Genomic DNA, 143,716 nt, shown 5'->3' with positions numbered 1-143,716 from the left:
TGGAAAACAAAGGCAGGTTGGACATAGGCAGGGGCTGACATGGCAGTTTGAGCAGCCGAACTACAGGAACCAACCAAGCAGAAATAATAAAGTGTTTTTGGACTCAAAGCGGCAGGCCTAGGAAACCAAGGGAGGGCCTGCAATAAACAGGTTGTATGAACACATAGAAACAGAGAAAGTTCAGCGTAGGAACAGAGAAGAACACACAGAAACAGGGAAAGTTTAGGTCCATCGTTGGGCAAAAACAGTTGAGGGAGTCAATCAGGTGCCGACACAGTAGACATAGAGCAGGCTTGCAGCAAATATATGCCCCTGGACTACAAGGCTTTAACGGGCAGCCCATTACTGGGCTCACCTCCCCTTGTGGGGAGTCTGAATCTGCTTGTAATAAATCTTCCGCACTTTTGCTTAAATCTTCTGGTCCACAGAGCTCATTCTTCGACGCCATGAGACACAACCCCGGGTAAAACACCTCGGCTCACCGATCCAGTTATCATTTCTATCTCTCTCCCCCTCTCCCTTCCTCTCTGCAATCAATAAAAGTATCTATAATAATAAACGCATAATAAGCTAATTAGACTGGATGTCCTTCCGGACGAAGCTGGGGCTGCAAGGGAAGCCCGGGTCCTGGGTGCCAGAGGGAAGCCAGTGCCAGCAGCCGAGGGAAGGAAGGCCTACTCTTTCACGAATTTCATGCATCGGGCCTCTAGTATAAAAGAAAATGAACAAAACCTTCCATCTGGTTGATCCTTTCCAAACAAATAAAAGCCCTGAATAAAAAAGGCTTAGCTTCTTACCAACCTACTATTCTTCCACCTACTAATCTGTCTGCATAAGAGAAGACACAAAGGTATTAACTTAAAAATAATTGCCAAGGCAGAGCCTGCAAACATCATTGATTCTTCCCTCTCTCTTCTTCCATCCCTCCCCATTTCCATCTTTCTTTCCCTGCCTCCCTCGCTTTCTTTATTCTTTCTTTAGATTATGTGCTTTTTGGGTTTAGGGTAAGACTGGGAAAGTGCTGGGAGAACTTCATCTGTTTGACATAAGCCATAGCATGTTACACGATCAGGACAGGCAGACCCTATATGACTCAGAGTTCATTTTGAACAGCCCCGCTCCCCCATTGTTTTATGAGAGGCATAAAAACATATCCACTAACGCTGGAAGTTCATTCTCTCAAGACCTCTCACTGCCAAGAACATTTAGGGCATAATATAAGCAGCAGGACCTGCTGAGGCAAGTTAGGGGAGATTAAACAAGATGCCTGGGCGGGAGGCCTCAAGGTCAGAGAACTTCCATTCTACTTCACGTCCTGCTCCTGTCTGAGTTTATTTTCCTCTCATACTCATTTAACAAAATGAAAATTATGCCTTGAACCCAGTGACCTTCATGTTTCTCTCTCTGAATGTGGCTGTGGGCTTCCATTAGCTATACATTATTCTAAAAGAATTCATGACTTGGAATCCTGGAAGAGAACAGGTATGGCCTAGATCAGGGGTGGGCAAACTTTTTGACTGGAGGGCCACAATGGGTTCTTAAACTGGACCGGAGGGCCAGAACAAAAGCATGGATGCAGTGTTTGTGTGAACTAATATAAATTCAAAGTAAACATCATTACATAAAAGGGTACGGTCTTTTTTTTTTTTAGTTTTATTCATTTCACATACTACACAGCCCAGCACATGGCCTGATATTGCTCAAATCCCCTCTCCCTCTCCATGTTAATGACATTCTGTAATATAGAGGGTGCATCCATAAAGAAGGCTGATGAACACTCCGAGATAGCCCATTTAACTGTCATGCAAGAGACGTTAGATCAGGGGTGGGGAACCTGTTTTTCTGCCAAGGGCCATTTGGATACTTATAACATCATTCGCTTAATATAATTATCTTAATATAAATTTATGTTGCTATGAAAAAAGTTCCTAGATTTATTGAATTTCGAATCCTGCCTGCGGTTGCCTTGGCAGGGCCAGCCCAAATGATTTCCCCGGCCTTATACAGCTCGCAGGTCAGACGTTCCCCACCCCTGCTTTAGAGAGAGAAAATCAGCGTGAAAAACAGCACTTACTCCATGTGCCGGAGAGTTCGTTGCCTTGGAAAGTGACCAATGTGTCACACTGTGAGAACATGGAAGCTTCATGTGCTTTATACTGAGGTTTTTACTCAGTAAGACACCAAATAGTAAAGGATAATTGTGTGAGAGAGAGATGGGTATTCCTTAACATCCTAAGAAAAATGTAAAAGAGCATTAAAAAAGTAGATTATGCAATGAAGATTATGTAATGGTGGAAATATAAAGGAGAAGAAAGCTATATGAAGTTCCTCAAATAAGAATGCTAAAAGATATAATTTAAGATTTTTTTTACCTATATAATCTTATTAACCAATGCCATTCCAATAAATTTCATTTAAAACAATTTTTAAAAAAAGATTTTTCCCTAAATGTATTGACACACTTACCGTAAGAGTTCCTGGGTTATGTGAGGCCCAGTTCATAATTGCAAGTATTAGGACCTAGCAAGTAATCTCAAATGAGCAAATGCATCATGATGCCAAAACCTAGATGTCCTCAAAAAATGGGATGCTGGGGACAATGATGATGATGTTGATGACAATTACTATTATTATCACATCAACAATAAAACTTCGGAGAACTATTCTAAGTACTTTACAAATCTGAGCTTGTTTATTCCTCACAATACCTACTTGAGTTGGATCCTTTTTAGACAGAAAAATGGAAGCACAGGGAGCGTAAACACACTTGAATGGCCCTATGGGAAGCCACCAGCTCTGCAGCAGGTAATGACGAAGAGGAAGCTGTTTGCTCCATGAAGGCTGGTTCTATTGAGGGACTTTGGAGTCACCCCAGGTTTCAGGGTGTAGTCCTCAGCCTTTGAATATCCTTTGTTGAGTTAATCCACAGTAATCAAGACCCAGGATGGATCTGTACCCACCAAAATAATCTCAGATTTAATTATAAACCGAATGCCAATTGATCAAGTTAGAAGTTTCCAACTTCCATTGGCTCATAGCTTAGAAGTTGTTTCACTGTTGTCCCTAAGCCAAAAAAAAAATCTGTCTCTTTTAGTAAGTAGTTAAGCCCAAACAACTTAATAAGCATTTATGTCCCAAAATGTTTAGCTCTTTGAAAAAATATAAGAAAAATTGAAGAAAAATATTGCTTACTTATCACTTATTAATGTGATGTGAGTGCCTGGTAGCTCTGTGCACTTTATCCAGCTGTGACATTTGATAAGGCGCTGCCACTCATTTCCTGCTCCACGTTGACTTTTGAGCTGTACCTGCTTTAATCACAGCAACTGCTAAACCCCATCTCTGGAAAGATATGACACCGTCCAAAGGAATGTAGTGAAGTAAGTGTTGACTGTGAACTCCTCGGAGCTAGAAGCTCCTGTGGTGTTCGATCAATATGCAGTATTGCTACGTTCCCCTTGAAACCTTAGAATATTCTGCTCCCATATACTTCCTGAGGGCACTGAGGCATGTCGGCACACAGTTCAGGAAATACATTAATTTACACTAGGAAATATAACTAACTGCCAAGTGTACTGGATTTGTCACATTTTCTTCCCAGTTGCATTGGGAAACCAAAACAGAATCAGGAAGCCTTTGGGAACTGACAGATCTCCCCTGACTTTGATTTAGTTAGTTAGTCCAGTCCAGTTCAGTTTGCTTTTGTGTGTGTGTGTATCAAACTATGTCATTTGGATAGAACAAAAAGTTGCTTGTTATTCTTTTGTATAACATTTGCTAAAAGACAAAGGATTTAACATTTTACAAACTACAACTTTTTATGAAATATACTAGTGGCCCAGTGCACAGATTCGTGCACATTGAAAGGAAATTAATTAGAATAAATATTTTAATATTGCTATTTGCCCTTTCTCTATAATAAAAGTGTCAGAGATGAAAGAAAATTAGTAAAATGTATATGAAAAGAATATATAAATTAATAAACAATAACATGATATAACAACAAAGAAATGACATAAAAACAAAAACATGATATAAAAACTACATTGATATAAACAATGACTGATAAATTGATTGAACTTATTCTAATATCTCCCTGTATACCACATTAAGAGTAAAAAACACTTTCAGAGTGCTTGACTAGTTTCCCTTGTGATGAAGTACTTACAACTTTAACGTCACACGCTCTTCGAACTCGAGAGAAAGCAACATATAACTGATCATGTCCGAAAACAGGTTCAGATAGGACTATTCCTACTCTGTCTAGAGTTTGTCCTCATGATTTATTAATAGTCATCACAAACGCTGGCATCACTGGAAACTGTCTTTGAATTAATTTAAATGAGAGGCCAGTCTCAGACAGGGACAAATCAATTCTTAGGATCAGAACAACCACTCCTTCCGCAGATCCTGTGAATACTTCAACTTCAATTATGTTAGGTCGCAATCTTTTGATAATAAATCTTTAATTTCTTTTTGGCTCTGCTTTTCCTTTATAGAAACCTTGTTTTTGATGTAAGAGAGAGTTGGATATTTATGCATAGATTATTTGCTTAGCTCTTTTTTTTTTTTACATTAGTATTAAATTTAAGTAAATGTATAATTTAAGTAAATTAAATTCTAGGAAGAAACACACGTGTGCGATTGGCACCAGCGAGAGCTTTATATGTACCATGCATGTGCGAGTCAATGCTTATTTTTAAATTGCCAGTGCATGTCATATGTACCGACCGGACGGTCAGTCGGTTGGACAGTTGGTCATGTAGCCTTTTATATATATAGATATGTATTGTGAAATGTTTTTTAAAACTTTTAATCACCATCTCAGAGAAAGTTACTTACAAAAGAGAAATATTGGTTTCTAAAAAACTGTATTTGCTTTAATAAGTATACAAGGAAAAATAGCAGCATTTTTTCTATTAGCTAGTTGGTATTTTCAATATTTTAAATGTGGATAAGCAGATTCAGTTAATGATTTGCTTTCAAAGTTAAAAGCTAGAATGGTCAAGTTAAAATAACCAATGCACCTTCATCCACTGTGGGATATAACTACCTCATTTCATCAGTTCCAAGTACATTTCCCCTCATTCTTTTGTTGTTGTTGTTAATTCTCGCCCAAGGATATTTTTCCATTAATTTTTAGAGAGAGTGAGAGGGAGGGGGAAGAGTCAGAGAGACAGAGAAACATCGATGTGAGAGAGATGCATTCATTCCAAGGCTGGGGATGGAGCCTGCAACTGAGGTTTGTGCCCTGAGACAAAATCGAACCCAGGACCCTCAGTCCGTGAGCCAGCATTCCATCCACTGAGCCACACTGACTAGGACCTCCCTCATTCTTAACATCTCTGAGGTCAGGGTGCATTTTGCTGTAGTTGCTGTTGTCCAAGCAGCAACTGTGATCAGGTTGTCACGGCCTGCCACATTCTGGTTGGATCAGGGAAGTGCAGCATCAAATCTAGCAGAATATGGAGTCAGAACTGGTCTCTTCCTGGAAGGCCATTTTAGGAATACCTTAACCAATTTATTTTGCTTCTATTTTTCTTTGTATGTATGCACAAGAAATACACATGACAAAAATATATGTTTGAATGTGTCTAAGCAAGCTCTTTAAAATGTATAAATTAGAACTAATTTTCATGCAATTCCAACTCACCTTGCACCACCAGCATCCCACCTAAAAGACACACCATGTCTGACTGTCCAGATCCTTCTCCCAGACACAGATACTTGCTCAGTCTTGGTGCAAACACAGCCCAGAAGTGCAAGGACATGAACCCCGCTGGGAGCAGCCTTCAAGCAGTAGGGGCCAGGATTGGGAGGTAAATAACTCATGTGTAGACTCCCATGTGTAGGTGGACAACTCTGCTTCTTAGAGGGATTGAGTTTTCACTGCCTACAGCACTGACCTCAGGCTCTCACCCTTATGTTTGGCCTTTCCCCTTCCCTGCTGCCCTCCCTCAGCTCCTCATTCTTGCATCCTGGGATTACCTCTCAATTATAACTAATGCCAGAAAGGTGGCACTCTGTTCTTATCATGTGTCTATAGTTTGGGTCTGCCCAAATGCAGAGCCATAGCCAAGGATTTGAATGAAGGAAGGCTCTGGCTGGCAGCCTGATTGGCCCTGATTACTGGCCAGGCCTAGGGACCCTACCTGTGCATGAATTTCATGCACCAGGTCTCTAGTAAAACATAATTAGGTTTCAGAATATAAAGTTGGTAACATTTCTAGTTAAATCTTTCCATTTCTGTAAGTACTTGCGAGTAAAGGCTTCTTATTTATTTTACTAGAGGCCCGATGCATGGATTTGTGCACCAGTGGGGTCCCTCAGCCTGGCCTGCTGGGATCGGGCCGAAACCAGCAGTCTGACATCTCCCGAGAGGTCCCGGAGTGCAAGAGGGCACTCTGCAAAGTTGCTGTCGCTTGGCAGCTCCTGCATTGAGCATCTGCCCCCTGGCGGTCAGTGCACATTATAGCTACCGGTCAGCCAGCCAGTCACTTAGGCTTTTAACTTAAAAGCAGGAGTATTAATGGGGGCTGAGGTCTGGAAGTTCTTGGCCTTGGAGGCATGATTTCTCATATTAATGTTTTATTTTGAAATCTTTGGAGTCTAAACAAATTTCTAGGGATACTGTGTAGAAATGAAATCATTATCTTCATCTGGTTAAGAGGCAGCTTATGGGTTGAGCTCCAGGGGGCTGTCACCTCCCGAGTCTCATTCAACCCTCTTACATTTCTTGGTTTCTTTCCCTGACAGTTTAATACAGCTATGAGGGCTCAAGTGCTAGGTAACCAACCAATATGTGCATGGCCCCAGAAGAGTTACGTATTTAATTACAGTTGGTTGGAATTTCCTATGTGGCTCCTGCACATAGTGAGGGATATTCTCAGACAGCTCCACAAAGCTTGTTAGTCACCTAGGAATACCTGAGATTTGGGCTGGAGGAAGTGCCCTTCATCTTCAGAGTTGAATGAGTTCAGCCTCTCATTTATAAGGTAAAATGTTTTGCCTTTCAGAAATTAATTCCAAATGAAAAGCCAAACTAATTTTTTTCCCCTCCTGTTCTTAGTTATCTCCACTCTTATCTTTGGCCTGGGTTTTCTCAGCCATTTATATTTAGCTCCACCTCAAGGATTAAAAAAAAAAAGAAGAAGAAAAAAAGAGCTGAAATAAAATCATCCTCTTACTTTAAAACAGGGAGGTCTGAAATTCCAAGGGAGACTCACCCAAGTTCACCTGATACAAAATGAGGAGTCCTTGGGCCCCTGCTGGTACCTAGAATGGGTCCGGGTCTGCAAGATGGTCCTGGGAGGGCTTCTTTGGAATCCTGCCAACTACACCAACTAAATGTCAACATAAGAAAAGTCCAAACCTGTAAGATTTTTAAGAGTTTATTTGAGTCAAACTGATGACAATTGCCAGGAAGCAAAATCTCAACAGACTGAGAAAATGCTCCAGAGACTGGCAGTTTTGCACTTCATTTTACACATTACAATCAAAGGATGAGGCCTAAGGAGGGTTACATGAAACCCACTGGTGACAGATTAGGGAGGTGGGAGAAAGCAAAGTGGGGAAATCTCTGGGATTGCACAAAACAAATAGACACATGCTTCTTTTACATTGGTGGGTATAGGATAGTTAACAATTAACACAACGAGTGGTTTTGTGGTCCCTGCGCTAATGTAGTAAGGGGTCCTGAAAAAAGGAAGCTACACTGACATTCCCAAGGTATGTTATCGTAGATACAAAAAGATTAGACGGGCTCAGTTAAGGTAAAGACTCATCTTCGTAAAGGAAGATACAAGCTTAGGGCATGACTACTCGCCATGACTTGTTTAGTTAGGAAGTTTTCATTTCAGACCCTCTTTTGTGGTTACTTTCAGCCTCTGAGTTTGTAAGAACAGCCATGCAGGCCTCCTCTGTGCTTGTCAGGCCCCCTTTTCACCCATACCCACTCCGAGTATCTAGTTCTTCACACACTGGAAATGGAAGTCCTAAATTCTGACTCATGAAGTTACTGGAAGGCAATGACGAAGTGGAGGCAGGAATACAGATGCTCTTCTGTTGGTCAAGCAATTTGAAAAGTGGGGAGTAGAAAGCTAGGATGACTGTTTTGTTGTTATTTTTTTGGCAATGGCCTGGTGGCTTTATGAGGAAATGCTGCAGCTGCTACTAAGAGAAACCAGGATGAAAGTTACTTCTTTTGCAATAACAGAAGTCTAGCGAGGGCAGTCAGGAGCTGGGTTATAGTGGCCCCACAATGTGATCAGGAATGTTATGCTAAGTAGGCTGCAATCACATGGATGCTTTAGTCAGAAAGTAGAAGGGGATTATGCCCCAAAGGGGCCCATGCCAGTGTGTCTCCTATGGAGCTTGCCCGGAACTCCCAGCCGACTTGTGCCCACCTCCCTCTGGCAATCTGTAGCTCCAAGGGAGGCTGGGAGTTTGATCCTTTAGTTGGTCCCGTTGCTGCTTGAATGGAACTAGAGAATCCTGGATACAGTACTTGGTAGGCAAGTAGCAATCTCTGCCACAGGACCCAAACACTCCTACTGCCTAACGCTGTGCATCTAGGGAGAGACTGAAATCAAGATGATTCATTGGAACAAAGTCCTAAAGAATATGGGAGAGAAGAAGGTCAAACAGAAAGAGAAGACAAGGATGGGCATGGGGTGGTGAGACCGAAAGCCAAGGGGAGTCCTCGTAGCACACAAGTGACAAGGTCTCCAGTGGAGTTGCTGAGTTGGGGGTGGTGCGCAGAGGGTAGAGGGTCTGCACCACCTGTTGTGTAAATGTGAACAGTATCAAGATTATGTGTTGAAAGCCACTTGTCAAAAGGCTGTATTTATGAGTAACAACTGGTTTCCATAGCAGGACAAAATCACTTTCATCAGGACATGTTTCTAAAGTAGGAAACACAATCACAACATATTTAGCCTGACACATTTGAAAAGCACTTTGTCCAAATTTTGTGCTTAGTATTTAAGAGAACTGAATTAAAAGCTGAAGGTAACAGATGACAACAAATTTAGGCATTGGTGACAGGGGACACCCTTCTAAACCAGCGGTTGCCAACCGGTGGTCCGTGGATCACTGGTGGTCCGTGAGGTCCGAAAGGTTGGTGACCACTGCCTTTCACATTGCTCAGAAAGTGCCTTTCATCCGGTACGACTTTTCTGACGTGCTCCTGATGCCCCAGAAACCACCGTGTGAGGGGCCTCTGCCAAAACAGTTGTCTGTACCCTCGACGAGTGAGAATGAAAACTTAGGTTTGCAATGGAGAAAGTGTACTCCATCTACTGACATTCTTTTTTTCCTCCACAAATAAGGAAAATAAGAAAAAATCCGCTGTGTTTGACCATAGCCTTAGTGTGTTTCACTTTCCTCCGAAGACAGGCTCTGGATCCCTGGTCACTCTTCTGCTGTGGAATTAGATGAACTCAATGCTCAAGAGCCAAGTTGTATCATTTCTGTCACATCACAAATGCTCCAGATGAAATAGAAGGAAGTTAATGGTGAATATTATAGGAAAGTCTCCCAGAATTATTAACCTGTAGAAATCTGCAGGTCAGGTTCTAACTCCCAATACTAATTTTAGGATAGAGATGCTTCTCGCTCTCTTTTTGGATGAGGTTGGGCACATTCGGTGATGTGGCCATAGACGGTCTCTCTATCTTTTTGTATCAAGTTTGGTCAGCAGGACCAAACAGCAGCCTGAGGCCTAGGGCCCTGTTGCCAGATGGGGCTCATGAGCCAAATCCACAGGCAACTGAGCTTTAATTGACCACAAACTAAGTGTCTTGGTCTGGCCTGGAGGCAAGATTATGAGGCAGTTTACACACTCACATAGCTCCAAGTGGTACAGCAAACATTAGAATTCCATCTGGCATAGGCGCCATCACTGTGGACACTGCTCACCTGCCCGCCAACATTCAAGCACAGTTCTCTTCTCCTGGGAGCTGCAGCCCTTAGGACAGTGGTTCTCAACCTGTGGGTCGCGACCCCTTTGGCAGTTGAACGACCCTTTCAGAGGGGTCGCCTAAGACCATCCTGCATATCAGATATTTACATTAGGATTCATAACAGTAGCAACATTACAGTTATGAAGTAGCAACGAAAATAATTTTATGGTTGGGTCACAACATGAGGAACTGTACTTAAAGGGCCAGAAGGTTGAGAACCACTGCCTTAGGAGAAGCAGTGTTCGAGCCTTCACCTGTGTTCCTCCCACCGCACTTCATTTCACTGTCAGCTAACAACAGAAAACCTAAGAAAGCAGCTCTCCTTCAAGTGACAGACCTGCCCAAGCTTGTCTCAACCCTGCAATGAAAATTTCAGAAAAGATCCTTCAAGGTAAACCGTGACAGAGTAGCTTTTATCAGCAGTGCTGGCTCTCATGTGTGTAGAAAAACCAATATTCATTAACACAGACAGTTCTGACAGATGAATCAAAGCTACTTGTCATTGGTGGAATTACAGCAAAAATAAATTTTACAGTATAATTGGAAGGAACTCTCTTCCTTCTCTATTCATATTTTTAAGATTCAAACCAGCAATTAAATGCTACATCATTCAACACAAATTATTAGGAAATAACATTTCTCCTAATTATTCTGTTAATGTTGATTTGTTAAGAAGTGATAAATGCTAAGAGGCTTCTAGGCAGAAAAATATCTTGATGTGTTTTTATTAATTGATTGAGATTCTGTTTATCTACGTGCATGCTTATATGTTTATTTAAAAAATTAAGGTAGCCTTTTGCAGTAATTGAGATTAGCTGACATCTCAACAGTTTGAGACAAAAAATTATTTTAACTGGAAAAAATATTTAACCCAAGTGGCAGTAAATTGAGATCTTTCAGTTACTGCTTTAAGAAGACAGTGTTTGTTTTTATAAAAATCATTGCAATTCTTCTAAATAGGATAAATACTAAGATTTTTTCCTATCAATCATCCCTTTGAGCTATTAATCCTGTTGCTACCTTTATAAAAGATAAATATAAACAATAATGTAACTGTAAAGCTTAGTTTGCAGTTTTTCCACTGTATATATTATTCACATTAAAAAAACCCCTCCATATCCCTTTTTATGTAATGATATGTGAATAAATAGTGAATAGTTTTTCAGCTTTCTTAAACCACAAGTGAGGAAAACAAAGACATTTGCCATACCAACAGCTGGTCTTTATTTTTTTAAGAAAATGTTATTAATTTAAAAAGAGTTCTAAGAAATCCAATAAGATTCCCAGCAATGATTATTCCTGAGAACTAAGAAATTTGAAACATAATTATCAAAGGCTAAAAAACAAAGGATTCATTCCGACTTTTTCTTTTTTAAAAAAAATCCAGATCATCTGTCACATCAAGAAAGCTCAGGCCCAGCCAGGGTGGCTCAGTGGTTGAGCATCAACCCAGGAACCAAGAGGGCACCGGGCAGGGCAGGACAGTACCGCGGCACAGCTCAGTCATCCTCGGAATCGCTGCCCCTGCTCATGGGGATGGAGCTGCGCACTGAGGACAGCAAGGCGTCTTCAATTGGCTTTTTAGGGTTTTCCTCCAGGTCTGTCTTGATTGCTCCAGACTCAGACAATTTCCACTCCAACTCTAAGCAATAAAGAAAAAGCAAATCACCTAAGTCAGACTGCACAGGGCTCTACCGAGTCAGTTGTTTTCTATGCAGAAACTATAATCAACAACATTTGATGACAATTTAATTTTAGTGCCATAATTATAAGGTACCTTGAAGAAAGGAAAAAATCGGACCTTGAAGAAGGAAAACAAAAATACTTTCACACACTTTTCCAGACAATAAGATCAGATGAGATATCACATATATTGGGACCTATTTGGTAATTAAAAGAAGAGACTAAACCCGTCTCCTAATGACTTCAGTTTCTCAGACTCCACAATTTCCCAGGAAGGAAATCACCATGAAGCATTTAAAGGAAATTCTTTTCACAGTCCTGCTGTCTATCTGATCATTAAGTCCTCTTTTAGTTAACAAAAGGAACTTCTTCAGCCTCATGTCCAACATCTCCCATCTATTAGAGTCAAAGACTAAATGGGTGATGACATCTTTGAACTGATCATTTGTTCCGACTAATTAAAAAAATATATCACAAAATGAGTGACTAATGCCTCAGTTACTGTATTTCACTCTCTGATAATCAGTGAGACCTTGTGAAGCAAAATCAGTAGAGGGTCCAGGCAGAATTAAGGGACTGGAGGAGAAGGTCCACAACAGCCTGCTTTAAAGCAATGCTCTGTTAATTAGGTCCTGCCATTAAAGTCTGACAATCAATTTTACTGAAGTCATAGTACTTTAAAGTGCTCACGGAGATGAATAACACCAGTATTTTCCGTTTTCTCAGTTAAATGGTACAAAAAGTCAACCAATTTCTTAAAAACACACACACACCACAAAACCCAAGTTTAAGATTTCTGATTCTTGACTCAAAAATACATTAAATCCACACATACATTCATACATATAAGTATATGTATGCTATATGCCTTTATACACTGGAATAACTGATGTAACATACTGATGTGCATGTTTATACTTTTCCCAGTTGGATATCATATAGAGTTATATAAAGTAGTATGTAATCATATTTTAACATGTTTTTAAAGACTACTAAAGCATAGTTAGACAGGTTATTTCAATAAAGAGGTTTTGACCTAGCAGGAAGCCCTCAGGCCTCAGTCTCTCTCTCTCACATTATATGTGTATATATATATGTATATACACACACACACACACACACACACACACACACACACACACTAGAGGCCCAGTGCACGACATTTGTGCACTGGGGGAGGGGGTGTCCCTCAGCCCGGCCTGGGCCCTTTCGCAGTCCGGGAGCCCTCAGAGGATGTCTGACTGACGACTTAGACCCACTCCTCGTGGGCACCCTTAGCGCTGCTGTGGAGGCGGGAGAGGCTCCTGCCACCACCTCTGCGCTCGCCAGCTGTCAGCCTGGCTTCTGGCTGAGTGGCAATCCCCCTGTGGGAATGCACTGACCACCAGGGGCCAGCTCCTGCGTTAAGCGTCTGCCCCCTGGTGGTCAGTGCATGTCATAGTGACCAGTCCTTCAGCAGTTCGGTTGATTTGCACATTACCCTTTTATTATATAAGATTTGACACCTCCATGTTTAACAGGTAGAAAGGAATAAAAAGGCATCAGTTACAAGTTAAGAGGGAGAATTAAATAAACTTTTAATTTAATTTAAAAGTTACTAAGACATTCAACTGAGATGATTTACATATATATGTATGTGTATATATATACATATGTATATGTGTGTTTGTGTGTGTGTGTGTATATAATATACACACTAGTGACCTGGTGCACGGATCTGTGCACATTGAAAGGAAATTAATTAGAAGGTGACCGGTGGGGCGGGACTGGGCGAGATGGTCCAGACGCACCCTGGAGCCAACCTCCCATGGTCTCTCCCCCTGTCGGTCCCTCCCGCTACCGGTCGCACCTGGGGTGGCATCGTGGCTCAAAGGGCATCTGTGGAATGAGTGGGGTTCCTCCAGCAGGTGGGGCCTCTCAGCCTGGCCTCCGGGGATCAGGCTGAAACTGGCTCTCCCACATCCCCAGAGGGGTCCCTAAGTGCGAGAGGACACTCTGCAAAGTTGCTGTAGTACAGAGTGTGCAACGCAAACCAAGCATGCAGTAAACCAGATTCAGGGCCAATAATGGCCCAGCAACAACATAACCCATGGCTCAAGGTGGAATCCATGGCCCCACGAGGAATCGGGGTCCCTGCTCTCTGGTTTCAAGGTGTGTCACCCGAGAACCGCTACTGCCAAACTGCAGTTCAGCAGCTCCTGCTTTGAGCATCTGCCCCCTGGTGGTCAGTGTGCACCATAGCGACTGGTTGGACACTCAGCATACTATCCTTTTATATATATACTAGAGGCCTGGTGCATGAAATTCATGCACTCAGGGTGGGTCCCTCAGTCCAGACTGCACCCTTTAGCAGTCTGGGAGCCCTCGGGGGATGTCCAACTGATGGCTTAGGCCTGCTTCCCCTGGGGAATGGGCCTAAGACGTAGGTCAGACATCCTTAACATTGCCGCAGAGGCAGGAGAGGCTCCCACCACTGCCACTGAGCTCACCAGTTGTGAACCCAGCTTCTGGTTGAGTGGCATTCCCTCTGTGGGAGCATACTGACCACCAGGGGTCAGGTCTTGCATTGAGCATCTGCTCCCTGGTGGTCAGTGTGCATCATAGCGACCAGTTGTTCCTCAGTTCAGTCAATTTGCATATTAGCCTTTTATTATATACTAGAGGCCCGGTACACAAAAATTTGTCCACTCGGCGGGGAGGGCGGGGTCCCTCAGCCCAGCCTGTGCCCTCTCGCAGTCTGGGACCCCTCAGGGGATGACCACCTGCTGGCTTAGGCCCACTCCCCGGGGGATTGGGCCTAAGATGGCAATCAGACATCCTCTGGCAGCCCGGCAGCCCTCGGGGGATGTCCACTTGCCAGCGGGGAGCAGGCCTAAACTGTAGTCGGACATCCTTAGCACTGCTGAGGAGGCAGGAGAGGCTCCCACCACCACCGCTGTACTGGCAGCCATCAGCCTGGCTTGTGGCTGAGTAGAGCTCCTCCATGTGGGAGCTCACTGACCACCAGAGGGCAGTTCCTGCATTGAGCGTCTGCACCCTGGTGGTCAGTGTGTGTCATAGTGACCAGTCATTCCCAGTCCTTCTGCTGTTAGGGTCAGTTTGCATATTACCCTTTTACTATATAGGATAGAGGCCTGGTGCACGGGTGGGGGCCAGCTGGTTTGCCCTGAAGGGTGTCCCGGATCAGGGTGGGTCCCGCTTGGGTGCCTGGCCAGCCTGGATGAGGGGATGATGGCTGTTTGCAGCTGGTCACACCCCCTTCAGGGTGGGGGTCCCCACTGGGGTGCCTGGCCAGCCTGGGTGACGGGCTGAGGGCCGTTTTCAGGCTGGTGGGCGACTGAAGCTCCCAACCTCTCCTTTTTTTATTTTTTTTTATTTTTTATTCTGGGATTTATTTACCTTCTATGGCTGTCACTGGACCTGAGAGCTGGCTTTAGCTCTGAGGCTCGGTTCCAGCTCTGAGACCTTGGCTGCTGAAAGAAGGTATCTGGGCTTTGTTTAGCTTCTATAATTGAAACACTGTTTCAGCTCCAGCTCTGAGGCCTGGCTGGCTGAAAGCAGGTTTCTGGAGCTTGTTTAGCTTCTACAATTGCAACACAGTTGCTTAGAATGCAGCTCAGAGGCCGGCAGCGGCAGGTGGGGAACCTTGGCTTCCTCCATCACTGGAGCAAGCAAGCCTCCTGTTCACTTCAGCTGCCTGGCTGCCGACCGCCATCTTGGTTGGCAGTTAATTTGCATATCACCCTGATTAGTCAATGGGAAGCGTGTCAGAGGTATGGTTAATTACCATGTTTGTCTATTATTAGATAGGAGAATATATATATATATATATATATATACACACATACATACACACACACACACACATACATACACACACACACACATATATATATATATATATATATACCTGTCCTAATATGTTCATGTGAATTAAACAAAATGAATGATATGATCTCGAGCTATAATTTAAAACATTCAAATATAGGGACAAATAAAACATTAATTAAAAATGTATATTTTAAATTAGTAAGTATATTTCAAAAGTTTACCATGTCCTCTTTTCACTGAGAATCATTAGAGCCGTTATTCTGCCCCACTGACTGGTCTAAGATGAGAGATTAAATATGCTTCTCCCTATTTCTACCATGCACTAGCCACCTCTCATATGCCCTCGACCATCTCAAAGAGGCCCTTACCATCTATTGTCAGGTTCATGCCACCAAACACTAGAGGTCCAATAAATTGAGCCTTGATATCACCTTCAAGGTAAACAAATATTGTGGGCAGGTTCCTGTCAGGATAATTGGGTATGCAGGTTGTTGAAATGGCTTTGATAAATTTGACGTCAGGAAACTTCCTGGCTAGTCTACTGAAGTGCTGGTTTATCAGGGAACAGAGGGGAATCCTATAAAACAGAAATAGGAAACAATAGTGAGAGAAAAATCCTACAAAGTAAAAATAGAAGCAGTTATGATTCTGCATTTATACAGTACAAAGCTCAACTAGCCTTCTGCCCTAAGTGAAAACTCACAAGAGGATCTGCTACTCCAGTCAAGATGAATTAACATTTTTTAAAAAACTTTCTGTGGCTTAGTGGTTGAGTGTCGACCTATGAACCAGGAGGTCACCTTCAATTCCCGGTCAGGGCACATGCCCAGTTGTGGGTTCAATCCCCAGTGGGAGGCGTGCAGGAGGCAGCCAATCAATGATTCTCTCTCATCACTGATGTTTCTATCTCTCTCTCCTTCTCCCTTCCTCCCTGAAATCAATAAAAAAAATATATTTAAAAGAGCCACAAACCTTCTAATATGTTCAGGAAAAGTGAAGAACTCAAAATCCAAAGTCCAAATTAATATTCCAAATGTAAGTAGGAAAAACAGCGTCAATGTAACAGATAATTGTTATGCCCTCTCCATGACAGAATATTCAAGATTCAGAATGTGTAAAACAGGTCAGAAAGCATTTCCTGCTCTAAAGAAACTCCTACACAAGCTCAACTCTGAGGACAGGACTGGAGGTGAGAAACATGGAGGACCACTGCACCACTCAGTGTGGACAATCATTACAAAGGCCACCCTCGCCACCTACGAGAGTGACTCACACGTGGGATTATGAAAAGCCAGAGTTTCTCGAGAGCAGCGGTTCTCAACCTGTGGGTCAAGACCCCTTTGGTGGTCGAACGACCCTTTCACAGGGGTTGCCTAAGACCATCCTGCATATCAGATATTTACATTATGATTCATAACAGTAGCAACATTACAGTTATGAAGTAGCAATGGAAATAATTTTATGGTTGGGACTGTATTTAAAAGGCCAGAAGGTTGAGAACCACTGCTCTAGAGGAATAAATAACTTAGGAATTTATTTTCAATAAAAGTAAAGTCTCTATTGTTACACCATTACAAAGGCATTTGTGTTAGTCACAAATATTAATTTGAAAGTCTTAAGACAAAAATTAGGCATTAAGGTTTGGGCAAATCAGCCACAAAAACACATAAGATAAAACAACCTCCAATGTGGAATAAACCCAAGATGTTCATGATATAAACTCAAATGAGCACTGAGAGACAAAGCATAAGATCACTCACCCCTGTTTGTAAAGGTGCAGGATCACCCACAAGCCCTCTCCGGCTTTGGTAACTTCCTGAACATAATCCTTTCCTGAGATCTCCAAAACTTCTCCAAATTTATTCCTCAGTTGAGCTGCTTTCAATTCAGCCAGTCTCTGCTGCCTGCACAACAGGAGGAGTGAGTTATCTCACACACACGCATGTGCACACACACACATACACGCATGTGCACACACGTATATCTTTCAGACAGCAACCTTCGTAAAGGTCCAGGTTTATTTATTTGCCACATGGCAAAAGTCTAAGACCTGTTTGCTGAAATCTGAAATATTATTATTTAATTATGGCCTTTTCCATACGTGATCTCAAGTCAAAAAATTCATTTTCCAAATGACACACATTGTAGTGCCACACAAAAAAACAGTCCCTCTGAGTGGCACTAACCTGTACATTTCAATAGCTCGTTCATCTTCCTCATTAAATTCATCTTCATTATCCTCCAATTCTTCCAGAGTCATATCTTCATATGTTTTCACTGAATGTAATTAAGTTAGCAAGACCAAAAAATTTAAAGGAAGAACAAACATGCATTTTTTTTTTCCCTTCACTTTTCTCCTAAAGATGTGCATGCAACACCCAAGACTCCCAGCCCACCAAAACCAGTGCGCAAAGTACTTCAGGCATTACACTAGTAAAAATAAGTTGGGGTGTTTTAAAAAGACAGAACTAGTGTGTTGGTATTTACAAGCTTGACTTTCCTACTCGCCACAGTAAGGACATGACTGAGAAGTTTCCCAAGTTTATAACTCACCTGGCAGAGCAAGCCCATACACTATTGGGTGGTGTATCACAGTTCTCCTGTTTCCCAGGAGATGGAAGGAGACCAGCAGGTATCTTCCCACTGTGAGCACACCCTTCCTAGAGTTACAGGGATTATCACAGGCTCTTGGTATTTCCAGGCCGCTCTATCTTTTCTTTTAGGAAAATGCTGTAACATTTGTATTTTGTTTTTATTGCCATAAATGCTCTTGCTTTTGGCCATCAAAGCAGGTTTTTGTCCCTGACACCCACCCCATCCCAACAAAGAACTGCTTTTATCAAGGTCAACAACGACCATTTCTTGACTGAGCAGCATGTGATCCCACCCACTGCCTCCTCTGTGAAAGACTGCCCTCCGATGGCTTCCTGGACCCCTATGCTCTCCCCTCCTCCCACCCCTAAGGCTACTCGCCTTTGGACCCTTTGCTGGTTTGATCCCTTTTCTTCTTTATCTACAGCCACTCCCTTGTTGATGGTATCTCATGGCTTGTAGTATGCTGACAACTCCCAAATTTATGTCTCCAGCCCATATTTTCTGATTTGGAGAAAAACATACCCAACAGCCCACTTACCATCTCTAATTTGTCTAATAAAAATCTCAAAGTTACTATGTCCCAAACAGACTTCCTGATCTCACCAAGCTTTCCTCATCTCAGTTGGGGTCCCTCCATCCTTCTGGTGGCTCAAGCCCAAAGCCTTGTAGTCATCCTAGATGTATTTCTCTCACACCCCTCAGAGGAACCACCCATCAGCAAATCCTGTTAGCCCGACCTTCAAGATATATCCACTTCTCACCATTTCCACCACCACCACCACGCTGGTCCAAGCCAATGGTACCTCTTGCCTGAATTACTGCAGTAGGTTACAGACTAGTCTCATACTTCCTGCCTTGCCCCCCACTGTCCATGCTCAGGAAGGCGGCCACAGGATGGTGCTGCCAACATGGAGGACACATGTCACTCCTTTGTTGAAACATGAAACTCCAATGACTTCCAACTCACTACATAAAATCAAAATCCTCACTAGAAGCTACAAGGTTCCAAGTGGTCTGACCCCTAGTTACCTCTCTGAACTTACTGCTTCTCTCTCTGAATCATACTGGCTTCCTTGCAGAACCTCCAACACACTTTTCACTAAACTAGCTCAGTTTACCTCCCTCAGGTCTACCCAATGTCATTCCTAGTGAGGTCCTCTCTAACCCTATCCAGAATTATACTCAACTCTCCTCCAACCCTTTCAAGGCCCTTTCACTGCCTTATTTTCCTGTATTTCATTATGTATTGTCTATTGTCTGTCTCTCACTGCAGTGTAAGTCCCACAAGGACAGGGGTTTTTGTCTGGCCTGTGCACAGTTAAAGCCCCCCTGTCCAGAAAAACACATGGCACACGGTAACCGTTCAATAACCACTCGCTGGATACATGCTTTGTAGTAAGACCTTCTCTAAATTAGCTCTAATATATAAATGAGATTCTGTGTCAGTAGTTCTCAGACTCTAGTGGGAGTCAGAAATCCTTTGAGGCACTTGCTTAAAATGCAGATTCTTGGGCCTCACCTCCCCCGTCCCGAGACTCTGATTCAGTAGGAACTGAGTTTTTACAAGCACCCCAAGGATTCCAGTTCAAGTAGTACAGCTACCTTTGAGAAAACCCCTCTCTCAGATCCCATACATTGTTAGCATCTTATGCTTCCCCAAATTAAGGTATTTAAATATTTTCAATCAAGGCACAAAGAGAATAAAGTATAAGCTCAGAATTATACAAACACTATAAACTTTGAGCAGATTTCCATGACATTATCCCAAGTGAATCGCAGACTAGAAAGTCAAGTTCAGGACTGTCATGTGCTCATCTGATACACACAAGGAACTGTGGAAAGGAAGGGGAGTCCCCTAATTCTATGGCCCAGGAAGACAAAGGTAGAGACATGCTATGACTCGCTTGCGGTCCCACAGCATTAATTCTGGCACCTCAATCCCTGGCTCCCAACTCTTGCTCAGAGGATCCTTCCACCAAAGCAGTTAGAGGCTCAGAAAGTTGTTTCCTACCCAGATAGAAACAGAACAGAGTAATAAAAGCAAGCTCACCAACTGACTGCTGAAGGACTCGCTGCTCTTCCTCTTCTGCCTCCTTTTCCAGTTCCTTCAAACTTTCCTTTGCGGGCAAGATGCCCTTTTTGCGTAAGATGTCATTCCACTCAGTGTCTGCATTGGGGTCCTAGAGCAGGGGGACCAAGGAAACATACCATGAGTGCAAAGTCCACTAAGGAGGGTGCCATGTCTGGTAAGGGGTCAAATGGGAAAGGTGGTGGGAAGAAAAATTCAAATTATGTTTCTGAGGACGTGTCAAAAGACTCAGAGGCCCCGTTCCATTCTTCCTGTCCTCCACTCCACCCCCACCCTCATCACTGAGAGGTATAAAACAGGATTCGATGTGCAGATCAACATCAAAGCTGAAACCAAGGCTCTGACCTGACTTTTATCCAATATTCTTGTTAATGAGCAGCGGTTCTCAACCTGTGGGTCGCAACACCTTTGGGGGTCGAACGACCCTTTCACAGGGGTCGCCTAAGACCATCGGAAAACAGATATAATTACGTATTGTTTTTGTGATTAATCACTATGCTTTAATTATGTTCAATTTGTAACAATGAAATTGGGGGTCACCACAACATGAGGAACTGTATTAAAGGGTCACGGCATTAGGAAGGTTGAGAACCACTGACTTGGAGTGATTCATTCAACAGATATGTATCGAGTACGTACTATATGTAAATTATTGCAATAGTAGGGAAGAGTGGTGAATACCAGAGCCACCGATTTTACAGTCGAGAGGAAGAGACAGACATGAAACAACTAAATACACAATCACAGACTTATTACAAACTATAGCAAGTGCAATGGCCAACAGGCTGCTGACCTAGAATTACGAGGGCCTGCATTCCACAGGATGGGGAAAGACGGTCCCTCAGAAGAGGTGACATTTTCTCTGGAGGGTGAGAAGGAATCAGACATGAGTGAGGACTTAGGATATTACTTTCTAGGCAGAGGAACCAGCATGTTCAAAGGGCCCAAGAGCAGCGACACTGAGCATCTCAAAATCCTGTGGTTGCGGGAGAAGCACGAGGAGAGCCTGATGCTAGGCTGACAAATTCTCTAAAAGCCAAACCTGAGAGGAAGAGCTGGAACCCACAGACTAGCTCATGATGGCTAACACCTGAGTGTTGGGCGCTGGATACTTTTCCAAGCCCTTTAGTTGTATCGACTTACAGTGGGGCCTCGACTTACGAGTTTAATTCGTTCAGTGACGGAGCTCGTAACTCAAATTACTAGTGTGTCAAATCAATTTTCACCATTACAATGAATTGAATGCTGGGCTGATGTTGTGGCGTCACTGTGACGTTCGCTGCGCCAACCAGCGGTGGGGTATCTGAAGCTGGCTCGTAACCCGAATTTTAGCTCGCTACTCAAAGCAAAAAATTGGCCGAGAGATGGCTTGTATCTCGAAAAACTCGTTAGTTGGGACACTCGTAAGTCAAGGCTCCACTGTAATTCATCTTAACAAGCACAGGAGACACTGCATTTAGGAAGCCATTGCCATGCTGGGACAAGTCAAAGTTACCCGGCAAATGTGAGAAGGATAAATGTCAAAGTGGGCTCTTAGCTCCAGAAGCCAACTGTTCAAACGCTGGCCTTGCACAGCTCGGCAGGAACACTGCTAATGGATCTGGGTTGAAATGTGTAATCAAGGAGCGCTGTGGAAAGGGCACTGGATAACCCGGCCCCAGCCCACTCCACGTCGCGGTTTAGCTGAGATAGAGCAAAAGAAAGATGAACAGAATCCTTTCAACCGGGTGGTCAGGGAAGGCCTCGGAAGAGGTGACATTTTTAAGGAGGGGCCTGAAGGATAAAGAATGCAGAGCCATGGTAGCCCCGGAGCTTCCTCACCAACATTTGAGAGTGTCTGGTTTGTGGCAGACACGCTGTATTTGCAGGGGATCATCCTCTCCAGCCTCAATGCCTCTGGCCCCAACCAAACCCACACGAACTTCATCCCCATTTCCCACTGAGCCAGAATCCATTCAGAGTTCCTGCCCACAGCGAGGTCTGGAGGGCAGCAGGATGACCTGTGGGGGAGCGTCCTTGACGACTTAGTTATCACAGGTTTTTGTTCATAAAAGCATCCATTTTCATTGTGTTTTCATTCATTTTCTTTCACTTTCTTTTGGGTTTTAGTCAAGTTCCAGAGACAATAAAAGGACAATACAAGAGGATCTTGTTTTAAGACGTAAAGTAACTGAGCATCGGGGCTCTTCGGGCTGAGTTCTGAAAGCCAGGAGAGCCCCCTCCACCTGAACTCCAACGTGAGGGGAAAGAGTGGAACTAACCCCTCCCCAGGCTCTAAGTGGAGTAGGAACAGGGGTGCCACCTCTGCTTTATATTATGGGACCCCCAGGAGGGACCCTTCACTTCTCCAAGCCTCAGTTTCCCGATCCGTGCAAAGGGTCCATAACACACCTGCTCAGCTGCTCAGTGAGGGAGTTACTAGGAAAGAAGTAACTGCCAGGTGGGATACGACCTCAAAGAGAAGTAGCCCCAAAGAACAGAGATTTAGGGGTGGGATACACGGAGGTGGAGACGCCCCGGCGGCAGGAACGCGCCCGCCCTCCCGCACTGCGCCTGCGCCGGGCTGGGCTCGCGAGCGTCCCCCGTGCCAGTGGCCTTTGGCGCTTCCCGCTGGCCCGGACGGGACTGTCCGCCGTCGGCGCGGACCTAGCGGGGTACACGAACAACCGCAGCCCCCAGGCCTCGCGCCCCTAGGTTTGCTCACCTGCATCTTGTCTCAAATATCTTAAGCCAGGCCGACCACAGCGCCCGATCCCGCAGGTCTCTTCTGCGCATGCGCGCGGCTGCCACCCGGCCTCTTCTCCCAGCTCAGCTGTCGCCCCGCCCACCGGGAGCGAGCTGGGCGGAGCCCGGGAGGAAGCGAGCCTCTGAGGCTGCGCGCGCTCCTCAAGAAACCGGCGCAGAAGCTGTGCGCACTCGCGAGCCGCGAGATGTCTACCTTCTGGCTGTGCTGCAAGTCATGTGACCCGGGGCCAGCCTGAGCGCTACCTTATTAGGGCTGGTCTTAGGCCTTGGAGCGGTGGGCTGGGTGGAGCCGACTCCAGCTCTAGGCCTAAATGTGCAAAAGAAGTCTAATCTAAGCCTAGAAGTCAGAAATAAGAAATGTTTCAGTGACGCAGTGTTACAATAAAACATGATACAGGGTCACCTGGAGTTAAAACTATCATTTCAGGGTCGGATAAGGCAATTCATTTATAAGACATTTGAGAGCCTGCTTGGTACCAGGTACTATTTTAGGCTCTACTCATTCAGCAGTGATCACGACAGACAAAACCAGAAAGGCGATCCATATTTGCACAAACGTGTAGCCTTTTATGGCACCCTGGAGGCACTGAGTAAAGATCAGCAGAGTCTGATTGTGAAGTGCAGGTGCTAGGCTCCAGGCTTCTGCCTATGAAAGTCCTACGAATTTGAGTTAAAGAATCAGTTTCCCTCCTTGGACACTTGGGCTGGTCTTTGAGATTTTCTCTGCTCTCCTCGCCCTGGGCAGAACCTAAGCCATGGAGGCTCTGATGCCAGAGCTGGAGGGAGAGGTGAGGAACTCACTCTTGACTGACTACCCCACCTGGATTCTCCTTATTGACCAGGAGCTGTGTGTGTGTTGGCGGTGAGGCAAGGTAGGGATGGGAGTGGTGCCGAAAGTGGTCCCATACCAGGGTGCGACCACTCCTAAGTAGAAGCTGGGGAAGATGGGAGCTGTCATTCATCTGTTGGGCCCATGAGGGCATCTCTACAGAACTATGGTGGAAAGGGAGGTTTTACTCTTCAATGGTTGCTGAGCTCACTGGGACACTTAGTTCTTCAACAAGGCAGAGCCACGGGGAGATGGATGCAGTCCCTAGCTTCAATACCATGGATTTCCAATGTTCCAACTAAGTTTCCATAGATTTTGTTGAATTGATGTTTCTCAAGCTGTTGTAAACCTTTTGATCAATCTCTAAAGATTTTGCGTGGTAGTCTTTATTAATCTCCACCAGTTTAATGTTTTCCCGGAACACCTCATGCTACCATTCTGGAGGTCCTACCTGGGGTAATTTGTTACATAGCAATAGATAAACTAATACAATACCCAAGCAAGGTTGTATAACTTAAGACAAACAGCCAGTTACATGGAGAGCAGGGAAGGCATTTCAAGCAGGAGAAACAGAAAGTGTATAAGTATGGAAGGTGGAGGCAATGAGGAAGAGCTGAGTTAGAGAAGTGGGTCTCAAAATATGGTCCTTGCATCAGCATCATCAGTATCACCTGAGAACTTGCTGACACTGTGAATTCTTGGGCGCCTACTCCAGACCTATTGAATCAGAATCTCTAGCGATCGAGAACTGCAACCTGGGTTTCAGCAAGCCCTACAGGTGTTTCTGGAGCACATTAAAGTTTGAGAACCACTGGTATATGAGTTGTTTCTCATCAGCTATAACAGCTGGGCTCTTAATGTGTCCAAACTCTCAATGGTCCCCCCCCCCTTTTTTTTTTTTAAGAAATGAGAGAAGAGGAGCTAGTAAGCGCTTCCTCTTAGTGAATGCTTTAGGGCCTTAGTAGAGAAAACAATTCCTCAATACCAGTCACATGAAGCTGATCATGCCACAGCAAGCAGATGCTCACCCCACTTCTGCTGGGAATAAGTCACCTCTGACTTTAGTTTGTATTTTATTTGGTTCTAATTGTTTAATGAACCACCCTACAGTTGTCCTGTACATGCCACCTTAGTCTTTGCAGGATTTTGCTTCTGCGTGTGGTTGATGGTCACTTCAGGAGAGGGAAATGTGGACATTAGATTTAGTATGATTTAAGAGGGAATATTTAAACTTGGCTAAATCCAGTTAACAGAAAGAGCTAAAACTTGTTTGGGACTGAAAGAGTGAAAATAAGCTTGGATTGGAAAAGAACAAAAGCAGCCCTGCTGTTACCCAGGCTGGGAGGACAGATTCAGATAAAGCCAAATGTGAAATTCACAGAGAACAGCCTTTCTCCCAAGGTCTGGCTGCAGCTGTGAAATGCCATAACAATGCCCACTTTGAATGACCACTGCTTTCTTACCAGTCATGCCCCCAGACCTGCTTTATCTCACCCATCTTTTACTAGGGATTCCCAAATGCTGAGCCACCCTTGCTCATTATGCCACCCAAACCCTAGTTAGTCCCCACTTTTCATAATTCTGCCTTTGGACTTTCTTGGATCCTTCAGCAGGAGCTTGATCTTACAAGTCTCCCCTTTTACTGAGAAGCACTTCATGGCTCTTCTGGAGTGCCTCCCTCATGGCATCAGGTCAATAAGTCTGATTCTGTCAGATTTCAGGCTTGTCCATAGTGGTTTTTGTCTGATTAAGCTTAAATAGAAAGAAAATGGTCCTTGATCTGTATTTGGGGGAGGAGGATGGTAGTGTTTGTTTGCTTATATTTGACTTAATTACCAATTTTAGATACCAGGTCACAGAAAAGAACCCAGAGGACTGACCACCATGAAATTGTCAGTGATTACTTATTATCACATTTCAAATCAGTCCCTTCTTCTGCCTCTCCGTGATCATTAGATGTTTTCTTGTAAAAGACCCACACAGAGATCTAACATTCTCAGTCATGATCAAGCATGACAACCTTTTATTTAATATAATTACAATCTCTAAAGTTATTAATGATACCAGCATCCTCCACCTAAGGAACTTGCAGTGAGGTTGGGGAGAGAACCAGTGGGCAGCCAGAGTGAAGAGATGAAAAGCTCTGTCAACGAGGAGGTCAAGAACTCCAAGCCCAGAGTGTCAAACAGATGTCCACAGGGGCTTTGATGCCAACCTGAATGACACAGGACATGAGGTGGAAAAGAGGGCCATGAACAAATTATGAAATCCCTTGAGGGAAGAGGAAGTGCAGCCAGGATGTCTGTAGATGAGAGCACTGAGGAAGGGTAGGATGACTTAGCCAGAAGATAGGAGCCATCAAGAAGTGTGGAGTTTTAGGGGAGGATGGAGGACAGTTGGCCTGGAATATTTAAGGCAGTGAGGAGACTCTCTCTTCAAGGTGTCCTGGAATACCTGGTCTGCTAGACACTGAGCAGCCTCTCCCAACTCCACCCCCTAGCATATCACAGCATTAGCTCTTTGCTGAAGGATCCCTTCCTGTTCCTCAACGTTGAATTCTGTTAGTCATGGTTGCCCTCCAAGAACTCTTCTCCTCTTCTTCTAAATCTAAGGCAGCAGACTGTGGTGAGACAGGGCCACCCAGGTATGAACTACATCCCAATTGTTGTCCTGTTGTTGATTTCTCCCCAAGGGAGGGAAGCAATGTTTGCTATTTCCAGGCCCAGGACTTAAAACATTGTGCTGGAGCACAGATTGGGGGCAACCCAGATTTAATAATGTGGGATATAGTGAAGCAACGATTTTCAAGGTCCTTTCCTTCTGCACAGCTCAAAGAAAAGAGGTGCTCTACTGGCCTGGGTCATTCACATCGGGACTCCAAGTAATACAAGTCCCATTACCAAATATCTGTTTTCTTGCTGAGTGGCAAGGGACCTTATCCCCTGATAAAAAGATACATTTTGCAATGCTATCCATTGCTTAAGTGACAATCAAGGATAAAATTACTCCCCTGTGGCTTTTCTTCCCACAAATGCTCCTCGCTCTTCTTTACCTACCTGAGGTCATGGTGACTTTTCCCCAGGGAATAGTTATAAATGGTAACTCTTCCCTTGGCTACATTTTCTTCTGAATCTGTGCCACAACCTTCACAGCTAGGTCCAGGATCTGAAGAAGGGACCAAAGCACAAATGAAGATACTATACAAGAAATATGAATTTAGAAGGCACTGGGGGCTGGGTGGAGCCTCTTTCTTGAAGAGACACACCCACCTTTGGCCTGGTCCGATTTTTATTTACTTGAATACACATTTGCCCTTTAGCAATGCATACAGGCAGATCAAAGGTAAAATTTGGTAAACAATGTAAGGATTATCAGGTTAGGAAATTGCCTTGAGCCACTGAGCCCACCACAGGGCAATTTTATGCTGATTTTCAGCCCTGCTGAATTTCAAAGTCCATTGGCCTTCCAACGTTTCTTTTTGCATTTCTATGCTAACTGCTGTTTGCTTTAGCCTCCCGGTCTACTGCCCAGCTGCCCAGTGCCCAGCAACCTTGCAGCTGCCATGCAGTGAATGTCTCTTCTCCTGGGCTCTGCTTTATTACAGAGCAATTCCCTACGTCCATTTCACCAAGTTCTGGAAGACTAAGTGTTTAAATAAAGTAAGTCCTACTGCCTGTTCCTTCAGGGTTTCTATTGATTGTGACTTAATCTCTTGAAGCAAATTGATGGTTTAATATTAAGCTGAAATACCAGGAGTCAGCAAAAAGATCAGAGAATTGAGCAAAAAATAAAATTGTCCAAAGTGGAAATTTTCCAGCTCTTCAAGGTGGTTTGTTTGGTACAGGCATATTTGTTCTTTCAGGTAGTGAGACATACAAGATACTAGTAAATAGCTTCATAAAGACTAAGAAAACCAGAGTGTCTAAACATATTGAATTGGAAAAGAACCTGAACCCAAGCAGAGGTGGGGGAGGGTCCCTGCTTTAACTTCCCCCAATTCATCCAGATGCCTCTTTAGCTCCCGATCAGGTGCTGCCCTGCATTGCTTGGTTGGGGTGAACTCTTGCTTCCCTCTGACCTGGCACTGGGTACGTCATCTCTACCTCAGGCGGCAGGGCTTGTAGCTTTGTGACTTCATGTACAGTTCAACAGTGTACCCTTATCCCATTTCACTGCTGCCCCCAGCCACAGCCTAACTGCCCCTGGGAGACAGCTGGTGCTGGTGAAGAGCCACAGATATTGGGGTCAGTTGCCCCAGGGGTTTGAATTGTGACCCTGACATTTAGTGAAAGACCTTGGGCAAGTATTTGATTTCTTTGAGTGTCAGTTTTCTTGCTCCCTAAGGATAATACTTACACTACAGTAGATAGTGACTAGCTATTCACCAAATCTGCCTCTCTTCCTCCAGGCCACACAGCAAGGTGACATTTCCAGCCTCCTTTCCAGTCAGACATGGTCATGAGACTGAGTTCTACTAAAAGGAAAGGCCTGGCCCATAAAAGCCTCGCTCCTGACGCATCTTCTCTTTCCCAGTCCAATCAGTGTCTAGAGATGGTGGGGAGGCTCACTGAGCCCATCCTGGGCAGAGCCTACAATGTAGAAAGGAACTTGGACTCTGAACTAAACAACTAGGAGCACGTGCAGTGACCATGTGAGAGCTGAATGGATTGACCTGTGGCAAGTGTGTCACTCTTTGGAAATGTGGCCCCTAGGAGCTCCTGCAGCAACCTCCATGGAGCCTCCCCTGGTGGTTCCGGAGCCCATCCTCGCGCTGCTACTCTACATGCCCATCGGGTTCAGCCTTCTTGTCCTGCACCTGTGCCTTCCAATTCAGCGGTGCACTGCTGGGCAGCGTCGTTCGCAGGTTGGTGGTGCCGAACGAACGTGCGGTGCTGGGGCTGGCCAGCAGGACTGCAGACTCAGGGATCACCGTCTCAGGGTCCTCATTCCCAACTACCTGACACCTTTCAACCACAACATAGTCAACCTGCTCCCCAGCTATAGCACCTTCCTGGCCATTTTCTATCCAGGATGTTGCATAGCCTCTTACCCTTGGAGTCCAAAGACTCTAGTCCAGCTGTGGGCAAACTATGGCCGGTGGGCTGGATCCGGCCCATTTGAAATGAATAAAACTAAAAAAAAAAAAAAAAAAAAAGACCGTACCCCTTTATGTAATGATGTTTACTTTGAATTTATATTAGTTCACACAAACACTCCATCCATGCTTTTGTTCCGGCCCTCCAGTCCAGTTTAAGAACCCATTGTGGCCCTCAAGTCAAAAAGTTTCCTCACCCCTGCTCTAGTCTCTGTGAAGGTGTCACATGCCTACTGGGTCTCAGAACTGCTGTGGTCACTATTCATGCCTTTCATGGTGTATCAAGTGGCTGTGTCCTGCTCATCACCAGCTGGGGGAGGAGAATGAGGAGTTCCTTCCATGTACAACAGCTAGTGGCCAAAGAATTGGGCCAGATGGGGACACGACTCACTCTAGCATTCAGAACAGAGTACCTGAAGCGACAAAGACACCCTAGACTGCGGCCCCAGTCAGCCAGCACTGCTTGTGTAGACTTGACCTTCACCAATATACTTGAGGGAGTCGTAGCTTTCATACCTGAAGACATCCTTGAGGGGACCCAGTCCCTTCCCTGGCCTCTGCCCCCAAGGCCCTACCACAGTGCCTCACTTGCAAAGTAGGCATTTGGTGGGCGTTTATGATGATTGCACAAGCCCTCTGACATGCATCACCTCAGTTCCCCATCCCTGGCCTGGGGAGCCCTCAGCCTATAGTCATAACATTTGCCAGGTCCTCCTGGGCCCAGCAGGAAAACCTACAGGAGTGCAAGCAGGCACTCTACGAATAGGAGAAAAGGAGATTCAGAAACAAACCCAGGAAACTGACTGGGGGCAGCCTTCACCCAACTCACAACAGGTCCGAAGAGTGAGTGGTAGAAAGTGAGAGATGGGACTCCCTAATATCACATTAAATTCAGGGTTTTCACTCAAAAAAAAAAAAAAAAAAGAAAGAAAAAGAAAAAAGAAAGAAAGGGAGAAAAGAAATGTGGCTTCTATGCTATGCACGGAACTTAGGGCTTTTGTAGTGGCATTAATCACCCCCATTAATATAATCATCATAAAAATGAAATTCCATAAATATAAGCATTCACATTTATATAGCATAGTAATGTAACTTTTAAACATTTAATCAAGCATGTTTTGTTTTGATTTCTAAGAGTTTAAAATTTATAGATATTATCAACTGGGTCACTAAAATTAAGTTTGAATACTCTAAACATAATGTCTAAAATTTAAATTACATTTTAAGAGCCTCTACATAACATTTGTGACAGGTTATGAAGCTTTCAGTCATTAAAACTTTTGAGATGTATGTAATGAAGAGTTACGGTAAAACATTATCCAATCCCTATGAAAATAAATGTATTTCATGAACAGAATTACTTTAATTAAATCAACATTGTAGGGTAGTTTATAATGCTATAGATAAAGTTTAAAGCATGGGTTAAAGTAACTCTAAAACTTAAGCCCAAACTACTTGTTATTGCATACTGATCTATAAAATTAATCTATAAAATGAATCTTTCAAACTTGTAGCAATCTTCTTTTCCTAGAAAGACAACTATTTGGCCTTTATGTAGGCTGAGATTCAGGATTAACATTATTTTAATAATACACCTCAGAAAAAGTATTTTCTTTGTAGAATTGAAAGAAAGGGGAGGCATGATATTCCATTTATCATATCAGAGAGTTATAAGTGGTTGGTTCATAGAAATGTCATTTCTTTATAAGTACTTAGCAAAATATGATAGCATGTACTTTAATCTGATGTGAAAGTTGATGAAATCAACATCATCTCCCGCCTCAGGTTTCTGCTTGCCTCCTACTGATTCAGTGGCATGTGTTATAATTTGTCTTCTATAAAGCTTTTGTTTCTTAGTCAATATGAAAATACATAATTTTCCATGCCTGTTCTCTCCTTAAGGAGCTTATCCTATATAATAAAAAGCTAATATGCAAGTCAACGGAATGGCGGAACGACTGGTTGCTATGATGTGCACTGACCACCAGGGGGCAGACGCTCAATGCAGGAGCTGCCCCCTGGTGGTCAGTGCGCTCCCACAGAGGGAGCACAGGTCAGTCAGGAACCCTGAGCCAGGCTCACAGCTGGCAGCCTCTCCCGCCTCCACAGCAGCACTAAGGATGTCCAACTGCCAGACATCCCCCGAGGACTTCCTGACTGTGAGAGGGTGCAGGTTGGGCTGAGGGAACCCCCTGAGTGCATGAATTTTGTGCACTGGGCTGCTAGTATTTTAGATAAATGGTGAAAATCTAACCCAAAAAGTATTACCAATTTGTAGGTGCCTTAATAAAAAATAATGAGGCAAAAAGGAATGGTGAAGTGTTCACAAGTGGGCATCAAACTTCTTTATACATGAGGAAGTATTGGGGCCAAGTCTTAGAATATAACTATTAAATGTGTAAAAAGCAGTTTTCCTATAAATATTTCATTGCTGAACAGTATAAAGCATTAGCTATTTTAAGACCCAACTGAATAAATATTTGTAGAGTTATGTAAAATTCAATAAAGCTTTTAAACAAGATGTATTATTATATTTCCATCTATTCATCAGGGAAAAGATTAGAAAAATGTTTATTTTACTATTGTATTAGGCAAATATATTTTCTATAATACAAGTAAAATTAGTTACCTGAATGATATAATCATGAAACATATATCCAGAACATTTATTCAATTTTTCACTCCATTTTGGGGGGAAAAATTATAGTAGGCCAAGCCACCAAGATTCTGAGGTTTATCTGTTGTAGCAACTAGCATTACTCTAATATACTACTTTGCAGGACTGTGAAGATTAATAAAAGCACCCACTTTAGTACCTTAAAAGACTGTTACATGCATGTATCATTAGGGGCCCTCATTGCATTGTGTGCCTGTCTTCTGCATCACTGTCTATTCCTTCAGAGGATCTTGAGGAGTCTGGAAGTCAAATACTATTTATAGAGGAGGAGCGTGAGAAGGTAACGGCCTGGGCCTTCTGATTCCTTAAGGAGTTTGGAGTTGTTATGCATTAACTTAATGCTGTTACCTTTGGCCCCTGGTCAGCAATTAGAAGTAGATCTCATTAGGGCAAGTCCCTTTGATACCATTTGTGTGATGAAAATCATCTTTGAAGTATAATTAGAGTCAACACAATTGAATGCTCATTATGTACCTCCATGCTAAGCCCTCTACATGGACCAGCTCTTCAATCATCACACAAACTATGTGTAGGTGCTATTATTACCAACCCCATTTTACCGGAGCCTGAGGCACAGGGGTAGGAAGTGACCTGCCCAAGGTACCCCAGCTACAAAGTGGAGTAAGGATTTGAAAGCAGCTCTTCTCTCTCAAGCTTGTGTGCCCAGTTCTCAATAATAACAAGATAGTTGGGCCATGCTAAAATGATACCCCAAAAAGTACTTTAAAAAAAGAAAAATCCCATTATTTTAAATATACACTGATGCTTCCCCCAAGATTTTCCAATAAGAAATGGAAATGTGTCAATACTACTTTATTCTTTATACAAATGAATATTTCAGTGAATATAGAGCAAGAGAATTATCTTTACATATTGTTCATAGGAAGAAATTTGACATTTGCTCCAAATAATTGCTGGGTTGTCTTATCTGATCCAGCTTCCCTTTGCCACTGAACTCTGGAAAAAAAAAAGAAAGAAAGAAAACATACAACTCAGATGAAATCATTCTCAGAATTGAGATGAGACCATGGGCATGTTATTATATAACATATTTTAAAATTATATCTCAATTTGACGTCATAAATGCCCATAGTCGATACTTATAAGGTCTGTGTTTGCTGTATCTAATTAGACCATTAGGCCTGTGTGAGTGCTGTGGCCGTAGGGGACACCTTCCCCTTTTCACCTGGGCAGCTGTTACCCAGCATCTGGGCAGCTTTCTCAGGCCCCTGGGCCTACTGGGGCCCTGACCACGGCCAGCAGGTCAGGATCAGGTTCCAGGTGGGAAGATGCACAGCCTCCGCAGGACAGTGGCCTCATGGCCCTGGGGCCACATCACCACGCGAGGCAGAGGAGACCTAGAGCTGCCCTTGTACAGGGATGTCTGCTTCCACAGGCCGAAGACCAGGAATCTCCCCAGATTGAAACTCCGGTCTCAGAGCATCATTGAATGGAAGGAATGGCCTTGTCTGGCTGTACTCTCAAATGTTCCCACTACAGGGAGCTTATGCCCTGCCTCAAGCATCCCAGGGTAGTTTTTTTCCTCATTAGAAGAGCCAGGTGAGAATTCAGAGAGAATCAGATGGGCCAAGTGGAGCTTCCAGCCCCTCATAGGCACAGCTGAAGACAGCTCCCTTGCAAAGAGCCAGCATGAAGTGAAGGCTGCAATGTTTGCCCAGGGCCAGCTGGAATGGGACTCTGTGGGGCTGAGAGCAGGAAAGGGGGATGGGGCAGAAGGTCCTCAAGAGTTCCACGTGGCTCTCCTTTCTTTGAACTATCACCCCTCTGGCTGCCTCTCCCTACCCCCTGTCAGACTCATAACATTTCCTTGGAGGTAAAAAGCTGTAATGGGCTGACCTTGGTCTATCCTACTGGGCGTTCAGTGTTTCTTCCATTCCTTGGCTGAAAAAAAAAAAAAAAAAAAAGGAGCAACTTAGAAACATTGGAACAAAACTGCCTGGAACCTGTTTCTTGATTTCAGATTCTTTCTTCATGAGCCCTAAGGCCTTGTTCTCCTAACTTAAGGTGTCAGCAGCCTCCTGGGGGGCTCACTAGGTGAGCCTTAGCCCCGTCTCAGTCTGTAGGTCCTCTATGGCAGGGCTTCAAGACCCTAGCTGCTTAGACACTATCTGCACTCCACTACTCTAGCCCAGACACTGTCCCCCGCCCCCGCCCCCTGCACTCTACCCCTTAGCCTCTGTTTCTATGGCAGGACAGTCCTGAAGCTATTTGTCACAGGACTTCTCACCCTAAAGACATCATGGAGACCCACTGTTTCATAAAGTCCTTTCCAGAGAACAACTACTAATAGGTCATGCAGATTAAAAGGGTGTATGTGGGGTGGCATGGGGTTGAGCAGCATTTCCATAGACAAAGCAGTTTGGGAAACAACATATGATAAAGTCAAGTTAAACAGGTTGTTTTCTGCCAGTCACATTAGTGTGCATTGTAAACCTTCAGGAATGTTGGGTGCAGTGTTTTCTAATCTGATTTGATCTTCGCATAGTCTTAGCACCAATGGCCCACAGAATGCAGTTTGAGGGGTACAAGTCTGGCCGATTTGCACATTTTTCTGATGCAAACATTGAGTATTTAGGGGTTGAAACAAAGTGAGTGATTGGCAGATCAAATACTGAGAGATAACTCTCTGGCTCCATGATCTTTGCAAAATGCTCAAGTCCCCTGGGAAGGAGGAGAGGATGGCACTAGACTCCTCTTGCCAGTGTGTTTTGGAGCTGGGTATCCAGACCTTCATAGTCAGAAACACAGACTCAAACTCTGGTTGGTCCTTGTGTCTGTCCATCACTAGAACTCCCACTTCCCACCCCTGTGTTCCCTGGTGCTCTCAGCCTGTGTCCTGGTGGACCCTTTCCTTTACAAGCATTGACTTTGTAGGGGAAAACTTTGAGAGTCACCCCCTAACTAAAGAGTTAGAGAGTCCACACAATTGTTCACCAGTTCATCGTGGGGCCCGCTCTGCTTATTCAGCAGGAGGGAATCAGGGTTAAAAACAGAGAAAACATGTTATACCCTGAATAGAAAAAATGGTCGTCTCCAGGTAGCAGCGTGATCCTGCAACATAAAAACACAAACCATTATGTAACCATGTTGTGCCAAAGGCCTCTCAAAGATGTCTATGACAGAAGTTTTCAAAGCATGGTCCCCAGTCCCAAAGCATCAATAACACTTGAGAACTTGTCAGAAATGCACATTCACAGGCCCCGACTGAATCTCCAGACTTTAACAAGGTCCCCAGATATCTTTAATGCACTGTCAATGTGGAGAAGTACAGGTATATAGGGTCTGTGCCACTTGCAGTACCTCTCCAAGTTGGTACAACTGGCATGTGGGCCCTGAGCCAGAGAAAGCCAATTCCAGGACAGATGGCCCCAGGTGACTCAGCCACAAGCCTGGAGATGAGATATTCACAGCCAGAGGATTGTCAAGGTGGCCCAACTCCAAGTGCTTCCCTGTCCTCTCCCAGATCTTTCTTGGGAGGTTGTGTTCTCCACAAGGCTTACATACCTTCTTGGTAAAGTCAAGTGCCACAGCCCCCGGATCCTGTGAAGGAAAAGACACAGGTTAACTTCACAGGAACCACATCCGTGAGGCCAGCTGTTATTCTGCTGGGATTCTGCACCTTCCTGTTCAAGGGCATAGCTGTGTGGCCAATTTCAATTTCTTGTTCCGGAAAGCAAGCATGCTTTCTTGATTGAGTTACCATTTGTGTCCTCGACAATGTTATATTTGCTTGCTCTTCTCCACAGCCTCAACTTGAAACTGACCCCTGGTTTAGACACATGTCCCAGATAAGGCATTTCAGCTTCTTCAGCTTGTCTTTGCCCGTGAATCTGGCATACCATTGGAGGCAAGACCCAGCCTGGAGAGCTGCGTGCGATCAGATCAGAAAAACTGCTCCCTGTGCTTGGGGTGATCAACAGATTTCTCAGGAACTGAGCAGTTTCCTGGGGGTCTTGGGATTTTCAGAGCTAAAACCAGGAAAGTCCCGGGCATACTGGATGCATTGGTCACCTGACTTGGGCTCACAGTGTTCAAAAGAAGTTTTCTTTTTGCTACCATGCAACAAACCTTGATGAAGATTTTGAGGTTCAGCTATTACTGAAACTGGCAATTTCTAAGCTTAATTTTTTAAAATATATTTTAGTGATTTTAGAGAGGAAGGGAGAGGGAGCGAGAGATAGAAACATCAATGATGAGTGAGAATCATTGATTGGCTGACTCCTGCACACCCCCTACTAGGGATCGAGCCTGCAACCCAAGCATGTGCCCTTGGCCGGAATCGAACCCGGGACCCTTCAGTCCGCAGGCTGAGGCTCTATCCATTGAGCCAAATCAGCTAGGGCCTTAATTTTTTTTCTTAAGAAAACAAAAACAAAGCTCTGAGGTATGGACAAAAGGACAGGTGGGGCAATGGGAAGCAGAGGGCCACCAAGGCAAATGTTCATGTCAAGAGAAAGAAGGGTTAGGAAAAGAGGCCGACAAGTCAAAAGCTAAAACAAATGGGAAAAAAATGTGGATGAAGCCCTGGCCAGTATGGCTCAGTGGATAGAGTGCAGGCTGGCCGACTGAAGGGCCCGTTCGGTTCCAATCAAGGGCACATACCTCGGTTGCAGGCTCAATCTCTGGCCCTGATGAGGGGCTCATGGGGGAGACAACCAATCAATGTGTCTCTCTTGCATGAATGTTTCTCTCTGTCTCTCCCCCTCCCTTCCACTCTCTAAAAATCAATGGAAAAAATAGCCTCCGGTGAGGATTAACAACAACAACAACAACAAAAATGATGAAGAGTTCAGCAGGAGAGGATGGAGCCATGAGGGGCCAGTGGACGGGGCCAGTGGAGGAGACTGTGGCTGGGGGAGGTTAAGTAACTTGAGTGAGGTCAATGGGCCAGGGCTCCCTGCCACAGGGAGACACAGATTTAAGGAGAGAATGCAAGTGAGTTCCAAGGCGAAGACACGCATATACCCTCATTAATGTACCTTTACCGGCATGAAATATGGCGGAAGAAAAAAAAGCACATACGCGCTGTAGAAATCTCTTCATCTTCCCATTGGCGAGCTTGGTGGCCAGCCGTGTGACAGGGCGCGCCGGAGGAAACTGCAACAGATGGGTGCTGTGAGGCTGCAGGCAGCGGAGCCAGAGCCCAGCGTTCTTCGCATCCTTTCCACTCACTCCCTTACAAATGGGTTTAATTTTCAGAGTAATATCATTTCCGAGCCCGAGCTTGAAATTTTATGTTTTCAATAAAGACTCGCCTGCTTGGAGAGCAGGTTTCAATTCCAACACATCACTTCAAAATATTCCCTTAGGATAAACCAGACTTTTATCTGCATTGACCCCAAGTTTTCCGAGCTTCTGGGGTGGAGTGCATTGTTCCGAAGAGGCATCTCCACGCAGATCCTTCTGCCCTCCAGGTGCGCTCTCCTAATCTAAGGGACCAACTGGGAGGGCAGCTCCCTGACCCTCTCTCCCCGATGCAGTTATTTTCCCAGACTTCTTGTCTGTGACTGCCCTCGGGCACTCAGACACACACCTGTGTCTTATCTAGTCTTTCTGAGTCCTCCTGAGAAGTCTGACTCAGAGTAAAGGTTAATTTGTGTCACGGGCCATGTTTATCTTTCCCCTTCCATTGCCCCCTGCAGTGCCCATGGCCTTTCTTGAGAAAATCCCCATCATATCTTGATTCCCATTCCCAAACCTGTACTAGGCATGACTCTTTGCCTCTTAGGGGGAAAAGTACTTTGCTGGGTTTTTTAAGGGTCTTCTTGAAGACTTGGAAAGCCTTGCTTACATAAATAAGTGACTTTCTAATGGTCAAATTTCAGTTGTTGTGTCAGGGCACCTGAATTAATTTTATTCTATGATTCTAATAATTCTCAAATCATACCCTGCAGAAATTCACTTACACAACCTGGACCTGAGGATAACTCAAGTTTATGCTAATAAAGTTAGAGGGGATGTTTATTATTGGAATAGCACCCACACATTGTGACGGTTACAAAAAAAGAACAGCCATGGACCACTATTGGGGGGTATGGTGCTTTACACTTCACAAAACACTTTTCATAATTTAAGAACAGAGGGTAATATGGAACAATATAATAGAGTTCCGTTTGTCAGGTTCTTGTACATCTGTTTAAGTGCATAATGAAAAGTTATTCCTTACTTATTTTTCCTTTTCTATAAGTTATTCTCTGTCTTTTTAGATCTGTCAGCCTCCTCCCACTCCAACCTAGGGAGGGAGACAGGTAGTCCCTACCGGCCTGGGGAAAGGCATCTGGGAAGCTGTTACACCGAGAGAGTCTAAGACCTTCGGCTGATCTGCACGTATTAATTAGGAAGGAATAAAGGCATGCAGAGGCGAGGGACTTTTACAAAGATGATTACGATACAATACTGACCCCAGTTTTAACTGGCTGTGTTGGCTCCCGAGTTCTGGAGTAGTCAAATAAAAACTGAATAAGAAAAAAAATGGTTCATTTTAGTATTGTGTCACTTGCTACAAAGTAGAAGTTGCATGCCCTTGCTACTGGGCTGGGCAGTACTCACCCTTTTGTATATGTCCTGATTATCCTGGAAAGAGAATTGTGAGGGCAAGTTACATGGAATTTTACTGCGGCAGGTAACCAACAAAGTTTTCAGTATCTAAGTTACACCATGAAATCTATATAGGATGTACCTTAATATTATGAAATAAATTGCCAAGCTAAAAAGAAATTCATTACATAAACTAAGATTATAGTGATGCAGGATCTTATGAAAAACAAAGTTGACAGCAATACACCATCATTTTAAAACTTAATCTCATTTTACCTTTTCAAGCTTCAGGGGAAAACATACTCTATGATGTATAGAAGAGATACCATAATCTATTCCCAGATAACCATCTGATATAGAATTGGAACAAAATAATGATTGTAATTTTTAATTTGCTGCTGGGTATATCCTAGAATTCAGCTTTTTTAATGGTTGGCTCCAATTGACCAAACTTTTTTTCCTAAAACATTCAACACGAATCTTCACTGTTCTTGCACAAAGCATAGTTTTTCATTTCTAAGTCCTTGTTAGAGCACCACCTGCCCTTGTTTGCATAGATGACAACCTGGAAAAAGGTGTGTGGGCAGCATATTCCACTCAAGGATGCTGTGATGAAGGGTCTCACAAAATGATAGCACAGGATTCCATGTCTGTATCTTATAAAATTGCTAGAGATGATTACTGTGAAAGCACTTTTAAATTTGTTGATCTGGCTGCTATTGATCATTCACATCTCATTCACATTAAAACATAATGGAATCAGCTTAAACTCCATTAACACAGAAATAAGAACTTTTTAACAACACCTCTAATTTTGTTGCTCTGACTATGATTACCTCTCCCTGTAAACTTTGTGGAGAGTTTCTGCAGCAGCCAATATCTATGCAGTCTCTCTGTCTCTCTCTCATGTACATACATGCACATACATACATATGGGCACAGACACACACTACAGGGGGTGGGCAAAGTAGGATTGCAGTTGTTCATATGGAAAATAATACACTTAATAAAAATATAAGAATAGACTCTGTGTTTCATGTACTTCCAACTGTAAACCTACTTTGCCCACCCCATAGAATTCCAACATCATTAATAGCAGAGGTTCTGTAGTGAATTCCTCTATTTCCTTACAATTATAAATTCTAAAATTTACCATTTTTATAGCTTTTGGTCTCCTTGTCAGCATCTGTTTGCTGTGTGTGTGTGTGTGTGTGTGTGTGTGTGTGTGTTCTGAAAAAGTACTGGGTGAACAATTGTGTGATTTTTTTGTACCATGTTTATCAACTTTTTACCATTACCTTTCAGACCAAAAAACAAAAAGAAATACAAAGATGTTTTTTCAGTTGCTAAACACCACTCTCAACATTTTATATGAACCTTCCTTTCTTTTTTTTTTTACTCTAAGAAGAAAAATGTTTAAATGTACTTATCTAAATTATCTGTTTCCCTAACTACAATGCAAGTTCCATGAGAACAGGTAGTTTTGTCTGTTTTGATCACCACTGTATATCCTTAGCACCTGGCCCATGGCATGCTTTCAATAAGTATCTTTTCAAAGGGGTGAATAGTAGGGCTGTGTTCATAAGAATCTGTTGCCCCCTTTCCCATCTAAATTCTGATCCCACATAGTGACCAGAAGCACAAAACACACAGAGTGTTACAGTTTGCAGATTGTGATGCTTTCTGAGTGGCCTTGTTATGAAAGTTCCCTAGAGACACAGACCTGGACTCTCCCGGAGACCAGCACTGAAGGGGACTTAGAGCGCGCAAGTCATGCGGACACTGGGTAGGAGAGGAGACCAAAGCCCAGGAGAGGAAGTGACATGTTGAAAGTTACACTTCAAGACAGAAGAGCCGCAGTCTCTCTATTAATAGATTTAAAATATGGGTAGTTGTATTCACTGAGCAATGCCTTGCTCTTTTGCGATTGGAAACAAGGAACAGGATCAGCTATGGGAAAATGCAGACAATGAAGAAAATACATCCAAGTGCACCTTTGCACCTGGGGAATCACACAACCCAATTTAATACGGAAGGTAGCACGTGTGGCAGCCACACTTCTACTTCCTGTGCTTGTGAAGGGGCACCCCCACAGCCTTGGTGTGAGTGAGGGGTAAGGAGCCCTTTCGGAGTGAGTAAGAGGCAGTGGCAAGGAGATGGAGAACTCTGTCACCCTGGATTTTTGCTCTGGGTATCAAGGTTGTAATGATTAATTCTAAAAGGTGACAATTGGCTTCAAACATACGCATAATGGTAAACTGAAAATGAGAAGAGATGGGCACGATATACTTACGAAGTTTAAGAGAGAAACTGATGTTTAAGTCTTGAAGAATGGAAATTCGTTTCATTAAGAATCAATGGGGGGGGGGGGGAATAAGAATCAATATGGGGAAAAGGGGACATCTGTAATACTTTCAACAATAAAGATAAATGAAAAAAAGAAACAATGATAACAGCTAGCACTTAAGTGCTGTCACTTTCTATCTTGTAGACACTGTTGAAAATACTTCACAAATATTAAAACAATTTAAGTGAACATTACTTACATAATATTGTGAGGCTATTACAGCTATTATTCCCATATTACAGATGGTGAAACTGAGACACACAGCAATTAAGACACCTACTAAGGTTAAATAGATGTGGGTTTTGAGCCCAGTTACTTTGGCTTTAGAGTCTGGGATATTAACCACAGCCAGCAAATGAGGCAAAGGCATTTTTGGCTAAGGGAAAGTCTGTGCAAAGACATAAGGGCCTGGTGCCTGTGGGACATAGTAAGAAGTTCATTGTGGCTGGAGCACGGGATACTGTGAGTTAGGAGAGGTAGAGGAGGAAGAGATGTAGCTCAAAGTAAAAACATGTAGTCTATGCTAAGAATCATGGACTCTTCCTTGATACTACCCTCTTGTACTTTAGAATAAATCTACATTCACTTTGTACCCACTGAAATATTTCTGTTGTGGCTACTATAGTTATTCCTAGGTCCTTTACATGAAATCTATTGTTTTGGAGAACTGTCAAACACAGTGTATCAATTTGTAATTCATGTTATGCTATAACACAACATATTCAATTAACGTAATTAGATATGCATATGTGATTATGGTCATTGTAAGAATGCAGGTGAACTACAAATATCTTACAGTAAATTATTTAAGAGATTCAGTTGTTATTTCCTAAGACTATATTCTTACACAAACACACATAAAATTTTCCTGTAGAGCCGAACCGGTTTGGCTCAGTGGATAGAGCGTCCGCCTGCAGACTCAGGGGTCCCAGGTTTGATTCCGGTCAAGGGCATGTACCTTGGTTGCGGGCACATCCCCACTGGGGAGCATGCAGGAGGCAGCTGATCGATCTCTCTCATCGATGTTTCTGGCTCTCTATCCCTCTCCCTTCTTCTCTGTAAAAAATCAATAAAATATATTTTAAAAAAATTCTCCTGTAGATAGCAAAATAGTGCAGTTATTACAGATATCAATTATGGCATAAACATGTTATAACTAAAATTTATCATATGTATATTAGGGTGGATTTTTTTACCTTAGGTGGCCTAGAAAGAGTTGCCCAATATGCCAGCCGCTAAAAAATGAGGAAAATAAATCAAAGTTAAGTATACATTCATTAATCCATAGCATTCTATTACAACACATATAATTCTAAAATTGTCCCAATTAATGAGCCTTGTATTATCTTCTCACACAGTGGCAATAAAGTTCAACACAATTCTCAGGATGCCTTAAATGAGGCCATGAAAATGACAATAGTGAGTCCTGCTGCGGCCAAGAATCTGTTCTTAAAATAGTTTTAAGTGAACATTACCCACATGATATTTTCAAGGCCAAGACTAAATAAAAACCTCACATTACTGAACAACAGTGTACCTCCAGTTGCACAATATCCAAGCCATCTGGAGAATCATCTAAAGGTTGAATATATCCTATTGTGAGAAATCATAAAAATATCAATTAGGAGAAAAGAAGTCATAGCATGAACTTTTAAATCTTTACCATGAAAAACATACAGAGATTCTATAAATGCAATTCCGTTAAAAAGGACTGACAAAGAAAACACACTCTACCACTAGATTTGCACCAAAATTAATTGAAATAGCTCAATTTTCTATTTATCAGGAGTTAACAGTACAAGAATTATCAAGTCAGGAAAAAGGGCAAAATGCCTAGGCAACAACTTAATTTATATTTTGATGGAATTTATGAAGATGAAATACCAGGAAACGGTGTCAAGTATGTGCACCAAAATCACTCTTGGAACATTTAAGAAATATGGATGCCTGGCTCTGTGCTTCATTAGACTCTTCAGGGGTAGGGTTGTGGGAAAGGTTGCTACCAACATGCAGATGGATCCTGTGCCAGTCAACCTGTATCTGACCTAAATGAAGTTTTCGTCCCATTTTCACGTGATACAACACTTGGAGGAATAGCTAATACTGCAATGGGAAGAATCAACTAAATAGGTCAAAACTAACCAGCTGAAATTAAGTGGGATAAATACAAAACTCCGAACTTAGATTTTTAAATGTGAGAAAAGAAATATCTGGCCCAAGAGTACAAAATATATTTTTAAATGAAAATTGATATTTTGCTCCCTGAAATCTCCTATGAGTCAAGAAAAGGCTAAAAACTAAGGCAATCTTGTGCTATATTCAAATAATAGTGTCCAAACCTTGAAAGATAATAGTTCTAGTTGAAATAGTAAGATGTGTGGTAGCCAAACATAGTTTTCTTTGACAAAGAGAAAAATTAGGAAGCATATGTTAACTACCTCCAAATATATTGAGAACTGTCCTAAGAGTTAGTAGACTTATTCTGTACATCCCCAAAGGAAAGAGCTAGGGTTAGTGGTTAGAAGTTACATGTGATCAGATTTCAGTTTAGTGTAAAGAAGTTCTTGATGGTTGGTGCCATTCAAAAATGCAAATTAATGCAAACCAGTCCTATAAAGAGTTATTAATCAGTTTTGTGTTAACAATACAACCACAAAGACCATAGGGACCATATCCTCAGGAAACATGAAGTCAAATAGAAAAATGAAGGAAGTGAATATAAATATAAATAGATATATAAAAGACAACAAATTTACAAAAGTGTAATAGAAACAATATTCTATTGGAGCCCAAAGGAGGCAGCTACTGGCTATCTCAGGCTGGTTGTGCATTGGGTTTTACTGAAAGTAATCACATAGGAAAATCATAGAGGAAATCCCTGTTCTCCATGAGAGGCTAATCAAATGACTTTCACAGTTCCTTGAAATACTTAGGTTTTGTGATTATACGACATGATTAAAAACACACACATACTGTTTGAAATATATTTTCTGTTTACATATATTTTCAAAGATTTCTACTCCCCTAAATCAAAACTCTAAACAGTTGTTTACAACCCAGCTGTTCTGCCACCATATCCTTCCCTGCGCCTACGGAGGGTTACCTGAGATGGGTAATGGATTCAGACTACTGACCCCATACAAACGCACTGGTTCCCTACAAACCACTGGTTCTAGGAAGTTAATGAAGCGACTCCAGTCAGCACCTCGGACAACGCCTCAACCTGGAAGCTGTGGGACCTCCGCTGGGAGCCCACAAGGCTATGAAAAGATTCCCTTTTCCTGTGCGCACTCCTACCCCACCCCTCTCCAACTGCCCCAGTCTCCGGTCTGTAATCTCAATTCTACAGTCTCTAGTTCTGTTCAGAATTCTGGGAGCACAAATGGCTAAGAAGTTGGGATTTCCCCAAGTCGTATGCCTCACAGGCTCAGCGGGCACATCCTCAGGACAGCGGCAGGAGCTGTGTGAGACCGTTCAACGGGGGAAAGTTGCATGCTTTAGTAAAAGGCTGTGATATCTAGCTCTGTCCACCCTCTCTTAGAGGTTAGAGACAAACGAGAAGCCAGAAATTGAGAGGGTGGAAATAGGGGCAGGTGGGGGAATAAAGTTTGCCTCCCTCCAGAAGGATCAAGGAGCATCTCAGTCTTTCTTAGAGCTCAGGCCAGCCAGGGTCTGATGAAGGGGTCCCCTTACCTGAGGAGGGATGCTGTAGCAGGCAGAAGCAAAAGATGGCCAAGATGGAAGGGAATTGGGGAAGATACTTCATCTTTAAAATCTGGTTGCTCTTTGATGGCCACAGATGTGTCCTGCTCGGACAAGACGTGAGCGTTTTCTGAAGTTCAGCAGGTACAGGCAACCCTCTGCTCTGTGTCTGATAAGCCCAGTAATGCCCAGAGCCCATTGGCTAAGCACCAATCAGCTCTGCACAGGAGGACCCCGGCTTTCTCATAAATGTCATGCTGGGCTCTTATTTGGGAAATAATATCCTCCTGGTGTTGGCATTGTAGAGAGGCTTCCTTTTAAATCCAGCAATAAAAACAAAAAGTGGGGAATCATAATTGTTATTCTATACTGGTTTGAGAAACATTACTGACTCTCAAGGAAGGCTTTTTCTCTTTTTTAAATCAAAGATCTGGACATAAATCTATAAACTCTTGCATGATCAAGTCTTGTTCCTGAGGAAGCTGTTTCTTTTCCATCACTAACAAAGGATGTTTTGTAGTCTTTGGTGCATCTGAGAACAAAATTTGGAGTCCAGCATATAACAAGAAACTAAAAAGCTCAATTATGTAAGGTTCTTTTAAAGAAAACATGGTTGAAAATCAGACTCTTTAAGGTTTCTCCAGATTCATTTATATAAGCAAGTTAAATATGACCTGTTAAGGTCAGTATTCAAGAAAACATGACAATGTTTAATCATCATAATAATACTCCACCTACTAAGATTTTGTCTGTTTTAGACACTTCACATAGGTTATTTCATGTAATTCTCATAGAAAATCCATAAGGACTATAGTATTAGGCTAATTTTATTAATGGGAAAACTGAGCCTTGGAAAGATGAAGGAACTTGCCAAGGTCACCAACCCATCACGAATGCAGATGAGGAATTTGGACCCAAGGATGCAGCCATGTCTTTAAGAGTGTGGGATAATAGGCAGGTGCTGTTGTTGTTGTTGTTGTTTTCTAAAAAGAGTCCCCTTAAGAATAGATATGGGAGATTAAAAATGGCAGCAGGGTAGTGTTATGGGTTGGCTCAACGAGATAGACCACCGACTCAGAATTTAAATTTGAAAGCCGTTTATTAAGCTGGCCAGCTGACCACAGCCCGTACCTTCCCCCTCTGGGAAGCCTCGCGGCATGTGGCAAAGAGCAAGTGTGCATTATGATTTTTATAACAAAACAGTGTTACCTTAGAAGCTCACAGAAAGTTCATAAGCACAAAGGGGGGGGTAAACAGAGTCACACCTGGCTGGTCTAAGACAATCTAGCAATTTTTCTTCCATGGTTCCTAACCCTGCAACTCCCCTCCATTCATCAGTCCCTCCTCCCAGCACATACACAATCCTCATATCCTGGCAACACAATCCTTCTCCATACGTCAGTCCCCCCTCCCAGCACATTCTGTAACATTCTGTAACCCTTCCATGGCGCAGTCCCTCACCCTAGCACATTCCCTACTGGTCTTATGCCCGAATCAAATCTTTGATTCAGCGCCCTCCTCTACGTTATGAAATTGAGGAGGCATTTGGCAATGTAGGGGTCAAGCCGCCGGGGAAGAGTCTGGCATTTGATGGTGAAGAATTGGCCAGGGTCTCGGCCACTGACATAGAGTCTTAGTTCCCATGTCTTTCTCCTTCCCATTGGTCAGTTCACCAGGCGAGAGGCATGAGGAGGACGGGGTTACAATTTCTAGTGCCTCTTTCCTGCGACTTTGATGGTGGTTGGAGTGCTCAGCACCACCTGGTAGGGTCCATCGCATCTAGGTTCCAGGCTGCCAGGGTCGTGACGTTTCACCTAGACGAGATCACCCTGAGAGAAAGCAGGCTGTGTTGGACTGGATCTTAGCACGTCCTCCTCCTGTACAGCTCTCACCACCCGTCGTGCTGACGTGGCACTGCTCTGCAAAGCCTGTAAGGACTTAAGCAAATTTCGGGTAGACAGCCGGGCAATTTCTTCCTCCCTTAGGCGGGGAAGAAGAAGTGGCGGCCTACTAAACATAATTTCAAAAGGGGTGAGTCCTTTTATATACGGGGTGCACCTAGATCTGAGGAGGGCAAAAGGAAGGAGACTTACCCAGTTTTCGCCAGTCTCTAATTTTAACTTAGTTAATGTTTCCTTTAAGATCCAATTTATCCTCTCTACCTGTCCAGAACTCTGTGGTCTATAAACACAATGCAATTTTCAAGTAACTCTTAGGGGCTTAACTATGGATTGTAACATTGGCGATAAACGCCAGGCCATCGTCGGACCCCATGCATAGTGGCAGGCTAAACCGGGGGACAATTTCAGTGAGGAGTTTTCTAACTACTACCTGTGCTGTCTCTGCCTTGGTTGGGTATGCCTCAGGCCACCCAGAGAAGGTATCAATGAAAACCAGCAAGTATTTACACCCTCCTTGTCCTCCTGGTATCTCGGTGAAGTCCACTTCCCAGTGTTCTCCGGGGTTCTGACCTCAGAATCGCTGTCCCTGCGCGGCCACAACAGGGGGCCCTTGATTCATTCGGGCACACACTTGGCACCTTCTAGCCAACTCTTGAGATATTTTCTGGAGCCCTGGGATGTAAAATTCTCTTCCCAGTAGTTCTGATAGCTTCATTCCCCTGAGGTGGGTGCTCTGGTGGGTCTGGGAAGTGATGGTCTGCCCCAGGGCTTCTGGCATTATAGGCCTCCCATCTGGCAGAATTAGCCATTCAGCCTCTCCTTCCCGGGCCCTTAGTTTCTCAGCTAGCCTCTGCTCCTCTGGCAGATGAGTAGGCTTCTCTGGGAGCCTTCGTGCTGGCAGGGCTACGAGAACTTCTAGGGGCCCTACTGGTCTTTTAGTCACTTCCTTGGCCCCTATATGGCTGCCAGGTGGTTAAGTATCTCAGGAGCTTTTTCCTTTCCTCCTGAGGTCAGGAGACTTTTTTAAGGTAGCTCCCGTGTCCTCCTGTAAAGGCAGTGTGAGGAGATATATCCCTGTAGTCCCTGGGTAGGTCTGGCAGGGCCAGTGCCAGGGTGATTACCAGGGCTTCTTAGATCTCCCCTGGATCCTCCTCATGTGCCCCCCGCTACCGGGTACCTTCCTCTACGAAGCTGCTCCCGTCGTCCGTGTAGAGGGTCTCATCCGGATTCTGCAGGGCTGGTCCACAAGGTCCTCACAGAGGGAAGTGAGGGTAGTCAGTGTCTCCTTGCAGTCAGGCAAAGGGGCCTCTGCCTTCTCGTCAGGGAGGAGTGTGGCAGGGCTCAAGGCAGCTGTTTTCAGGAAGCTGGAATGTTTACTCTTTTTCCCTTTCCCTACCAGAGGGCCTGAGTGAGTGCTATGAGTTCCACAAGGAAGTCCACCTTTTGGCCCCCCACTGTCAGGGTCATTCTGGGCTCCTGGGGGCCAGCCAAGCCCCCCGACAACCCCAATCCACCTCCTCCACCAGCATGGGAGGGAGTCGGTTCCCCCGCACGTTCAGGGCACTCCCTTTTCCAATGTCCTTCCTTTCTGCAAAATGCACATTGATTTTTCCCAAGCCTAGGTTGGACTCCTTTTCTTCCGCGAGGCTTTTCTTTGCCCTTGTTGTCTCTCCGGCCCCTTGGGCCTTCCTCCTCGCTCAGGGACAGGAGGACCTTGGCCATCCGGGTGTTTAAACCTGCTGTCGGGTCCTCCTGATTATTGAAAACCTTCTGGGCCACCTCAACCAACTCAGAGATTGATTTCCCCTCAAAGCCTTCTAACTTTTGTCATTTTTTCCTAATATTTGGGGCCGACTTGGAAACAAATGCAACATTGACAGCCCTCCGACTTTCCAGGGCATCAGGGTTAGGCCCTTGGACTGTCTCTGTCACCTTAGAGAGGTTTGTGGGTCTCCAAGCAGCAGCTCGGTTGCCCCCTAATAGAGTCTGGCAATACCGATCGAGAGCCTCCTTTCCCCTGTCACTATAGGGGTTCCAGTTGGGTTGCCTGGAGGGAAACACAGCCTTTAATCTGTTTTTTATTTGTTCTTTCAGAATGGACTAAAGGAGCTTTATTTCCCTACAGGGTCTTATATGTCATAGGACCTCACAGGGTCTGTAATTCCTGTAACAGAGGGCTAGTATTCACCACTTTATTAACCCCTCTGTTCTAGACAGGCCTTCCCCAGTTTCCTACAGTTGAGGTTTTGTGCCACCCCTGACATGGGCATGGTCACACAGGCCTGTAAGACAGTATACAGGTTGCTAACTGTCAACTGTCTCTCAATAGAGACCAAAATTTAATGGGTATTCTTCTTTGCCCACCTGGGCAACTGCCCTCTCGGCAGCTAGACACCTTTTACTTTTTGGGTTCATTCCACATAGCCTTTTTCCAGGACAGTTTACACATAGGCCAGTTCTTTCTAGCCACAAATACAGCTTGTCCAATTTCCTTAAAATGTATTCTGGCACAGGAGAAAGTTGTTTTGCTGTACATAGGTAGCTTAATCCCTATACAACTGGGCTTGGACCTCTGCCTAGCAAATTGCAGTCTATAAGTTCAATATGCAGCCTCCGGTCCTCCTAACCCAACGAGGTTTTGGCTAGTCTCTGGGTCAGACTCCTCCTCTCTTGGAGAATTTCAAAGTCCTGATGGCTCCCAGGTCCAGGGAGAGTGCCCTTTTCTTAACTCTGTTTATTAGTTACAGGGCCCTGCTTTCCCGGTCTTCCCACCAGTACCCTTTACGGCAGAACAGCGACCAGGCCTCTTTGAAGGGAGTGTACTGGAAGGGGATCTCAGCCCCTCCTCTTCCAGCAGCAACAGGTACTAAACTCTTTCAGCACATTTGCAAGCAGGGAGCTTTTACTAACTCTATCTGCAGGGTCATAGATCTCAGGCTTGCTGCTCTATTCCTGGGGCTGTAGGAAGGCTAGTACCAGTCACTGGCTTACGGCTTAACTGCTGTAGCCTGCAAGCCAAAGGCCCAAGTACTTTCTCGCTGCTACTGCTGCTGCTGCTTCTTTTTTTTCTTTTTTTAGGGCCACTGCAGGCAGCTTAGGCATCCAGCCTCCCTTCTTTGTTCATTCACTCCCCAATCTGGTCTGGAGCTGGGAATAGCGCCTTGGTCTGCCTTGCTTCCCCAGAGGGCTGCCTGTCTAGCCCCAGATCTAGAGGGCCGGCCTACCGTAGGAACTGCAGGACTGGCAGATGTCGCAAGGTCCTGGAGGTTCTCTCCCTCTCTCCCTGAAGGACCGGGGGAGCTTTTCCCTTCTGGGGCCCGGCCAAAAGAATTGTCTGTCTCTGTCCCAATTTTTCCTCGGGAGGCAAGCCCTCATTTACCGGGGTTTCTTGGACAATATGTCAACCTAAACTTGAATATAAGGAATTTGATTAGGATGCCCCGGGCGGCCGTTATGACGTAATGGACCCGGTAGGCAGTGGTCAGATCAAAAGACCCTGCATCCGGCCACCCCTCCTGGAAAGTGGGCCACTCCCATTCACAGAATCGCTGTAAATCAAAAGCATTAACATTATAACCTTTAAATCTACCCTAGAACTTCAGTTTAATACAGTAAATTACAACCTAGGTAAGAGCAGCTGATAGACAGAAATCTTTATTAACTAAGTGGGCTGATTCTCCTTAACAGTGAGCAAAACACTTTGAGAAAAATAATTCTCGCAGCTGCCACGAGACTTTGCAGACTGCTAAGGGGCCAGCCCAAACGTTCAGCCAAGCGTATCAACAGAAAGCAGAATAAATCAAAGTAGCTCTTACTTTACACAGACCAGTAATGATTTACACTTTCTTAATAGACCAGCCCAGGCTGGAGCTGTATCCAGTCTCTCTTCTCTGTAGTAATTTGGCCAGTCCCACACAAACAAACTTTGCCCCGACCCCATGATGACCGGTGGCGAGAGACAGACAAGGGAAGGGGTGACCTGTTTTCACAGATCCTCACGCAGGTGCCCGCCTGGCCGCGTCCCTTGGGAGCTTAGATTCGTCGTAGCTAAGGTGCACCCGTATAAACCCCGGGCCTGGTCACCTCCATGTGGGGGTGAGTCACCGTTATGCCATATGACGAATCGCGGAACCGCAGGTTGGGGCCCACTCGGACTCCGTAACCGAAGTCGTGGAGCCACATAAAGGAGAGGAGAGGGCAGGCCCCCTCCCTCCACACTCACACACTTTCACCAGACATTCACTCAGAGTTTAAACAATCCACCCAATTCCTAACCATTTCCTGATTCCTGAGGGAGCTCTATAGCTTCCCGGGAGGTGATCAAGCTCCCTTCCACTCACGTGGAGTGGGCCTGACTGATAGGGGGTCGACAAAGATGACTGACCCTATCCCATTTGACAAAGACAAAGACAACAAAGAACAAAGACAACATAAGTCAGCCAAATGCAACCTAAGGTTGCCCGGAACCTGCAGCTTGCTCCTTGAAGTCCTGAAAATTTTCAAAAAACATTGCAGCAGGGTATACACAGAAGCAGACAACTTTTTGACAACAAATACCAAGACAAACAAATACCAGACAGACAAACCCAGTGCAGCCTACAGCCGCACGAACCAGGGACCCCGGCCACCGTCGTGGCCGCGGGTCAGGACCAGGAGTACCGCTGCGTCCAGCCCTCCGTATAGGTCCTTCCGTGGGACGTCCCAATTCCTGTTTAACGACCGGTCCTTACCTCTCTCGAGAGTCCAGGTGGCTTGGTTTCCGAATTGAAAGTTTTGGGTGGACTGGAGGCCTCCTTGGTAGTCATTCTCCACAGGTGTGGGGTATCTCGCTGAGTGCCCGGCGACCAGTGGGGGAGAGCCTCCTGCCTTGAATAGGGGGTCCCTCTCCTCCCTTCCGGGGGAGAGCCTCCTGCCCTAAACAAGGGGTCCCTCTCACCCCTGCCGGGGGAGAGCCTCCTGCCTTAAATAGGGGGTCCCTCTCCTCCCTACCGGGGGAGAGCCTCCAGCCCTAAATAAGGGGTCCCTCTCCTCCCTACCGGGTTTCTCGCTGCGGGCCTCCAAATGTTATGGGTTGGCTCAACGAGATAGACCACCGACTCAGAATTTAAATTTGAAAGCCGTTTATTAAGCTGGCCAGCTGACCACAGCCCGTACCTTCCCCCTCTGGGAAGCCTCGCGGCATGTGGCAAAGAGCAAGTGTGCATTATGATTTTTATAACAAAACAGTGTTACCTTAGAAGCTCACAGAAAGTTCATAAGCACAAAGGGGGGGGTAAACAGAGTCACACCTGGCTGGTCTAAGACAATCTAGCAATTTTTCTTCCATGGTTCCTAACCCTGCAACTCCCCTCCATTCATCAGTCCCTCCTCCCAGCACATACACAATCCTCATATCCTGGCAACACAATCCTTCTCCATACGTCAGTCCCCCCTCCCAGCACATTCTGTAACATTCTGTAACCCTTCCATGGCGCAGTCCCTCACCCTAGCACAGGTAGGAGGATGCTGCATGGACATGCTCCCAGGAACAAGCTGAAATTACAACCGAAATACAGAAAGGCTTCCTGAATAATCAAGGGAAAACTCACAGGAGAGAACCCTGATACCCAAGGACTGAAGGTGGAGCTGGCATAGAGACTGGTAAGAGGGGTGGAGGCATGAAAGGGCTGGCCGGGCACCCACAGACAGCAACTGAAGTCCCAAAGAGATATCTTAGCTGTTGGGGGGGGGGTGCCACTGAGAACTCTGGGATCTAATCCCCAAGCAGGGCTCCCCAACAGAGAGCACCAAACTGAGGAGGGTACCCACATAACATCTAGCTGTGAAAAGCAGTGGGGTGCTGTCTGCCAGGGAGTGGCAGCTGAAAGTACGGGCACCCTCTTAAAGGGCCAATGCACAAACATTCCCTGTGGAGCCACCCACCTTGTGCTCTGGCAGAGGGAGGGTGAAGTGGATTAGAGCTGTGAGAGCGGAACCCAGGTCTGGGGACTTGGGGGATAGAGCTCAGAAGGCAGACATTCCAAGTGTCCTAGGCTAATTCATTCCCTCACACAGCAGAGGACATCTTTCCCACATAGACATCTGCCTTGCCTGGGGGGGAAAACAGTCAACACAACCTATTGAAAATACATTGCCCTGAGGCCACTTAAGAGATTAAAAGTAACAATTAGCAGAAGCAAATGCCCCACCCTGTTGAAAAAACTCTCACCACACTTAAGAACAATTGCCTGGAGGCAATTCAAGTCAGAATCCTATTAGTCTGACTCTGGAGGCAGTCTCTGGAGACTTTGAGTCTTTGCCTGATCCAATTAGTCAGAAACAGCCTCTAACACTGTCATGCACTAGAGACTGAGAGATGTAGAGGATTTACCTAAAACATAGTCACAAACCCAAATAGACAACCAAAATGAGGAAACAACTCCCAAATGAAAGAACTAGAGAATTCTCCAGAAGAAGAGATAAATGAAGCAGAGATAAGAAAGCTATCTGAAACAGAGTTCAGAGTAATGATGGTAAAAATGCTCAACAGTTTGAAAAAAGATATAGTAACTATGAAAAAAAGAACAGTCTGAGATAAAGAATGACATAACACAAATAAAGAACACATTGGAAGGAATACACAGCAGATTAGGGGAAGCTGAGGATCAAATCAGTGAATTAGAAGACAGTTGAAAATATCACACAATCAGAGAACCAAAAAGAAAAAACAATTAAAAAACAGGACAGCTTAAGGGAGCTGTGGGACAACGTGAAACATAACAATATTAGAATAGTAGGTGTGCCAGAAGAGGCAGAAAGGGAGAAAGGAATAGAGAAGGTGTTTGAAAAAATAATGGTAGAAAATTTCCCTAACCTGGTAAAGGAAAAAGTTACACAAGTTCAGGAGGCACAGAGAATCCCAAACAAGAAGAGCCCAAACAGACCTATGCCCAGACACATCATAGTTAAAATGCCAAAAATTAAAGACAAAGAGAGAATCTTAAAGGCAGCAAGAGAAAAGAAGACTGTTATCTACAAAGGAGTTCCCATAAGGCTGACACTTGATTTCTCATCAGAAACTCTATAAGCCAGAAGGGAATGACATGAAGTACTCAAGGTAATGGAAAGCAAGAATCTGAGAACAAGATTACTATATCCAGCAAGGCTATCATTCAAAATAGATGGTCAAATAAAGAGCTTCCCAGACAAAAAAAAACAAAAAACAAAAAAAACAACTAAAGTTCATCACCACCAAGCCAGCATTATAAGAAATGTTAAAGGGATTGCTGTAAGGGATTGATGAGAAGAAGAAACACAGAGAGAAACCTCGCCAAAAGAATTAAAATGGCTACAAATAAGTACCTCTCGATAATAACCCTAAATGTAAATGGATTAAATGCTCCAATCAAAAGGTGTAGAGTAGCTGAATGGATAAAAAAAACATGACCCAACTATATGCTGTCTAATAGAAACCCACCTCAAAACAAAAGACACACACAGGATGAAAGTGAAAAGATGGAAAAAACTTTTCCATGCAAATGGAAAAGAAAAAAAAAAGCTGGAGTAGCAATACTCATATCCAACAAAATAGACTTTAAAAGCATCATGCTAAGCGAAATAACCCAGTCAGAGAAAGATAAATATCATATGATCTCACTCATTTGTAGAATATAATGAACAACATAAACTGATGAACAAAAATAGAGACAGAGGGGGAAAAATATACTAGAATATAACAGTAATCCCATTATTTGCAGATTTTTAATATTTCCTACAACTTTGTGGTATCATACTATGTTAGTACAGTTTTGGTAATATTATTATAATTACAACCCCTTTATTCTTGAAATATTAATGTTTATTGCATGTAATATTAGTATATGTAAGATCATTTTTTTGAATAATTGGTGTTTATTGCATGTAACATTATCATATTTAAAATTGTTTTTCTTGAGATATTAATGTTTATTGCATATACCATTATGATATTTAAGATCATTTTTCTCGAAATATTAAGGTTTATTGCATGTAACATTGTTATATTTAAAATTGTTTTTCTTGAAATAAAAAAACTGAAAAAAAATAAAAATAAAAAATATCTTTAAAATATGTTTTCATTTGAGAAGCTATGCAATACACAGTGGGGCAAAAGTAGTTTTACAGTTGTTTGTATGGAAAATAATACAATAATTAATAAATAACCTATAGCAATAAAAGCATAATATGCTAATTAGACTGAATGACCTTCTGGATGAAGCCAGAGCTGTGAGGGAAGCCCGGGTCCCGGGTGCCAGAGGGAAGCCAGAGCCAGCAGCCGGGGGAAGGAAGGCATACTCTTGCATGAATTTTGTGCATCGGGCCTCTAGCAATATAATAATAAATTCTGTGTTTTGTGTACTCACAACTGTAAGCCAGCTTTTGTCCCACCCTATATTTCTAGAGGCCTGATAAAGTACTTACTTGTAAAATGTTATTCTTCTATAGTGAATTAGATTTAAAAAACTTTCAAAGACTATTTAACACAGGGGTGGGAATCTATTTTATGACAGGGGCCATTTGGATTTTTATAACATCATTTGTGGGCCATACAAAATTATCAACTTAAAAATTAGCCTGCTATATTTGGTCAAACATTTAGTTAACTCACCCCTAATGCTTGGCAGGGCAAGACCAAATGATTTTGTGGGCCATATCCAGATGTTCCCCACCCCTAATTTAAACAAATGTTGTTTCTAAAACTTGAATACAAAATTTATCATCATTATAGAAAAATTAAGGCTCTGGTTGGGTAGCTCAGTTGGTCAGAGCATTGTCCTGATACACCAAGGTTGAGGGTTCAATCCCTGGCCAGGGCACAAATAAGAATCAACCAGTGAATGCATAAATAAGTGTAACAACAAATTGATGTTTCTCTGACTTTCTCTGTTTGTCTCTCTCTAAAAATCAATCAATAAAAAATTTTAAAAAATTTTAAAAAAAGTTTAGATATGGGACAGAAAGAAGACAACCGGGCTGGTGTGGCTCAGTGGTTGAGCATCAACCCATGAACCAGGAGATCATGGTTCCATTCCCAGTCAAACAACATGCCTGGGTTGTGGGGGTGTGCAGGAAGCAGCCAATCAATGATTCTCTCTCATCATTGATGTTTCTATCTTTCTGCCCCTCTCTTTTCCTCTCTTTGAAATCAATAAAAACATATTTTTTAAAAAGAAAGAAAATAAAAAAATGAAGTCTGGTATTGTTTACAAAAGAGAAAACGGACATGGCCTATATTAAATAAATGTTTGGATTTTTTCATCATGCATATCTTTAAGTTTTTCTCTTTTATGGACTAACTAACAATTGTTGAATACTTACAATATGCCTAAAACATGCTAATAATTTACCTGTCATATTATGTAATTTTTAAATGAATGAAGATTTAAAAAATAATTTTGATTAGGAGTTGCTCAACACAGAATGTTTATGACTTAAACTATGAATTTTGCCCCCAAATTTCTAATTCATAAGAGTGGGAATTACTGGTATGAACTACTTTATAGCATAATATTTTGCCTACTTCTTTGAACCAGTGAGAAATAGAGATTTCTATTTATTATAGGATTTCTCGCTTTTGTTCAAGGAGAATAACCCAAAGTCTTTAAAATATGCCCACTGCCTAGGAACAAGTCTTTACTGAATGAATGAAGGAATACATGCTTTTTGAACATAAACCACTTTTCAATATGGTATTAAACACAACTACTTCTGGACATTTTAGACACAGAACACACACATAATAACAAAGGTTGTGGCAGTTCTACTAAATGTCAATCACCAAGCACTTCTTGGACATTGGTCTGTGTATACCAGTGAACTAGGTGATCTATACCCAAACATACCTTTCTCAAATAAACCTCTGTGATAACTCTGATTTATATCAAATTTATTTTGTTGTCTTTGCATATTTTGCTCACATTATTTCTCATATATTCAGGATTTTAAAAAATCAAAATGTTATTTTTAATGCTATTTCAGAAATAGGAAAAAGGAAACAAGCAATAAAAAATTTTAATTCAACATTACTATAGATGGGATTGTGTCTCCCACCCCAAATTCATATGCTGGAGCCCTGACCCCCATGTATTTAGAGATGGGGCCTTCAAAGAGGTAATTAAGGTTAAATCAGACACAAGGATGAGGCCCTGATCTGTTATGACTGATTTCTAAGAAAAGGAAGAAATAGCAGAGTTCTCTTTCTCTCTCCACGCACAAAGAGAAAAGGCTCAGAGAGGACACGGCGAGAAGGCACTGTCTGAAGGCTAAGGAGAGAAGTCTCACCAGAAACAATCTTGCTGGCACCTTGATCTTGTGCTTCCAGACTCCAAACTATTATAGACAATAAAAGGATAATATGCTAATCAGACTAGACATCTTCTGGATGTCCTTCCTGACAAAGCTGGGGCCAGAGAGAAGCCAGCCCAGGTCCTGAGTGCCTGTGGGTGGCCAGAGGAGGGAAGCCTGGGTCCAGGTGCCGGAGGGAAGCCAGTGCCAGCAGCTGGGGAAAGGAAGGTCTACTCTTGCACAAATTTTCATGCATTGGGCCTCTAGTGAGAAAATAAATTTCTGTTGGTTAAGCCACCCAGCCTGTGCTCTTTTGTCATGGCAGCTTGGGCAGACTAATGCAAATACAGGGGATTTTAGCGGATTAAATAAATAAAATAAAATAATGAAATAAAAAGTAAACATTAGAAATTCTCATTCCAAAGATATGATTATCTACCCCCCAAAAGTCAAAGGAATCAACTGGTAAATTATTAGAATACAAAAGAATTTACTGTGGCCAGATTTAGAGAAAACTATTTTCAGGAATAATTTTCTTAGACATGAACAGAAATGAATTATAAAATGTATTAGAAAATGTAACTAGCTTTAAAAACTATAAAATACTGCCCAGATGGTGTGGCTTGGTGGTTGAGCATTGACTCAGGAACAAAGAGCTTGCCGGTACAATTCCTGGTCAGGGCACGTGCCAGGTTTGTGGGCTCCATCCCCAGAATGGGGCGTGCAGGAGGCAGCCAATTGATGATATTCCTCTCTCATCAATGTTTCTCTCTCTCTCTCTCTCTCTCTCTCTCTCCTTCCCCCTTTTCCTCTCTCTAAAATGAATAAGCATGTCCTCGGGTGAGGATTTTTAAAAAAGAAGAAGATCTATTGAAAAGTTAAACTCTTCCTAACATAATGAGTACAGAAAAGAAGTTATAAAACTCCACACCATATTGGTCTAGCATCAGTTTGCTTCTGTTCATAACAAAAGCCTTTAAAGCTTAGTTCTTTAAATCAATAATTTATTTAGCTAAAATTTTTGCAGGTCAGTAATTTGGGCTGGGCTCGATTTGTCAGTATTTTTGGTTTGGGCTGGGCTCAACTAATTAGCTGCACCCATTTAGCCGCTTGTATTCATCTGGTAAATACAATGGGTGTCTGGGGCCTTTTCCCATTTAGTCTCTCATTCTTTAGGTGACTCGTCCACGCTTGTTCTCCTGCTGGTTTCAAGGTTCTAAGACAGTGAGAGTAGAAGCTACGAGGCCTCTGAGTGCTAAGTTTGGAACTGGTACAAGATCACTTCTGCATTCTATTGGTCAAAGCAAGTCACATGGCTAACCAGATTCAAGGGGTGGGGTAAATAACTCCATCTGTCAATGAGAGGAGCTGAAAAGTGGTAAGGCCAACCTTGCAATCTACCAACCTCCATTTACACACAAGTTTATTCAAAATAGCACATGTAATTCCATAAGTACCTATGGAGGTAAATGCAAAGAAAAAGGGTGGGACGCTACACACCACACACAAATAGCACTGATTCTAGAGTAATGGATTATGAGGGGCTCATAAAAACCTTTTGCATTACCTGTACTTCTGAATTTTTGCATTGACTAATTGTGAATTAATTGTATAACCAAAATTAAATTCAAAAATATAATAAACTCCAAACAATATTATCAGTAAATAGATTAACATATGTAAAGACCTGAACTTACATATGTGAAAGGTCAATTCTTCTCTTTTAAAATTAGATTTATTTCTCCGAAGTGCTTTATTTGTTAGGGATTATTGAAAAGCTTGGGACCAGTGGGCTTGTCAGTGCCAAGCCAATTTAATGAGGTACAATTAAAAAAAAAATAAATGAACTCACTATGTGAACTTTCCACACCATTTGAAACAGAAGCAAACGCCAGAGAATTACACTAAAATTCCTTCTGCCTCCCTCATTAAATTAGCTTCCGCTTTACAAGTTATTACTATGATAAAACTCAGCAGGCTTTCAAGGAACTGAACTTTAGTCTGTAGGATACACAAAATGAAATTTCAAAATCAATGATAAGTTTCAGTGTTCAAAGTATAATTCCCTGAGTTCTTGTGGTACCCAATGTTCTTCAAGAACCTTCTGAGTCTAAAGTAAATTATGATTTACTTTACAGGTACAAGAATTAATGTTTGAGGGCATCCATCTATGTAGCCGGATTTCATAGAAAGTAGTAATAGCTTTATTTCTGAGGCTGGCTGTCAAATCCCCTAAAAAACTGTTCGGTGGCAGAAAAGGCCAACCTCACCCATCTGCTAACACTGTCCCCACCCACTTGAATACACCCCTTTTTGCTATTTAGTAGTTTCAGGGGGCGGGAGAGCCTTGTAACTCAGGAGAACCAGGATGTGATAACAGACAAGATCCATGAGATGGCAGAACCATGTCTCTGCGTATTTTATACTTTCCTTTGTCAAGAGTTGTGCTCGTTACCTGTCCACTAGTCTTCAGCTTCATAAATACCTTTCCTAATTCCCCTCCAATCACAGAGAACTGGAAACCTAAAAAATAAACTTTCTTCCCAGTTGCCTTCTGTCAATGGAAGAGGAGTCTGAAAGATAGAAGGGAGAGCCATTTATTTTTTTCTGCATTGGGTCCAGTGGAAGCAACACTTAGGGGTTCTAGCTCTAGCAGCATCATCTATACACACCTTCTCATTCCCCAGGCTCTAGAGGATAGAGAGAGTGCATGCTCCCAGCCTCCTGAACAGAAGCAGAGATTGTAACTGAAACAGCAGGGACCCCACTAGTTTTAGTGGCCAAGGAACATGGGCTCCGTGAACACGTGTTCCTTATGCTCCTCCGACATCATGGGTAGATGGGACTTTCTGCAGTTGCTAACCTCTGGATAATGTCACCTTTTACCATTTTGCACTTCTAGCCTCCTTCCAGGACAATTTATTTACGGTTTTGTTGTGGTTACCTGTAAATATTTGAATTGTGTAATTTGAATAATTTTAACAAAAGTATACATGGTGATACAATACAAACATATCCACCCCCTCCCCCAAAGTTTCTCTTGCTCCTTTGTAATCTCTCCCTCCCCTTCACCTGCCACTGATCTGTGGTCTGTCGTTATTGCTGCATTTTCTAGAATTTTATATAAATGGAAACTTAAAGTATTTACTCCTTTTTTAAATTTGAATTCTTTATTAAGCATAATCAAACAGATCTAAGTTGTTGGCGTTTTTAATCATTCATTCATTTTTATTGCTGAAGAGTACTGCATTGCATGTATGGACCACAGTTTGTTTTCTCAGTCACTTCTTGGTGCAACATTTGGGTTGCTCCCAGTTTGAGCTATTACAAATAAAAGTGCTGTGTCCATGATTAAATGAAAATATAAAGATCCTATTTGAAGCACAGACATAGAGAAGTCAGAAAAGAATCTGTGGCAAACACAGGGAAAGATTCGGAGGTATTGAAAGGGCAACACTTAAGAGTAAGAGAGAAGGCAATGGACACAGACATTGGGGCAGTGGGGGCTTGACCAGGGTGGGAACGGCTGGGGGGGAGGGGTCAATCGGAGAAAAAGGAGACATATGTAAAAATTTAGACAATAAAAAAAAGAGCCCTGGCTGGTTTGGCTCACTGGATAGAGCGTCGGCCTGGGGACTGAGGGGTCCCAGGTTCGATTCTGGTCAAGGGCATGTGCCTTGGTTGTGGGCACATCCCCAGTGGGGGGATGTGCGGGAGGCAGCTGATCGGTGCTTCTCTCTCATCGATGTTTCTGACTCTCTGTCCCTCTCCCTTCCTCTCTGTGGAAAATCAATAGAATATATTTGAAAAAAAAAAAGAGTCTTAAAAAAAAAAGAGAGAAGAGTTATCACTAGTGTTTGGAAAGAGAGACTAAGTAGTGTAAGAGTACAGGTGAAGGTTAGTAATTTAGCAAGCAAAAAAGAGTAAGTAGGGATGGCAATCAACAGAAAAGAAAATTGCTTATATCAAATGGAGTTGTATGTGAGAACACACGTGGATGAGAAAAAGAAGTTTCATAGGGACCAATTAAAATGAGTTTACGGATTAAAAATGGCAGTGTGTATGCTGCACATACACACTCCCAAGACCACACTAGAATTACAACTAAAATACAGAAAAACTTCCTGAATAATCAACAGAAGACTCACTAGAGAGAACCCTGATAACCAAGGATGGAAAGTAGAGGCTGCATAGAGACTGGGGCGGAGGTACGAAAAGGCTGGCTGGGCTCCCACAGGCAGCAACTGAAATTCCAGAGAGATATCTCAGCGGTGGGGGTTGCCACTGAGAACTCTAGGGTCTAATCCCCAAGCTGATCCCTCCAGTAGAGAGCACCAGAACTGAGACGGGTACCCACATAACATCTGGCTGTGAAAAGCAGTGAAGTTGCTGTTGGCCAGGGAGAGATGGTTGAAAATTCAGGCACCCTCTTAAAGGGTGAATGCACAAAATTCCCTGTGGAGCCACTCACCATGTGCTCCGGCAAAGGGAGGGAAGAGTGGACTGAAGCTGTGTGAGCAGAAGCCAGGATTGGGGGCTCTGGGGTTAAAGCTCAGAAAGCAGAGACCCCGGTTTCCTGTGCAGAGTCATTCCCTCACACTGCAGAGGTCATCTTTCTCATGCAGACAACTGCTTTACAGGTGGCTTTGCCTGGGAGGGAGGGGGAAAGACAGCTGACCCACCCTATTGAAAAACACTTTGCCCCATGGTATGGAGTTTCTGAGACCCATTAAGAGACTGAGAATAACAATTAGCCTTCAGGCAGAGGCAATTGCCACACCCTGTTGAAAAAACTCTTGCCACACCCATGGATGATTGCCTGAGGACAATTCAAGATAGAATCTTATCAGTCTGTAGGCAAAGGTGGCCTCTGGAGGATTTGAGTCTCTGCCTGATCTAATTAGTCAGAAACAGCATTTGACACTGTCCTGCACCAGAGATTGAGAGATGTAGCAGATCTATCTAATCCAGAGTCACAAACCCAAACAGGCAGTCAAAATGAGGAGACAAAGAAATAACAGACATAAGAAAGAACAAGAGAATTCTCCAGAAGAAGAGATAAATGAATTGGAGATAAGAAATTTATCTGATATAGAGTTCAGAATAATGATGGTAAAGATGCTCAACAGCATGAGAAAAGGTATCCTATATAATAGAGAGCTAATATGCTAATTAGACAAGATGGCGAAGGAACAATCTTCTGGAATGACTTTCCAGAATGACCAGTGGGTGGGGCCATGGGGCCACAAGGCTGCGAGGCAGCCAGAGCCATGAGGCAACTCGGCTGCGAGGGCTGAGGCAACCATGGCTGTGAGAGCTGAGCCCCTTACACAAATTTTGTGCATTGGGCCTCTAGTAGTAACTATAAAAACAGAAATAAAGAATAGCACTGGCTCCAGTGGCTTCCCCTGCTGAAGCCTCTGGCCAGGTGACTGGAGTGGGGAAGTGGAATGAGTCAGTTTGCTGTGAGCAGGTACAGGAAGTCCTTCTAGCCTGATGAATCAAGAACTGAAGGAGAAGGGGGGCTACCAGATTGGGAAAGAAAGGATGACTCTTGCTTGTATGTGGAATAGCTTGAAACAGTGCCTCCTCCTCTCAGCCTCACCATTTATTTGTCAATTCCACTACCTTGTCATCTTAAGGAGTTTCCTAAGTATTCACTTTGCATCAGATAGTAGTGCCTTTAACCCTCAGGAGGACAGGAGATGTGTTTCTAGTCCTACTGCTCTTCCATAGCACTCAGAAAAATGATAGTCATTCATTCATTCAGTCATGCATTCAATTCTTTAAACAACATTTATTGAACTGATATTATATGTCAGGCACCAGGGGTAGGAAGATTGATTAGACACAATCCCTGAGCTCAAGGAGTATAGCAGGAAAGACAGACACATTAATAAATCCCTATGACAGCATGTGAGGAGTGCTATAAAAGAGGCACCCACTGCAGGGGAGGGAACAGGGAAGGCTCTATGCTGAAACTGGCTTAATCTTTTGGTTTCAAGAATACATGGGAGTTTGCCAAGCAGAGCAGGCAGAGGAGGGAGAATAGTAATATGAGAGGCACAAAGGTGCAAAAGCAGCAGAGAAAAGTGAAGTTTGGTGTTTCCCGGTTGGGGACAGGCTAGTAGCTGGAGTGGGAAGAGAGAGAGTTGTGGCATCTTTTGGAAGGTTGTTTGGACTAAGACAAAGATGTTAGAGAATCAGAATGAAGCACTTCATGAAAACAGGTTGACAGTTCAAAGCCCTGTAGAGAGTAGCAAATGAGTGGTGTCCTTTTATAAGCTTACTCTTTCCATTTGCAAACTCAACTGCCTGCCACTCTTGGTTATCCTCTGATGTAGAACTGGGCCTCATTCTAAGGGGAAGGGAAGTGAAAACTGAGAGGAGCACACTGTTTAGAGTCACACTAGCATTTAAAGAGCCTGATAGCCATTCAGGAGTGGGGGAGCGGGGTACTGTGCAAATATCAGGAAGTCATTGAGGTTTGAAGCAGGAGGTGTTGGGATCTGACCCAGCTATGGCTCCTGAGAGAAGCTTACGTGAGAAGTGAGACCTGAAATGGGAAATCTTCTAGAAGGCATCTGCAGGTGTAAAACAGGAAGGGCCAGACCCAAAGTAGTGGCACCAGGAATGGAAAGGAGGGGGTGGACTCAGACATTTTAACTGGAGAACTGGCAGGAGTCAGGATGATTGTCTGGAGGCTGAAGGAAAGGAAGGAGCTGGAGAGGCCTCCAAGGGGTCAGACCTGCAGCGTAGAGTGTAGAGTGGCTGACTGGACTGAGATGGTGCAGGTGTGCAGGGAAGCGAGTGGGTTGGACTGTTGGATTCATTCCTGCAGAGGCTACATATGGCGGTATTCAGGCTGCAGCTGGAAGAGACTCAGGTCACGTGTGTAGATTTAATCATTAGGACCATATGTACGGTGGCTGAAATCACTAGAGAAGATGAGGTCACTCACTTTGTGAGAATGAATGGAGTGAAGGAACGTGAAACCAGTGACCAGACCTTGGGGAATAGCAATGCTTAGGGCAGGGAAGGAACAGAGGGGGAAAAGGGATTGGAGAAGGAATTGTGGGGAGAGGTCTGCGTAGTGGAGTGGAGTTAGCAGCCAGCATGTCTTCAGGGAGCAGTATCAGCAGGCTCTGGGGTGAGAGTGACAGACAGGGAGACTCCAGGGGGGGCAAATACAGACCATCCTTTCAAGGACAGAAAGTGGAGGGGCTTGAGACAATGACACTTTATCATAAATTAAGAGTGAGGGAGACTTGAGCACATAGGTAGGTAGAGGAGAGGAACTGGTGGGAATAGGGAGATAGGAAAATGAGGAGCCAAAGTGATAGAGTAATAGAAGGGAAATAATCACAAGCCAAGAGGAGGGATGGGTCTTCTTCCTCTGAAACAAGGGAGAGGGAGGTGAAGGCACACCCAGGCCAGGAGGCAGTGGGAAGGAATCAGAGCCAGATCACATGACCTGTGTAAAGAAGAGGCTAAATTGCCTGGCCCGAGGCTAGGAGAAGCAGGGAGTTCATGCATAACTTCTCACACCATATTTAATTTGGTCAATTCTCTTTCACTTTTTCCTGCTCTATTTTAAGTTTTAAAATATTTTACCAAAGCATTCCTGCTTTATTCCTCGCAGTGCTTAGTAACAGAATCTAGGCCTTGAAACAATGGATTCCTGTAATTGCTGGTAAGAGATATATCAGTTAGTTAACACCTTTCGTACCGCCCTCGAGTTTTCTCGTGTTTCGCGTGCCATCTGTTAAGGACCACTCACAAGTTTTCTCGTTTTTCACGCCCATGGAAAAAGGAGCGAATCTAGATACTTATGTAAATTTTGTTTGGTCCCTCTTCATAGAGGAAAATGTTTTACACAGTACCATACGTTAAAAAAGTACTAGGAACTTTAATTGTTTAATTGTTTTTGTAAATAAAAATGTTATAATTTTTGAAAAACGACACCTAAAGTGCATTATGATGATTTAAATAACGTGCAGTTTGCCCGAAAACGTGCGGTCCCTGGCATATGTCTTACAGATTTCTATGCGGTACGAAAGGTGTTAAGAAGAAACTATATCCCCCCTTCTCTAACTGAAACAAAACAAAAAACACGAAGAAATGTTTACATCATCCTATATAGTAAAAGGGTAATATGCAAATCAACCAAACGCTGGAAGGACTGGTTGCTATGACACACACTGACCACCAGGGGGCAGATGCTCAATGCAGGAGATGCCTCCTGGTGATCAGTGCGCTCCCACAGGGGAAGCACCGCTCAGCCAGAAGCTGGGCTCATGGCTGGCCAGCGCAGTGGCAGTGGTGAGAGCCTCTCCTGCCTCCGCAGCAGCGCTAGGGCTGTCTGACAGCTGGCTTAGGCTTGCTCCCAACTCCCCACTCCCTGCTCCCCACAGGGAGCAGGCCTAAGCCATCAGTCAGACATCCCCCAAGGGCTCCCAGACTGTGAGAGGGTGCAGGCCGGGCTGAGAGACCCCCCGAGTGCACAAATTTGGTGCACTGGGCCTCTAGTTTAACTATGCTTGTCAGTGCTGGTTCTAACACAAGATTCACGAAACACCTGAACTTCAGAGATTGCTGCCAAGGTTTGTGGGAATAGCCTGCAGTGCACAGGAAGGCACAATCCTAATTGGTCTTATTTAAAAATGTGCTGCTCTGGTGACCTTCTGTTTGGGATGTTTTCTAAAAGGCACTTGCATTGTGAGTCTGCTTTCTAAGTCAGAAGAGGGTTATCTCTCATTGTGCAAAGGTAAAATAATGATAATAAATTAAGACCTATGGTTCTTTTCTTTAAGCAAAGAGTTTGAAGAATAAATTATGTAAATTAATGGTAATAAATGCTTGAGAAGCTATGTGGGAAATGAAAAAAACTGGCTAAGCTCAGAGTTAAGGTGAGCATGGTCATTGGGGACACTCTTTGCAACTGTCGGCTATTCTTCACAGTTTTGCACAGCCCAAGAGACAGGAGAAAAATATTCTAGAAGCTCAAGAAGTTCTGGAGGGGGCACTGGAACTGAAGAACCTCCTCTTTCTAGTTAGACCTTTGACAGAGACTTGGCCCACCTCTGAGAGTCATTTCCTGAGCACTGACTGAGGAGGACCAGCTCCCAGGGGAGCTTCATGCTCCTTGGGGTGTCTTTGGGAACCATTGGCAACTGCACTGCTATCTTTGCAGAAATGAGCTGCCTGTCCACCTGATGTATCTTTTGTGTAACTTTCCCAACATAATGATGATAAAGTCAGAAACCCAAGCCATTCTTTCCAACCAGAACTTTCTCAGTGCCAAATGTGTTCATACTTCTGTGAGATGCTGGATGGGTTCTGGGGAGCCATCTGAGGCTGGAGGTGGAAATAGAGGTATTAGCTTTGTGGGGACCACGTGTTATCATGGTTTGTAAGTTCTGAGGGGACATGGGTCCTTCTGAGTATGTGAGGAAAGCTATGGATTCTCATCTCTGAAAAATTCACAGACATATCTGACTGCCTGATTTTCACACCTTTTCAGAGGTTCTGGCACATAGCTCTTTCCACAATCCCTTTTCATGAACCTCCATCACAGACAGCCACCCACTCTCAGGAGAGGGTTCCTCTGAATGTAGTCACCAGACCACACTTCAGAAATACCTGGAGTGGCCCTGGCTGGTGTGGCTCAGGTGGTTGGAGTGTATTCCACCGAAAGGTCGTGGGTTCAGTTCCTGGTCAGGGCATATACCTAGGTTGTGGGTTTGGTCCCTAACTGGGATGAGTATGAAAGGCAACCAATCAATCTTTCTCTCTCACATCGATGTTTCTCTCTCTCTCTCTCGTTCTCTCTCCCGTCCTCTGTCTAAAATCAATAAACATAACAAAAAACTTTTTAAAAAGAGAAACACCTGGGGTGCACATGAAAATGCAGGCTGTGGGTCCCATTCCAAACTCTCTGAATCAGGATTGCTGAGTGTGATGCACAAAAAATCTGCATTGTAAACAAGCTCCCCAGGGGTTCTGCTGTAATCTGAGTTTAAGAAGCCCTACCATGGGTTCAAGACCACCAGGTTAAGAATCTCAGTTCAAGCAGAACTAAGCAATTTCTCTTCACTCAAGAGTGCATTCTCAGTTCATTAGGCTCTTCCTGCCTCTGCCTCTAGCCAGCCTGGTCCTGGACTTTCCTTTTCCATCACCTTAGGGATGCTCAGGACACTCAAAGTTATTTTTATACTAGAGGCTCAGTGCATGTATTCGTGCACCTTGAAAGGTATTGTGGGCCGCTACGCTGAGGTGGACACAGGGGCGGGTCTCAGCCCATCCTCCGTGCCCTCACCCAGCCCCTCCCACCGTGTCCCCCAGTCCTCTGTCTGCCAGCAGCCCCGCTCCCTCCATCCCTCCCACGCGTTGATGCGTTGACAGTGCCGGCCTCACTTGCCTGCACCAGTAGTGAGTGCGAGTGACGGCTGCTGCCCCAATTGCTCCTCAGGGCTAGGGGGAGGTGGAGAAGCCCCCAGGAGCGATATGGGTCGGCAGCTGCCACTCGCACCTGCTAACAGCGCCGAGAGATCAGGACGGGTGCCGGGTGCCAGCAGTGGGTGTGAGCGGTGGCTCCAGTGCCAGCTGCAGGTGCAAGTAGGGCTGGCCGCAGGTGCAAGTGCTGGGCAGGACCGCAGCATGCGGGAGCAAAGAATTTTCACTAACCACCAGAGGCTCGTCCCCATGACAGTGACCAGCACCCTGCCTTGTTCTGGTGCCCCTGCTCACCTGCTCACCATCCTGCCGTGGCCAACGCCTGCCATATCCCGTGCGCACCCCCTGGTGGTCAGCACATGTCATAGCAACCAGTTGTTTGGTTTTTGGTTGTTCTGCCATTTGGTCTATTTGCATATTAGGGTTTTATATATATATACTAGAGGCCTGGGTGCACAAAAATTTGTGCACTCAGAGGGGAGGGGGGTCCCTCAGGCCGGCCAGTGCCCTTTCACAGTCTGGGACCCCTCAGGGGATGACCACCTGCTGGCTTAGGCCTGCTCCCAGGGGGATTGGGCCTAAGATAGCAATCAGACATCCTCTGGCAGGGGGATGTCCACTTGCCAGCAGGGAGCAGGCCTAAACTGCAGTCGGACATCCTTAGCACTGCTGAGGAGGCAGGAGAGACTCCCACCACCACTGCTGTACTGGCAGCCATCAGCCTGGCTTGTGGTTGAGCAGAGTTCCTCCCATGTGAGAGAACCCTGACCACCAGAGGGCAGCTCCTGCATTGAGCATCTGCCCCCTGGTGGTCAGTGTGTGTCATAGTGACCAGTCATTCCCAGTCCTTCTGCTGTTAGGGTCAGTTTGCATATTACCCCTTTACTATATAGGATAGAGGCCTGGTGCATGGGCGGGGGCTGGCTGGTTTGCCCTGAATGGTGTCCCAGATCAGGGTGGGGGTCCCGCTTGGGTGCCTGGCCAGCCTGGATGAGGGGATGATGGCTGTTTGCAGCTGGTCACACCCCCTTCAGGGTGGGGGTCCCCACTGGGGTGCCTGGCCAGCCTGGGTGATGGGCTGAGGGCCGTTTTCAGGGTGGTGGGCAACTGAAGCGCCCAGCCTCTCCTTTTTTCTGTTTTTGTTTTTTGTTTGTTTGTTTGTTTGTTTGTTTTTATTCTGGGATTTATTTACCTTCTATAGCTGTCACTGGAGCTGAGAGCTGGCTCCAGCTCTGAGGCCCGGCTCCAGCTCTGAGGCTGCAGCTGGCTGAAAGCAGGTATCTGGGGTGGTTTAGCTTCTATAATTGAAACATTGTTGCCATCACTGCCGCTCTAAGCTCTGAGGCCGAAACTGGCTGAAAGCAGGTATCTGGAGCTTGTTTAGCTTCTATAATTGCAACTTTGTTGCTTAGAGTGTAGCTTGGAGCAGGGCAAGGCAGGCGGGGAACGTTGGCTTCCTCTGTCACTGGAGCAAACAAGCCTCCTGTTCACTTCAGCTGCCTGGCTGCCGGCCGCCATCTTGGTTGGCAGTTAATTTGCATATCTCGCTGATTAGCCAATGGGAAGCGTGTCGGAGGTATGATTAATTACCATGTTTCTCTATTATTAGATAGGATAGATTAGTTCTGGAAAAATACTGACTGAAAAGTGTTCCTGGACCCAGTTCCAGTGTGTGTGTGTGTGTGTGTGTGTGTGTAGGCTTCCCCACATCAACAAGCAATTCTCAGATCACAGCAGGATGATTGAGATTTCAACTCAATTCTGACACTATCTACCCGGAAATAGAAACAGATTCCACAAGTAAACGACTCAGTCCCACAAGACCACCCTCCACTTCAGAGGCTAGTCACAAACCCAGTTTGTTACTTGGGCTTCTGACTGACTGGCTATAAACTGGAGGTGCCAACAACCCTCTCCAACTCAGAATGCAAATCACAAGTCCAGGTTATTTTCTGTACTTCTGACCTAGTGGTTGTAAATCACAGGTTCACACAATCAGCTCCTTGGGTTTGATTAATTTGTTAGAATAGCTCACAGAACTCAGAACTTTCTATCTCACTGGTTTATTATAAAAAGGATATATCTCAGGAACAGCCAGATGGAGGAGATGCATAGGGCAGGTAAGGGGAATGGACTCAGAGCTCCCATGCCCTCTCCAGGTGCACCACTCTCCCCACATCTCCACGTGTTCACCAGTCTGGAAGTTCTCCAAACCCTGTCCTCTTGGGTTTTTATGGAGGCTTCATTATATAGCCAAGGTTGATTAAATCAGTGGCATTTTCCACTGATTCAACCTCCAGCCCCTCTACCCTCCATGGAGGTGGGGGCGGGGGAGGCTGGTGGGACTAAAAGTTCTAACCCTCCCCTGACAACCCGCCCCCAACCTTAGATACTTTCCAAAAGTCACCTTATTAACACAACCAAAGACACCTCATCATTATGCTCTCATCACTTAGAAAATTCCAAGGATTTTAGAGCTGTGAGCCAGAAACTGTGGAAAAAGACCAAATGTATATTTCTTATAAATCACAGTACCACACTGACAAAGATAAATCTCCTGCCAAAAATGATAGAGGATTTCCCAGAAGCCGTATAGGATGTCCTGGGCGATCTGTGCCACAGCCCGGCTCTGTCACAGCTGCTAATGTTTCTGTGATGTGCACACAGCCATCTCTGTGTGTAAAAATACCATTTGTGCACTCGCCCTACAGCCCTGGTGGCTGAGAAGTTTTGAGAAGGCTTTGATGACTAGAATATGTCATTTAGAGAAGCCGTGTGCAAACAACCCCCCAGCATTGCTGGCTGCCCCTTCTGTTGACCTCTTGGCATTCTCATTTTATGATGCACTGTGAATAATTCTCACAACCCTCCATTTCTCTATTAGTCAGATGGCACAAGCTCATTTCACTTTTTATTCTGGGGCCATCCTTAAACTCTTCCTCAGGACTCTGTGTTTTTATTACCCATCATGACCCTATGGGGGCGTGAGCTTCCCCAGGCACTGAGAACACATTGCCCACTACTAAGGAAGCAATCCGTTCACAGGAAATAAAACTGGACTGTAACTGCACATTTACTCCTCCACTTCCCATGTTAGTAATTTTCTTTTTGGAGAGTGTGCCGATCAATTTATGGACTGACTCAGCTTCCGACTGTGAACAGGCTACAGATTTCCTACCATTATAAATTACCCAGCTGTTCCATCTGACCCCACCGTATTTACCAGAAGGCACACTTCCAATGCGGGGTCCATGGCATACCATTAGGCATCTGGAGAGAAAGGCTCCGCGTTGTGTTATGAATCTTTAAAAACTGGAATGTGTCATTGCAAGCAAGTGTGTCATTTGCTTTAACGTCAGCTCTGAAGCATTCGGACTTTACAAAGCAAAAGCAAAATGGCCAACATTTGCAGATGTCTGTTTCACGTGGGTGATGTTAGCTACTGTATTCAGGGAGATCTTGGCCTTTAGGAGGTCTTTTGTGTGGAGGATGTTACCAGTCTCAGGGAAAGACTAGTCAATTCATGGAGCTGGGAGAATTGTGTCATCTCCTGGCACCAAAATCACAAGAAGGCCTAATTAGAAATGGAAAGGAAGGCAGAATTGTACCAATATCTTTATGAGATCACAGTGCTATCTTACGTTTTGATGTGACTCTCCTGGGCCCTCTCAACCTCCAAGATAATGTAAAAGGCAGGCTGTCTTAATTCTGCAGCCTCTGGCACTTTCCTCTCCTGGGCCTGCTGAGACCCCAAATATCAGATGCACTTCCATGACCACAAAGGAAATTTGGGAGCGCTGTCTTATTGTATGAATGCCCTTAACTTCCTGTGATCCTTTATCCTGGTCATTGACTGGCTCCCAAGTAAATGACAGAGAATGAAACGGAGCTGAGTGCAGGTCATCGGCCTCACCAGTCCTCGGCCTCACCAGTCCTCATGCCCTTATCCAGCACCTGCCGTCTTGGCCTAACTCAGCTTTCTATCTCCTCACACCAGATACAAATACATGCCAGGGAGATTAAATATCTAGAAGTGGAAGTCAACATTTTAAAACAATTGGAAGAAAGTATACAGAACTACTTCACTATTTGGGGGAAAGATGATTTCTTTAAAAAGATAGCAGAAATTATTGGGGAAGATATTGATATATACTGTTATAAAAATTTGAAACTTCTGTCTGATCAAATATGTTATAAACTAAGTTTACGGACAAGTCACAGTCAGAGAGAACATATTTATAAGAGAACAAGTGAGGAATTTACATCCATATAAAAATTAATACATGTTCTATGAATGAATAATAATTAGTTACACAGTGCTTACTATACATGAAGCACAGTTATCAACATACATGAAGGCACTGTATCCTAACAATCGCCCTGCAGTTATAAAGTAATCCTATTATACACTTTTCATCCCACGGATGAGGAAACAGACACAGAGAATTTAGGTAACTTACTCCATATCACATAGCTGATGACAGCCTGAGCCAGGACTCAGCAAAGAATTTGAACAAGCAATTCAGAGAAGAAATCTAAAGACCAGTCGACTAGGATTAGAGACATACAAAGTAAAACAATTAAATACCACTTCACACACATCAGACTGATGGAAATAAAATGGTCTAACAATACTAAGTGTGGCAAAGAAGTGGTGGGAGAGTAAACATTTGGAAATACCTGGTAAAGCTGAAAATGTGCCCACTCTATGCTCACCTGGGCTGCATGTAGGTGTGTAAAGAAACTCATGTGCACACAGGAGACAGGTGCAAGGAAGGATATTCAATGAAGCTCTGTTACAACAAAGATGTTTGAAATAACATACATGTCCGTCATTGGGGGAATAGGTAAGTAAATTTAGGTTTAGTCATACAATGGAATACTATACAGGAGTTAATTAGATAAATAAATCATTCTAAATGTGCCATTATAAGTACAGTTTAAAAGCACAATGTTGAGTGAAAAGCAAGTCAAGCCCTGTTCCAGAGCAATTCTTCCCACTACGTACAACTAGAAGCACTGGCCATGACATACAAAATATAAGAGGCTCTTAAAGGTATAGAGAAGAAGGCAGACTGACACAGGACCTCAGGGCCCCAGGAACAACATGGCGGTGTGTTCTCTGGGTTTTCTTTCTGCCTCAGATACCCCAGACTCGGTGCTGGAAAAGCCACCAACCCTGAAATGTGCCGATGAGCACAGACCAAAAAAGCCCCAACAGAAGCTTGCTTTCTATATCCAAAGGTCTCAGAAAGGGTCAGCCTAGCAAGACAGAAAACTTTTAGAAAATAACTACTCTACTGCAGCAAGACAGCACAGCAAGTTGTCCTGCCCCAGCCCCTGCAAGCGCTGGGGGGGCTCGACTTTCACCTTTGCCAGGCCCAACCCTATGACCAAGGTGATGTCAGAGGAAGCTGAGCAGAGACCCACCACCCTGGGCAGAGCAGGTGTCTCCTCCAGCCCACCCAGTGCGTCCTCACCCCGGGGGCCATGCTGCCAGGGCCCGGGGATGAGCTGCAGTGCGGCCAGGAGGAGCTGGATGCTGCGGTGCAGGCAACACAGGAGAAGCTGGTGCTGAAAACCAGGTGTGAGGTGCCCACCTGGAGCAGCTGAGGAGACAGGCCCATGGCCAGGAGGGACTGCCAGGCCAGAGTCCAGAAGGAGCAACCAAGAACATTACAGCAATTAAGAAACAGCGTCCTACAAAGGGATAAAGCTGCAATAATTTTTCTCAAACTTGAATCACCTCGGGTCTTGTTAAAAAAGAGGATTCTGATGCAGCGAGCCTGGGGAGGGGCCAGAGATTCCAGGTGGTGCTGATGTTGCAAGGTGCTGAAGAATTCTCTCTCCACACCAAGCAATGCAACTCAAGGTGGGATAAATTGCCAATTCCTCCAAATAAATGGAAAAATTTTCAAAGCAATAAGAGACTAGTGCAATCAATGCATGTGTTGCTTTCTGCTGACTTCAAAGAGAAGCCATTACCTTCCAGCTACCTGTGATTCAATGGAGGAGACAGCATAACTATGAGCAGTCAAATAGGAAAGGACCAGCATCAATCAAACTTATAATGTGGCTGTCAGTAGAGCACTTAACACACACACACACACACACACACACACACACACACACACACTGCATCCATCATCAATGTTTTTGGTGGCACTGATGGTGCTATTGTATTGAAATCACTTCTGTCAGTGGCTCTAAGTTGAAAAGTAATCAGAAGAATAGGATTCAATATGTGATGTTTAATATTTTTTTAATCAATTAGATTTCTTCGTATTTTCTTTTTAACTATGGACATAAATAATATATGATGTATAAACTTTATGTTAAACTTTATGTTTACATTATCTTTCTATAATGTAAAATTAAGAGTCTAAATGCTAAAACAAACAATCAAAAAGACTGAGTAGGGAGTCAGGACGGTTATCTCCACTGGGTAGTAACAACCCCCTTCCCATGGTGTCAGTGAGGACCATGTGAAGAGCCTGGACTTTCACCCCACCAGGCAGAATTGAGACACATCTTCCATTCCTAGGAACAAACTTGGATGGTAAGGAAAACAGAGCGCACGCATGATGAATTCCTACCTTTCCATTGAGTGTTTGTTCTATGCTTTGTGAATGCAATATTAGAAGAGAGTTAGAACCTATTTTTCAAAGTGCCAACCTAGCACTACATTACTATAAGAGATGGCCCCACTGCTCTGTTCCGAGCAGCATGTCCTGAATGAGAAATGTAATAACTTTATTTTAATCAGAAATCTCATCATAAGTAAGAGACATAAACATAGGTCCCATCCTTCTATGATTGAAGAGAAAATAGTATATCTGTATTTTCTTAGCTAACATTAACTTATAACATTGTATGTTTCAGATGTGCAACATTATAATTGAACATCTGTATATACTGCATCATGTGTACCACCAAAAATCTAGTTTCCATGTTACCATACAACTGACACCCTTTACCCTTTTAATCCTCTGTCACCCCTTTTTCCCTCTAATAACCACAAACCCGTTGTTTGCCTCTATGAATTTGTTTTTGTTTTCTTGTTTGTTTTGTTTTTATATTCCACACTAGAGGCCTGGTGCACGAAATCCATGCACGGGGGTGGGTGGGGTGGGGGGAGGTTCCCTCAGCCCAGCCTGCAACATCTTGCAGTCTGGCACCCCTCGGGGGATGTAGCAGTGTGTGAAGTGGCAGGCGGCCAGGGAGGAACCCGATTCAGGGCTGGGTGCCACTCACGTTCATCCTGGCCCACTGTGCCTGCTGCCACGGAGTTGGGAGAGGCTCCTGCCTTGGCAGCTGCACTCGCCAGCCATGAGCCCAGCTTCTGGCTGAGCAGCGCTCCCCCATGGGAGTGCACTGACCACCAGGGGGCAGCTCCTGCATTGAGCATCTGCCCCCTGGTGGTCAGTGTACATCATAGCGACCGGTCATTCTGGTCGTTCGCCATAACAGTTGTTTAGGCTTTTATTATATAGGCTAGAAGCGCGGTGCACAAATTCATGCACCAGTGGGGTACTTTGGCCTGGCCTGTGGGATCGGGCCGAAACCGCCTCTCTAACATCCCCTGAGGGGTACCGGATTGTGAGAGGGTGCAAGCCAGCCCGAGGGAACCCACCGGTGCACAATCGGGGCCCGGGAGGGATGCGGGAGGTTGGCCAGCAAGGGAGGGTTGCGGGAGGGCTCCAGGGTGTGTCCGGCCATCTTGCTCAGTCTCAATCGGCTGGACCCCAGCAGCAAGCTAACCTACTGGTTGGAGCATCTGCCCCGATGGTCAGTGCTGTCATAGTGAGCGGTTGTAGCGGCCTTAGCTTATCATTAGCATATTATACTTTGATTGGTTGAATGGTCGACCAGTCGACCAGACACTTAGCATATTAGACTTTTATTATATAGGATGAGTGAAATCACATAGTATCTGTCTTTTTCCATCTGACTTATTTCACTTAGCATAATACCCTGAAGGTCCATACTGTAACAAACAGCAGGACTTCACCTTTTTTATAACTGAATAATATTCAATTGTATATAAATACAACATCTTCTTTATCCATTTATCCATCAACGGACACTTAGGTTGTTTCCATATCTTGGCTATTGTAAATAATGCAATGAACATCGATATGCAATATATTTTCAAATTAATGTTTGCATATTCCTCCCATAAATACCCAGAAGAGAAATTGTTGGATCATATTATAATCCTATTCTTAATTTTTTAGGAACCTCCATACTCATTTTCATACTGACTATATTAATATACAACAACAATGTGCGAGGGTTCCCTTTTTTCCACATACTCTCCAACATTGTTTTTTACCTTTTTGATCATAGCCATTCTAACAGGTGTGAGATGATATCTTATTGTGGTTTTGATTTGCATTTCCCTAATAATTAGTGATATTGACTATCTTTTCATGCAATCCATATGTATGTCTTTTCAGATTCTCTGCCATTTATTAATTAGGTTGTATATTTGTTGTTGAGTTGTTTGAGTTTTTTATATATTTTGGATATTAATTCCTTATCAAATGCATCATTTGCAAATATCTTTTCCCATTCTGTAGGCTGCCTTTTGGTTTTGTTGATTGTTTCCTGTGCTGTGCAAAAGCTTTTTTTGTTTGATGTAGTCCCACATGTTTATTTTTGCTTTCGTGTCCCTTGCCTTTGGAATCAAATCCACAAAAATATTGTTAAGACTGATGTCAAGGAGCTTACGGCCTATGTCTTCTTCTATGTACAGGGTGTGGCAAAAGTAGATTTACAATTGTGACTATGTAAAACATAGAGTTTATTCTTGAATTACTACTTATTATTATATGATTTTCCATATGAACAACTGCAAACCTACTTTTGCCTCACCCTGTATTTTTATAATTTCAGGTCTTATGTTCAAGTCTTTAATCCATTTTGAGTTAATTTTTAGTTCAACCAACTAGATGGATACTTAATTATCTAACTATGAGCCACATATACAAAAAAATCTACTTACTCATTTCTTATTTTTTTCTCCTTATTTCTCCTATTTTTTTCTTAGATGAATGTTTCTGACATTTTTTTCTTATTCTACACTTTGCTACTTTGTTATAGGACTTAAACTCAGACATAAATATATATTCCCTACAGCTCTATACAGATTCACGTCTAGCTTCCACAGAATGACAGGCTATTGGTGCAGGAAAGGAACACAGAAGTCATTTAAAACAGGCTGTTTTCATATTAGAAAACTGGAGCCCAGAATTTAAGTGATTTCCCAGAGTCTACCTCAAAGCCAGAATGGAAATCACATCTCCTGTTAGCTGAGCATTCTTCCCAGCTACCATTTTGTTCACTAGATACACACAATGAAGTGAATTGCAATATATGCAATATATTTTTTAAAAACCACTGCACATCACCTTTTTTAAAAAATACATTTTATTGATTTTTTACAGAGAGGAAGAGAGAGGGATAGAGAGTTAGAAACATCAATGAGAGAGAAACATCGACCAGCTGCCTCCTGCACATCTCCCACTGGGGGTGTGCCCACAACCAACGCACATGCCCTTGACCGGAATCGAACCCGGGACCTTTCAGCCCGCAGGCCGACGCTCTATCCACTGAGCCAAACCACATCACCTTTTAATAACATTTTTATTGAGACATATTTCACATACTCTACAGCTCACTCATTGAAAGTGTACAGTTAAACAGCTAAAAGTAATCACCACAGTCCAATTTTGGAATATTTTCATCACCCCAAAAAGAAACCCTATATCTATTAGTCATTCCCAATTCCTGACCCCCACTCCAGCCCCAGGCAACCACTAATTTAATTTCTTACTTTATAGATATGCCTATTTTTGACATTTCATATAAATGGAAGCATACAATAAAGGGTCCTTTGTGTCTGGCTTCTTTCAATTAGCAAAATGTTTTCAAGGTGCATCCATGTTGTATCAGTACTCTGTTCCTTTTTTCTTCTTTTCAGCCAAGTCATATTCTACTGTATGGATATACCACTTTTTGTTTATTCATTCATCATCTGATGAACATTTGTGTTGTTTACTCTTTGGCTATTATAAATAGTGACATTGTGAATATTCACATTCATGTACAAGTTTTTGTATAGACATATGTTTTCATTTATCTTGGGTATATATCTAGGAGTTAAATTTCTGGGTTATATGGTAAATCTATGTTTAACATTTTGAGGAACCAAGAAGTTTTCCAAAGCAACTGCACCATTTTATAGTCTCAACAGCAATGTATGAGTGTTGCATTTCTCCACAACTCATCAACACTTGCTATTGTCTTTTTTTATTCTAGCCTGGGACTCTGGCAGCCTCTGTGTCACTCAGCCGCAATCCCCACTGATTTTTACAGCTCTAAGTTATGGGGGACTTCTCTTCCCAGCTCTGGAACTCTGGGCTGGGGCTCTGGTGTGTGGCTGGGATCCCTTGCTTCTCATGGGAGGCCTCCACAGCAGAGACATCTCTCTTGACTAAAAAAATGCTACACATGCGTGTTGGACCAGCTTGCTCATCACCTCTGCCCCTCCCACCATCTCAATGTACTTTCTTCTTTACTTCTATAATTGTAGCACCTCCATTCAGCCAGATTTCAGGTGGTTCTGAATGATGGTTGTTCTGTATTTTAGTTGTAATTTTGATGTGATTGTGCGAGGCATTTTCCTACACCAACATCTTGGTTCTCCTCTAGAATTGTTCTCTTAATTTCATTTTTGGGTTGTTCATTGCTAGTCTATAAAAATACAATTGATTTTTTATAATGGGTGTACATCCTATAATTTTGTTCAACTCATTTTTAGTTCTAGCAGTTTTTTTTTTAGTGAAGTCCTTAGGAATTTCTATATTAAAGATCATGTCATCTGAAAATAGAGTTTTACTTCTTCCTTTCCAATATAAATATTGTCAACTATAAACAAAGGTCAAATAAGTATTCCCTCACCAAAACAATTTATTTGGGAAAAAGAAAGGATTGCAACCTAGTACATGCAGCCATGGGGAGCCATGTACTAAAAGAGAGCAAGAGGAAGCTGGAAGACCCTTTTTACAGAGGGGAGAGGATGTTAAGGGGTGGGGCTGTTATAACCATAGAGCTTTGTTGTAAACCTAGAGATCTTCTTGTAGGAATTTTGTGATTGACACAGGGTGTGAGAGCTCCTTCCACTGGCCCTCCAGAGTCCTGTCTAGGTTAAGGTCTCCGACATAAATTTTGACAATACTTCTATTTTGTTTTCTTGTCTAAGTGTCCTACCTAGAACCTATAGTAAAATATTAAATAGAAGTGATGAAAGCAAAAACCCTTGTTTTGTTCCTGATTGGGGGTGGGAAGGAGTTTCAGTCTTTCATCATTAAGTATGATACTTCAGTGAGGTTTTATAGATGCAATTTATCAGGATGAGAAAGTTCATGTTTTTGTTGTATGTGCTTATTATAAAGGAGAATTGAAATTTGTCAAATGCTTTTCCTGCTCCTATTTATTCTATGATTTGTCTTTTATTCTATTGATATGATGTATTACATTATTCTTCAGATGTTAAAACGACCTTGCATTCTTGGGATACATCCCACTTAGTCATGGTATATAATTCTTTATATATATTGCTGGATTCAGTTTGCTTGAATTTTTTGAGGGTTTTTTTTTTGGTGTGTGTGTGTGTGTGTGTGTGTGTGTGTGTGTGTGTGTGTGTGTGTTTATAGTCATAAGAGATATTGATCTATATTTTCCTTATGATGTCTATGTCTAGTTTTGGGATCAGGGTAATATTGGCCTCATAGAATGCACTGAGATATATCCCACCATCCTCTTCTGGTTTTTAAAAAAGTTTGTTAAGGATTGGTATGGATTCTTATTTAAATGTAGAATTCAACTGTGAAGTCACCTCGGCTTGATCTTTTCTTTGTAGAAAATTTTAAAATTACTAATTCAATCTCTCACTTGTTATATATCTATTCATATTTTCTGTTACTTAGTGAGTCAATTTTAGGTAGTCTATGTCTCTCTAGAAATTTGTCTATTCCATTAGGTTATCTAATTTGTTCGCATACAATTAATTGTTCATAGTATTTGCTTATAATCCCTTTTGTTTCTATAGGTTTGATAGTAATATTCCCCCTTTGATTCCTGATTTTAGTAATTTGATTCCTTTCTCTTTTTTTCTTGGTCAGTCTAGAAAAAGGTGCATCAACTTTGCTGATCATTTCAAAGAATCAATTTTTTTGGTTATTTTCTCTATTGTTTTTCTAGTTTCTCTTATTTTCACTCTAATATTTATTATTTCTTTGTTTTTTCTTGTTTTGGGTTTAGTTTGCTGATCTTTTTTTGTTTGTTTTTTAAGATGATAGGTTAGCCCTGGCCGGTTAGCCCTAGCCAGTTTTCTCAGTGGTTAGGGCACTGGCCCATGGACTGAAGGGTCCTGGGTTGTACCTGCGGTGCAGGTTCAATCCCCAGTTGGAGCACGTGCAGGAGGCCACCAATCCATGTGTCTCTCTCACATCGATGTTTCTCTCTCTGTGTCTCTTCCTCTCCCTTTCATTCTCTAAAAATCAAGGGGAAAAAAAATCCTTAGGTGAGATTAACAACAACAAAAAAAGATGAAAGGTTAGGTTGAATTTGAGATCGTTTTCTTTTATAATGTTCCCATCTGTGGCTATAAAGTTCTGAGCATGCTTACAGTGCATTCCATATGTTTGGGTATTTGTGCTTTCCTTTTTTATTCATTTGAAAGTATTTTCTAATTTCTTGTGGTTTCTTCTTATTATTGAAGAGTATATTTAATTTAATTTTGTGTATTTTCCAAATCTCCTGCTGTTATTGATTTCTATTTTGATCCCATTGTAGTTAGAGACCATACTTTGTATAATATCAATTCTTTAACATTTATTGAGGTTTGTTTTACAGCTTAGCATATAGCATATATGTCTTAAAGAATGTTCTATGTACCCTTGAGAAGAATGTGTATTCTGCTGTTATTGTGTGGGGTGTTTTAAGAGGTCTATTAGGTCTGATTTTAATACATGAGGAAAATGAGATCAAAATGGGATTTGTGGATTATTCAATGTTACATATCTAGCTGGTCACAGAGGAGGAACCGTTAGTATGAATTATATGAAATTGCCATTCTTGACTATTAAATACTACTAATTATCAGCAATTTCTTGTAGTTCAACCTCACTGAACCTAAGTCTCCTGACTCTGAAACCAGTGTTCTTATCACTAAACTAGGATATTATATTAGGATAGCCTGTGCTATTTAAGGCATGTACCCTGAACTGTCTTTGGCTTAGCACAGTGAATACTGATTTCTTGCTCATCTTATTCTGTGCAGGTACTGCAACTTTCCTCCAAATGGTGACTCAGGGATCACAGCTGCTTCCATTCTGGAACATATGGCATGTTCTTAAGGGTGAGTCCTATAGATGGCTTAGATCAGTGGTCGCCAACCTTTCGGACCTCATGGACCACCAGTGGTCTGTAGACCATCGGTTGGCAACCACTGCTCTGAAGGTTTCCTTAAACCAGCAGTCACCAACTTTTCAGACCTCATGGACCACCAGTGGTCCACAGACCATCGGTTGGTGTCCACTGGCTTAGATCATTTCTGTATACATCTCATTGGCCCAATCACATAGGCCAAACATACTCTGTGTGGTCATTTTACTTCCAAATGTAATTTTTCATCCTTAGCGAAGTATATTTGAAATGTAGTCTAACCTGGGGCATGTCTGTGGTCTCTTTCCATCTCAAGAATTCACACCTTTTTGGATTCCTTCATTTTAGGAATATTTAAAATATATTTTCAACAATTCAAAATATACATCTTAAAAATGCCTCTGACTTAAATTCTTTTGGTGAATTTTCACAAATGTGAAGCTCTATCATATTTTAGCAAATTTAGGACACATTATTAATATATTAGAGAAAATACCTGTCCATAATTAATATCCAAAATTTATAAAGAACTTAACTTAACACCAAAAAACCAAAATATCCAATTAAAAAAAGAACAGAGGACCTAATAGACACTTCTCCAAAGAGGACATACAGATGGCCAAGAAACATATGAAAAGATGTTCAATGTCACTAATTATCAGAGAAATGCATATTAAAACCACGATGAGACATCACCTCAGACCTGTCAGAATGGCTATCTATATATATAAAAGCCTAATATGCAAATTGTCCCTTGGGAGTTTGACCAGGAGACCAGGAGTTCAATCGATTGCTATGATGTGTGCTGACCACCAGGGGGCGACACGGAACGAAGGAAGGCCACAGCTGGCAGCCTGAAGGCCCAATTGGTCCTGATCATTGGCCAGGGCTAGGGACCCTACCTGTGCACTAATTTCATGCACCAGGCCTCTAGTTATCAATAAATCAATAAACAAGTGTTGGCAACAATGTAGAGAAAGGAAACCCTGATGCACTGCTGATGGGAATGCAGATTGGTGCAACCATTATGGAAAACAGTACGGAGACTACTCAACAAATTAAAAGTGGCCCTGTTTTATGACCTACTGATTCCACTTCTGGATATATATCCAAAGAAACCCAAAACACTAATTCCAAAAAATATATGCACCCCTATGTTCTCTACAGCATTACTTATAATAGCCAAGCTAAGGAAGCAAACCAAGTGCCCATCAAAAGTGGTGATACACATATACAATGGAATATTACTTGGCCATAAAAAAGAATGCAGTATTACCATGTGTGACAGCATGAATGGACCTAGAGGGTATTATGCCAAGTGAAATAAGTCAGTCAAAGAAAGATAAATACCATATGATTTCACTTACTAGTATATGTGATTCTAAAGAACAAAATAAATGAACAAAATTGAAACAGACTCATAGAAACAGAGAACAGACTGATAATTGCCAGAGGGGAGGTGAGTGGGAGGCTGGTTGAAAATGATAAAGGGATTAAGAAGTACAAATTGGTAGTTATAAAATAGTTACAGGGATGTAAAGTACAGCTTAGAGAATATCCTATCTAATAATAGACAAACATGGTAATTGACCATACCTTCGATACGCCTCCCACTGGCTAATCAGCACGATATGCAAATTAACCACCAACAAAGATGGCAGCTAATTTGCATACTGCAGGCAGGGCAGGACAGCGCCATCCTGCTTGCCCCGCCACCATCTGGGCCTGCTATTTGCGACCCGGGGCAGTGGGGCGGGACAACGCCATCCCACCTGCCCTGCCGCCATCTGGGCCTGTTATCTGTGACCCGGGGTGGCAGGCGTCCATGTGCGACCTGACCTGGGGCGGCCGGGCAGGGCAACAGCGATCCGCTGGCCCGCCCGGGCTTCCCGTGTGCGACCCGACCCGGGCAGTGCCCCAACTCCCGAATCGGCCCTGCCATATGCAAGACCCGGGGAGGCGGGGCAGGCACTGAGGGATTGGGCCTGCCATCTGCCACCTGGGAAGCAGGCCTAAGCCAGCAGGTGGTTGTCTCCTGAGGGGTCCCAGACAGTGAGAGGGCACAAGTGGGGGTAGGGGGTATCCCTCCCCCACCAGTGCACAAATTTTTGTGCACTGGGCCTCTAGTAGTCAATAATATTGTAATAACTGTGTATGGTGCCAGTGGGTACTGAAAATATCAGGGGAAACACTTTGTAAAGTATATGATTCTCTAACCACTATGGTGTACACCTGAAACTAATACAAAGTAATATTTAAAAAAAATATATAGTGGAAAAAAAACCCATAAAGGCCATAATAAACTCACTAGAGATTTTCTGAGGACCAGAGCATGGGCTCCATCCTGTTTCTGTCAGCCATTTACTGGTAAAATAACAAAAACAAAAAACAAATTGCAAAGGGAAATCAACTTGTGTGGGTTTGTATAACCCCTGCTCTAACAACATGTCTGCTGAGAAGAGCCCTCTAATTAAGTAAACATTTCATAGATCTAGAACTACATACAGATGCCTGGTTATGGCCACCACAGCTTTCCTAAAGCCTTACCCTGGACAAAATCTCATTTCAACTCTGGTAAGCATCTCCTCATACGCCCATCAAGGGAGCCAAGTGCAATTTTTCAGTGGGCTCAGAAAAAGGAAATGGGATATACTCTCTTGGTGAGTAACTTACCATTAGCTTTAAAAACCAGGGTGGCTGAGAAATAATTTCCGCCCACTTCTTTCAAAGAAACCCCAAGGAAGCCTATGAGGGGCTGGTGTCCACTGAGATGGAATCAGAAACAAGGGTATTGTGGGAACTGTCTCCTGCCCCAGCTGACATGCAGAATGCAGGAGCCTTTCTATGGCATAGCAAGGGGTTAGGGAGCAGGCAAGAAGAAAAAGAATGTCCACTTATAGCACCAACACCAAAGGACTCCAAATCCATACATGCTTGACTTAAAATAAAGAACTGGAGAGAAACTTATAAAATCTTTTTTCCCAGAGTTTATGGTGTTTGTGTGTGTGTTTTAATCTGGTATAGAGGGCACAAAAATACTTACCAATATAAAATATTTTTACAGCTCCAAAATAGATTTACAAATATTTGTAAAGTTCATTCTTATGAGATTCATGTAGTTTTTCCTTGATATGGCAGTTTACAGAGATTGAAAACTAAAAGAGTTTTTTTATTAGAAAGACAATGTTACATATTAGCCCTTGCTAAAAGTATTTGATACGAAAGAAGAGATATTTTTATTCCCAGCTAATTGTCACATGCAGGCTCTATTCTCTCTACTGCTTCATTCTCTCTGTGTCACTCTAGTATGCTTATCTCCCGAGTTTTCTCTGTCCATTTTTCCTCCTCTGTATATATCTGTGCCGTGGCTTCTGGCATCATTTCTTGTATTCCACTCTTCACTGGGACTCTGCTAAGGCCATTTTCTTCCTTTCCTTTCCTTGTAACTACTATGACTTCTGCTTCGGCTTCTCCTGCTCCTCTCATTTCTTTAAGATCTTCTGTTCTCTGGGCTGTGGTTATGGCTCCTGGACTTTTTGTCGAAATCAGAATAATTCCATTTGCTAGTCTCCCTAGAACTCTCTTGTTTTAAAAATCTAGGCTCTTCCTTGACTTTTTCCTTATTATAGTGATTGCTAGAAAGTTCTTCATAAAGTTTTCTCTTCATAGACTTGTTCTTTTCTCCTATATCACTGTTTTTCTTTCTTGAACGTTTGTTTTTCTTTCTTTTCTTCTTTTGTATTTTTATTCTTTGTTGTCACTCTCACTGCTGCTTTCTGAAGTCTCACTGAAGGAGGAGAAGGAAGAGGAGAAGGAAGAGGGGGAGGGAGAGTAGGAGAAGGAGAGGGGGAGGAAGATTTGTGTTTATGTTTTTTTTTGTTTATTTCTACTCTTCTGAAGCTTTTTCTACCTTTTTTCTTTTTCTTGTTTTTCTTCTCAAGTTGATCCTATTTCCTGGGAAGTTTCTGGTTTTGTTTGGTTATTAGTAACTTTAAAAATTCGACTTCTGGATGTTCTTCACCCTCACTTGCAACATATTCCTATGATGAATCATTTGCGGTCAAGTTTCTCCAGAGTACATTTCATTTCAGTGCAAACCCACTGTTTCTCACCTCCACTATTAGCTCCGAGGGGTGCATTGATGGTCCTGAGCCATGGGTGGGAACTGAACTTGCATTGATTCCAGAAAGACCAAACAAAGGACATTCCCGATCTGTGTTGACATGACCCCATTTGTGACATTTAATGGACCTCACATGTCAAATCTGAAGACCAAAGGGCTGATCTCGGATGTTCATGTCATCTTTGGCATATTTTTCTCATGGCGCTCCTTTCTGCCATTCAAATTTGTATTCAGTCTCTCCTTGTTTCTTATTTCTCTTCGTTTTCTTTTTTGGCTCCTGGTAGGGCCTCATACATGAAATTAAGGCCATTCTTTATATGCTCATCTCTCATAAGCAATCTATTATCATATGATTCTTGTTCTTTAAGATATTTTTGCATTAATTCTTGTTTCTTCTTATCATATGACTAGGGGCCTGGTGCACGAAGATTCATGCATGGGGTGAGGGGGGGGGTCCTCAGGGAATCAACAGGGCGGAGCAAGCAGCTATGGCTGATCCTCAGCCCTGCCCTAAGGGGCCCCACGTCTTAGTGTCCCGGTAATTGCTGCAAGCACCTCTGAGGGAAAGCCACCCTCAAGTTCTGAGTTCTGCCTGCTGCCAGACAGTCCAGTTTCTCCCTGAATGAGTCCTGGGTCCCGAGAGACTTCCCGGAACTGGAGTTCAGAGCAGTCGGGAGCTTGTGACTCCCTCCCAATTCAAAAAGACAGCCGCGTCCTCAGGTGCCAGCCCCTTTCTGCGCGCGCTCGAGCCTCTGTACCTCTGCACTTTACTTCTGCAGCTCCTCCGAGTCTCAGTGTGCTTTTCTCTTTCCTTCTAGTTGTAGAATTTCCACTTGGCCAGCCTTCCTGTAGTTCTGGATGATGTCCGTTTTGTTTTTTCGTTGTATTTTGGAAGTGGTTATGGGAGGCAGCACTTTCCGGTGTTTACCTATGCCGCCATCTTGGTTTCTCCCTGAACTATTATCTTTTAATATTTGAACAGCATCCCGGGAATGCAATAAATAATAATAACGAAAGTAGCTTATGTTTGTTGTAAGGTGCACTACTGGGGAAGAACTGTGCTATGTACTTCAAATGCAGTATCTCCATTACTCTTTTGCAAACTCTGAGGTAAATACCATATAATCCCATTTTCTAGATGAGGAAACTGGGGCAGAGAAAGGTAAAAGAAGACAGGATCACAAGACAGATGTGGGTTTGAACTCAAGAGGTCTACTTCCCAGAGACTGGGCCCTTAAGTCCTGCACAATATTTCATGTCACATCTAAGCTCCAATTTTACTTACTGTGCTTCTCCCATATATGTGGGCCCATTCAAATCCTCAAGAAGAAAGGAAATGTCTCAGGTTGACCATAGTGCTCAAAGGGCTGAATGTCTTGATATTTAGGCCAAGTAGGACGTCTTGCCTTTTTAAGCTATGCTGGCTTAACTTTCACATTAAAAGTGAAATCTTGAAAGACCGTGCCCCGTTGATATATTTAACTAATTGAGGAGGGAACCAACAGGGTAGACAAAAACAAAACAAAAACGCTGTTTTCTTGAATGCTTGACAAAAATGTGTGTGTTTGTGTGCACATATCTGTATCACCCTGTTTGCTAAATAGATATAGAATAGTGAGGCAGTTAACAAACATGTAGGTTAGATCAAAACAAAACTACTTAACCTTTTCCAGGACAATAAAACCTCTAACACTTTGGGGAGTGACTTCCATACCAGGTTCTAAAATCCTGCTGTCACATCCACTTCTGCAGGTTAAGTTACAACTAGCAACTTGGACTTTGTAATCCCTTCACCTTGTACACCTGAAACGAATAGATTATTGCATATCAACTGTAAATGAAAAAAAAAATTTAGAGTTTGTAAAGTTACAACTCCACAGGACTGTGCACTGTTCTGGCCTTTCTCAGTTGTTTGTTAATCAACTCTACCTTGACAACAAAGGTACACCCCCCACCGGCTGCCGCGGAGGCTGGGCAAAGAACAGAGGCCCCGCTTTTCCTAGCGAGGCTGATTGGGAAATGTTGGCAGGCACCTATTGTTCCAACTTTGGGGGTGGGAGTGGGGTGGTGTGTGTGTGTGTGTGTGCGTGTGTGTGTGTATGTGCGCGCGTGTGCGCGCTTTTCCGTTCTTAAACACCAAACCTGTGTTCTGGCTGGAGACCTGGTGGGACGCGATGCGGCCGCCCGTGTCCCGGTAATTTCCTGGGGTGTAATTTGTTTTCATGGGGAGGAAGATACCGGCTGACAAGGTCGCTGGGGTCCCCCTGCGGCGCCACCTCCGGTCACTGTGCGCTCGCGCCGGCCCAGCCCCGAGGCGCGCGCCCGGTGGGACGGCGGCGGGTTCGCGCACGGAGGAGCCGGCGGCGCGCGCACGTCGGGTTGGCGGTGTGGACGCGCCCAGCCCGCGGGTGGCACGTACCGACGCGTACAGGCGCGCGGGGGCCGCGGGGGGCGGTGGTGGCCTTGCCCCCCGAGAGGGCCCGGCGCGTGGGGCTTCCTCTTTCCGGCGCCGCGGCCGGCTCTTCCCCGGCCGGGCGGCGGCGCGGGACCTGCGGGCGGGCGGGCTGCCCGCTCCGGACGCTGGGACCCGCGCCCTTGGCCCCCAGCCCTGGAGGCCGCGCTGAGCTTCGCGGAAGGGTCGGGGAAACGCTCCGGCTCAACGGAGGGTGAGCTCGGGGCCCGGCCGGGGGCTGGTTCCACGGACGTCCACACCCGCCCCCCACAACACCCGGGTGGACTGATCGGGGCGAGCCGCCTTCTCTCTGCGAGCAGCATCCCAGTGTTTGGCGACGTGCGGACCTTCCTAGTTGGCGGGTTTCCTGGGGAGAACCTTCCTCGCGTTCATTGTAGCGATGAGGCGCATCCTCCCCGCGGGATGCTGGGCTCGCTGGGGTTATGGACACTCGGTGATCTGTCAGTTACTTCTTTCATCCTGGGCTGAGATTTTGCATTAGTAATTGCGAGGGGAAAGAGGAAGAAAAGGTTCCTCTTGGGTGCAGGGATGAGGGGCCATGTGCGCCCTTAGTGCACAGTTTTGGTGGGTGAGCTGAAAGGGAAGGTTGCAAATGCGGTCTCCCTCCAGCCAGGCCCCACAGTGCGCTCAGCTGCACTTTTGACAACCCAGAGGCCTGTCAGAAGCTGAGGTTGAGGCATGAATTCTGCACTTGTGGCTGGGAAGATGAACCGGGCTTTCCAAAGCTGTCGTTTTTGTTTCCAAGGCTGAAGGGGCCCGCCGTGAATAGAAAACAGCGCGGCCAGGTTCTGGGTAGCTAAGCGGGAGCGCTGTCATAAAGGAGTTTTTGTCTGAAAAATCCAAAGTCTGGGGCTTTGAGCCACGGAGGGTTGGGTACTGGTCAGTTTTAACTGCCAGGGTGAGAAATGTCCCAGACATTTTTTAAATTAGGCAGCTGAGTCTAGTCTAGCTCCTGCTTGCAGGTCTCCAGCACCTAAATTTACCCTTTCCAGTGGCTGGGTGAAAGAGGAAAGACGCACAGAGAGAAGTGGTCTTCTCCCTTTTCCCCTTAAAATGAGGACATAGTCCATCTTGGGTTAAGACGAAAAGAAAAATCATTCCATCTTTGCTCTTGACCCTGAAGAAAAGAATCTCAAAGAAATACCGGACAGAAAAATTCTCTCCTTACCTGGAGTGCTTACAGAACTGACCAAAGATAGGAAAGAATTAGTGCGTATCGCAGGCCATCTGCATTTACAGGCGGGTCATTTTTCAGATGCTTGATGTTATACAATAAAAAGGTGGGAGGGAGCCAGGCATGGAAAGGAGGGAGAGAGGTGAATGCAGGGCCTTAGAGATTGCAGCAGCCAAGAGAGTCTGTTTTCTCCTGATACCGGTCTGGAAGAATCTGGATGTGAGTACATAAAGCTTAATCTTTTTATCTACGTAACATGAAACTGCTTTTAATTTTCACATTGAGTTCGTAAGAGTTGAGGGAAGCACAGCTGGACTGTGCCACATGCATCCCAGGCAGCTTGGGCTGTATTGTGTGTCAAATGAGTTGTTTATTTTGCCATATAATTCTGTCAAATGTTGTCAAATCTGTAACCTCTCTAATTCCATGAGTGTTACTTATTTCTAGTTATTCATTCATGATATGACATTTGACTAGAATTTGCTAGGGTGTTGAAGCTCGGAGGAATGCAAAACCCAGGGAACACCTTGCGTTGGAAGTTTTGATCATCTTGCACAGGAATTCTTTATCCAATATCAAATATATAAAACAGGTATAACAGGATTTGATTATTTTTGCTACAAAACATATTTCTCTTTTCATACTACATTAGGTCAGCCTTTTAAATAGTTGGCATGGTTGGTACATTCAGAATGCTTTTCACTTACCAAGAAATCCAAGTATTACCCACCTCTATAAGAAACCTGTTGTGGAAAATGGACTTGAATAATCAAAGTGGTTAACCACTTTGTATAAACCAAGTTGTGTTAAGTAGGTTGATCTTGTCGCTTTTAATGATGCTAATTGGTTTTAAAATTTATCCTATACAGTGACAGGAGGAAGCCAGAACCTCGGGCAAAGTAAATACCGCTGGGAAATGTGGACCCCAGGCCGCAGAAGGTATGTGAAGGAGGACATGGGCTCACTAGTTAGCTGAGATTTGTGTCATTTTGGACCATTACTGCTTCCTTTCTTGCTCATGTGGAGATTTTAGGAACATTAAAACTCCTCAATATGAGTATGTACACATATATTTTGAAGAAATGTTTTCTTAAATATAGTAGGAGCAAGCCTGGCCTGGAGATTAGTGGAGCTTAGTGCCTGACATGTAGTGAGCCCTACACTGGTATTTGCTAATGATTTGTTCTTTATTATTATTCATGGGAATCTGGCTTAACCTCACATCCATCCTGAGTTAGGACAGATGTGACTAGATGAGCAGTCATTCTAAGATGGTAAATTGTAATGATGGCCAAGTAGACACAGGAAATTTCTGAACGTAGACTGAGAGAAACCCTAACTATGAATCTAAAAATCACAGTTACCATAATAGCATTTTATATGTGTTATGATCATATGCAGTGTTTTATTTTATTAAGTTGTGATTTAATGATTTTATTGATTAGGTAATACATTTTAGTTCAAACTCAAAGGCCTGAAAAGGTTGACTTGTTTGTAGACTGTCCCCCGTTGCTCTAGCCCTCAGCTGTCTAGTTTCCCTTCTTCCTGCGAGTCCTCCCGGGGTTATCAGTTTCTTGTGCACTACTGGATTATTTTTGTACAGTTAACTTTAGCGTCTAGATATGTTTAGGGAGAATGTTTTAGAAACTGAACGCTAGACACATGGTCCTTCCCCTGGGGTTCGTGTGTGATGGGGATGGGGACCAGGAGCTTCCATCTTAGTAAAGGGCCATTGACAGGATTCTTGGTGTTCAGTCCACGAGGGACATGGGTCTCCTTGCTGCTCTTGGGATTCTGGGATCCAGCCAAGTTCTTCATCCAGGTGGCTTATTATTTGTTTCCTCACTCTGCTTTGCCTTTTCTCAGCATCACACCGTACTAGAGGCCTTCCCTTTGTCCCTTACTCTTCTTTGTTACCATCAGTGGCATCGCGTGCCCTATCCATAGGTGTGATCCTATACATTAATGGCTCTGTTTGTTTATGTCTTGTCTTCCTCTGTTAGCACCAAGCACCGTGAGAGCAGGGAGTATGTGTTACCTTACATATCCCCACGACCTAGAAGAGCTCCTGGCCTAGAGTAGGCACTTTGTAAATATTGCTGAATGAATGACATTTGGGAAAAAGCTGTTTTAAACAGTTAGATGGGCTTATACCACAGGACTTTTCAGAACCGTTAATAAGCAGATGTGCATGGCAGAAGTGGAGCATGGCAGGTGGGAGTCAAGCTCTTCAGCACAAATTCAGAAAGGCTTTTGCTTTTGGGTGACAACTCAAACACCGGCGGGGTGGGGGGTGGGGGGTGGGGGGCGGGGAAAGCCATTGGCAGGAATGTGGCAGCTGAGCAAAATGGGTTTACAAGCATCATTTTGAAAATGTAGGGAAGGGAGAATTTGCACCCAAAGATGGTAATATAAGCATACCTCATTTTATTGTGCTTTGCTTTTTGTACTTAATAGATGTTGTGTTTTTTATAATTTGAAGGCAAGACCCTCCACCAACAAAGAGATTATGACTTGCTTTATTGCAGTACCCACTTTATTGAGGTGGTCTGGAACTGGACCCACAATATCTCTAAGGTGTGCCTGTAGTACCAAACCCATTGTTAGTAATTACCAACATGTAAAATGTGGGCTTTCTTTTAGTTTAGACACATACACACACACACTAGGATTCCTTGTATGTTCAGTTATGTTCTTGGTTTCCTGCCCCTGCTTTCCCAGTAAGATCTTAGGTCCCGCCTTATGGGTTTTAAAGAGCCCAATCCTGTGACTTGGTTTTAGACCCTGCCACCTTGTCACGTGAAAATCTCCTTAATAACTGGAAATAGGAAAGCTCTGAAGTCCTCGGGATCTGGAGGGCTCTGTTCAGAGCAGCCCACCATGACCCAAGGGGATCTGGGGCACACTCAGGGTTGCCACTATTAGCTGCAAGAGCCACTCTCAGAGTTGTCTCCTTGAACAAAGGAGAGTTAATTACAGAAAATGTCAGGAAATTTAAAGGCCATTTGTCACCAGGCTGCAAGGACTGCCGTGGCCCTTGGCAGAGCCATGAGAAGGACTACTGATGTCAGGCCCAGTCTCTGCAGACAGCAATAGTGAGCCTGTGGGTGCCCTCCTGGACAGGAGGTAAATTCCATGGAGAGCATGTGTATTCAAGGAAACAGTGCGGACTCTGGCACGGGCTCAGAGTTGCTGGTGAAGGGAATTTGGAATGCCTTTCTTTCTGTCTAAAGAGTTGGGTCAAATTATCCTGATTGTTTCAAGGTCAGACCAAACCCTAATTCTACACAGTCCGTTACCTACAGATGGGAGGGCTGAAAAACAGTGGTGGAGGTCTTTGATTCTAATTAATTTTGAGCTGTTTTTACAGAGCTCTGACATAATTCAGATCATCAGAAGACTCTAGTTGGCAGATACTCTTTTGCTACCAATTTTCCTTATACTGGAAAGAGGTGTTAGGAAAATATCTATTATGTTAGAATGCCTAGAATCTGCAGGTTAACGAGATTCCCCAGCGGATTCCTTTGGTCGTCTAAAGTTGAGAGGAGCTGAGGGCCTGGACCAGCATGTCTCAGTCCTGGCTGCTCACTGGAATCCTGGGCAGAGCTTTTAAAACCTGCCCAGGATCCATCTCCAGAGATTTGTCTTGTCTTGGCTCAGGTGATCTTGGGGCCCAGGGCATTGCTGTATGTTTTTAAAGCCCAGGTGATTCTAATGTACAGCCAGGGCTGGGAACCACTGCCCTAAACCTGTGGTCGGCAAACCTCGGCTCTCGAGCCACATGCGGCTCTTTGGCCCCTTGAGTGTGGCTCTTCCACAAAACACTATGTGCGGGCGCTCACGCACAATGCGATTGAAACTTCGTGGCCCATGTGCAGAAGTCGGTATTTTGTGGAAGAGCCACACTCAAGGGGCCAAAGAGCTGCATGTGGCTCATGAGCCATGGTTTGCCGAGCCGCAGTTTGTCGACCACTGCCCTAAACATAAAGTCAGACACTATTAGGTAGCTATCTAGATTCAGAATGCACGCAATCACAATGCAAAAACATGCCATGGCTAACTGGACGTGCCATTCTTTAGAATTTATAAAGACATAACCTGTTGTATATTGTGGATCTTACTGGTTCATTCTCTGGTTTGAGGCATCTAGAGGATGATGTGTGATGTGGAACACTTAGCTGGGCTTGCTTGTGCCTGGTAGCATATTCCTGCTCCATTGTTGGAAATGCCTTGAGACTGGAGGGAGGCCAAGTGGACAGTTGCACTTTACATCTTTGTGCTGCCAGAGAAATGGTTTCAAAATTTAAGGTGTATCACAACACCACCCCCCTTCTTCTCATGTATTACTCCTTCCAGTGGCTTTCTATTGCTCACAAGGTAGAAACTGAATTCTGTAACAGCTCTCTAAGGCCCAGCATTATCTGACCATATCTTCCTAGGCTCATTGATAACCAAGTTCTGGAAACTCCAGCCACATAGCCTTCCTTCAGTTACCCAGGGGCCCCCAGCTCGCGTCCTTCTACTTCTGGACCTAGTTTCATGCTGTTCCCCTGTTCTGGAACCTACCCCTTCACCTCCTTAGGTAATTGTGCTGTCCCCATCTCTCTATCCAGGTCATGTCCCCTTGTATTGTCCTTTCACAGCACCACGTCCCTCTGCCTCATGCCTCTCCTTGGATAGATTCTTTTTTGCATGTGGGTTTTTCCAGTAGACTGCAGGCTCCATAAGACATGAACCGTGTGTGTGTCTTGGTTTGAGACTCAGTGTAGTATCCCTGCTGTTCTGTTGGATGGGTGGGTATACCTTATATCAGTGATGGCGAACCTTTTGAGCTCGGTGTGTCAGCATTTTGAAAAACCCTAACTTAACTCTGGTGCCGTGTCACATATAAAAATTTTTTGATATTTGTAACCATAGTAAAACAAAGATTTATATTTTTGATATTTATTTTATATATTTAAATGCCATTTAACAAAGAAAAATCAACCAAAAAAATGTGTTCACGTGTCACCTCTGACACGCGTGTCATAGGTTCGCCATTACTGCTTTATATGATGATGTTGGTAAATATAATTATTTTTAGGTTGTGTCCTTTAAAATTTTATGCAGCCCAGCCAGTGTTGCTCAGTGCTTATGAACCAGGAGGTAACGGTTCGATATCTAGTCAGGGCACATGCCTGGGTTGCAGGCTTGATCCCTAGTAGGGGGTGTGCAGGAGGTAGCCAATCAATGATTCTTTTTCATCACTGTTATTTCTATCCTACTCTCTCTCTCCCTTCCTCTGTCTGAAATCAATAAAAACATACTTTTCGAAAAGTCACATAGACTAATGTAATTTTTTAAAAAAGTGTATGCAGTTGTCCGTTCGGAGTGGCTCAGCTGTTTGAGCATTGTCCTGTGTACTGAAAGGTTGTTGGTTCAATTCCCAGTCTGGGCACATGCCTGGGTTTCAGGTTTGATCTCCAGTCAGAGCACTTATGGAAGGCAAGCGAGGACCACGTGGCCTAACGGATAAGGCATCTGACTTTGGAAGGCAAGCAACCGATGTTTCTCACATCAATGTTTTCTCACATCGATGTATCTCTCTCTCTCTAACAAATATCAGTTTATCTAAATTTTTAACCATTTTACCTCGACAGCTTTTTCACTTGAGTCTGTGTACAATTTATGAATTTTCTTGCAATACCATGAGAAAGATAAAGAAGTGCTTAATAATTGTGCATCTCCCCATGCCAGGCTTTTCCTCTGGCTTGTGTCTTCATACACAATGAAAGCAGCCTTATGTAGAGCAGTATCTCCCTGCAGGTCTCAAGTAAACCCACCTTCCCACCTTCCCCAGTCTGCCTTCCTTTATCTGGGCAGGGAAGACCACCTTCCTAAGCCCCTGCTGCTGTGTCAATCAAAGGAGCAGTTTCTGATGTAAAAGTATAATCACCCAGGTTGAGGGGTGGCTCTGGAGAGGGAAGGAATTAGGACCAGGCAGGACCATGGAGAGGTGCCAACCTTATTTGTATACTTGATTTCCTTTTAAAAAACTCAAATAAGTACAACAAAACTATTAGAGCTGAGTGTCCATAAACAGGTATTTGTTATGTTATCCTCTGTACTTTATGTTTTAAATATTACATATTTTAAAAACTAAAAAACAATGATGATAGAGATGTATTTACTAACTATTCAGATACATACTGACTTTGCCACTTCATATGAGTTTTTCCCAGAAAGGAAAGTATTTATCATACCTTACAAAGTGGTAGGTAAACTGAATTTGTTAGAAATGAGACAGAAAAAAATTAAACCACAGAAATAAAGACAATAGGGTAGATGTATGTATATAGTTGGCATTTTCTATATTTTATTGGTTTTTATTATAAAACTAAAGACCCAAAAGTTTGTGCACTTGGGGGTGTTCCTCAACCCGGCCTGTGCCCTCTCGAAGTCTGGGACCCCTTAGGGGATGTCCATCTGCTGGCTTAGGCCCACTTCCGGGGGATTGGGCCTAAGCTGGCAGTCAGACATCCCTCTGGCAGCCCAGGAGCCCTCGGGGGATGTCCACTTGCCAGCGGGGAGCAGGCCTAAGCTGCAGTTGCACATCCTTAGCGCTGCTGAGGAGGCGGGAGAGCCTCCTGCCACCACACTGCTGTGCTGGCAGCCATCATCCTTGCTTGTGGCTGAGCAGAGCTCCCCCCTGTGGGAGCACACTGACCACCAGGGGGCAGCTCCTGCATTGAGTGTCTGCCCCCTGGTAGTCAGTGTGTGTCATAGTGACCAGTCATTCCCAGTTGTTCTGCTGGTAGGGTCAATTTGCATATTACCCTTTTATTATATGGGATAGAGGTCTGGTGCACGGGAGGGCCGGCTGGTTTGCCCTGAGGGTGTCCCGGATCAGGGTGGGGATCCTGCTGGGGTGCCTTACCAGCCTGGGTGAGGGGCTGAGGGCTGTTTTCAGGCTGGCCAAGCCCCCCAGCAGGGACCCTCACCCCATGGGAGTGTGGCCAGCCTGGGTGAGAGGCTGATAGCCATTTTCAGGCTGGTCACACCCCCTTCAGGGTGGAGGTCCCCGCTGGGGTGCCTGGCCAGCCTGGGTGAGGGGTTGATAGCCATTTTCAGGCTGGCCACGCCCCCCGGCGACTCAAGCTCCCAGCCTCTTCTTTTTCTCTTTTCTTTCTTTTTCTTTTTTTTCAGTGTCTCCTTGAGCAGAGGCCAGGGCGGGCTGGAAGCAGGTATCTGGGATTTATTTATCTTCTATAATTGAAACTTTGTAGCCTTGAGCGGAGCCCAGGGCCAGCCAGGGCAGGTGGGAAGCTTGATTTCCTCCATCGCCGGGGGCAACCCAACCCTCCTGCTGCTCCAGCTCCGTGGCTGCCGCCATCTTAGTTGGGTTAATTTGCATACTCACTCCTGATTGTCTTGTGGGCGTGGCTTGATCATAGCGGAGGGATGGTTAATTTGCATGTTTCTCTATTATATAGGATGGATATGTACTTATTGCAAAAATGTTTTTAAAATACAAAATCGTACAAAGCAAAAAATGACTCCACTCACCCTCAATAATTTATTCTGTGCATATATATATATGTGTGTGTGTTTGCATGTGTATATAATCACATTCACACATATACAGTTTTTTAGCAAATAGGATTATACACTCAGTTCTGCAACTTTTTCTTTTTACTGATATATCTTGACACTTTGGGCCTGTCATTGGCGCACCTTTTGGCATAGAGTTTTATTTATAGTTCAAAAATATTTTTTGGACTTCTGCAGGATTTATTAATCTTTCATTCTGTATGTTCTAAGTTCCATATCTATTAAAGTGCATGTGAGTTCCATGACTTACAAAATATAATTTTATTTTCAAGTAATACTGAAACCCTAGTAGCTTGTTTTCTAGTCTCGGTTAATGGATATAAGATATATAACTGTTCTCATGTGGAGACTGAAGAAATAATTTTGAAGTTGAAAGGGAGCCTCATATTAAAATACTTAGTTTGGAAAGTCTTAGGTAGAAAGTTGGGCAGGTGTCTGCTAAAGTGTCTTTCAACTCTCCTAAGTTTTCCTAACGGCTCTCATTTTTTTCAAAAAATGTTTTACTGTTTTTTTAAAATTGAATTTATTGAGGTGACATTGGTTAATAAAATTATATAGGTTTCAAGTATACGATTCTACATTACATCATCTGTATGTTGTATTCTGTGTTGGCCACTCCAGGTCAAATCTCCTTCCAGCACCATTTATTCCAAGTTTTCCCTCTTGGACTCTCCCTCATCCTTCTTTCATTCTGAGGCTATGAGGTTTTTTGTTTGTTTGTTTTGCTTAATTCCTTCACTTTTTTTTTTTTTGCTTAATCCCAGGCCACCCCCGCCCCAGCCCCAAATTCCCTTCCCTCTCACAGCTATCAATCTATTCTCTATATCTACGAGTCTGTCTCCACTTTGCTTGTTAGTTTATTTTGTTCATTAGATTTCACATAGAAATAAAATCATATGATACTTGTCTTTCTCTGACTGGCTTATTTCACTTAGCATAATAATCTCCAGGTCCATCCATGCTGTTGCAAGAGATAAGATTTTATTTATTTTTTTTGACTTTTTAAAAAAATTTTTAAATTCTTTATTAGTTAAGGAATTACAAATGTGTCCTCATTCCCCCCCATTAACCCCCATCCTCCCCCCCGACAAGAGATAAGATTTTAATGGCTGAATAATAAATATTCAGTTGTGTAAATGTACTTCAGTTTTTTAATCTACTCATCTGATGGGTACTTGGACTGCTTCCAAATCTTAGATTTTCCATATATACATATATAAAAGGCTAATATGCAAATTGTCCCCATGGGAGTTTGACTGGGAGACTGGGAGTTTGATCACTTGCTATGACATGCGCTGACCACCAGGGGGTGGTGCGGAATGAAGGAAGGCCCCAGCCGGCAGCCGGAAGGCCCTGATCGGCCCTGATCGCTGGCCAGGCCTAGGGACCCTACCTGTGCATGAATTTCGTGCACTGGGCCTCTAGTTGTAAATAACACTGCAAAAAACATATCGGTGCATCTGTTCTTTCAAAGTAGTGTTTTGGGTTTCTTTGGATATATTCCCAGTAGAGGAATTGCTGGATCATAAGACAGTTCTATTTTTAATTTTTTGAGATAACTCCATACTGCTTTCGACAGTGGTTGCACCAATCTGCATTCCCACCAACAGTGCATTAGGGTTCCCTTTTTCCCACATCCTCACCAACACTTGTTTGTTGGTTCATTGATGATAGCCATTCTGACAGGTGTGAGGTGATATCTCGTGCTTTTAATTTGCATTTCTCTAAAGATTAGTGACTTCAAGTATCCTTTCATGTGCATTGGCCATTTGTATGTCCTCTTTGGAGAAATGTCTATTCAGATCCTTTACTCATTTCTTAATTGGATTATTTGTTATTTTGATGTTTAATTTTATAACTTCCTTATAAATTTTAGATATTAAGCCAAATTATTAATATGTAACTGTGTCTGTGAATATGTTCTCCCATTCAGTGGGTTGTCTTTTCATTTTGTTGATGGTTTCCTTTGCTGTGCAAAAACTTTTTAGTTTGATGTAGTCCCATTTGTTTATTTTTTCTTTTGTTTCCCTTGCCTAAGGCAATATATCAGAAAAATATTGCTATGAGAAATGTCCAAGATTTTACTGCCTATGTTTTCTTCTAGGATTATTATGTTTTTGGGTCCAACATTTAAATCTCTAATCCATTTTGAGTTTATTCTTGTGTATGGTATAAGAAGGTGTTCTAGTTGTTGTTTTTTTCTTTTGCAAATATCTGTCCAATTTTTCCAACACCATTTATTGAATAGTCCATCTTTACCCCATTGTATGTTTTTGCCTCTTTTGTAAATATTGACTATAAAGATGTTAGTTTATTTCTGGACTCTCTATTCTGTTCAATAGGTTTATATGTCTGTTTTATGCCAGTACTATTCTGTTTTGATTACTATGGCCTTATACTATAGTTTAACATCAGATAGCATGATTCCTCCAACTTTGTTCTTTCTCAAGATTGCTGTGGCTATTCAGGGTCATTTGTGATTCATATAAAATTTTGGAGTATTTGTTCTAGTTCTGTGAAATACGCTATTGGTATCTTGATTATAATTGCATTGAATTTTGGGTAGTGTGGACATTTTAATGGCATTAATTCTTCCTGTCCATGAACATGGTATATGCTTCTACTTATTTGTATCTTCTTCAGTTTCTTTCTTCAGTGTCTTAAAATTTTCTGAGAACAGGTCTTTTAAATTGGTTAAATGTATTCCTAGGTATTTTATTTTTTTTGAGGCAAGTGCAAATGGGTTTGTTTTCTTAGTTTCCATTTCTGATAGTTCATTATTGGTGTATACAAATGTAACTGATTTCTGGGTATTTATTTTGTATCCTGTTACTTTACTGAATTCATATGTCAATTCTAGTAGATTTTTGGTTGAATCTTTAGGGTTCTCTACATACAGTATCATGTTATTAGCAAATAATAACAGTTTTACTTTTTCCTTTCCAGTTTGAATACCTTTTATTTATTCTTGTCTGATTGCTGTTGCTGGGACTTCCAGTACTATGTTAAATAAGAGTGATGGAAGCCAACATCCCTGTCTTGTTCCAGATCCTAAGGAAAACACTTAGTTTTTGCCCATTGGGAATGATGTTGCTGTGGGTTTGTCATATATGGTCTTTATTACATTGAGGTATGTTTCCTCTATTCCCACTCTCCTGAGAGTTTTGATCATAAGTGGATGATGGATTCTATCCAGCGCTTTCCTGCATCTGTTGATATAATCATGTGATTTTTATTTTTCTTTTGTTTATATGATGTATGTATATAAATTTGTACTTATAAATTTGTAGATATTGTACCAACCTTTCATCCCCAGAATAAATCCCACTTGGTCATGGTGTATGACCTTCTTAATATATTTCTGGATCTGGTTTGCTAATATTTTGTTGAGGATTTTAGCATCTATGTTTATTAGGGATATTGGCCTAAAATTTTCTTTCTTTATAGTGTCTTTATCTGGTTTTGGAATTAGGATAAACTGGCTTATAAAATGAGCTTGGGAGTCTTTCTGCTTCTTGACTTTTTTAGAATAGCTTGAGAAAGATAGGTATTAGTTCTTTTTTGAATGTTTGATAAAATTTATCTGTAAAGCCATCCAACCCAGGATTTTTATTTGTTGGTGTTTTGTTTTGTTTTAATCTATTTATTTTTATTACTGCTTCAGTTTCACTAGTTGTGATTTATCTATTCAGATTTTCTGATTCTTCCTGATTCAGTTTTGGAAGATTGTATGTTTCTAGGAATTTATCCATTTCTTCCAGATTGTCCAATTTATTGACATATAGATGTTTGTAATGTTTTCTTACAATCCTTTGTATTTCTTTGGAGTCAGTAGTTAATTCTCCTCTTTCATTTCTGATTTTATTTATTTGGGTCCTCTCTTTTTTTCTTGGTGAGTCTGGTTAAAGGTTTGTCAGTCTTGTTTATCTTTTCAGAGAACTGGCTCTTGGTTTTATTGATCTTTTGTATTATTTTTTAAGACTATTTTGTTTATTTTTGCTCTGATCTTTATTATTTCCTTCCTTCTACTCATTTTGGGTTTTGCTTGTTGTTTTTTCCCAGTTCTTTTAAGTATGAAGTTAGATTGTTTATTAGAGATTTTTCTTGTTTCTTGAAGTAGGCCTAAAATGTTATGGAGTTCCTTCTTAGAATTGCTATTGATGTGTCTCAGATTTGGGGTTGTTGTGTCCTCATTTTCATTTGTTTCAAGGTATCTTTTTTGTTGTAATTTGCTAATCTTCACCTGAGGATATTTTTTTCTATTGATTTTTAAAAATATATATTTTATTGATTTTTTTACAGAGAGGAAGGGAGAGGGATAGAGAGCTAGAAACATTGATGAGAGAGAAACATCGTTCAGCTGCCTCCCGAACAACCCCTACTGGGGAAGTGCCCTCAACCAAGGTATATGCCCTTGACCGGAATCGAACCCGGGACCCTTCAGTCCGCAGGTCGACGCTCTATCCACTGAGCCAAACCGGTCAGGGCTCCATTGATTTTTGTTGTTTGTTAATCCTCACCCAAGGCTATTTTTTTCATTGATTTTTTAGAGTAGAAGGGAGAGAAGAAAAAAGAACGGGAAGGGGAGAGAGAGACAGAGAGAGAAAGTGAGTAAGACTCATCAATTGGTTGCCTCCTGCACATGCCTTGACTAGGGCCAGGGATCAAACCTACAACCCAGGGAATCAAACCTGTGACCTTTGGTCTGCAGGCTGATGCTTTAACCACTGAGCTATGCCGGCCAGGGCCCAAGATACCTTTTGATTTCTTCTTTGATCTCATTGTTAACCCATTCATTGTTTAGTTCTATGTTATTTAGCCTCCATGTCTTTTTCAGTTTTTCAGTTTTTTTCCTGTGGTTGATTTCTAGTTTCAAACTATTATGGTCAGAAAATATACATGATATAATTTCAGAATATTTAAATTTATTGATACTCATTTTGTCTCATAACATGTGGTCTATCCTAGCAAATATTCTGTGTGCACTTGGAAAGAATGTATATTCTCCTGCTTGGAGATGAAATGCTCTAAAGATGTCAGTTAAATCCATCTGGTCTAGTGTGCTATTTAAGGCCACACTTTCCTTGTTGACTTCCTAGGAAGTCTGGAAGATCTATCCATTGATGTCAATAGGGTATAAAAGTCCCCTAACTATGATTATGTTACTGTCAGCCTGTCCCTTTACATCCATCAAAATTTGCTTTTAAAATTTAGGTGCTCCTATTTTGGGAGCATACATGATTACAAGGATTATATCCTCTTGTTGGATTGCGCCCTTTATCATTATGTAGTGTTTTTCTTTGTCTCTTACTATATAGCCTTTGTTTTAAATATGTTTTTCTTTAAATTGATTTCTGAGAGAGGAAGAGAGAGAGAAACATCAATGATGAGAGAGAATCATTGATTGGCTGCCTCCTGCATGCTCCCTACTATGGATCGAGCCCACAACCTGGCATGTGCCCGGACCAGGATTTGAACCATGACCTCCTAGTTCATGGGTCAATGCTCAACCACTGAGCCATGCTGGCTGGGCGGGTGATACAAGTTTAGAGGAGGCAGATTCTGTCTCAGAGCACACTGGAAAGCACGCAGGTGGCTGTTTTATCCTTATAGATGGGAAATGGGGCCCAGAGAGCTAATCGTTGACTAACCCCCCAGCCACCCAGCTCAGGGAAGAAGAGAGTAGACCAAATCCTGCCCCCGCCCCAGGCCTGGGTGGAAGAAGCAAGGTGCTCCTGACTTTAAATGAAAACCCAAGACTTGGGAAGGCGAGCATGGCTTCAGGATTGTGCAAGTCTCACATCACAACTTGCCAGATGGAGAATGCTACCCCTAAGCCACTGGGCTTCCCGGAAAGCAGGTGTGTTCTTCATTTTCATGATCTCCCTGCTTTGATTTAGAGGTGAGCTTGTTGGGTGGACTCAAATTAGACCCCTTCAAAAACCTAGTTTCCATTGGAAAATTAAACCGTGAAACCCTCCTGGGGGTGGGCCTGATGCTGGGTTGGTGTGAGGGCCTGAGACCCAGGAGGTACACAGGGTCTCAGAGCAAGAAGCTGAGAGTGGGCAGTGAAGAGGTCTTTGTGATCCCTGCTGTGCATGGAAGTGTGTGTGCATATGTGAAGGGTTCCCTCCTCTGTGTTCACTGGCCACAGCACTTAACAAAGCATGGACTGCAAGCTCCAGGCCATTCAGCATCGGCCCTCTTCCTCCGCCTCTAACTCGTCCTGAGAACCAGTGCACAGGAGCAGATGCCTCTCTGCTTAGGTTGCGTGCCACCTGCTGAATTCCTATCTCCTTTCTCTGTACTCACTCCCCAGTCCACACTATCCTCATTGCCTCTGTTAGAAGAGGCTATAGCTGGGGTTTCTCGCTGGGGCATCCGCCGATGGGGATGGACTTTACTGAGTGTCACTGTCTTGGAAGGACAAGCTTAGTGGACTCAGGAGTGCGGTACCCTGCGCCTCTGGGCAAGTCGATGCCTCACTTGTCTTTAGAAGGAAGGGCTAGTAGCTTGAGTCGCCTGGGTTGAGTCTGGCCTTCCCTTTCCCTTCATCTTGGGGCAGAGCAGCCTGTCACAACAGTTTCCCACCACCACCCTTAGAAGAGTATATTGATTAAATCAGAAAGTCACAGGGTGCTGAGGTGTTGGCCAGTTGCCGTTTGTAGGGGGTCTGCTCCAAACCAGGTGGGTACACTTAATCCCATGACCACCCTGGAAAGAAGGCCTGGTCTCAGAGATGGGAGGCCAAGCTCAGAGAGGCTAAGTCACTTGCTAAGTCTCAGAGCCAGTGAGTGGTGGGCCCAGCCAGGTCTCTCTGGCTTGTGCAGTGCTGTCTCAAAAGATGATGACAGAGGAGAAAGGGGACTCAGCTTGGAAAGGCCAGCTGGCTTCAAGCAGGTGGAGAGGGAGTGGCATTCCCTTTGTTGGGTAGTGCTGCCCAATAAAATACAGGACACCCGGTTAAATTTGAAATTCAGAGAGATAGCAAATAGCTTCTTTTAGTGTAAGTATATCCCATGCACTATTTGAGACATATTGATACTAAAAAGTTCATTTGTTGTTCCTCTGAAATTCAGACCTAACTGAGTGTCTTGTGTTTTTGCTTAATCTGTTTCATTTGGTCCCCTGCTTGGGGGCCTCAGGAAGCACACTGGGCCTAATGTATGGGCAGCTGAGGATGACAGAAGGTGATGCACAAGCCACCGGCGAAAGGCTGCACATTAGGTGGTGAATTCCCCGCTGCAGGGAGTGAGGTGTAGCCTGGGTAACCACATGGTGGGGGACTTTTGGGTTTCAGATGCCTGGTCCCAGTGAGAGTCTAGGACAGCTGTGGGCAAACTACGGCCCGCGGGCCGGATCCGGCCTGTTTGAAATGAATAAAACTAAAAAAAAAAAAAGGACCGTACCCTTTTATGTAATGATGTTTACTTTGAATTTATATTAGTTCACACAAACACTCCATCCATGCTTTTGTTCCGGCCCTCCGGTCCAGTTTAAGAACCCATTGTGGCCCTCGAGTCAAAAAGTTTGCCCCCCCCTGGTCTAGGACGTAAACATTTTTGAGACAAGGAGAAGAGTTGATCCCCTGGATCCACCCCGAGCTCCGTCCCATCTCGTGTTGAGAAGTTCTCTGAAGCTGTTTGCCATCAACACATGCTGAGAGGACCAATTCTCACCACTGGCCAGTGATGGATGACCTCAGCCATCTGGCAGACACCAGCCCAGCCAGCATGGCCCCTTTAAAGGGTTTGGTTTGGCTTGAAGAAGCGCTGTGTTAAAGGTGAAATGAAACATGCATGTTTGTCTCTTGCTGAGAACTGACTAGACTTCCTGGTTCTTTATCTGTCTCCTGCAGCAGAGTGGGACTTGTGTGACCTGCATTCCTCCTGGGAAACGAAAGCATGAAAAACACCCATCCCTCAGTTTCTGCGCTGGCCCTTGCAGGCAAGTGAATGGGGACAGAGAAGTTTTGATGTTCATTTCTCCTGTGTGCAGAGTCTGTGTACAGATTCTCTAGGTGTGGCTACATCTCGTCAGGAAATCAGGGTTCTTAGCAGCCTGCTTGTGATTGCCCAGTATGGCCTCTGCCCTCTTCGAAGGTCTAGCCCTGGGCAGGACTCCTCTTGCCCACCTGCTTCCAGGCCCTGGTGGGTGCTGGGTAAGAGAAACATTTTGATGTATGAAGTGCTAGGTACCTGCAATGAGGTGCAGTGGTGGTCATCTTGAACCCCAAATCGACTCTTCAGAGTGAGGCAAGGCACAGGGGAGATGTTGGGGGTGTGGGAGCAGCGTTAGGTTGGCCTGAGGAGGGCGGCCTCGCAGAAGATGATTGTGGCCGTGGGTGTGCTCAGCTTCCTTATTCTGCACGACACTACGCACAGCCTCCTGCAGATGGCGATCCTCAGCACAGGAGACTGGAAACATTTAGATGTTAGTCCGGTCCAGAAAGCAGACAAGAGGCAAACCTGTGAAAGTAACATTTTATCACAAGTTCCAAAGCAGAGAGAAATGGCTCCTTTCCATCCAGGTGTTTTACCTTTGACTTAATTACCAAATCGAGAAGTTATTATTAATTAAAAATAAAATATTAAGTTAAAGACTGAGTCAAAATACCCATGGTATCAATAAAAGGATTTTTAAAAATATTTGCACTGATGCTATGAACTGGAATCCCCTATTGTTTTTCTGATCATTTGTTTAATTGGTGTATTTGTAAGCAGCAGGAGCACTCCGCTTGTTTTCCAGGAAGAATCACTGAATGGCTGACGTTTGACAACATGCACCACCAGTGGCTTCTGTTGGCTGCATGCTTTTGGGTGATTTTCATGTTCATGGTGGCCAGCAAATTCATCACCTTGACCTTTAAAGACCCAGATGGTAGGTATGCTGCCTTGTGGAATGAATTTTGGCTAATCCAGACATTGCTGTGATATTGTTTCTGAGTACCTGCACAAATGACCTCTGTCACGGAATCCAAGGACTTTTGTTCCAGAAGATACCGGGGAGGTCACGGCATCCACATTCTTACCCAAATAGAGGTGCGGGGTGAAAAGGCCGGGGACGGTTCTCACCAGCTCCGCCCTTCGGGGTGGACAGAACGTGCTTTCTTGGTGGGTTCCTTGGTGCCTCCTCCATGGCATCCCACAGGCTCAGAATCTGAGAATGTGTTCTGCTTGGCGCCATCATGAGACAAGACTGTGGTTGGTCAGCATGCCTGAGTGCCAGCTGGCGCTGTGCACTGGTGGCCACTTGTTTGAAGGTCACCTCAGTGCATCAGAAAGAAGGTGATTTAAATATGTGCATATCAGGTTGTGTTTGAGGATTTTTAGTTTCCTTGACTTGATGTGGGTGGTCAGATGAGGTCACAGAGAGCACCAGGCCCAGCTTCAGCAGAGCTGCTTCTAGGTCTTGCTCTTGTTCTTCTCTTACCTGGGTCTTAGCCCCTAAGACTGACCTGAGCACGGCGAGGCTCTCTGAGTGTCCGGTGAAGCGCTGGGCATGCACAAGGAGGTGCAGTGGTGGCATCTTGAACCCCAAAGTGACTCCTTTCAGAGGCAGAGTGAGGTGAAACATGAGAGGTGTCAGAGGCTTAGGAGCAGTTTTAGGTTGGCCTGACGCGGTCTTGTAACGGAAGATGTTTGTGACCGTGGGTGTGCTCATCATCCTTACTTTGCACGACTCTTTGTACATCCTGCAGAGGGTGGCCCTTAGCAAAGGAGATTAGAAAAATATCACATGAGCACTTTCCCGATTTTCGCCTGCAGGCCCTGCTATGCCTAGAGCTCCTGGGTGTGTCCCTGTAGCACTGAGGGCTGCCTGGCGCCCCCCATCTCCTGCTCCCGTCTCTGTGTGTCTCCCTGTCTGTTCAGTAACAACAAGGTTGGAAGGCAGATCTGCAGGCAGAAGAGGGTGGCCCTGAAATCAGCCCCAAGGCGGGGTTCTCAGCTCCATAGTTTCCACTAACAACAGTTATCAGTCACCAGGCCCTCAGTACTTGAGGCCCAACAGGCTATCCCCTCACAAGTCACCCCTCATCATCCATGGCCCTCAGGAGAACCTGAGGCTTCGCAGCCTCGGGAAGGTAGTCTCATCCCTGCAGGTATCCAGGTGGCCAGGATCATCACAGGTAACTGTGGCTCGCCCTGGGCACCGGGGCCTCTGTGAGACACGGGCTCCATCTCGGAGCCTTGTTGGACTTTGAGGCGGTGAGTTAGCCTGGGAGTTTGGACATGGCTCCACTGCTCTAGCGTGGTTACCAAGAATGGAGGCCCCTTGCTGAAAGGCAGGGCAGTGGTTCTCCTCCTCCTGGCATTTCAGAACCACTGGGGGGCTTTGAAAACCTTTGCTGCTTGAGGCCAACCAGAGACTAAGTCCATTGGAATCTAGGAGTGGGGCCCAGTGGAGAACCCCAAGTGTGAACAGAGCTGGGAAGCTGAACGAGAATCGGAGCTGCTGAGACCATGAAACCACACGTTTTACTTGTGAGTTCTTTAAAATCACCTCCTGGTGCCCTGACCGGTTCGGCTCAGTGGATAGAGCGTCGGCCTGCGGATTGAAGGGTCCTGGGTTCGATTCTGGTCAAGGGCATGTACCTTGGTTGCGGGCACATCCCCAGTGGGGAGTGTGCAGAGGCAGCTGGTCGATGTTTCTCTCTCATCAATGTTTCTAACTCTCTATCCACTCCCTTCCTCTCTGTAAAAAAACCAATAAAATATATTTAAAAATAAATAAAATAAAATCACCTCCTGGTAAAGAAGGCACCTACAGGGCAGGTCACAAGGTTAAAGTATTTATGGTTTATTTTGTTTAAAAAAGTAGAATAGGTAATATATTTATGAGACTTCCATAAAAAATAATTAAATTAGATGTGTGTTTCGAGTTATATTATTCTCTGGCTCCTCTAGAGAACACCTCATTTCTCAGTGGTAACTGATAAACAAGGTCTCATTCTGCTTTGATATGGCAGATTTTATGCTGAATGTTTTCAGAAAACTGTTAAAGCTTAGAGGTTTCCTAAAGGGGAGTAAAAAATTACCGAGAAAGAAGGAAAAACCTACAGAGAAGGATGAAAAGCTTTGGAATTTTATTTATTATTTTAGAAATGTTTTATTGAATCTATTGAATGCTTTGGGATTTAAGACCTGAGAAAAGATCGGTGTAGTCCTCTGTGCTGCTCGCCAAGTATCTCTAGCCCTTTATTTTATTTTATTTTATTTTATTTTATTTTATTTTATTTTATTTTTTAAAGTGCCTTTTATTTCTACTTTAAAAATATTGTTTTTAATTTTGTTTTATTGCTTAAAGTATTACAAAGAGTATTACATATGTCTCCTCCCCTCCCCCCCCCCCCCACCGACCTTCGACCTTCCCCTGGCCTCCCCTACCCCTCAGCGTCTTGTTTCCATTGGTTATGCTTATATGCAGGCATACAAGTCCTTCCCTTGATCTCTGAACTGCCCCTACCCGCCCCCCCCCCCCGCCCCCCGCGGCCCCCCGCCCTGCCCAGCCCTCCTCAGCCTTCCCGCTGTAGTTTGACAGTCTGCCCTTTAAAGTGAATGGTAATTCCTTGTGCCCTTTGATGCCCCGTGTGGCCATGTGATGGCTGTGGCCAGTGAACGACTCCAAGTGGGAACTTTGGAGCCAGCACACACTGGGCCCCCCTCCCTCTTTCCCACTCAGTGAAGCACGGAGAGGGTCCTGGTGAGGACGGGCCACCAGTGAGGGTGGTGTCAGCCCCATGGTGTGCACTGTACTCAGTGAGAACTCTTTGCTGTTGGGCCCACAGCATAGCGCAGCCATCTCTGACTACGGAGGACTTGTCCCTAAGTGCCCGGCTAGAATCACAAGATGGATGCCTGTTAGTTAAGTTATGAATAAAGGCAGTGAGCTCTCACACAGGGTCTACTAGTGTAGACGATTGAGCTCCTTGAAGTTAAACAACCCCCCTGAAGGCCATCAGAGAAGACCGTGGGTGGGTGGTTCAGGCAACTCCCGCCCCTGAGCCCTACGTTTTAGGGGCGCTTAACCCCCTGGGGGGTCTGAGGGCTGAACAGGAAACTGAGTTTTGTAAATGTGTCTGCAAGAGATTTTTCTCATGTGTTAGGCTTTGTTTCACTGGTGGTCACAGTATTTTCACCTTTGAACCAAAAGCCTCATGTGAAATATTTATCACAAGGAAATAACTGGCAACACAGCAGGATCATGCATGATGAAGGTCCATTTCCTGAAACGCAGGTCGAGAATCCTTGGTCCCAGCACCGAGGGGCCGGTTGTAACTCGGTGTCTGTGGGGCGGCTTGTCTGGCTCTGTCCTCTGGGAAAACGGCTCTGTTCTAGACCCCCTCAGTGGAGGGGCGTGCTTTCTTCTCACCTGCCTGTTCCTGATGATTCCCTTGCTAGTTAAGCTGATAGGAAGAGCAGGTATGTCCTGAACTGCTGTTGAAAGCAATGCTTACCTTGTTCTTTGTTTTTAATAGTGTTATGGTCTCTCTTCGGCTCAGCAATGAAGCCACAGTGATATTTGTGGCAGTGGCTTATCTTTGGTTGACAAATTCCAGTGTCATGTTGAACTAGGATCGGGAGTTGTAACTAGGGAAATAGATCCCATCCAGCGATGGGAATTTCATGGCAGGGACGTTGAGAATAGTGCATTAAGTGTGGACACTGATTTTCAGCTCACTTCTGTTTGACTTCCTCTCCCAATCTTTTGCTCCACTTAGCCCCTCACCTTGGTTGTAAGCCGCTTAAGGGCAGAGCCAATGACTTCAGAGTCTTTGCCTCCTGCCTGATATGTGAAGGGGGAGACACTGGGTGACTGGACACAGCATGGTCACGGAGATGAGTGGATGTGATCCCTTCTAGAAAAACAAAGCAGTGCGTCACTTGGTAAATTTAAATGCATTGTGAATAGAATGAGGCCTATAACGAAAGTGAGCTGATACGTTATGAAGGCACCTGGCCATAACTGGAGGATCAGAATCCTTGGTCTCGCAGCTGGAGTCTTGTTCCTGAGTGCCAGAGGGGAAGGGAACCACTGTTTGATCATAATGGCATAATGATACCTGCTGGAAATAAATGGTCATCGACAAAGCAATGGAAAAACCAAACCAAACATAAATCATGCTGCCAGTTTTATTTCAGTCTCTTCGAAGCAGGGCCAAGGCGAGCTGGGGAGAAAACACCAGGAAGTTTAAAATCATAAAAATGCTAAAAATGGGCAGATGACTGGCTAGTATGTGAGATGTTCCACAGCTGCCAAAGCCTATTTATTTTGCTCTTGGCACATGAAATGGGCTGCTCTTCAAAAGCTGACTGATAGGTCAGTTGTTTAAAATTCACAATACATTGTTTTATTTAAATGTTATTAAGAAGCTTAGATTTCTACAGAAGTCTGTTGAACTAAGTGTTGAACTAGCTAAGCATTGTAGTGCTAGTAGTAGAAGGTGCTGTGGGAACAGGAAGTGACCAAACAGGAGGGGAATGTGACCTTTTTATTAGCACCTTAGTGCTGCTCCAGAGGTGGTCAGAATGCACAGAGGAGAATAGACAGATGTTGGTGTCAGAGCCTGAGTGTGTCCAGCAGCTTTGCTGATGGCACTGATGCCTTGTCTAGTTCCGCACCATAAACAACATTCTTGTCCCTGTCACAGGTCCAGAACAGCTGCTGGGCACAGCTCTGGTTAGGTTGCCTTTTAACCCAAACCTAGAAAATGGGAAAAAAAATACTTTAGTGGGATTCATAAAGGTGCATGGCAGAGAGATTTCTATTGGAGTCAGAAAAGAAAGCTGTGGAGATGGGTTACCGTTGTCGTTGTCAGAGCGTTGGTAAGGAGTTCTCCTTGTGCTTTCTCCTGGCTGCTGGATGGGGAGGGGGACACGAGGACTGGGCAGGTGGGGGCTGCAGGAGAGTGTGCAGTGTTGGTATTAATGACCTAAGGGGGGAGGTTTTGATTTTTTTAAAGAAGTGAACTGTGCCTTTGTCCATGCTTCATTTTGCTGATTTTTATAATTTTATTTGCTCTATTTTTTCTAGGTATGTATTAGTGTTTGCAAAGTTTTGAAAAATAAATGTTTGATTATAGAGGTCTGAAACTTACCTTCAAATTTTGCTCCAAAGCTTTTCCAAATATCAGTTGGCTATAAATTATTATTCGGGACTAGCATTCTGTAAGATTTCTCTAGTCTCATCTCAGTTCCCATGGTTTAATATATATATTGATTTCAGAGAGGAAGGGAGAGGGGGAGATAGAAACATCAATGATGAGAGAGAATCATTGATCGGCTGCCTCCCCCATACCCCCTAATGGGGGTCGAGCCTGCAACCCGGGCATGTGCCCCTGACCAGAATTGAACCCAGGACCTTTCAGTCCCCAGGCCAATGCTGTATCCACTGAACCAACCGGCCAGGGCAGTTCCCATGAATTTTTAAATTAGTATGTAAGCGCTAACTTGACTTCTAACCTGGCTTTTTAAAAAATTAAATTTCTTGCCCTAACCGGTTTGGCTCAGTGGATAGAGCGTTGGCCTGCGGACTCAAGGGTCCCAGATTCGATTCTGGTCAAGGGCATGTACCTTGGTTGTGGCACATCCCCAGTGGGGAGGGAGGCAGCTGATCGGTGTTTCTCTCTCATCGATGTTTCTAACTCTCTATCCCTCTCCCTTCCTCTCTGTAAAAAATCAATAAAATATATATTTTTAAAAAAAATAAATTTCTTATTTGGGGGATCATTATAGAGTCACATGCAGTTGCAACAAATAATAGATTGAGTTCTATGTCCCTTGACTCATTTTCCCCAAGTGGTAACATCTTTCAAGCTATGCTGCAGAATCATGAGCAGGATGCTGATGTTAATACAGTCAAGATGCCAAACACCTTCCTCACCACAGGAATCCCTCCTGTTGCCCTTTTATAGCCACACTCACCTCCTTCTCCCCATCCTGCACCCCCACTCTCTCCCAGTAATCACTAATCTCTTCTCCATCATTTTGTCATTTCAGGAAAATTATAATGGGAGGGGATTTAGGGAGCTAGATAAAAAAAGTGAAGGGATTAAGAAGTACAAATTGGCAGTTACAGAATAGTCATGGGAATGTAAAGGATAGCATAGAGAATATAGTCAATATTGTACTTACTATGTATGGTGCCAGGTGGGTACTAGACTTATCAGGAGGGTCACTACATAAGGTATGTAAATGTGTAAACAGTATGCTATACACCTAAAACTAATATTGAATGTCAACTGTAATTGAAAACTTTTTTTTCACTTTTTAAAAATTAAATGGAAAAAAAAAAGAATATTATATCCAGTATGTGACCTTTTGGTATTGACTTTTATTTCTCAGCATAAAAAAAAAATCCCTGGGGATTCATTTGATTTGTGTGTATCAGTAATTTCTGGCTTTTTATTGCTGTATTCCAAGGTGGATGTCCCCATTTTTTAACCTGTTGGAGTATGTCTGGATTGTTTCCATTTTGGGGGCTATTACAAATGGAGCTGCTCCAAACATTTGCGTGCAGGGTTTTGCATGAATATAGTTCTCATTTCTCTGGAATAAATGCCTGGGAACAGTTGCTGGGTTGTATGGTAGCTGCAGCTTAGTTTTTAAAGAAATGACCAAACTGTTTTCCAGAGTTGTACCATTTTCATTCCTCCCAGCAGTGTATGAATGATTCCGTTTCTCTGCATCCTCACTAGCATTTTGTATTTTCGCTATTTTGTATTTTAGCTGTTTTGCTAGGTGTGTAGTGGTATCTCACTGTGTGTTGCTTTGAGGTGTTTTTTTTTTTAAATTAAAGTTGACATACAATATTATATTAGTTTCAGGTGTACAACCCCCTGATTAAACATTTATATAACTTATGAATTAATCACCCTGATAAATCTAGTAGCCCTCTGACACCATACTCAGTTACTACAATATTATTGACCATATTCCCTATATTGTACTTTATATCCTTGTGATTATTCTCTAACTACAGGGTGGAGCAAAAATAGGTTTATAGTTGTGAGTACATGAAACACAATTTATTCTTGTATTATTGTTTATTAATTATTGTATTATTTTCCATACCAACAGCTGTAAACCTACTTTTGCCCCACCCTGTAGCAATACACTGTGGTTTTAATTTGCATTTATCTGATGGCTCATGATGTTGAACATCCTTTCATGTGTTTATCTGCTACCTGTTTATCCTCTTTGGTGAAACATCTGTTCATGCCTTACCCACTTTCTAATTGGATTATTTTTTACTGTTGAATTTTGAGAATTCTCATGTATTCTAGATATAACTCCTTTGCAAATTTTTCCTCCCAGGTTATAGTTTGCCTTTCTGTGATCTGTGCAGAGCAAAGTTTTTATTTTGAGGAGGTTTATTTGATCAAATTTTCCAAAAATTTTCTCCTATGTTTTTTATTTTTACAGTTTTATGTGTCTACTAGAGGCCCAGTGCATGGATTCATGCGCAGATTCATCCACCAGTGGGGTCCCTTGGCCTGGCCTGTGCCCTCTCGAAATCTGGGACCCCTCGGGGGATGTTGGAGAGCCAGTTTCGGTCCAATCCCCACAGGCTACGAATCCGTGCAACGGGCCTCTAGTATGCTTATAAAGTCTTTGGTTAATCTTTTCCCTCTGAGATTCATCAGTCTGTTCCATGTTTCCATGCCTGTACATTGAGCGTCTGCCCCCTGGTGTTAGTGCACGTCATAGCTGCTGGTTGAATGGTCAAACGGTCACTTAGGCTTTTATATATATAGATAGATGTTCAATTGCTCAAGCACCATTTGCTGAAAAGACTTCCCCCTCTACCAAATTGCTTTTGCACCTGTCAAATACTGGTTGGGCATCTCTGTGTAGGTCCACTTCTAGGCCTCTTTTCTGCTCCTCCATGAGAAGAGTTCTCACCTCTCTGTCTCTTAGCCTACAGCGCCAAACAGGAGTTCCTGTTCCTGACAGCCGTGCCGGATTCCGGGAAGTTACAGGGAGAGCAGCAGTTTCCTGAGGAACTGAAGGTAGGCACAGCCAGGTAGAGGGCCTTGTCCCTTCCGGCCTGGTCAGCAGAGGAGCAGGGCTGCCTCTTCCCACTCTTCCCTGTGGTGTCTCAGTCTCTCTGCTCCCTCCCTCCAGCACCAGCAGGTTGCCCCATCACTGCGTGGGCACTGGCCTGCCCGCTCCCTGAGCTCATCGGCTATTCCCACTTACCATCATGTTCTGCTGTGTAGTCACTGCTTCTGTCCCTTCTGCACATTTCTGCTCACCTTTGAGCTTCTCTCTGGGCAGGCACAGTCACACTTATTTATGCTCCTCACAAGGCTTTGTACATCGTGGGTGCTCTGTAAATGCCCGTTGTGCTGCCTTCCTGGCCAGCTGACAGCGAACCTTGCCGGGGGGTGGAGGATGGTCAGGAGAAAACCAGGGCTGTGGGAAAAGGTCTCTGACCCAGAATCATGGACAGAGGAGCGGTCATCCAGGGCAGGAGTGGTGTGGATGAGAGCTGCGTCTAGGAGAAAGGCTGATGATCCAGAATCACATGGACATTCTGACCTAAGTCTGTCTTCTCAGGCTCCTTTCACACAGAAATTCCTAGTCATGCCTCAGTGAGGGGCGCCCTCTCCCTTGCTGACCCCATTCTGGGTCTGAAAGGTCTAGGTTGCAATTACGCTGGAAGGACTGAAATAGGTAGTGCAAGCTCTAAAGATGTGTATCAGCTCAGAATTAAACAGAGAAGGGACCGTTTCTGCCTGTGGCTTACAGTGTAAGGATGAGGAATTAGAACCCAGAGTCTAAAAAGCCAGCACCTGCTCAGAGTGACTTTCTGTTGGAGTTAACCGTTCACAAGGGTGGATGCAGTAAGGATCAGGTCTGCAGACCTCTTAGGTGGACCTGCGATGTTGCTTTCAGTTTGGGGTTGTCCAGGGCAAGGAAGGTGTGGGTGGACGAGAAGCAAACCTATAAGAAGTAGGAGGGTGGCTCTCATGGAAAGAGTTAAGGAAATTGATGTTTAGTGACTGGGATGAATAAGGACCCAAAGGGAGGGTAAGACTGTTCTCTGGGGAGGAACAGAGGTCGCTTTGCAGAGGACAGAGGGGGCACTCTGCAGGTGCTCTCCCCCTTCCTCAGTGTCTTCACCTTGGGAAGCAGAGGTAGGAGTCCCCAAAACATTCTTCCCTCCTCCAGGGAATCCGAGGAAACTTTATCAAACACAGGAGAGAGCAAGAGTTTCTTGAAAAAGGCGATGTGAGCCAGGGAGTTGGTTGAAGTAGATCCGTGAAGGAAGAGCAGGGAGCCAGGTGGTGGGGTGAAACCTGTATTGTCCCGAAATTTCCAGTGTCCTTGTTCTCCAGGGCTCTGGCCTCCCATTTTGTTACCGACTCGGTTGTTTGGGATGGACAGTGTGTTACAACTGCCCCATAAATGGATTGCTTGGGGAGCCGACGGCATTTTAACAAATACAATAAGGGCATTTGGTCCACTTAATAGTTAATTTAGAGGAGCCATCTGCTTTGAAATCTTGGGAGGAAGTTCTTTGTAACTGTAAGGGAATAAGTAGACGTAGCAGCAGAATAAGTAGACGAGCCGCAGAACAGGGCCATACCTAGAAGTGGCCAAAGCAGTGGGCCTGGAGAAAAAGGCTCCCAGGTCAGCAGTGCCTTCCCCCACCTTCTGCCCCCAACACACATGCAGTGCCACGTGTGTTCTTGTGTTACCGATATTCTAAATGCTGAAGCCCTGCCAAGGGGTATGTGCCGTACTTTGGAACTTGAACTTGTTTCTCTGTTTTGGCTTTTTCATCAGCCTTCTTTTAAGGAAAATCAGATGAGCCCGTCATGCATCCGCTCTCCTTGCCATGTTTGACTCATTCTCATGATTCACTGGGCAGTGGAAGGCCCTGAGGAGGGCATCAGGAAGTGGCTGGGAAGAGTGGTTGTCGTTGTAGAAAAAGGGAGGGAGGGAGGGAGAGAAGGAAGAAGAGAAGGGGCCTGTGGATGGGCAGAAAGGGACAGGCCAGCCCTTTGAGGAAACCCCGGGTGCTTGGTGGAGGCTGTGGAAGGTGGAGCTGAAGGAAGAGGGAAGAATGCTGTGCTGTCTTTGCCCAGCTGCCTTCGGATAGAATTAATCTACAGAGGACTCGGGAGAGTTTTCTAGAACTGCTCAGAAGTCTCTATAGGTGCCCACACCCCCTAGCCAATATTTGTTGCTGTTGTTGCATTTGTGAGCATTTAATAAATTTCCCTCCATGTGGCTTTGAGCTTCAAGACCCAGGCCCTGCCAACACCCTTTATCTTCTCAGCTCTTTGCTGAAGAGCTTGGCCTTCACAGTGGTACCTGCTTTGGGGGCTTTCCCTTCCCCAGAACTTGGTTGTAGCCCGATCGCACCACGTCAGTGATGGGAGCAACTGGTCTTGTGTTTGGCATCACTTACCTGGGTCTGCTCCCTGACCAAGGCCCACAGTTACCGAGGTTGACAGTTGGGCAGAAGCTCAGGTTCCCTGTGAAGGGGTCATGACTCACACCAACTTCCCCAAATTAGTGACATTTGTCCAAGCTGATGCTGTGGTCATGTGAGCCACCAGCAGGACCTTGGCCTTCCGGTGCCTCCTGTGCTGCTGATGCGGCTGTGGCCATGGCTCGCGTGTCCCTGATGTTTCCGGGGCTTCCTCAGTCTGGATGGCATGCCGGTGACCTCGATGCCGTAGCCAATATTTTTGAATCAAGTTTTTTACTAAAAAGTAATACGTACTTGTGTATTTTAAAGAAATACCCAAAATCGAAAGGAAAAAGCTCAACTTTTGTATATTTCCTTTTTAAAACCCATTTAGGTGTTACACATATATGTATAGTCTGTGACTCCATTTCCACAGGATAAGCACGTAGTCCACTGTATTCCAGGCAAATCGGTGAAGAGACCCACTCTGACACTTCCTGGCCAAGTGTTGAAAGTGTAGAATCAAGAAGAGAAAATCCTGTAAGCCACCCAGGTATTAAAATGGGTGGTTAGCCATGGCCAGGTGGATCAGTGGTTAGAATGTCCCCTGAGCACTGAAAGGTCATGGATTTGATTTCAGGCCAAGGGCATGTACCTAGGTTGTGGGTTCCATCCCTAGTTGGAGCATGTACAGGAGGCAACAATATCTCTCTCTCTCCCTCTCTCTCTTTCTCTCTCTCTCTCTCTCTCTCTCTCTTTCAAAATCAATAGAAACATATCCTCAGGTGAGAATTAAACAATAAATAAATAAATAATGGTTGACTTCTTTCCTGGCCTGGTAGCCCAGTTGGTTAGAGCATGGTCCCTGTATGCCAAGGTTGTGGGTTCAATCTCCCATGAGGGCACATACAAGAAGCAACCAATGAATGCATAAATAAGTGGAACAACAAATCGATGTTTCCGTCTCTCTCTCTCTCTCTCTCTCTCTCTCACTTTCTCTCTCTTTCTCTCACTCTCAAAAATCAATGATAATAATAAAAGAATTTTTAAATGGAGTGGATACAAAGAAATGACAGTCAGGTGGGGGTGGGGGTGGGCTCCCTGCAGTGAAGCCTCAGCTAGGGAATTGGGCGGCAGAGCGGTGACTCTGTTTTTGTGGGGTTGTTTTGTTTTGTTTTGTTTTGTTTCAGAGAGGGAGAGAGAGAGAAGCATCAGTGATGAGAGCAAATCATTGATTCATTGATTGGCTGCCTCCTGTATGCTCCACACTAGGGATCGAGCCCACAACCCAGGCACGTGCCGCTGACTGGGATTGAACCTGGGACCCTTTATTCACAGGCTGACCCTCTATCCACTGAGCCAAATCAGCTAGAGCCGTGACTCTGTTTTCATCCAGGGTATGCTCTGTGTGGCGGCAGCAGTGCGCCTGTCTCAGGTACACACGGCTAGAAGCTATACCTCCTATGTGCTATGTTTTTGAGGGGAAAAGCTATTGAAAGACCTTTTCCAGATAACAGAGATGGTCAGAACCGACACTCAAAAGTGGTGACATCACAGAGCAAAGAAGTGCCGCCCTTCCCTAGTGCGGCTGGACCCCAAGCTCAGAAACCCAACAGGAGTCTGTGCGCCTGCTGTCCCTGTGGCCTCGGGCTCCTGGGGGCTGTCAGCACACCCGCCCCTGCTTGGTCTTGGGCCCACTTTCCTGGTGGGTAGGGGTTTCTGGCATCAGAGCCTTCGTCCCACAGTCATGGATTTTCTCATCTGGTTGATAACTCCTGAGAGAACAAGCGAGTGCTGGCGTGCTCCCTCCGGCATGTGCTCATAGTGCTGAATGCCTGTGGGGCCACCAAGCAAAACCCTCCTTAACCTGCATCACAGGAAACACCATTGTGTGCTTATTGTTACCAGAGCAGCTCTGCCTCAGGCCGGCTTCTAGTGTGTGGGTTCTTGACTTTGTGTAGGAAAGGCTTTGCAACATGAGTCCAGATGGGTTTGAATGAACGTTTATTAAAACTGGGGACAGTGAAACAGAGGAAGGAATTGGGTAAAGAAACAAGGCAGGGCTCTGCTTTGGCTCTTTGGAAATGTTAAAGGAGCGAGGCAGCCTGGGCGGGCTGCTGTAGCTCACGGGGAAGTCAGAGAGTAAGGGGTTTTGGAGACAGGATCAGGTGAGCCCGAGCGGAGTGGTCGCTGCCCACTGCCCGCTGGTTACGTCTCATGGGCATCCTTAGAAAGAAAAAGTTCATGCCTGGGAAGGGGCATGGGTGAGCTCAAGAGCCAGCCCACATTGTCTTTCCTGAGGGCTTTTTATCCTTTTTTCCTGCAGGCCAGAATCTTCATCAGCTTCCCAGGTGCATTTTTAATGTGCTGATGCATCAAAATGAGTGCAGAGGGGAGTTTGGGGTTATTCTTTGGGCTGTTTTACTGTTATTTTAGGTCTGTTGGGCATCAGTGGGGTTTTTGTTATTTGTTCCTTGGGTCTAGCTGGCACAGATGGCCTTGATTGGGTCTTTGTTCTCTGTTTTCCCAGGCCAGGGGGATTTCAGATGTCTGTTCTCTGGTTAGGGAGGAGGGTATAAACCACTTGCTCTCAAGTGTCCTTTGTTGGGGAAGGTAAGGTCTTTCGACTCACAAGCTGGCTGCAAGCTGCCCAAACTGTTTGGCCTTGTTTCATTTTCTTGTCCCAGTTGCCCCATTCCACTTACCCGGGGATTTTCCTAGCTTCCTGCTCCCCTGCTACGCTTATCGCTGAGGAAATGGAGTCATGGCTGCTGCATTTTCAAAACATACTAAATGACCTAAGGTGTTTTTTAAATCAATAAACCAGACTATCTCCCAAATAGTCACCATGTAGACAGCTGGTCCTTCTATACAGGCCATACAGGCACACGTAGAATCACAGGGAGGGAAAGGCTATAGAGAATGGGGGGAAGGGGGGGAGGGGGAGGGGGGGAGAGGGAACTGGCCTTCCCTGAAGCCCTGAATGAAAAATGTCCTGCAGTTTCCAGAAAATTAAGGGTCATAATTTCATCAGCAAAGTGACTGGTAGACACCCCACCCACCACCCCTCATTTTGTCCAAGCTGAGGACGAGGAACAAGAGGGTTCTCTTCTCTCTGAACATGGACCTGAGTCCCAGGTCCCTGGAGGTGAATCTGGTCCACAGGGCCCTGCTTATGTCAGATGCAGCTTCTCTGTCTGCCCAGCTGGAGGCCATAGCACAGGGCTCCCCAGCCACAGCCTGTCTTCTGCTCAGGAGGCCCTCATGCCCTCTTGCCTCCCTGTCCCTGCAGCCAACTGGGAAGATGCTCTCAGACGGCCAGCTGGCTCAGCCCTTGGTCTATATGGAACGCCTGGAGCTCATCCGAAACGTATGCGGGGATGCGGCCCTGAAGAACCTCTCACACACGGCCGTGTCCAAGTTCGTCCTGGACCGAATATTCGTCTGTGACAAGCACAAGATCCTCTTCTGCCAGACCCCCAAAGTGGGCAACACGCAGTGGAAGAAAGTGCTGATCGTGTTAAACGGTGCGTGCCGTGCCCGTGGTGTGTCCCCCCTCGGTGGCTTTGGGGTTTGCCCGGGGAGGGCCCCTGTGACCTGGGGGTCGGGGGAGGCAGACAAGGGGGCAGGGAGGAGCCACAGGAAGGGACATCTCCTAAGAGGAGCTGGTAACCTGTCAGACAGTTCTCCGTTGTGTTTTTCCTGTGAGTGTTGTACTTTAAAAGTTAGTGTGGATGCTGATTGTCCTCAAAGGGCCACCCCTAAGGCAACGACCTCCTCACTTCCCGTGGCAGAGTCCCCGTCTCAGGCAGCCTGCTCACCTGGTGGGTCCCGTTCCTTCTCTTCAGATTCACAGCATCGATTCTTACTAGACACTGGCTCTGTCCTTGTAATCCAAGGCCCCACGCTCACTGGGTGCCAGGAAGCCGCCCCCAACACTGCCCTTCCTGTAGTGAGAAGGGCGCCTACCCCAGGCCCTGGGAGGGGAGCCTCTACCCACAGACAAAGGATTCAGTGCCCCGTGGGTAGAAAGAAATGTCCTCATTTTACACCAAGCATTATATTCAGAGGATTTAACTGACTTGCCTCAGGAAATAGCTGATGTTTTCTTGGGAACAAATGAGATCACTGGCAGGTGGCCTCATACCCTACTTTTTTATTATTCACTGCTATTCCAGACACCATGTTTATTAAACTCTACGTACTCTGAACTGACGAGATACTTAATGGGTTCTGTGTCTTAAATTCAGCTGTTAAAGAAGCACGGCTCTCGCTCAGAGCCGTGTGACCCTGGATGAAGAATGCGACCTGGGAGCCCTGTGGGCGGTGGCCCGGGTCTCTGTCCCCTGTCCGACTGCTGCTCTGCCCTCAGTCAGGGGTCAGAGTTCATTGTCATTGGCCTTTCCCAAGGTTGGCTGGGGGAGAAGAGAGACACTCGCCTCGTTTCCTGGTATATAATGAATATTCTTGAGTAATCTGGCTTCATGTTGGATTTTTGATGTCGTAGAGTGAGGTTACAAATCAAATTGGAAACAATGAATACACGATTCTTACAAATCTGCCACCACAGTCTGAAGCATCAATCAAAGGCAGGACAAAAACAGGAGCAGGTTGCCAGGTCGCATGTAGGCGCACCCAAGAGGCACTGCGACCCTCGCAGACCACTGCGGTGAAGGAGGCATGGCAGCGGAGCCAGCCATAATCCTCTTGCTGGTGGAGGTTCTTGCCTTCAATTGTAAAAATTCAGTTTGTAAAAAAACACAGCATCTGCGAAGCGTGATAAAGCAAAACACAATAAAACAAGGTATGCCTGCAATAGAAAAGCAGGTGGTCCTTGTGGCTGCCTTCTGCCGGCCCTGCATGCCCCTGGATGGGGACAGATACCTGAGCGGGTCCATGTGCAAATCCACAGGTTGGTTCATTTGACAGTCTTGCCCATTTAGAGCCATCCACAGCAGTTAGCGTAGAGGTCTAGACTGGCACTTAAACATTTGGGGGAAGAATAAATAAAATAGGCGATGGCCACTGCTTAGGTGGCCCAACAGAGATTTCCCCCCACCAGACTCCACATGTAACAAGACAGGAGTAACACAAAGATGGATGTAAAGGTTTGCAGAGGCTTGGCTAAAAGCTCGGGTAATGACACTTTATTTCCGTTTGTCTAAGTTGGGAAAAGAATGAAAAACCTGCCCAACCCACCAACCCAAGGATGCCCCTCCCCAGGTTACATGCCTGCCTCCGAGCACTGTGCTCTTGACCCTGCCACTTTCTCCTCAGTCACTCCGTCTCATCCTTGACCGTCGCTTCAAATATATCTATCCCACGACATTAGCTGGATCGTTCCAGCACCAAACACCTCTGCCACTTGCCACATCTCTGGGATGCCCCGAGGTTACCTAGGAACCCACCGGAGGCCCAGGGATGTGGTCCTGGGAACACCTTGTCTGTCGGGAGTGGCGGGCCTGTGAGGGCTGTGGGTGTGAGCAGGTTGTTCTCATGAGCCCAGTTTCACAGTAGAGTGAGTGTGGGAGGCCTTAGGCATTCTGTTTGCGTGCAGCGATGTGCATGCAGCGATGTGTCTGTTGGCAGATTTAGCCCATCCCAGTGCGCTACCAGGGGTAGGTATCATCCTTCCTTCCACCCCTTACTCGCTCCCTGGCCCTCCTCCTCTTAACTACTCTTGTTTCCTCCTGTTGGCTTACAGGTGACCAGAGCTTGTCTGCACTCGCATTTTGCCACATCTCACTCGTCTTAGTTGGAATTCAGTATCACCATGGATATTGGGGATGACTTACGGGGAACATGGGCCTAACTAAGTTAGAGACGGGCATCTTCTTTAAAGGTAGTACTGAGGGGACCACACAACTTCTCCCTTGTTTACTCCTAGGTGCCTTTCCTTCCATCGAAGACATCCCGGAGAACGTGGTTCATGACCACGAAAAGAACGGCCTCCCTCGTCTCTCTGCCTTCAGCGATGCAGAAATTCAGAAGCGGTAGGAACAGGTTCCTGCAGGGAGGGGCTTTCCGATACGTCCCAGGCTCGGTTCTGTACTTGCCCTGTGTCCCACACTGCGCCAAGGACTCCAGGGGGCTGTTGGTTTGCGTGGGGGAGAGGCAGCTTTGCACATGCCCAGAGTTCAGTGCATTTAAACTCAGAAATCTTGATGGGAATTTCAGAATGGCTCTCCACCCTCACCTCCATGCAGTCCATGGGAATGAAGGAAGGTCATTTTCCCAATAGAAGTGAGTGGTCATTTTTGTTCTGCGTTGGTTGTGTTTAGTTTTATGGACTCCTTACTGGATATGACCGTTACTTCCTAAGAAAGGGATTTAGGCTGCAGAGAAACCCCCACCTCGTTTTCATTTTCCCCAAAGGCATCGTGCCTGCTTCCCCGCCACTGCCCTGGGAGTGGTGGTGTGGACTGGACCGAGCACAGCCCGGCAGACAGACCCACCAGTCACAGCAGGGAGGGCGCTGGCGCTAAAACTTAGCTATAAATTGAAAAGTTCTCTTTACTAGCTATGAAATGGCCCCACCAGAGCCAAGTTCAACAGGAATAAGAATGTCAGGACCCACCTGAACTTGGCCCTGCCTCACTCGTCAGCACCTTCCAGCCCTGGTTCCGGAGGCTTTCCAACGTGTCCAAACCCTTCAGAACACAGCTGTTCAGTGCCAGAGCCGAGCTGGGTCAGGGCTGCCCTGTTACCATTCTGGGCTTTTGTCAGGAAATGGTTAGGGCCTGCAAAGCACTGAGCAGTTTCTGGCTCGGAGGAAGCCGCTGCAGTGACAGCAGTGGCCTCACTGTGGTCATGGTCGCCCTGGGGCCCTGGGGCCACCACTGCCACTCCCAGGTCTCCCGGGCCAGCTCTCCTCCCCCTGGGGCCTGAGCCTCACTCCATCTCCTACCACCACTGCTCTTGGCAATTGTTTTTCCTGCCCCTGGCAATTTTGAATTGAGTATTTAAGATGTAAAGTAACTTTCCTGGCCTCCGTTGTTCCTAACTCATTCAAAGTTTCTGTCCTTAGGATTTTCTGCCCAGGAACAAAACTTTTAAATGTCCTTAAAATTTTGAAACTCTCAAGTTAAACAAAACATAGGTGAAATAGATGTTTTCACAGTGGCCCCCGAGGGTGAGTGCTGAGGCCCTGGACAGTTACAGTCTCGGAGCTCCCATTGCCTCACCTATAAAATGGGTGCTAACGAGCAGGTTTGCCCTCAGTGGTGTTGAGTGGATTAAGCGAGATGTGTGTGATGTGCTCATCTCAAGGCTCGCCTGGGGGAGGGTGCAGGAGATGGCGGCTGCAGCTGCTCCAGCTGTGTCTCCACTCTTCCCACTCTCACAGCCGTCACCGCCAGTAGCATCAACTTCACCTCTTGTTTATCTACATTTTTCCCTTAGCTTGAAAACCTACTTCAAGTTTTTTATTGTAAGAGATCCCTTTGAAAGACTGATATCTGCTTTTAAGGACAAGTTCGTCCACAATCCCCGCTTTGAACCCTGGTACAGGCATGAGATTGCCCCCGGCATCATCCGGAAGTACAGGCGGAACCGGACGGAGACCCGGGGCATCCAGTTTGAAGATTTTGTGCGCTACCTGGGCGATCCAAACCACAGGTGGCTGGACCTCCAGTTTGGGGACCACATCATTCACTGGGTGACGTACGTCGAGCTGTGCGCGCCCTGCGAGATATCATACAGTGTGATTGGTCACCACGAGACCCTGGAGGACGACGCCCCATACATCTTAAAAGAGGCAGGCATAGACCACCTGGTGTCATACCCCACCATCCCTCCGGGCATCACCGTGTACAACAAAACCAAGGTGGAGCACTACTTCCTGGGCATCAGCAAGCGGGACATCCAGCGCCTGTATGCCCGTTTTGAAGGGGACTTTAAGCTCTTTGGGTATCAGAAGCCAGATTTTTTGCTAAACTAATGCGTAGATCTGTGAACTCCGATGCCTCTGTTTGACCAGAGGCTAAGCAAGTGGAGATCTGAGCACAGAACGGACACTTCCTCCATCTCACCCCTCAAGATTCCCGAGGGCACCCACGGGCCATGTGCACCTCGGCCGGTGAAACTGCACCCGACGGTTCTGGCTTAGTGTGAACATCAGGTGCATTGAGGGCCTTTGCCCCCACGCCTACCAATGCCATGAAGCCTTTGTTCCCCAGAAGGGTAAAAGGACTAAACATTTGCAATCTGACAGACCAGGAGGAGCAGTTACACGGCACAGGCGTCATTTCCCTCGGCTGTCAGGGAGGGGAAGGGCCTGCTTGTCACCCGGGGACGGCAGGAAGGGCACCTCGCGCTTTCAGGAGACCTGAGGAGCTGGTGGTGTGCAGAACTGGCAGGAGCTAATGCAAGACCAAGTCTGCGTAATAAAATGACAGCGCTGGCTCTCATCTTGGTGCTGCTGTAATCACAGAGGTAAACCATTCTTTCCACGACTGTCGCCTTCCTGTGGGATTCGGGGTGACCCTAGGGCACTTTTTGGCAGTCCGTCCTTTCAGAATACACGCCTGAGCACCCCTAGTCCATATTTCCGATCCTCTGTCTGCCAGGTGGTTATCTCACTGAGCCCAAGAGCTACATATTCAGAAAAAGGGGAGTGGAGCGTTCTTCCCACCTGAGAAGCGAACGTCTTTGGGAAAAGGAAGAGCTGGTGGGTTCTGGAGCTCAGGCTGCTGTGGATGTGGGCGTGCCCGTCTTGATGGTTGTCCCTCTCTTGTCTTTGTTCCACCTGGATGGGCAGCGGGGCTCCCCTTTCCGTCCCCCCAGGCCCTCCCTGGGGCTGAAGGCCAGCAGGGCAGCGTGGCAGTCCGTGTAGTGACATGGTCCAGTTTCATCTTGGCCAATTGCTCCCTGGACCTGTCCTGTTAGTGCCATCATCCCGGGCTGTAAGTTGGACGATGAGGTTCACCAGCAATAAAATCCTGGGCTGAGGCAGCCTCCAGGAATGCATCTCCCAGGCACCGAGGAGCGAGCTGCGGCCGCCATGTCAGGTGCCTGCTGACACCGAGGCCCGTTTCCCTGTGAGAAGTCCCACGTGCCGTGAGCCCAGCTTTTCTTCCAGGCAGCTTCCCCCTTCCCTTTCTCAAAGGGACTGCCTGAGTCTGTGAATGTGAAAGTAATAAATAAAAACTGTCCAAACCCGACACGTGCTGCACTTTGAGGGGGCTCTCTGTGGCCCCACACGGTCCCCGCGTCCTGGCCCCAGCGACGGGCCTGCAAGACTGCTCTAGTGGCTGCTGGTGGCAGGACCACAGAAGGAGAGGCCCAAGTGTGACAGGCCCTAGCGCTGACCAAGGGGCGTCGGTGTGGTGGCCTGTCATCAGCTGACAAGCAGGGGATGTCACATGAGCTTTTTCTGTAAAGTCTTGTGAAAATCATTTCACACCTGATCAGCCAATTGATTACCTCTTTCCTATTTGCAATGTAACAGTGTGAATAATACATTTGAGTCTAAGGCCTTAAAGTTACAACTAATTTTTAAAAAACACCTTTCTTCTCAGAAATAAAGGTCAGAAAGCTGCGTCCCCATGTGTCCCCAGTCCTCTGGCTTTTAGATTTAGGTCACTTTTCTTTGGCATTTCAGTCGTTTTCCTAACAGATTTTGCCCAACAAACAGGGTTGGCCGCCAGAACATCTGGACATTTCACAGGATGTACCAAACGTCCATTCCTCACCACCACCCCATGCGCTGTAGCTCCTGACTCCACACAGCGCCCACTGCAGTCACCTCCACCAGAATCATTCGCTCCCTTCCCTCTCCAAAGCCCACTTTCTCCCCCCGCCCCCCCGGACCTCAGGGAGAGGTGCCCGTTCTCCTGTCACCCGGACCCTTTCCCCCTCACTGCTGCCCAGAGGGAGCTTTGAGGATGCAGCCTGGAGCCAACCCTCAACACTGCTGGTCCTTCCTGGAAACAGACACCGCCTGTGCTGGGTCCTCCCTCACCTGGCAGGTGTCGCCTGGGCAGCTGTCTCAACCTGTGCCCATGCTGCTCCAGGAGCCCTGTGTCCTCAGCCCTGGGCCTTTGCGACTGACCCTGGACCTGCCAAGGGGTAGGCTGGAGGGTCCCTACAGGGAGGGGCACTAAGATGTGTGTGGCGCTGGGGTGCCCCCAAGGCGCAGTGCTCACAGCTCATTCCCTTCCCAGGTAAAGGGATGGGTAGCAGCAGGAGACGGTGGCTGGTGGGAAATGTCAGGGTGAGAACCCAGTGGATGGAGGGTCATCCTGCATACCAAAGGTTGCGGCTTTGATTCCTGGTCGGGGTGCATGTGGGAGGTGGCTGATAGATGTTTCTCTTGTCTTCATTTTAGGCTTTCTTTGTGTCCAATGGCCTGAAGTCTCAGAGTGTAATAATCAAAATTTTACTCAATATTTGTGTACATTGTGCTCCAGTCTCATAGCAAGACTGAGGAGTCAGTGGGTGAGGGAGAAAATCTAGGTGCTGCCTTTATTGCGTTTCATTCAGGCCCCTGGGACAGTGACCACAGGGACGTGCCCATCAGCACATTTGCGATGAGGATGTGGGCCCTGTTCACATAGGATTCACGTCGTGTGCAAACAAAACACTGGTCTCCACACCCTCTGCTGCATCCGCCCTCTGATGGTGTGGCATCAGCAGCATCGGGGGTAACTGTTAGCCCCTGGTGCTACTCTAACAGCACTTCTGACATTACTGGCCCGAGGATTGGTTGTTTCCTTTAATTTGCAATCTAAATTAGACCTTAACTTTTATAAAACATTAACTACTTGGACTGTGGTAACAGCTGAAATGTAGAGCATTAGAAGTTGTTACTCTTCGTGAAGAAAAAAGTGTGAACAATTTGAAAACCAGCAACTTTTCCTGCATTCATCACCCTGATACCTGCCAGGCTCCAGAGCACAGGGCCTTCTCATTTCTGCCGGAGCCGGAGCTGCTGGAACCTTGAGCGCTTAGGAACGTTAAATGGTAATTGTGACACATTGTGGAATGCTGAGTGTGGATTGGGGTTAAGAGTGAGAAACTGGCCCTAACCGGTTTGGCTCAGTGGATAGAGCATCGGCCTGCGGACTCAAGGGTCCCAGGTTCGATTCCGGTCAGGGGCATGTACCTTGGTTGCGGGCACATCCCCAGCAGGGAATGTGCAGGAGGCAGCTGATCGATGTTTCTCTCTCATCGATGTTTCTAACTCTCTATCCCTCTCCCTTCCTCTCTGTAAAAAATTAATAAAATATATATTTTAAAAAAAAAAGAGTGAGAAACTGCAGGAGGCTGCAGTCTTAGGGAGGTTGCTACTCTTTCATGGATTTTACTCCTGGAACCCCACCAGATTCTTGTGATGAAGAGAAAAATAACCATTTTGAATCTGTTCAGATAAAGACATCACAACGAAAGAAAACTGTATGTTAATGACCTTGATAATTAGAGATGTAAAAATCCTCAACAAAATGTTACCAAACCGATTTCAATAGAACATTAACAGGGTCATACACCATGACAAGTGGGAATTATTTCTGGTGTGCAAGGAAGGGTCAACATATGCAAAACAATCAATGTAATATACCACATAAATAGAATAAAGGCCAAAAATTCCTTGGTCATATCAATAGATAAAGAAAAAGCTCCAAGAATCTATGGCACAACATCATGCCTGTAGTTAAGAAATAATGTGTTGTGCACTTAAAAATATGTTAAGATGGGAGATCTCATGTTAAGTGTTGTTAGCACAAAAAGAAAAACCCATAAATAATGGGACACAAGGAACTCAGAGGTGATGGAAATATTTAATACCTTGGTTGTGATGATAGCAACGTAAGTGCATGTTGCTATCACAACAAACTCCTAAATTGTATACATTAATTATGTGCATTTTTGTATAATAGTTATACCTCCATAAATCTGGGGGGAAAGAACATAATGCTCATAAACTAGGATACCACTTGTACCTTGGTATTGGTTCTAATGTCATTCTCCAATGAAAGGAACAAAAGCTTCTCAAAGAAATGGTTGAACCTAAGACAGAAAGTAATATCCTATATAATAAAAGGCTAATATGCAAATAGACCAAACAGTGGAAAAACCGATCGCAATGATGTGCGCTGACCACCAGGGGGTGTGTGCGGAACATGGCAGGCATCGGCCACTGCAGGATGGTGGAGCAGGTGAGCAGGGGCACCAGACCAAGGTGGGGCGCTGGTTGCTGTCATTGGGGCGAGCCTGTAGTGGTTACTGAAAATTCTTTGCTCCCGTGCGCCACAGTCCCACCTAGCGCTCGCATCTGCTGCCTGCGCTGACCCCGCTTGCACCCAATGCCAGCACCCGGCGCTGGTCCCGATCGCCCAGCACTGTCAGTGGGTGCAAGCAGCAGCTGCTGGCCCAGATAGCCCCTGAGGGTTTCTATATCTACCCCTGCTCCTGAGGGGCAATTGGGGCAGCAGCCGCTGCTTGAACTCGCTGCTAGCACCGGCCCCAACCATTCCATGCCATCAGTGGGTGGGAGCAGGACTGCTGGCAGATGGGACTGGGGGCCGCAGCGAATGGGGCCGGGTGGGGGCACGGAGGATGGGCCAAGACCCACCCCTGTGCCCACTGCAGCCTCACAGCCCACAGTTCCTTTCAAGATGCTCAAATTCGTGCACTGGGCCCCAGTAAAAACCAGAAAGTACTAAGCAGAAAGAGTAGAAACTGTCAATTCTAGCAGTCCCACCTCCTAGAGTTCACTAGTGTTAACATTTTATACATTTCCAAACTGTATTTCATCATTTTATCAGATTATACTGGTTTACCAGAAAAAATTAAATTTCAGGAGTTATTTTTAAAATGTGGTATAGTGAGCATCTTTCCATATCAGCGTATATACACAAACATATTTCTATATACACGAGTAGATATCATCTACACATATTTTAAATTAACAACTTTATTTCTATTTGTTCCAGAGTATTTAATTTAATAGATTATAGTCTACATAAATAGCTAGGTATTTTTGGAAATTATCATTATCTGATATTATAAATATATAGTTGGGGTGTATTCCTCTTAGTTGTTTGAGGTAATTGCCTAGAACTCTTAGAACAGAGAAAGAGAAGGCTTCCAGCGCAGCCAGTAGCTGGCTCCATAATGCCTTCAGGTACTGCCTCGGGCCAGGCCAGGGCAGGGCCTCTCCTTGGACCAGGCTCTGGCCCCTGAGCAGGCCCTTCCTCTGGCTCTGGAGAGCTCTGGAGCTCAGGGCGTGGACCTGGAGCAGGAGAGAGAGACAGATTGACTCACACACCTGGCTTTTCTGTGACTTTGCGCAGACAGGCAAGAGGCCCACCGCCTTTAAGGGAACTCCAGCCCGTGAGCCTGCCCTCCCCAGATGATCTGCCCAGATGATCAGTGCCCCTCACCTTGTGGAGTTGCCTTGGTGGGCTCCAGATGCTGCAGCTCCAACCATCGATTTTGGGCGTGGCCCACCAGGTGTGAGGCAGGGGAGTTGACGGGCACCAAGGTCTGCTCTGCCTCAAAACAGGTGATAGGAAGGGGCTGCCCCAAACCCTGGACCTGGTCCAGCCAGGTCCCCACCATCGCAGCAAAGGCCCTGGGGAGAGGCAGGTGGGCAGCAGAGTCTGAGTCCTGGTCTTTCCTTCCACTCTGCCCTCCCATGGCACAATTGCTTAGATCGGAGCCTCTGTGCAGGCCCCCCTTGCCTGTCGAGTAACACTCCCTCCATGTTCTGCGTGGAGTAGGGTTCGGTATCTGAAAGTGGAACCGCACAACAAATGAAAGAAAAAGACACGAGATAATTTTGCAATATTGGGGGACCAGGCGGGCAAGTCCCAAAGGACTTCCTCCCATGCTCAGGCTGCTCCAATCTTTTATTGATCTGGAGTAGCCCCTAAGAAAAGGAAGTTTCAATGACACACAGATCAGCAATTTCCAGCTGATGGATCAGCAAAAGTATCTGATTAACTCATCAATAGATTTCCAAGAGTAGGCAGAGTAACTGATTAGCTTATCAATAGATTTCCGAGTGTAGGCAGAGTAACTGACTAACAATAATCAACAAGGATCTACATAACTATCTAAGGAATTAAGGGAACTAAGGTGTGGATGCTTCAACTATTATTACCTAAATTAACTGAATGGTTCCTAGATTAACTGGGTGGTGCACAGCCCTGACTTTCACTAGGACTTTCAATGGTTACTAGCTTTTGGGGGTCTCTGTTTAAACTCAGCTAGTGAAGACAATGAATGGACTCCAGCACTTGCCCACCCAGGGCACAGCCCCATGCCACCCCCGGCCCCTGTGTGGCTGTCCTGGTTGTAGCAGGTGGGGGATCCAGCAAGTTGAACACGGAGTCTGTGTGAGACTCTTCTTCCCACTGGCGGCTCTCCTGAAGGTCCAGTGCACTGCCCAGCCCCACCCTCCAGGCCCTGGGCATCTGGGCTGAGGACTGAGACAGGCTTGTGAGCAAGCAGCCTGCTCACCACAATCCTGTTCTGAGCCTGGCCACGGTGGTCAGGGGAGATGGATATGGAGAGGGGCAGGCAGAGCCGGGTGGGTCTGTGGCGGGGAGGGGACTCTGAGGGACAACTCAGCCCAGCGTCCCCTCTGGGTCTACAAGGCCCGGGACCCCACCCACTGTCGTCTTTGACTCCTGTCATCCTGGAATAGAAGACTCCAGAGCTCAGGCCTTTCTTGGGAATCAGATGATGTGTAAGATTAGGGTTCTGCCAGGCACCCTCCCTCCCCCCCACCCAAACACAGTACCCACTATGCTGACTCTGGGGGCCCTCCTTCTGGACCCTGAGACCACTCACTTTATGACTTGGGCTTGCGCTGTGTCACCCCGGTCATTGTAAGGAGGGGTGCCTCCAGATGGAAAAAACGTTTTGATGGCATCAGCCCTGATGGATGGTGGACACGACCTGCGAATGATGGACAGCATGACTGCTGGACCCATTGCCCAGAACTGAGGCCCAGGGATTGTGTCTGCTTCATTCCTTGAGTCAGGCTAAGTGGCTCCAAAAGTGCATGCACATTGTCGAGTAAAGAAACTCCAACCAGAAGCATGCCATACATCTGAGTGGGCCTGGGCCCCTGCTCTCCCCAGAAATCCCCAGTGTGGCTACACCAAGGACCAGGACCGGCTAGGTGACATCTCACACTGCTTAACAGGTTGCTTTCCATGTGCTTTTCCACCCTCCGATGCCACAGGCCACTGATGGGTGTGTCAGAGTTCTTTGCGTGGGACAGAGTGAAAGAATTGCCACCAACAACCGCCGCACGTCCAGCTACCCTGTCCGCAGAGCCAGGGAGCAGGTGAGACCTGCCATGGCTTGTCCCCACAGCAGTGCTATGAGGTTGACCCCCCCAGCAGCCCACATTTCAGAGGAGCATCCTGAGACTCGGGAAGATGTGGTGACGTTTCAAGCCTCAGAGCTAGCAGTGGGCAGAGTCACGAGTGTGTGCTCACCTAGTGAAAAGCTCGTCCAGGAACTGTTGGGCTCTGGAGAGGGCCAGTGTGGAGACATGGGGGACGATTCCCCCCGGGAAAGCTGGTACCATGGCCATGGCCACCTTCTCCGAGGTGCCTTCCTGGAGGGCCCGCATCCTGCAGGACTCATGCAGGTTACCAGTTTGCTCAGCTACACACTGGGAGGGAGAAGGAAGGACATCCATGTCAGCGGCATGACCGTGAATCCCACAAGGATGGAGGATTGGAGCTCGGTCGGGAGGTCCCAGCCCCACTAGGACGTGTGCAAGTGGCGGGACAGGAGTGCCCCGGCTGGACGAGGTTCTAGGTCTTCAAAGTGCCACTGCAGTTCCGTGCATGTTCATACAATTGCCACCTTCCAGACATCTTTTTTTCCCCTTTAGCTGAGGATCAACAAACCTCCTTGTAGTAATAGTCTATATGAAGAGCCCAGGCCCTGTGAGTCCTCAAGAAACGTCCTCGTTATAGAGATGAGAACACAGAGGCTTAGGAAATATCAAATCTGCTCAAGGGCATGCAGGTCAGAACTGGGAACTGTCCTGCATGACATTCCCTGTCAGGTACCCGAGACTTACCTGCTACTGACATGGGTGGAAAGGGTGTGGGAACCTTGTCCCTCCCCAGCGTGGAAACAGTGTACAGGGTAGATATGGCCTATGAATGCCTTTGACTTCAAAAGAGAAAGTTATGTTTTATCCTTTTACATTAAAGGGCATTTTAAGACCCTCATTATGGAGATCGCAGATTCCGCCAGGTGGCAAATGCCTGGAGACTGCAGATGGGAGCAAGGCAATCACGGGGCAGGAATCTGACCAGAGGACTCGGGGAGGAGGAGCTAATCCATGTGGTGGGTGAAAAGTAACAGGTCCCCCTGAGGCCATTGCCAGGGAAGGAACACTGTGTTTGAGTTGGACAACTTGACGTCGGCCAGGTGAAAATTTCAATGAGTGAGATTTCCCGGGCCAGGCTGGGAGCAAGGCAGCAGCCATCATCAGAAACTGCTGTTGGCAACGTCCCTGCCACAGCCCTTTGGGTTTGGAATCTGCCTGCAGCCGTTCAAATTGTACATGTGCTCGTCCTTCCACCAGCAGTGGGCGTCCATCTCCAGCTGGGGACATTACATGTACTGTGGTCTGACTCGTGTACCCCTAGTCCCATAACTTTGCAACCCTTAGAACTGCATTATGTGTCTGCATTTGAGTTTTAGTCTTCAAACAAGTCATTCGGGTGACGTGAATTCAGTGGTGTGGGTCTTCATCTAATCTGAACAGTGTCCTTAGAAGAGGAGGGGAGGGCACGTGGCAGTGCAGAGGGGAGTCCATGTGACACACAGAGAGATGACAGCCATCTACAAGCTGAGGAGCAATCCCCTCAGGAGATGCCAGCCCCGCTGAGAGCACCATCTCTCACTTCTAGCCTCCGGAATTGTGAGAAAATGAATGTCTGCTGTGAACACCACCCAGTGTGGTCCTATGTTATGGCAGCCCAAGCAAGCAACCTAACACAGTCCATTCCGACACACATCAGTGTTCCGGGCAGCACTGCTGACATGGCAGCTGAACCGCATTAGGCCCATGTCCAACGGCACTGACAGGCTGCATCGCTGGGCAAACGACCTCCCCGATTCGAGCAGGTCTGCAAGGACAGTGGAGCTGAGTGCTCCAGAGGATACGTGGCAAGTGTAGGTTAAGCCACACAAACAGCGAAGTGCCCGAGTGCTCATGATCCACTGTGAAGTCAAACAACATTTCTGTCTCTGATATTTCTACAAATGTGAGGAGCGTCTCTCTACTGTCCCACGTAGCTGGGGGGTTGGGGGAGGGCGTGGGGGCCCGCATTTCTTTTTCTTGGGGCTGTGGGACACTATGGAGAGTCCTGGGAGGGTGCCCGTGGAGTCCCCAGATGTGAGTGTGGGTTCTGGGCACTACCAGGTTGTGTTGGGGTTATTGGTGTAGAGACCCTCAAGGCCAGCTCTCACCTCAGACAGGCACTGGCCTGTGTCTTCCGCCTGGTGCACCTGCACCCTGACCCCGTAGGTGGTGTAGTCGGGTCCATGGGCCAGCACCTCAATGATGTCCTCCTTGGAGCTCTGCAAAGACAGAGTGGGTACTGAGCCAGGAGGCATCAGGAACCTTCCAGCCAATCTGTGGTCCTGTGTCATGGCAGACGTAGTCTATGAGGACACAGTGAGGATGTTCCTGGCAACCCTGCTGAGCTAGCAAGAATTGATTTGTGTCAAGGTGTAGCCACAGGGAAAGCCTGAATCACTGATGCAAACTCTGTCCTTGTTGGGATGATATGGAGTTGGGTAAGGCCAGAGCTCCTGCCCTGGCCGCGCTGCAATGGTTTGTCGTCCTCTGTGAGGTGATAGGTTGCACAGAAAAGTATTCAAGACCTTAATCCCTCCCTATCCCCCTAACCCCCACCCTTTTTTAAAAAAATATACACAGCATTCTCCAGTGGAATGATGTGTAAGGCTTGGAGAAGGTCTACAAGGACAGTCGGGCTGGGGCTGGTCCACAGGATACTTGGGGCAGGGCATTCATCAGTTGAAAGAGCATGAGGCAAAGACAGCAACAAATGCTTCCTCTCTGATCCCAACAAGCACTTGAAGAAAGACTGCTTTTCTCCCCTACCAGGGACCTGGTCGGGAGGATTGAAGGTACAGATCACTTTGGGAGTGGGCCTGTGAGAACTTTGAGGCCCCAGATTTGAGCCTGACTTCTGGGCCCACCCCAGTCACCTCAGGGTCCTGGGTGTGGGCCAGCTCTCACCTCAGTTTGGCACTGGACGGTTTCCCTGTCCTGATGCACTTGTCCTTTGTACCCGTTGACGGCATAAGTGAACCTGTCAGCCAGCTCCTCTACGCTGCCCTTGTTGGAGCTCTGCAAAGACACAGCCCGATACCAGGCCAGGAAGCATCAGGGGCCCGGGCATTACCAGTGGGGAAGATGCCCATCACCCACTCTGCTCCCCAGATCAGGCAGAGAGGGGCATCTGCAAAGACCTCCAGGCAGGGAGTGAAGTTGATGACCCCTTGAGTACCCCCAGATTAACAAGTGGGTAGTGGAACTCAGTCCTCAGCACTCTGCTTCCCTTCCTGTGAGCCGTGTCCTGGGCAGTGAACATGACACACTCTCCAGGCTTCTGACACCTACCAACCTGCTCCTGCCCATAATGTGTGTCCCTCATCCTACGCTTTTTCTCACCATCCTGGACACAAACACATACCCAGGATGAGGGGTAAGAGATGTGGGGCTCCCCAGGTGGGTGCCCAGTTGGGGCCTGACTTGGATGGGCCTGGCCTGGGCTGCCCTTGGTTACCTGTGGGTGCCTCGTGCCAGAAGGCAAGAGGTGTCGGCAGTGGCACTTGCACCAATTTCTGCAGCAATAGAAACATCTCTCACCCTGGGCTTTCTTCTGCCCAGAGCGTCGGAAGAACGGAAAGCAACAAAGAGACATCCTCCTCTCCTGACTGTCTACAGTCAAGTGAGCTGGAAAGGGAGTTGTCTCTAGAATGTGGGTACCTGGTTACCAGGGTTCTAATTTCTGTCACCAAGGAAGTGAGGTCAGCCCTTCAAGTTCCATGACCTGGGCCCTTCCTCCAATCAGAGTCACCCCAAACCCCTTCTATGCTGTTGACCTCTCACCCTCCTTGTCCATGCCATCTTCATACCTGTACACCAATACCTAACACCACCTCCCCCATCTCCCTGGGAATGTACCAGGCCCCCAGCTTGGGGGAGAAAGCTGTGTTCACACCTCCTTTTTCTTACCTGTTCTATGTCCTGGGGAAGCCTCTGTGCCTTTCAGGGCCTCCTCAGGCTCCCAACCTGCGCAGGTGTGGATGAGACAAGGCCCCTAACACGGTGGGCTGGTGTCCCATGAATCCGGTACACAAACATAGAGGTGGAAGAGTGAAAAGAATGAGTGGGACACATCAAGGAACACCAATCAAAACAAGCCTGGGGTACAGCATGTGAAGTCAGGGAAGTCACTGCTCATTTAGCCTCATTTTCAAGTTTGTACCTTTAAGGGTTTGAAATGACAGGAAATTCCGATATTCTCATTCACTGGCCTAAAACCTTCCAGTGTCTTTTGTTAAGTTTAGAATCAGACCATGTGCCTCATGTGGGTCCGTGTGGTGGGAGTCTTCACAGTGGCTTCGAGGAGTCCAATCTCCTGGTGGGAACATCCTTGTGTGTCCGCTGAGTGCTCAGTAACTGGCTTCTGAACAACATAGAGGACGGCCCAGCTGATGGGATGTCAAGTCCCGTCATTCTCTTGTAGTCTCATTCTTGAGGTCCCTTCCTTCCTCTGGATATCACTTTCTCTCTGTATCTGTGTCTCTGTCTGTCTGTCTGTCATATCTCTGGAACAAGGAGAACAAGCGTTCATGTGTTGAGCTGCCCTATGCAGAGGCCCCACAGGAGAGAACCGAGGGAGTTCCCAGGCCAACAGGCAGGAACTCGGGCTCTCAGTCCAAACTGCATCCTAAGGAACAACAGGCAAGTGAGCCTGGGAGGAAATCTGTCCCCAGTCGAGCCTCAGTTGAAACAAATCTCCTGCTTCACTGACACCTTGAGGCAGAGTCACCCAGACAAACCATGTCCAGATGCCTGCTCCACAGAACTTGTGTGGTGTTAATATTTGCACTTTAGGGGTGCAAAGATTGAGAGCAGTGTTGTTTGTGCCTCAGTTTCCCCATTGAACACTCAGCAATAATAAAAAGCCTATCCTCTCGGAGGCTATGGAGAGTGTTAAAAATTAATGTTTCAATGAGGTTGAAACGGCCCTGGTGAGGCTCAGACGGCCCTGGTGAGGTTGAGACTACTCCAGTGAGGTTGGGACAAATAAAGGGGACCAGTATGGACTGATGAACAGGGGTAGATACAGAAGCAGAGCAACATTGAACAGAATGTTAAACTACAGTGGGAAGCCTGGGGAGGGTTGGGGGGGGGGGATTAAGAGACCAACTGAAGGACTTATATGCATGCATATAAGATTAACCAATGGACACAAGACACGGGGCGGGGGGGGGGGGCGGGGGGTAGGGGCCGGGGGAATGTCAAGGGGGGGAAAAAAGGAGACATATGTAATACTCTTTGTAATACTTTAAGAAATAAAAATTATTTAAATATAAAAAAAAATTAATGTTTCAAAAATGGAGGGAACACTTGGCATATCACAGGGGGGTGTCTACATGTTCTAAATCCATTTAAACACCCCCTCCCATTGTCTGTAAGTGCCTGAGGGTGGGGACTAGCGCCTGGCCAATGGTAGGAAGCACTCATTAACAGGATGAATGCAGAATGAGTGCCACTATGGAAGGCCTTGCCCATGTCCCCTCCTGCCCTGGCCTCACATCGCCCTTGTGAAGAGCTGGGTCAGACCATAGATCTGTGGAGTCTGTTCATGGTTTGAGGCCAGAACTTCTCAGGGTCCTGGGACTTCTGGAGGAAGATGGAACCTCCTGGGTGGGGGTGGAGGTGGCCGTCAGGCTCAGCCAAGCCTTCTCCAGGGAAAGGCAGGAGCACTGAGCTGAGGACAGAACCTGCCCCTGCCCTGGGCCTGGAAGCCAAGAAGGGGAGCAGACACTGCCCAGGAGGCTCAGGTGGAACAGGCAGAGCTAGGAGGACACTCTAAGGGTTCATGTCACTCCTGCCGCATGGAAGGTTCTGGGCTGAGGTATTTGAATGGCTCCTTTGGATGCTAGAAATTCAACTTTTGTTTAAAATTAGACATGTGCCCAGTATTGAAACCAGCTGAGTAAAAGCTGCAGAGCTGTCTGTGCAGCCAGGACGAGGACCTCACCTCCCAGGAGCACCTGGAGGTGTGTTCCCGGCTCCCAGACCTGGACGGGTATGTGGTGCTGGGAACCTGCAGCCCTGAAGGGGAACCTCAGTCTTCTAGGAAGGAGCCCACAGGGGCCATGGGCAGGGAACTGCCAGCCCTCCCCCTCCCCCCCACCTCTCCCCATCCCTCATAACACCACCTGCTCCCACAGTATTAGCCTCAGAAGGAGGGGAATTCTGACACCTGTTGGGACCAAGCACATGCATCTTGAGGGCACTGTGCTTGGGAAATGATCCCATCACAGGAGGCCAAATATGGACGATCCCACTTTCATGACATTTCTGTTACCCTCATAGTCACAAACAAGGGAAAGTGGAAGGGTGGCTGCCAGAGGATGGGAGGGCGGGGGGTAGGGGGTTAGTGCTACCGTTTTGCATGATGAAAAAATTGTAGAGGTGGGGGAGGGGTGGTTGCAGAGCAGTGTGAATATACGTCATACTGGGAAACTGTAGACGTAAAAACGACTCAGATGGTCAGTTTTGTGTGACGTGTATTTCACCTCAATTACTTTTATTGAAACTGATGGCCTAGGGCTGCCCAGAAGTTATAGTCACACCAACACCCATCTGGAAGGACATGTCTTGGACATCCCTGGAAGCTGGAGCTCGGGCAGCAGGTTCTCACCCATTGCCCTCCAAGGGCACAGGAACTTCCCTGCGCTGGCCCCAGGGCCCTGGGCTGGGCTGCATGAGCCTGGGTCTGCACATGTGCACAGGGCAGCGGGTGGAAGTCCATGAAGGGCCTGGTCAGGGATGGCTAGTTTGGGTGCTAGAGTGGGAGCTGGAGGAAATGCAAATCCGGCACCCACAGCTGCAGGACTCCTGCTCCCAAGAATCACAGATGCAGCCCCAGGTCTCAGGAGAACGCGCCTCTTCCCTGGTGGTTCCATGGACGGTGATGCTGGGCTCCCAGCCGAGGCCTTGCTCCACTTGCTGACCTTCAGGGCCATGGGTCAGGGAATGGTCAGGCTGTGGGACAGAGACACACCCAGTCAGATCATTAAAATGACAATTCAGCGGCCATTTCTCTCAAGTTTCTAAGTCCACAGGCACCTCCTGCCCACACCCTCCTCACACACACACTGTCACTCAACCCCAATTGGTGGCTCTTGGAAAGAGACCCTGGCCTCCACCCCACTTATTCTGATCCCATTGAACCCTGTCCAGGAACACATCTAAAGACAGCAGGAGAGCAATGTCCACCGTGGTGGCACAGACACAAAGATGGGTTCCTCACACAGACTGCAGCGCCCATTCTGCTGGAGTTGCTGGCCCTCTGCTCTGTGGGCTCTGCAGCACCAAGTGGCTGGTCTGAGGTTGCCCATGGAGCTCCCTGTGGCCTCTCGGAGCTGAGGACGCCTGCAGCCACAGCCATAAGAAATCCATCCTCAGTCCTACACCTGCAGGAAACCGAATTCTGCCCACAACCGAGTGAGATTGGAAGCGTCTCCTTTCCTCCTAGACACTCAGGGGAGACCACAGTCTCAGCCAAAACCCTGGTCTGGTGAGCCCCGATCCTGAGGGACTGCTTACGCACGCCCTGCTCCTGACTGCAGAAGCTCTCAGACAGTCACCAATGTGTAGTGTGACCAGGCCAGTGGGGATATGGCTCCACAGCAAGAAATGACTAAGCCACGTCCTTCATGAAATCTGGTCCCATCCACCCTGTGGTGCCAGCAGAGGTGGGGAGGGGGGGGAGAGGGAAATGACCTGTATTAATCCTTTGGGGTTAGAAACTTTCATAATCCCCTATTCTAAAATTGGGGGAAACTGGGTCTTGGAGACCGAGTTATATAGACACAGGGCCTAGACCCCTGAATTTTATGCAAATCTGGGATCTTCATCATCCTCTTCCTGACAGCCCAACTGTATCTCTCTGTGAATTTCCCGTTTATATCCTAGTCTTAGATTTCTGTGTGTGTACCCATTTTAAAGTTAGATTTCTGTGTGTTCCCATTTTAGAATGAGGGCCCATCAGGCTGGTTCGGCAGATGGGAGGGGCCACAGGTGGTTGGCTGGCTAGCCCCACCCCTAATTGTGGTGTAGGGGGACCATTGGGGGCTGGGCCAGCAGGTGTGGGGGGGGCAGCATCGGGGCCTGGATCAAGCTGACTGGCTGCCGCAGTACGTGTCATAGCCACCGGTCGTTCTGGTTGTTTTGGTCGTTCCACTGTTCAGTTTGCTGGGCTTTTATGTATATAGACTAGAGACCTGGTGCATGAAATTCATGCACAGGGGTGGAGGGTCCCTCAGCCCAGCCTGCACTCTCTCCAATCCGGGACCTCTTGGGGGATGTCTGACTGCCTCTCACAATCTGGAACCGCTGGCTCCTAATCACTCACCTGCCTGCCTGCCTGATTGCCCCTAACCCCTCTGCCTGCCTGTCTGATCACCCCTAACTGATCCCCTACTGGCCTGATCGCCCCTAGCTGCCTCTGCCTCACCCCGCACCCAGGACCCAGAATTCCCTCCTCCAGCTGGTCGCAGGCACCCGGGACCTGGACTTCTCTCCCTCTGGCCGGCCGCAGGCACCAAGGACCTAGGCCAGCTTTGCCTGAGCTGGCTGCAGCCACAGGGGACCATGGGCAGGCGGGTTCGCCTGGGCCGCAGCCGTAGGCACTGGTGCCTGGGACCGTGGGGTGAGCAGCTTGTCCCTCTCCTGGGTCGCAGCAGCAGGTGCTGGCACCCAGGACCACGGGGCTGGCGGCTTGTCCCCTCTCCCGGGCTGCAGCCTGGCTGGTCCCCATTCCTGTCTCATGAGCTCCTTTGTGCCTGACTGGTCCCCATTCCACTCTCCCCAGTGTTGAGTGTCTGAGCCATTAAGGCGTGATGGCATGAGGGCGTGATGACCATTGGCATATTAGCTCTTTATTATATAGGATCATACTCTACTGTATATATGTACCACATCTTCTTTATCCAATTATCTACCGATGACACTTACGTTGCTCCCATATCTATAGTATTGTATGTAATGTTTCAAGAAACACAGAAGCAAATATATCCTTTTGAATTAGTGTTTTGGATTTCTACAAATAACCAGAGAGAAATTGCTGGGTCATATGCTAGTTCTAGTTTTAAGTTTTTGAGGAATTTCCATACTGTTTTCCATAGTGGGTGCACCAATTTACAATCCTACCAACAGTGCACAAGGGTTCCTTTTTCTCCACATCCTCACCAATACTTGTTACTTCTTATCTTTTTTATAACAGCCATTTTGGCAGTGGGAAGCGATTTTTTGTGGTTCTGAATTGTATTTCCCTTTTGATTAGTGAGGTTGAGCATCATCCAAAATTTAATTTTAAATGCTACTGAATAAGCAGCACTATATGTAAAATGGAAACCACTACCATTCTTATTCCTCAAGAATTAAAATAGTATTACACTAAAAAATCAATTATTTTACTTGTAAATACAACCTTAAAAAAAAAAGATCCAGAGTCACTGAGAACACTTTGGAACGAAAGCCCAAAATGAGGGCTCAGCTGGGATGTTTATATTCTGCTAGTCATCTATGCATATTCCCAAAGCAGTCTCAACTATCACCTCGATCCCACAAACCTTCATATCATCCTACACAACATCACCTCCTCACCATTTGTCTCTTTCTCTGTTTTACCTTTAGTTCAGAGCACGCAGCACATCCTGACTTCACGTTATGCATGTGCTGGCTGGTCTGACTCTTCCACATAAACATGCCATCATGACAAGTTCTTTGGGTTGAGCACTGCATTTCTCAAACTATTGACCCACAGGAGGCGCTCAATACATACCTGGTAAAGGAGCCAGGGAGTGAACTCCTCTTAACCCAGTCTACAAATCTGATGAGATCCCAATCAAAATTCCAAGGAAATTTGATCAGATGATTCAAAATTCATACATACTAAAATTTAGAATACGTGTATTTTTGAAACTAATTTTATTTGCAGGAAATGACTCAACACCAATTGAATAAATGTTCAGAAGTACCTATATAATGATGATCATCATAGAATTATTCATAAAGCAGAAAATAAAATAATTTTACATCCATTAACTACAGCCAAATTATATGATTTATGATGGAGCAGGACAAAAGATACTAGAAGATATAATTTTCCAGAAATATTTTTCATATTAATAGAATACATTATCAAACAGTAATATAACATAAAATGGTTTATAAATATAGGTAAGTGTATATTTATATATACAGTGGGCATATCTGAAAGGATACATATAAAGATATGTATAATGATTTCCAACTTAGTGTGTGATTTTAAACCTAATGTGTGATCACTTATTTTAAACTTTTCTCTTTTCCACCTATAACCATGAAATATTTGTGCAATAAAAAGTCTACTTTTATTTTGAAAAAGAAAAAATTGTATCTAGTCCAATTGCGTTATTGTAAAGTGAAGAAATTGGTCTCAAGATATAAATTATGGGTGTATTTGAGTATTGAAGGTGGGGATAAAGAAGTGTGTCCAGTATAATCCACTGGTAAAGAGGAGCGGGGGTGGTTTTGCCTAAAAGTGGGCCATTGTTTTTAATTTTTTTCTGTACCAAATTGTACTTATAAAAATAAATCAATGCCTACAATCAAATTGCATTGTGGCAAGACACTGGATTAAGAAGCAGATACACTCAACTAATTGTATCATTACAATTAATACAATAAAATTTAGACACCAAACATGTCAGATTTGTTCTCTTCTTCACCCTCACACATGTTTTCTTGTTTCTATACAGGTGTATTCTGCTTTATTCCTTTCTCACCATAGTCTTAGGACACTCAATTGCCTGGATCTCTGCTGATGATTTTGTATTTATTTCTATTTCCACTCTATTCCACGTCATCTTGTCCATTCTTTAAGCTTCTTGCTGTGCTGTTTTCTTTATGATTTTTCTCCTCTTTTAAATCACGTACTAACATAGCTGAAGAAAAAGATTTATATTAATGTCATGGAAAAAGTCACAACTTCCTAAATCGTTTTAGTTCTTATTGTTTTTTCTTGTTTTCATGTAGAATTTCACTGCTGGACATTACACATATCCAGCAAAATATATGGCATTTGTTGTGTTACCCTTAAAAGAATATTTTGTATTTTCTGACATCATTAAACTCTTAGCTGAAACCTAAGAGTTTCCAAAATGAGAGATTTTGTACCCAAACATGTTTTCCATGAGGTCAAAATCCATAAAAATGAGCTCAATCATTTCCTGTCAATCATTCAATGACTTCCGTTTGTCTCAGAATAAAGGTCTGAGTGTTCCGCTGGCAGGATGTAACCGCAGGACAGAGTGGCACCTGTGAGCTCCCAGGAGCCACACCTCAGGTGTCCCTCCCAGTGTCAGGAGCCCCAGAAATTGCTACACAGCAGGGTCTGGGGAGGACCAGGGAGCCATGGACACAGGTTCTCTGGATTAACCAGCAGGGAGAGTCCACACCTGCCCTTGCCCAGCTCCTGCCCGGCCTCACCTCTCATTCTCGCTGAGCTTCTCCAGGGCTCAGAACTAGGCCCTGAATTACTCCTCAGGCTCTATTTCATATTTCTAGGCAGCCCCTGCAGCACCACTATCTCCTCCATTAATTTCTGCTCCTGGGGCCAGAGGGAAGGAGAGGATGCAGACACTGCCTGAGTTGGGGTGAGGAGTGGGTCAGGTGACCTGTCCTGAGTCTGCACATATGGGCACCATCCTCCCCCCTAATTCCATCCAGGCCCTTCCTGTTCTCAGAGATGGGCATCGACAGCCCTTCCTCCAGGAGGTTATCCTTGATGCCATTCCCTAACCCCAGCCACCAACTGGAGGGGGTCTCCCACTTCTGTTACCAAACTCTCCCAGTGAATGGAAGATGTAGGGATGGAGCCCAGGAGTGTGCTGGCCAGGGCACCTACGACTGTCACTCCCCTCTGCTGCCCCACAGGAGGTGCCACAGCTGCTCACCTCCTTCTTTTTTTCTAAGTGGATCTGATTCCCCTGGAAGGCAGACAGCCAAAGTCCATCAGAAAGAGGCTCCAGGTGCTCACTTCGGCAGCACATAAGCTATGAAGAACTATTTGACAACAGCTGGGTAATGTGGTAAAATAGACAAAATCCTAGAAAAATGCAATCTCCCAAAACTGAATCAGGAAGAATAAAAAACCTGAATGGGCCAATAACAACTGATGAAATAGAAGCAGTAATCAAAAACTTCCCCCAAACCAAAGCCCAGGTCCGGATGGCTTCACAGGGGAGTTTTACCAAGCATTCAAAGAAGAACTAATACTCCTCAAACAATTTCAGAAAATCCAAGAGGAAAGAACAATTCCAACTCTTTTTATGAGGCCAGCATTATCCTAATTCCAAAACCAGATAAAGACACTACAAAGAAAGAGAATTACAGGCCAATATCCCTGATGAACATAGATGCTAAAATCCTCAACAAAATATTAGCAAATTGTGCATCCAGCAATATATTAAAAGGATCATACATCATGATCAAGTGGGATTTATTCTAGAGATGCAAGGCTGGTACATTATTTGCAAATCAATAAACGTGACACATCGCATAAACAAATTGAAAGACAAAAATTACATGATCATATCAATAGATGCAGAGAAAGCATTTGACAAAATCCAACACCCATTTTTGATAAAAATTCTCAGCAAAATGGGAATAGAGGAAGCATATCATAACATGATAAAGGCCATATGTGATAAACCTACAGGCAACATTATACTTAATGGGCAAAACCTAAAACCATTGCCCCTAAGAACAGGAACAAGACAGGGATGCCCACTTTCACCACTCCTGTTCGATATAGTACTGGAAGTGCTAGCCATAGTGATCAGATAAGAAAAAGAAATAAAAGGCATCCAAACTGGAAATGAAGAAGTAAAACTGTCGTTATTCGAAGATGAGATGATATTGTACATAGAAAACCCCCAAAACTCCATCAAAAAACTACTAGACTTAATAAATGAATTCAGCAATGTAGCAGGGTACAAAATTAACAACCAGAAATCTATGGCTTTTTTATACACTAACAATGAACTCATAGAAAGAGAAACTAAAAAAACAATCCCATTTATCATTGCAACAAAAAAACTAAGATGCCTAGGAATAAACTTAACTAAGGAGGTAAAAGACCTGTACTTGGAGAGCTACAGGACGTTGAAAAAAGAGATAGAGGAAGACATAAACAACTGGAAGAACATACCACGTTCATGGGTTGGTAGAATCAACATTAAAATGTCCATACTACCTAAAGCAATCTATAGATTCAATGCAATCCTCATTAAGATACCTACGGCATATTTCACCGACCTAGAACAAACTCTCCAAAAATTCATATGGAATAAAAGAAGATCGGGAATAGCCGCAGAAATCTTGAGAAAGAAGAACAAAGTTGGAGGG

At 45.0% G+C, this 143,716-nt stretch overlaps 3 protein-coding genes and 2 pseudogenes across 5 annotated transcripts; 2 read left to right on the top strand and 3 right to left on the bottom strand.

The window, feature by feature from the left end:
- Nucleotides 1-11,162: 11,162 nt before the first annotated feature.
- On the bottom strand, nucleotides 11,163-22,950 carry PDCL3 (phosducin like 3). Its single transcript, XM_070429678.1, has 6 exons — nucleotides 22,865-22,950; nucleotides 20,122-20,251; nucleotides 17,663-17,753; nucleotides 17,237-17,380; nucleotides 15,845-16,053; nucleotides 11,163-11,604 (listed from the first exon to the last, which is right to left on the bottom strand). Exons 1-6 carry the CDS (start codon nucleotides 22,868-22,870, stop codon nucleotides 11,462-11,464), a joined length of 723 nt encoding a protein of 240 aa, XP_070285779.1. The 5' UTR covers nucleotides 22,871-22,950; the 3' UTR covers nucleotides 11,163-11,461.
- A 5,874-nt stretch (nucleotides 22,951-28,824) lies between these two features.
- LOC139019262 (lipid droplet-regulating VLDL assembly factor AUP1-like) lies at nucleotides 28,825-29,676 on the top strand (annotated as a pseudogene).
- Nucleotides 29,677-32,329: 2,653 nt separating this feature from the next.
- On the bottom strand, nucleotides 32,330-86,570 carry NMS (neuromedin S). The gene is made up of 10 exons (XM_070428325.1): nucleotides 86,489-86,570; nucleotides 41,949-42,004; nucleotides 41,608-41,646; nucleotides 38,077-38,100; nucleotides 37,929-37,982; nucleotides 36,550-36,624; nucleotides 35,032-35,067; nucleotides 34,537-34,578; nucleotides 33,364-33,408; nucleotides 32,330-32,463 (listed from the first exon to the last, which is right to left on the bottom strand). The coding sequence occupies exons 1-9, from the start codon at nucleotides 86,568-86,570 to the stop codon at nucleotides 33,370-33,372; spliced, it is 447 nt and encodes a 148-aa protein (XP_070284426.1). The 3' UTR covers nucleotides 32,330-32,463; nucleotides 33,364-33,369.
- LOC139019583 (corepressor interacting with RBPJ 1 pseudogene) lies at nucleotides 83,636-85,286 on the bottom strand (annotated as a pseudogene).
- Nucleotides 86,571-86,760: 190 nt separating the features above from the next.
- CHST10 (carbohydrate sulfotransferase 10) lies at nucleotides 86,761-124,169 on the top strand. Of its 3 annotated transcripts, none has more exons than XM_070429674.1 (8): nucleotides 86,761-87,012; nucleotides 88,863-88,932; nucleotides 103,442-103,530; nucleotides 104,332-104,463; nucleotides 112,503-112,594; nucleotides 118,301-118,535; nucleotides 120,896-121,001; nucleotides 122,410-124,169. In XM_070429674.1, the coding sequence occupies exons 3-8, from the start codon at nucleotides 103,488-103,490 to the stop codon at nucleotides 122,945-122,947; spliced, it is 1,146 nt and encodes a 381-aa protein (XP_070285775.1). In that variant the 5' UTR covers nucleotides 86,761-87,012; nucleotides 88,863-88,932; nucleotides 103,442-103,487; the 3' UTR covers nucleotides 122,948-124,169. The 3 variants fall into 3 exon arrangements, with proteins under 3 accessions (XP_070285775.1, XP_070285778.1, XP_070285776.1); XM_070429677.1 differs by having other exon boundaries at nucleotides 104,307-104,463; XM_070429675.1 differs by lacking the exon at nucleotides 86,761-87,012 and adding an exon at nucleotides 87,118-88,212.
- Nucleotides 124,170-143,716: the final 19,547 nt, after the last annotated feature.

Source organism: Myotis yumanensis, unplaced genomic scaffold, assembly GCF_028538775.1.
Source record: "Myotis yumanensis isolate MYYU_CA2020_CCGP unplaced genomic scaffold, mMyoYum1.0.hap1 SCAF_11, whole genome shotgun sequence".
Lineage (NCBI taxonomy): Eukaryota > Metazoa > Chordata > Mammalia > Chiroptera > Vespertilionidae > Myotis > Myotis yumanensis.
Note: the sequence above shows the minus strand (reverse complement) of the source record. Positions and strands in the feature narration are given on the sequence as shown.

Bases quoted from the DNA above. Each gene is read 5' to 3' on its own strand.
- NMS (XM_070428325.1), bottom strand. From the start codon at position 86,570: ATGAAAACAAATTACACCCCAGGAAATTACCGGGACACGGGCGGCCGC. The intron at 36,625-37,928 runs GTCAGTATTGTA...CATCTGTTGCAG, and splicing joins CACAGCCAGTTAAAACTGGG to TTTCCTCCGGCGCGCCCTGT. The intron at 33,409-34,536 runs GTATAACATGTT...TTTTTTTTTCAG, and splicing joins GACCATTTTTTCTATTCAGG to CCAAGGAATGGAAGAAACAC.
- CHST10 (XM_070429674.1), top strand. From the start codon at position 103,488: ATGAAAAACACCCATCCCTCAGTTTCTGCGCTGGCCCTTGCAG. The intron at 112,595-118,300 runs GTAGGCACAGCC...CTGTCCCTGCAG, and splicing joins AGTTTCCTGAGGAACTGAAG to CCAACTGGGAAGATGCTCTC. The intron at 118,536-120,895 runs GTGCGTGCCGTG...GTTTACTCCTAG, and splicing joins AGTGCTGATCGTGTTAAACG to GTGCCTTTCCTTCCATCGAA.
- PDCL3 (XM_070429678.1), bottom strand. The intron at 17,381-17,662 runs GTTAGTGCCACT...CCTGTTGTGCAG, and splicing joins CGAGCTATTGAAATGTACAG to GCAGCAGAGACTGGCTGAAT. The intron at 16,054-17,236 runs GTGAGTGATCTT...TCTGTTTTATAG, and splicing joins CTGCACCTTTACAAACAGGG to GATTCCCCTCTGTTCCCTGA.